General features: G+C 41.3%; 1 protein-coding gene across 1 annotated transcript; it reads left to right on the forward strand.

Moving 5' to 3' along the window:
- Window positions 1–44073: 44073 nt before the first annotated feature.
- LOC311514890 (uncharacterized protein) lies at window positions 44074–117212 on the forward strand. The gene is made up of 5 exons (XM_084617619.1): window positions 44074–44314; window positions 44971–45019; window positions 55069–55251; window positions 93702–93790; window positions 116348–117212. The coding sequence occupies exons 1-5, from the start codon at window positions 44235–44237 to the stop codon at window positions 116367–116369; spliced, it is 423 nt and encodes a 140-aa protein (XP_084473745.1). The 5' UTR covers window positions 44074–44234; the 3' UTR covers window positions 116370–117212.
- Window positions 117213–144179: the final 26967 nt, after the last annotated feature.

A 144179-nucleotide genomic window follows, 5' to 3' on the forward strand; every position in this document is an offset into this window, starting at 1 on the left:
AGTTTTGGGCCCCACACTTCAAGAAGGATGTGGATAAATTGGAGAGAGTCCAGCGAAGGGCAACAAAAATGATTAGGGGACTGGAACACATGAGTTATGAGGAGAGGCTGAGGGAGCTGGGATTGTTTAGCCTGCAGAAGAGAAGAATGAGGGGGGATTTGATAGCTGCTTTCAACTACCTGAAAGGGGGTTCCAAAGAGGATGGCTCTAGACTGTTCTCAATGGTAGCAGATGACAGAACGAGGAGTAATGGTCTCAAGTTGCAGTGGGGGAGGTTTAGATTGGATATTAGGAAAAACTTTTTCACTAAGAGGGTGGTGAAACACTGGAATGCATTACCTAGGGAGGTGGTAGAATCTCCTTCCTTAGAGGTTTTTAAGGTCAGGCTTGACAAAGCCCTGGCTGGGATGATTTAACTGGGAATTGGTCCTGCTTTGAGCAGGGGGTTGGACTAGATGACCTTCTGGGGTCCCTTCCAACCCTGATATTCTATGATTCTATGATTCTATGATCTCATTTGCATAGGCACACCCAGACTGCCTAGATGCTCACTTTGGCTTCTGTAGGAGCCCCAGTTTCTCTGTTATTGGGGCAGGAATAAACAGTTATTATCCTGATTATGTGAATCAAGGACAGTGGAACTGTACTTGGCCTTTTGTTAGGATGGAGGGACTCACCATCAACTAAGCAGCACTCGCTAGGCAAGGGTTGTGGGTTCCAAAACCCAGTGAATGGAGAAAGGCTGGAGATAGGTATTAATACTTGGTGGAATGGGTCCCCTGCTGAGGCTAATTGCACTTCCTCCTCTCTCCACTGTGGAATATCAGAGCTAATTTTGATTCCATTAGGAGTCTAGTTACAGGCTGCTGAGCTAAATTCACTTTGGGCTAATGGTGCACCAACACTGTGGCTCCCCTACTACAAGCTGAAATCACAAAAGAGCTAAACTTACTAAGAGCTGAAATCACTGAGTGTTGTGTTAAGTAGTGGGGGAGCCTGAAGATATATTGCGGAGCAGTTTGCGGGATGGCTGGCAGAGCGGAGCGGCTGGTGGAGCAGAGCAGTTTGTCGGATGCCTGGAGCAGCTCATGGGGGCGGCTGGCAGAGCAGAGCCCCATGGAGAGGTGGGGCAATCAGCTTTGGACCACGTAAGGTGAGCCTTAAACCCTCCCCCCCCCATCTCCACCCAGGTAGGGAGGTAAAACTCTGCAGATAAACTTTCGAACTCTGGGCCTGCCCTGACCAGGGACAGAGACTTTTGCGTCATTGGACTTTTGGGACTGTGGGTGATTTTGGGTTGCTGGACTCAAGAACCAAAGGGAAAGGACACGCCCCAATTTGCTTGGGGTGGGTTATTTCCTCATGGGTTGTGTTATGAATCCTGTTGGTGGTGTTTCCCCAACATAATGCCACATTGTTTCTCTGTTATTAAAAGGCTTTTTGCTACACTCAAACTCTGTGCTTGCGAGAGGGGAAGTATTGCCTCTTGGAGGCGCCCAGCGGGGGTGGTATATATTTGTCCCAGGTCACTGGGTGGGGGCTCGAGCCGGTTTTGCATTGTGTTATTGGAATGGAACCCCTAGATACTGAACCCGGCCCTTGTTGCTGCCAACTCTGATGGGCAGAAGGGTTACACAACACTTAGTTTGGAAAAATCTGAAAATGTAGAACATGTTGTCCAAATCTCTTTTTTCTGCCTTAGAGAACACAGGCTGAGTGAGACAAATTAAGCTGCATTCAGAAGTCCTTGCAGAACTCTCATTGAGTTAAATGACAGTTATGTGCACAAAAGGGCCGCAAGAAGAATGGAGGAAAAAACAATCAAAAGAATCTAAGGAAAACCATTTACTAAGTCGTCCACAGGCAAAAGTATTTTGATTTTGTCTGGCATTAAGATTTCCCATTGTCTGCTTTAGCTGTGATGTATACTCAACTTGCCATCCATAATCATAACAGCATTAAGGATTCAGCAATTTCCTGGTTATTAATAGTAAAATCACCATTAACATCTTACACAGCGAGATAACAGAAGAAAAAACAAATGCACTCTGAAAGGAATTAATTACTTCTGAAGATGATTAAAGGAGTAAATGTGAACCTTTTTATTAAAACCATTGAGAATAAAGGTTCAGTTAATGAACTACAACTCACGGTTATTAGCTTGACTAATAAAGTCTGTAAGTGAACAAAAAACTAGTGATAATGAAGACAAAGTAGCAAAGCTAGAGAACAGGTTGCCATTGGCATAAAAGGAACAAACACAACATAATTGAAATGGGAAATTTTGGGAAACAGAACATCAATGAACTCTGGAAAATAATTAGCATTTTTTTCATCCTTCAGAATGAGAGGTTTTTTGCTGATCAAATCAGAAGAAGACCATGCACATAGCATATAGTACCCAATGAGTGTAGAAAAAATGATAAAGATATAACACCAGTTGTGTTATTGAAATAAGTGGGTGAAATCTGTGTCCCATTGAAGTCAAAGGCTGTCACAAGCCAACCCAGATATGTACTTGAATGGCTAGCCTGTAGTGATGCCCGTGCTAACACAGCTTCACTGCAATTGCTATTTGAGCTAGCTGGCTTGTGTATTTCTGCACATGCTGCAGTCACACTTCTAACAGAAATGTAGACATACCGTCAGATGGGAAGCAGATGACGCCCTGCTGGGAGGGGTTGCAAGCACATTGAAGGACAGGAATAGAGTTCAAAATGACCTTGACAAATTGAAGAATTGGAGAATTCATCAAGATGAAATTCAACAAAGACAAGTGCAAAGTACTTCACCGAAAAGGAAAAATCAAATACATAAATACAAAATGGGGAATGACTGGGTAGGTGGCAGCACTGCTGGAAAGGATCTGGGGTTATAGTGGATCACAAACTGAATATGAATCAACAATATGATGCAGCTGCAAAAAATGCTACTATCATTCTGGGGTGTATTAACAGGAGTGTCAGATGTAAGACATGGGAGGTCATTGTCCTGCTCTATTCTGCACTGATGAGGCCTCAGCTGGAGTATTGTGTCCAGTTTTGGGTGCCACACTTTAGGAAAGATGTGGACAAATTGGAGAGAGTCCAGAGGAGGGTAACAAAAATGATTAAAAGGTTTAGAAAATCTGACCTATGAGGAAAGGTTAAAAAAAAACTTGGCAATGTTTAGTCTTGAGAAAAGAAGACTGAGTGGGAACTTGATAACAGTCTTCAACTATCTTAAGACCTGTTAAAAAGACGATGGTGATCAGTTGTTCTCCATGTCCACTGAAGGTAGGACAAGAAGTAATGGGTGTAATCTACCGCAAGGGAGATTTAGGTGATATATTAGGAAATGATTTCTAGTTCTAAAGATAGCTAATTGTCTTCCAAGGGAGGTTGTGGAATCCCCATCGCTGGAAGTTTTTAAAAACAGATCAGACAAAAACCTGTCCGAGATGGTCTAGGTCAGTGATAGGCAACCTGCACACGGCCTGTCAGGGTAATACTCTGGCAAGCTGCGAGACAGTTTGTTTACTTTGACCATCCGCAGGCACGGCCACCCGCAGCTCCCAGTGGCCGCGGTTTGTCATTCCCGGCCAATGGGAGCTGAAGCCTTCCCATGAAGAGCTGATCTCAGCATCTGTATGTAGCTGCAGCTGGGTGTGTCCCTTCCTGTATGTATGCTGGAGAGCTCTTGAGGGCCTGTCACAGCAGTACAGTGTAAAGGGAGACCAGACTGGTGGGTCAGGCAGACTCAGTGGTACCCCAGTTCCAGGTGGCACCCCGGAGGAAACCTGTCACAAGGACATTATGTGAATTTGATCACTGTATGCCATTTTTAAAAATTTCATATTCACATAAACTGAAATTCATGTCTGTACATAGGATCAGCTCAAGGCCCCTATTTTGAGGGCTAAAGTAGGAGTTAAGTGGTGCCTGGACCTTGCAATGATGCTGGTCCCCCAAACGAGGGGTGGGGGTGGGGATTATCACCCTGGGAGAGTTGTTAACAGGTACAGTGTATATATTATTTGCTTTTATTCTATTAATGCTTGCAGACTAGTCTCAAATCTGGCCCACACTGATTAGCCATGGATCAATTCATTCAATTGCAATGCTGGTTGTTTTAAAACTAGCTGGATATAGCTGGTAGTAGGGATATCTAAATATAATGTGTTTGAATTTATTATTTGTACTGCAATCGTGACTAGAGGTCCCAGCCCCTAGACATTATACATAACTCAAAGAGATGGTCCCCTCCTGAAAGAGCTTACAACTGAAGTATAGAATGAGAGACAAGAGGTGAGTACAACAAACAGGGGATATAACAAGCAGTTCTTCTTGTCTCTGATGATGGGTGTGGTAATAGGTTGTCCTATTTCAAACATCTCAATAGTTTCTGAGTCAGATTTCTGTCCATTGGCTGCACATGTGTATTATGATCATTAGATTGTAACCCTTCTGCCCGTCAGAGTTGGCAGCAACAAGGGCCGGGTTCAGTATCTAAGGGGTTCCATTCCAATAACACAATGCAAAACCGGCTCGAGCCCCCACCCAGCAACCTGGGACAAATATATACCACCCCCGCTGGGTGCCTCCAAGAGGCAATACTTCCCCTCTCGCAAGTACAGAGTCTGAGTGTAGCAAAAAGCCTTTTAATAACAGAGAGAAACAATGTGGCGTTATGTTGGGGAAACACCACCAACAGGATTCATAACATACCCCATGAACAAAAAACCCACCCCAAGCAAATTGGGGCGTGTCCTTTCCCTTTGGTTCTTGAGTCCAGCAACCCAAAATCACCCACAGTCCCAAAAGTGCAACAACTCAAAAGTCTCTGTCCCTGGTCAGGGCAGGCCCAGAGTTCGAAAGCTCATCTGCAGAGTTTTACCTCCCAACCTGGGTGGAGATGGGGGGGAGGGGTTTAAGGCTCACCTTACGTGGTCCAAAGCTGATGGCCCCACCTCTCCATGGGGCTCCGCTGTGCCAGCCGCCCCATGAGCTGCTCCAGGCATCCAACAAACTGCTCTGCTCCACAAGCCGCTCTGCTCACCATCCTGCAAACTGCTCCACCATATATCTTCAGGCTCCCCCACTACTTAACACAACACTCAGTGATTTCAGCTCTTAGTAAGTTTAGCTCTTTTGTGATTTCAGCTTGTAGTAGGGGAGCCTCAGTGCTGGTGCACCATTAGCCCAAAGTGAATTCAGCTCAGCAGCCTGTAACTAGACTCCTAATAGAATCAAAATTAGCTCTGATATTCCACAGAGGAGGAAGTGCAATTAACATGTAAGACCCTCACCAGGGGGCCTATGCCACCAAATATTAATACCTGCCCCCAGCCTCTCTCAAGTCACAGAGTTTTGGAACCCATGTCCCTTGCCTAGCGAGTGCTACTTAGTTGATGGCGAGTCCCTCCATCATAACAAAAGGCCAAGTACAGTTCCACTGTCCTTGATTCCCATAATCAGGGTAATAACAATTTATTCTTCCTGCCCCAATAACAGAGACACTGGGGATCCCACAGCAGCCAAAGTGACCATTTGGGCAGCTATGGCCTCATTCTAGGTAGGGTGGGTGTACCTTTGCAAATGAGATCAGCCCCTGAAGTTCTTTTCCACAACTTGCCACACCTCACCACCAGATATCAGGGTGGAGCTCATCCTGATTCTGCTTACAAGATCATATGAGGAAACAGTGTATAAACAACATAAGCTGAAAAAATAAGTACACAGAAAACAAATGTAAATGTTTTTACTTTTCTTCTGTTACAACTCATGAGCAATCACAAAGATGGCCCCCCACTGATTAAAAATGGACAAAACCATTCAACTATTGATGTGTAGGGTACTTGCAAGCATAAGAGCAGTTATGGGAAGAAACCTGGTTTAGTATAGTTAGAAGACAGAACTCCTGTTAGAGTCTCGCTGCGTGATCTTGGCAATAATTTAATTTTTCTATAATTCACCTTTCTCATTTCTAAAATAGGGAGAATACCTACATTTATAAAGCATTTTGAGATCTGTGGGTATAAGCCACTATTATAAGCACACAGTGCTATTATCCACGTTAAGTAAATACCATCATATATTCCAGATAGTGATCAATGAGGGGAAAAGTCACATGCAACCAAAAACAATGCACTGCACAATGAATGTAGCCAATAAATCTGCTTGTAAAATAAAATATGAGTTCCAACAGACCTAGATAAAGTGTGAGAGAGAAACCAAGCCTACTTTCTGCTGGAAGCATAATATTAGCAGATACGAAATTTGAATATTGATATTCCTGCTATAAAGCCTGTGATCTTTTTAGCTTCATGTACAGTAATTTTCTTCACCATACTGATGTGCTCATCTACACAGTGATTCCAACTGTATCATACAATTAAACATGCAAACAAATAGCCCTGCCCCAAATTCACTTTCCTCAGAGACATTATGAAAACCAGCAGGCCTAGGGAGAGGTTCTACAAATGCATTAGCCTCACTCTTGTTTTGTATGGATTACAAGAATATCCAGTTACAATAGCAACATTTAAAAAAAAACACAAGAAAGTGTTCTGGAATGGATATAAACCCTCATGCTTCAGGACATGAACTAATGGGGATTAGGAAGACACTTTCCCAACCTGTAACAGCCTGCTGCAGGGTTTCTTGGGTCTTCTTCTGAAGCATCTGATATGGATCATTGTTAGTGACAGGCTACTAGACTAAATAACCCACTAGTGTGATCCAGTATCGCCCTTCCTATGTCCCCATATCCTATATTTTAGCTAAGAAGACTTATATTTTTATGGGATAGAGGAGGAAGTAATTGATCAGTTCCCTTTGACATATCAAGAAGCCAAAAAGCACAACAGAAAAGCATCTATTTACCTGAACAGTCAACATTATTCTAAATACAAAAAGCATATATCGTAAGAGTGTTTTCAATACCCAAAAAGTATCCCAAGGCAGTTCTGAGACAGCAGGGTGGAAGGGTCACATCTTTAGAGTAGGTTTCAGAGTAACAGCCGTGTTAGTCTGTATTCGCAAAAAGAAAAGGAGTACTTGTGGCACCTTAGAGACTAACCAATTTAATTGAGCATAAGCTTTCGTGAGTTACAGCTCACTTCATCGGATGCATACTGTGGAAAATACAGAAGATGTTCTTATACATACAAACCATGAAAAAATGGGTGTTTACCACTACAAAAGGTTTTCTCTCCCCCCACCCCACTCTCCTGCTGGTAATAGCTTATCTAAAGTGATCACTCTCCTTACAATGTGTATGATAATCAAGGTGGGCCATTTCCAGCACAAATCCAGGGTTTAACAAGAACGTCTGAGGAACGAGGGGCGGGGGGTGGGGGGACTATAGGTGCTATGTCACTGTTTCTCTTTATCACTGAAATTAACAAAAAACCTAGTGATGTTAACTCAAATTCCTTTATTCTCCATTTATTACTTACATCCTGTATTAGTCAGCTGGCTTACCGAGCTCATAATACCTTCATTTTAGTGACATGCAGTAGTGGGAAAGTGTTTGAGGAGCACACAATTGTCTTCCTACATAATGATCTATGATTAACACTGTAAAAGTAATTGAACTCTTAATTCTAGGGAAACCTTTTCATTTTGTCATGTGTCATCAAGAAGCGAGAGCAAGCAGTAACATTTAACTCAGTTATGCTGTAACTGAGAAACATTCCATTCCTGAAAAATTAATTTCCTAATCATTTTAAGGTTCTCAAAATTAAATAAAAGAATTAATGTAGTGGACCATGTAAACGTGCATTAGAGAAATACAACATTTTTAAAACGGGAAAACGGATTGGGGATTAAATGAAATTAACAATTTCTATCAAATATAATAAGAGACAGGTGTTCAGCTATTAAATGGATGACTGTTGTAACTGAAGCAGCTGAATATGGTAAAAGAACAGCTGTTCCTTAGCATCAGATCTATATTAACAGAAAAAACATGTATTTCTGATTGTTTTCTCTACAATATTATATTACTGCTAACTCGTAAAAGAAATTGGTAGATGGAGATAATACTAGAATTAGCAGCTCTGTAATATAATAAAATTGCACAATAAAAATTCATTTATCAGAACATGTGTGCATTGGTTTGAAGCAGTCTTTTGCTGAATGAGTGGCTATTGTATTGTATTCATTACCCTGAACGAACATTAAACAATGCTTCTCAACTATCACTTTTTAAGAAATAATCATATTGTGTAAAAAAAAAAGCTTTCCTACAATTGTTTTAATGAATGTAACTTCTTTCCTCAATCTTCTTGACTAAAGCAAGCTCTGAAGATGAAACCTCACACTTGAACTTATTCTCTGTTTCCTGCATACAATTTAACAACCCACTGTTATTTCACAGTGTTTGTTTCCCTATAGGTACAATATTTAAGAATACTAACTCTATGGTTCTAATCTTCTATAGCACTGCAATTTGGATGAGGAATAATATCCTATTAGGGTAGGAAGGGAGAGTTTTTCTAATTACCAATTCCACAGTTAGATATTGCCTACAATATAGGCCCAGATTTTCAGTGCTGGCCTCATTGTTTTACACTCACAGTTGATTGAATCAGCCTTTTTGTATCCTTAGTTTTTTGAGGACACAAGTCTTACTACTTACCTACCAAATTCTCAAAGAACTTGACTACATTCATAAAGGGAGCACTTCCAGATGTGTAAATAGTAGGGGTTGCATTTACAGTTGCATTTGGGTGCAAAAGTATGGGCACAATAATTTGCAGGTACAAATTTTCACCTCAAAAACAGAGGCTGTGTCAAGGCCCTTTTTAAAAATCAGGTAGCCCAAAGTGACAGGTGAACTACCAGAAATGTAAATACTTATTCAAAGTTTATCTGCACGTTTTCAGAATTCAGCATTCTTCTTTCTGAGTCACTTTTCTTGCCTTTCATCCTCTTCCCAATGTCATTCTTCTGTCTTGTTGATCTTCCCAATTTCCAGAAGGCTTTGCTGAAATCTCAGAAGTTTTTGAAAGCCTTTGGGAAAAATTGATGTGCTGGAGCAGAGAGCGCAAGGAATCATCCATCCCCCATTGCATAATCTAGCTGCCAACACTCACGGCAGAAGGCAGGCTAAAGCTGTTGACTGCACTAGCAGCCCACAAGAAGTGTTTCTGGATAATGTTAGGATGGGGACTATTACAGAGATAGCAGTTTCACTGCCTACGTCTTTTAGGCAAGTATGACAAAGGACATCACTCCACATGCTCCCCACCAGATTTCAAAAGATAATTTACCTGGGAAAGGTACATCAGATACACCTCTCTAGCTCATCCAGACTATATCTAAACCTATCTTTCTGCATAACATCTCTAAAATATGAGCTTTCCTATCCACCCACACAGCTAAAAATCTTGTCCAAACTCCCATCATCTCATGTCTCAATTTCTACATCATCCTTCTCTCAGGCCTAGACAAATTCTATTCAGAATGCTGCTGCAAAGATCATTTTCTAGCCCATCGCTTTGACCATGTCACCCCACTTCATGATTCCCTCCACTGGCTCCCCTTTCTTTATTGCATCAAACATAAGTATTTACTTTCAAAGCCCTTCACACTCAATACCCACCCTACCTGTCATCTCTCCTTCAATACTGATGCTTGCCTCCGATTGACTCATCATGCCATGCCAGCCTCCACTGCCCACTCATTAAATTTTCAAACAAACACCTCTGTGCCTTCTCTCATGCTGCCCTGCACACTTGGGAGAAGCTCCCTATAAACATCTGCAAAGCTACCTTATTATTCACTTTCAAATTCCTTCTCCAAACTCTCCTTTGCTGTGATGCTAACAGAAAACTTGACAAAAATTAGACCACTGCCTATCAGGCTGCTCAATATTGTCTCATTGTTTCTTTGTACTCCCTCATCTATCTGTTGTCTCTTGTCTTATACTTGGATTGCAAATGGCACAAGGCAGGATCATCTTTTTGTTCTATGTTTGTACAGCACCTAGCACACTGGGGTCCTGCTCCGTGACTAGGACTCCTCAGCGCTATGGTAAATACAAATAATAAATAACAACAACAATAATATCCAGGAGCTGAATCTCTTCCCCATCCCCAGCATGGCTAATCATAACACTCTGCCCTTCATGTATAGGTTGCATCACTAATCTTCCCTTTTATTGAGCTGGAGATGGAGCAGAGTCTTAATGAGAATGCTTGTCATGTCTACTTGCCTGTTATAACATATGGATCAGAATTATAGTGGATTCCTGAGTCTTGACCCAAGGTGCAGTTCTTAATTATCAGTTTTATTCCTTTAACAGATGATCACACCGAAAATGTTCACTGTCCAGAAAATTATTCTCTGAAAAGTTTGATTATTTTACCACGATTGATCACATGGCAGGTGTTACTTTGAGAAAACTAATGCTGCCCCCATTGAAAGGTAAAGCAAACAACAGAATGTTCAAACTGAGTGCTCATGAAAGGGCCAAGATTTTCAAAAACAGAAGCCTAAAGTTAGGCTCCCAAACCATACAGACCTGCCTAATTTTCACACATGTTGAGAACCCAACTTCACCCATTGAAGCAAAAGTTACAACTAGTGACTCTGTCAACGAGCCTTGGTTGCAATTGAAATTTGTGAAGAAATCTGAAATTAGGTACCATGTGTATGTGTGGCTTTAGGTTTCAGAATGTAAGTCTGGAGTAGCTCTACCATACTTTCATTTCCCCCATCATACCAAACAGTCAAATGTACTGGTAACATGACTTTCAGTCACTGATGACATGGGCTTAATTTGTCCAGTGACAGAGGAGAAAGGGATCGGAGAAATGCTAAAGATAAAGGTAAAGATAAAGATAAAGAGAGTGTAACAGAATTTTAGAAAGATAAATCTGGAGACAAGTTGTAACAGGGTCGTCTGCCCCCAGAGTCTATTTCTTTTAATCCCTCTTGGGCTGATGAAACAGGGTCAGCAGTTTACACAGCATTTTCTAGGGAAAAGAAGTACATACTAAAAGACAAGCTTGGAATTCCAGTAGGAATCAATGATCTGGAGCAGACACATCTAACAACTGAAATGAAACTGCACTGCCCTACCTAGATAAGCTGTACTCAGTATCCTAACAAAATGCATAATATAATTTAGAATTCTCTTTGCTATCAGTGGGTGATTTAGCTAATACTGCATTATTTCAAACTGGCTAATTAAAGGGAAGGAACAGTAAATTGCTCACATGATTAACAATATGAGAGTCAGAAAATGCTTCAAACATTTGAATGGACATAACTTGTTCCAATTGATTCAAGAATTATTTTAGTACAAAGGTAATTTGGCATTGAGATTAAGTAATTTTTTATGTAAGCCTTCCATTTTGATAGTGTAATATAAATAGAGAGAGTGGAATACATGTCCGTTATTCTAAACAATATGTTAGTGGCACAGCAATCCCATTTCTATGGCATGATGTTTGTATCCTATTCACATAATTAACAATAATACTTTGGACCCTAGAGTTCTTTATGGTACTTTGTGGTTATTAATAAAATAAGCCAGATAACACCTTGTGAAACAAGAAGTACCTGGGGTGAAATCCTGGCTTCACTGCAGTCAATAGGATTTTCACCATTGATTTCAGTGGAGCCAGGATTTCACCGCTGTTTAAAACAGGATTACATTAATGCCAATTATTTACTTGTTAGAGTGTGCCAGCAGGGTCTACATGGGGAAGTTAGATTGCAACACATTGGAGTGCTCTACATATCACAGCCCTCTAGAGCACTTTGCTGAACCATGTAGACAAGCCCTAATAATCAATCACTTAACAGCATGAGATATTTGGGACAAAATTTACCTCTAGGTTGCAACTCGTGTTGGGGAGAACCTTAATGAAGTTCCATTGTGATATTGAAACTTAACAATGAGGTCAGTCAGCTGTAGCATTGAATCATTTAATTGGCACATTTCTGTTTCTACTATATAATCAAAGAAAGTTTATTTGAGTACAGTGGAGCCCCATGTGTTCAAAGTGTTTTTTATTTGTTTGTTTTTGTTCTTTACACTGTGGCTTAGCTTCAGGTAGTTATTTAGTAGTTCATTCAAGTCAATTAAAATCTTCAGTTGTGGTTGTGTGGGGCTGCATGTGCTCAACCTGGTTGGATAACTGGACCCAAATAAATAACTAGTATTGCCAGTCTGAGGTTGAATTGTGTGCATGTGTGTAGATAGAATAGCATTTTCTTGGTTTGGGCTTTATTTTTACAAACACACAAAGAACAGAAACATACAGTGGGTACAATGTGTGTTTAAAGCTGCAGTACTGGCTGAGCTCTGAAAGGTGGCATTTTCATAGAGTTTAAGACCAGCAGGGATCACCAAATCATCTATTCTGACCTCCTGTATATCACAGGCCACTAAACACCATGCAGCTATCCCCACACCAAGCCAACAACCAGAATTAGACCAAAGTATTAGCCCTCAGGAGACTAAACCATTTTGTGACACAGGCAGAGAACAGGAGGGAGGGACTAAAGAACACCAGTGTCCAAGACCCCTGCAATGGCAAGGAATTCATTAAGGCTATGTTCACACTGCAGAGTTTTTTCACCAAAGTTATGCCACTTTAATTAAAGCTCTTTAATTAAACTGCCGTTGCATGTCCACACTATCCTTCTTGTGTTGGCAGAGTGCATCTATACTAGCAGCTCTTTCATTGACACAGAGAGAAGTGCACTGTGGGTAACTATGCCACCGTGCAACTGGTCGCAGGGTGCTTTAGGAAGGGTTTGCAATGCCTCAAGGGCAGGTACAGCGTCACATGATGCATGTTTCTCAATCCCATCGTTCCGTGGGCATCCTACTAGATTGCGAGCTGCTTTTCAACTGAAGTGGGGAAGCAGGGGGAGAGCGTGTGACAGGGAGTGTGTGTGGTGCGGGCGGGGGAGAGACACAGTGTGTGTTGGAAGAATGTACAAGAGAGTATGGGAGGGATGTATGTGAGAGAGACAGAGTGTATTGGGGGAGAGTAAGTGTGTTGGCATGCAGTCTCTAAGTTCAGACAGCTGTTGAAAGCAACCAGTCCTGAGGAAGACGGAAGGGAACACCCCTGACATCAGCCCCCACCTCCCTCCCTGGCTCTGCACAGCAAATCAGTGTCTCTCTCACACACACACATACACACGCCCCTGCATGCTTGCCTGCCTCTGTGTTTGTAGTGCAGGAGCAGGAGCATTCCACATTAATAATTTGCTCTTTGTTCTGGAGCAAGCTGAGCTGTCAGAACTTCACAGAGCTTTGAAAGGGGAGGGGCACATCCCTGCAGGACAGCCGAATTCAAAACAGTGAGCAGAGCGGTCACGACAGGCATTGTGGGATACTGGGGGAGGCCAGTTCAGGCGATATAACAAACGGCAGTGTCTACACTGACACTTTGTCACTTTAACTTTGCCGCAAAAAGCCCTATGTCTCCCAACGAGGTGGTTTTATTTTGTTGCCAAAACTGCAGAGTTTTGTCGCAAAAAGTGGCATTGCAGTGTGTACACCTCCACTGTTTTGCTGCCAACAGCTGCTTTTTACTGTCAAAACTCTGCAGTGTAGACAAGGCCTAAGTGAGATATACCCAGATGATCCTAGCAAATGACCAGTGCCCCATGCTGCAGACAAAGGCAACCCCAACCCCAAGGTCCCTGTCAATCTGACTGGGGAAAATTCCTTACTGATCCCACTGTTGTGGGGTAGATACACCCTACCAATGGGTGTTTGTATAGTCAGCAGGGAGCTTACCAGAGCCGGCCCCAGCATTCCAAGCAGGTGCTTGGGGCGTCACTGTGAAAGGGGCGGCAATCCGTGTGCTGTCAGGGAGATGTCTCGTCTTTCCGCAGCGGTGGCAATTCAGCGGCAGCCTCTTTCCTTTGTCTGCCGGGGCAGCAATTCGGCGGCAGCCCTCCTCTGCAGGCTGCACCGCGGCAGCAATTCAGCAGCAGCTTCTGTCTTCAGACGACCTGCTTGGGGCTGCAAAAATGGTAGAGCCGGCCCTGGAGCTTACACCCCGATTGCTAGAGTCTCTCTGATGGCCTAAGCCAGAAAACGGGAGAGGGTGACTTGGTGGTCAGAGTCTTTGGGCTAACTTTGTTCTCAGGACAGTCTGGGGTGCTCAGGCCCTCAGGTAGGGCAGAGCAGCAAACAGTCTCAATAGTCTCTGGTGAACGGTGGACAACCGCAAGCTTCTAGGCCTAAGGTGGGGGGAAGCTGCCACTCTGATGTGGGGTGGCGGCAGTGGGTAGAAGGACCTGGGCCTACCTGTTCCACCCAGTCCCAGCCCAGAACCTTAACAGTGGCTGCGGGGGTCCCATCACTGGGTCAACAGGGCTTCCACCGAAACATGCTGATGAGTCTCCTGGTCCTACAACCGGACTAGTGTCTATTTCCCCTGGACCACTTCCTACCCAGTCTCCCAGTACAGAGGTCCATGGATCCTCTGTGTCTCTGGGGTCATCTGCTGGCAAGGTCTGCACTGACCACCTGGTGTCCACCTGGGTTTCGGTGAGCCAGGCCTTTGTGAAGTGGGGCTCCCAGAGCTCTGTGGAGGGAGCTTGCAATAACTGTCCATTCTCCTCAGTGGTCCAGCCAAACTGAGCTGGGCTGCTTCCCCCTTTATACTCTGTCTCCAGGCTGAGCATGCCCAGCAGGAACGGAGGGGCATGGCTTCCTCAGGCTGCAATGCACAGTTAACCCCTACAGGGCCAGTTCGGCGTAGATATACCCCATCACACCCACATATGCCAATCAGTGAGACCTTGAGCATGTGAGTTAGACCCACCAACCAGCCTAGTACCTGAGAAACAGTATTCTTGGCATCATCTCTGAGCACATTAAAAGCACTTAATCAGGTGATGTGCCTACATCCCTCTGATTTCAATAGGAGGTAGGCACCTAACCTGCTTAAATGCCTTTGAAAATCACACTAAGCACCTATCTGCATCTTAAGTGCCTAAATACCTTTGAAAATCTGGACCTAAATGATTGACATGCCTAAATGCCTCTTTAGGCACCTAAGTCCAACATGTAAGTGCCACTGACATTTTTAAGACTAAAAGAAAAGGAGTACTTGTGGCACCTGAGAGACTAACCGATTTATTTGCACATAAGCTTTTGTGAGCTACAGCTCACTTCATCGGATGCATTCTGTGGAAAGTGTAGAAGATCTTTTTATACACACACAAAGCATGAAAAAATACCCCCTCCCACCCCACTCTCCTGCTGGTAATAGCTTATCTAAAGTGATCACTCTCCTTACAATGTGTATGATAATTGAGTTGGGCCATTTCCAGCAGAAATCCAGGTTCCCCCTCCCCTTCCCCCCGCACACAAACCCACTCTCCTGTTGGTAATAGCTTATCTAAAGTGGTAAAGCTATTACCAGCAGGAGAGTGGGGTGGGGGGAGATATCTTTTCATGCTTTGTGTGTATAAAAAGATCTTCTACACTTTCCACAGTATTCATCCGATGAAGTGAGCTGTAGCTCACGAAAGCTCATGCTCAAATAAATTGGTTAGTCTCTACGGTGCCACAAGTACTCCTTTTCTTTTTGCGAATATAGACTAACACGGCTGTTACTCTGAAACCTGTCATTTTTAAGACTACCTATCAGCTGCTACATAACCCAAGTCTGCATGGCGTCTAAATTTCCCTTGAAGGTGTGTATAAAAATGCCTAAGTTCTGACACCACCCCACAAATAAGAAGCTGCTAGAAGCCCTAATGCAAACCCCAGTGGCCCTGAAGAGGGATTCTCAAAAATAGATATTTACACACCTATACCCCTGATGGCAAACTGTGAGCTCACCTACAGGCTTTCGGTCTACACAAAAGACAAGTGGGGCGGGAGTTAGCAATAGCCATCCATGTATCCAGAAAACCAAACAGCTCAGTGGGTTTAGGCACTCAACTAGGATGTGGGATACCCACATTTGAATCCCCCAAATCTACCTGATTTGGAGCAGGAACTTGAGCCTGCATCTTCCACATTCCAAGTGAGTACACTAACCTGCAGAGCCTCTCTCTCTCTCTGGCCACTGAATAATTACAGGTAGTTATTTTTATACAATGGAACAGCTCCAAATTGGCAAGAATGAATACCTAAGTCTCCTTTGAAAATGGAATTTATGAGCCTAAATCCTTAAGGCGCTATTGAAATTTTTTTCCTGTCGATACAATTACGGTGAATTTAGACTGAGTTATAGGATGATGCAGAAATGGTATTTTACTCTACAAATAGTTCCATTTAATGAATGGGAGTACTTGTCAAGTAATATGCTGTTAAACAGATTAAGGATATCACAGTCTTAGTTAGCAAGTTTGGGGGATTTGTCTCGTCCTCTAGTAGTATCCATTCCCAAAGTCCTGGCACAGAGCTGCCAGCAATGGTGGTGTGCTGATTTAAAATTAAATGTGCCAAAGAGGAAGAATCTATGACACATGAATAATTTATTTTATTTATTTATTTTAATTTGTATTGCTATCATACCCAGATGTCCCACTCAGAATTTGAGGCACATTGTTCTAGATGGTGCACAAACATATAAGACAACATTGCCTACCCCGCGGAGTTTACAATTTATGGAAGACAATCAACATATGGAGGGTGGAGCAGAAAGATGCAGGCAAATAGATTAAAGCATTATCTATTCTTTTCAAATAATGGATATGTTACACTTCAGCTGCACCCACTTGGCCTCTCAAAGTATCCTGAAGACATCATAGAGGCTGTGTGTTTTGAGGAGAAGATGGTAGCCTAAAGGATCAGCTGGCTAGGTCATTCCATATGAAGGGGGGTAGCATGGAAGAAGACATGAAGACAGTTGTGTGAAAGAAGAACAAACAAGCAGTTAAGGATGGAACAATTGCCCAAATGGCGGAGGCTGTGGTGACACTAAAAGAACTGAAAGAAAATGAGCACAGAGGGAGGAGCTGTGAAGGGCTGTCACCATGAGAAGAAACTGGAACTTGGAGTAGGTGAAAAGGGGAGCCAGAGAGTGCGGGAGTAATATGGTGACAGCAACTGGAAAGAAAGATGATAGCAGCTTGCATTTTGATTGGCCTGGAGGGGAAAAATTGGTTGAAGGGGAGGCCACGGCAGGGGCAAAAATTGCAGTAGTTAAGATGGAAGATGAGGACCTAGACTCAGGAAAGAGGAGAGGAGGAAGGGGAAAGATTCTTAGTACTATGAATCCTAAATTTCCATAAAATATTTTTGTAAGAACTATAGGTATAACTGGTAAGCAACAGAGGTGCTGATTACTAAAGTTCTCCTGGTTTAGCAGTTATTTAATAAGATGCTGAAGCTTTCTGCTCCATTTGATTTGAGATCTCAAAGAACTCTAATAGAATACCCATATTATGTAAGATTATAGCCTACTAATGTATGATCTCAGGAAAAGATACTGTTCTTACATTAAGAATGTGCAAAGAATTGAAAAACTACATTTTGAAGATCTTTTCTGTGATCTTGAAGAGAGGATAAAGGGCCTTTCTTCAGAAGCACAGACTTGTACAGAATTACTCCAGATTTATACAGATGTAATGGAGAGCATAATTTTGCACACACTTTCTGGATGATACTTTTATTCTCCTTGGGATGGAGTTTCTTTTTTAAATCAGTTGTAAGCAGTCCCTCTGGACTTTCTACATTAGGATGATGCTCTGTGTATACCTTTTGTATTTATGTTAATATGTTAAAATTAATTAAATTCTGTAGGTGTACTCAAAAGGATGACAATGCTTACACACAGCTTGGCAACAAAATGAACAGAAAATAGTATTCTGCCTCTACTACATCAGGACAGAGAATGCTTCAATAAAACCCAGACAACTGCAAATCCTATCCAAGCTAGTTTCAGCAGCAAACATAATTCTTGGCATATCGCCTATTGTGGAGAGGCCTCATTAGATGCCACGCAAGTAACACAGCTTCATTATTAATTTCACACTTGAGTAGCATCAGATGTTTAAGTATTCACTGTAAACAATTGTGGGAGCACAACTCGAGGCATGCACAACTTCTTGGTTTCAGAGATAACCAAATGGAAAGACAGTGGGAAATAGAAAACAAAGGATCTCAGTAGAAATGGAATAGAAATTTTCACCATAAAAAGCATGACCTCTAACAGTAGATTTGTCATTCAGTAGTGCAGCAGAATAAAATACAGTTTTAATAACCTGTCCAATTTCCTAAAATTATGTTGACTGGGAGAGTAGAAATCAAGATAATCAAGTTTATCATGCAGGCCAATAGCTGATAAGTGACCTGCACTATTAGTACAGAAACAAAGGATTAAAATCTTAATTAAGCAGACACGATTAAAAGGCAGCTCGTGTATGTCCCAATGTTCCACCACTTTAAAAGGGTTTATCAAATGTGTGCAGTGAAGGAGGGATTTGTTTTGAGAAGAAATTATTAGTTCTCAGCTTGAGTGATACTGTCTGCAATTGAGTGAGTTTCAAATGTGTAAGGTAAAACCAACTTTAGTAGATTAAGGATTTAGTGAATGTCTGTCTAACCAGCAATTGGCTGTCTATTTTCATTTACATTTTCCCCACACGATTTAACAGTTTGGCTTAATCTTTTCTTGCACAATTTAGGGCCTTATAGTGAAATGACTCATAGCCTAAATAACCTTGACTTTTCATATTTTTTAGGCACTACACTTGTTCCAGCTCTTACACTGTAGCAAAGTCATCAACACATGTTACTGCACAAGAGGACAATTGCACTGGCACATACTGTGAGGCTGAGTATATACCAGGGATTGGCAACCTTTGACACATGGCCCATCAGGGAAATCCACTGGCAGTCCCCAGTTTGTTTACCTGAAGCATCCACAGGTTCGGCTGATCGCAGCTCCCACTGGCCGCAGTTCGCCATTCCCAGCCATTGGGGGCTGCGGGAAGTGGCAGCCAGCACATCCCTCGGCCCACACCACTTCCCGCAGCCCCCATTGGCCAGGAACAGTGAACCATGGCCAGTGGGAGCTGCAATCGGTCGAACCTGTGGACGCTGCAGGTAAACAAACCATTCCGGCCCACCAGCAGATTTCCCTGATGGGCTGCATGCCAAAGGTTGCCGATCCCTGGTATATACTATCCAAAGGGGGAGGACTAGAAGAGCAATTTGTACTGATTTATGAAGTCAGAGTCAAGAAAATATTTGAGAATGCCAGTTCACGTCTATGTGGCTGGCATTTTCATGGCAACAAGAATGTGAGTTTAATATGATTCGTTTTGTGCCAAAATGTACCTAAATCCCTCTCCATTGGTTTGTGAGTTCCCCTTTTTACTTCCATTCCTGCCATTAGTTTAAGGTGCTAACTACAGGATGAAAATACAAAAGAGTCACAAGTACTTCAGAAGATGTAATCTCTCACACAGGAGTTCACCACTAAGATCTTTTATGGGCTCAGTGAAGGAATCACTGGGTGAAATTTTATGTCCTTGTGTTATGCAGGAGGTCAGATTGGATTACCTTAAAATCTGTCTTAGACTCTGGCTTTAAAATCTGTTATTAAGATTAATCTTCAGATCAGGATAGAACCTGGACTTCATTCACAGTGCTGGAGTTGGAATTTTTTTTTTATCAAAGCTACTCTTCCTGGAGTAAGACCTCAATTGTCATGACATGGAATCCGAGATGAGTCAGGTACTGCCTGAGAACAATAGAGGTTTGGACTCATTCACCACAAGGCCAAGATGGTAAAATATTCTAGCATCTATTGAACTAGAGCAGTGGTGGGCAAAGAGAGCAGAGAGTGATAGAACAATAGCATCACAATATCATAAAGTCGTAATGTGCAATGTGATTGGTTATTGATGCATTCTCTACTTCATACCATTTCCGCTGGCTTCTGGGGAGTGCTCTTGTGATTAACAGTTGGTAAGTGAAATACCAGTCAGATGTCTGGAAACCACCAATACCACATAAAGAATACTAAAGATGCAGCCCAAGAGCTACATCCACAGCTACAGCTAGGATTGGAGGCTCACGGAATTAGACCAGAACCAATAAGAGGTAAGAATGGTTTAAGGGATTAAAGGGGGTATAGCTAAGAATAATGGGATTAAATTAAGCAAGGAAACATTTAGGATGGTGTGATGGGGTGTTTACTCCACACAGGCAGTGAAAAGAGAAGGAGTACTTCTGGCACCTTAGAGACTAACCAATTTATTTGAGCATAAGCTTTCGTGAGCTACAGCTCACTTCATCGGATGCATACTGCGGAAAGTGTAGAAGATCTTTTTATACACACAAAGCATGAAAAAATACCTCCCCCCACCTCACTCTCCTGCTGGTAATAGCTTATCTAAAGTGATCACTTTCCTTACAGTGTGTATGATAATCAAGATGGGCCATTTCCAGCACAAATCCAGGTTTTCACCCCCCCCCCCCACACACACACACAAACCCACTTTTCTGTTGGTAATAAGCTATTATTACCAACAGAAGAGTGGGTTTGTGTGTGGGGGGGTGAAAACCTGGATTTGTGCTGGAAATGGCCCATCTTGATTATCATACACACTGTAAGGAAAGTGATCACTTTAGATAAGCTATTACCAGCAGGAGAGTGAGGTGGGGGGAGGTATTTTTTCATGCTTTGTGTGTATAAAAAGATCTTCTACACTTTCCGCAGTATGCATCCGATGAAGTGAGCTGTAGCTCATGAAAGCTTATGCTCAAATAAATTGGTTAGTCTCTAAGGTGCCACAAGTACTCCTTTTCTTTTTGCGAATACAGACTAACACGGCTGTTACTCTGAAACAGGCAGTGAAAGGGTTAATGTGGGTCTCAAAGGCCAGTTAACATATCTGGTTGTGCTTGGAGGATGATCCAGGCCCAGTTAAAGATGAGTTGTAGTTTGGGGGAGGAGCTGCATGGGTTCTATAAAGAGAGGAAGCCCAGAGTAAAAGAGGGCTAGTTGGCTGGAGTAGCTGTTGGGGCTGGATAAGAAAAGTCTATTAGAGAAGGAAATGGATACAAAGTAGTGGGGAAAAGAAAAGAGTAGAAGCAGAAGCAGATGATGATGATACCATCAAAAAAGCATCACTGGGGAAGGAAATAAACCAAAATGTTATAACCGTAAGATCCCAAGCCAAAGAAGTAGGATTAGGTGACATTAACCCAATGAAAGGAGCTGACTGGATTAAAAATGCATAGGGCACATACTGAAACCTAGGAGGTTGTGAGATGGGGAGCTTTTAGTTAAATGTAAAAACAAAGAACAAGCTGATAAACTGCTAAAAACTAAAACACTAGGACAAGTTAAAAATCATCTACCATCTTCCAAAGTATTTGACTAACAAAGGGGGCAATATATGGAATGTCATTAGAACTGACCAATAACTAGATAATCAAAAGTCTAGGAGACAACAAAGCATTAGTAAGTAAGCAGCTAATTAGCAAATGAGGAGGAGAAAGCAAGCCATCAGTAGCAGTGCTGATTACATTTAAAGGAGGGACTCTACCTGAGAAAGCAACACTAGGTTTCAGATATTCAGAAAGAAGCCACCTATCTCTCCTCCCCTAAAGTGTTGAGTGCCAACAGAAAGGGGATGTAGTATCTATTTGTAAAGGGAAAATGAGATGCAGTAAATGTTGGGGAGACCATTCCTATGAAAATTGTATAGATGGGACAGGGTGGTGGCAATCACAGTCCAGCACATGGAGGGTGCATAGCGGGAAGACAAGCTAAGGAGAAACAAAAGACAAAAACTGTTAAGAACATATCTTATGCAGAAGCTGTAGATGGAGCATCAGGTGGACAATCAGCACAGGAAAAGGGGAACTGCAGACAGAGCCTCATTCTATAAAGAATGTGATAACACTGTGGAAGGAATAGGCAATGATATACTAATTGAAAAAAAAGGGTTATTTATAATAGAAGTGATAAATTGTACATCACAAATTGGGAAAAATCAGGAAAAAATGAAAATTATAGCAAGAGCAACAGAAAAATTCTTGTAGGTTAGCAATTTGTCAATGGGCCATATTCATGTAATTTTTAATGAGGTTAGTGGTGAAATAAGACTCGTATGGGCAGAGCCATCTCTTGGGTATGGCAAATCGGGGCAATCACTCCGGGCCCCAAGCTTTTGGGGGCCCCGAGGGCCGCCATTGCGATTGGCCGGCGCCGGGCACAGTCGGTCCTGGAAGTGACACATTCGTCACTTCCACCCTGGGCCCCGCACCGCTATAGGAACGGCCCTGAGTATGGGGATAACAATCTTTTGCTTGAACGCATAGAGCTTGATAGCACATGGTCAAGAATTAAAATAAAATATCCTGGAAATGAAAACTAAACCAGACATTGTCAGTATCCAAGAAACATGACTGGTTTCAAAAGCTTGCTTTTAAAATTCCAGGGTATATTGCCTTTAGGCAAGACTAAAAGCTAGAAAGAGGAGTAGGCATTTGTAATTTCATACAGGAAAGATTAAATTACATAGCAGTAAAGAATGAAGAAGTAAGCACAGAATATAATGCTGTTGAGATCCCAATGCGGAAGAGAAATATTTCTTTAAGGACTTATAATATCTATAACCTGTTTGGGAAATTAGAAAGCTCAGAGCTATAAGAAATAGTGAAGAATGCTAAAAAACCATAGATTACATGTGGTGACCTAGTCATAATAAATGTGGGGAAGTAAGACAACTAATAAATATGGTGCAGCTTAGGAAAGTTCATTGATGAAAACAATCAATGGGTTTTAAATAACGGCACACCAACTAGATTTAATGCAGCAGATGGTAGTTTTTCCTGCTTGAACCTGGAAATTATAACAGCAGATATTGCAAGTAAGTGCAACTGGGAAATATTTAAGGAAGAAAGAATGATGAGTGATCATTTCCCTATATTTATTACTTTTCAAGGGCAATATAAGGTTGAAGGTAATATAAAATTAATTCCGTGCAATTTTAAGAAAGCTAACTGGGAGCTATTTACACATAAATGTACTGAATTTGTGAATTTGTAATCATTGTAAGAGTGTTAACACAGAGAATTTCAATGACACTGAAATAAAGGGGTTAATAGAAACAGCTACTGTAGCCAGACCTAGGATATTGAAGTACCCCAAAACTAAAAACTCCATTCCATGGTGGAAAGGGGAGTGCCAAATGGCAGTTAAAGAAAGGAATAAAGCCTATTAAAAAGCAAAAAATACAGTGAATAGTGAAGATGTAATGAAGTATAAAAGAAATAAGACAATAGCATAAGGATTATACAAAAATCAAAGAAAGAGAATTGGAGAAAATACTGCAAGTGGATAAATAAAGATACCAAGAGTATCAAGAAATATAAAGGCCAATAAGAAGAATGAATGGAAGTCAGATAAGGAGTCACCTCCCAGGTCTTATTGGGATTGACAACACAGCTGGAAGTTCTGATAATGAGAAAGCAGAAGTTATAGCAGAATCAAAGTGTGGATGTAGGAGCTGAAAGACAAGGAAAAGCTGCATGAAGTCAAAACTTTTACTCATGGGAAAATTTGTTATGGATGGAAAGTCTCATATGAAATTGGCTATTTTTAAATGCTTATGAATGTGAAATTGACCAAAATGGGCCATGAATTTGGTAGGGCCCTTGACATTAGAAAAGAGACCACAACAGGCAAAGCAGTAGTTCGAGATGAATGAGCTGCTATGCCACACGCAGCCATAAGGGGGCATTTCTACAGTGAGTAGACTTTTGACAGATGACTATAAAAAGTATTCCTAACAGTGAAAACTAGTTGACTATAGTTGTACAAAGGAAATGGTGAAGTAGCATCACTTGAGTTATTTAAAACTGAACTGGACAAAGCACTCAAGTGCACTGAAGGGAACATGGTTAGAGAGAGAGAGAAAATATAACCTACCAGAAGTAGGTCTGTTCCAGCTCTAGTTTCTATGTTTCTGCAAGTGGAAAAATAAGTGAGAAGAAAGCCCAAACATATCAGTGAAATGGAGAAAACAGAAACAAAACTCATAAGGCTATGAAACCTACTGAAAAGGAGTCACTTTGACATTCAAAAGAGATTTAGTTCAACAGGAAGTTGATACTCAACATGCTGTAACTAAGAGTTGTGCATACAGGGGAGAATCTATTGAGTGTGCAGTTTTTGCAATGTATAGGTATGCCATTTTGCACTACATTAAATGTCACTAATTATGGCAATAAGTTCTGCCAAATGCTCTTTTACAATAATACTGATTACCAAGAAGCCTCAAGAATTATAAATTATGTAAAAGTTTGTTTTACAACTGGTGATGATTAGCAGGCCTAGCCAGAAAAAGACCAACCTTTTTCAAGCACAGCAAAATACAGGGCTTACCGTGTTTTCTCATGGTGAATAATCTTCAACATTTGAATTCTATAACTGCACAAATGTATCTATGGATTAATCTGTTAAATGATTGGAAAAGACTAGCGAATGCAGTAAGGGTGACAATATTCCATGCTGTCAGCAAGGCAGAGGAAAGGACCAGACAGTGGCCAACAGCTTCCAATTGCAAGTAAAAAGATGAAAGAAGGCTTGGATCTAGTCTAGAAAAGGTTTGTATAAGAGGATTAAGGTGATGTCTAGGTAGGTCAAGAAGCTTGTTGCTTTCTCCTAACATTTCCCAGACTCTGCCCCTTTTCTACTTCCTCAGCACAGCTCTCTAATTTATCTGACAAAGGAAGTGGTGAAGTAGCATCACTATGATTTGTTCACTTTTCTTTTAATGAAATTTGAGAACTGGTAATTCTGCTGTAACATTTCAAGGACCAAATTGGTACACTCTGGCTGCTTCATTCTGCTCTAGCAATGCTTAGCAGCTGGAACTTCCCAGTGAATCTGGCCTTCAAAATGTCAAATTCTTAGTTTTTAAGTGATTCACTATTCAAATAACAAACTATTTCCATGGTCATGTTACTCAGGGTTTTCAGAATCCAAAGCAGTAATAAGTTAACTGTTTCACTCCAGGTGGTGTCAGAAATAAATCAAAAGGAACACAGCAATTCCATCTGATGAAAGATTAATACAAGTAAAGTATTTATTAAATGTAAGCACACAGAGACATAAGCAATAGATTTAGATCATCCCAAATAATAACCCAGAATCTGAGATGGTATTGAGTAATTTGCAGCAAGTCAGCAATGTACGGTTGCTTCCCCGCTGGGGAGTATGATGTCAGGAAAAAATCTTTCAGGATAGCTTCAGAGATCTGCTCCAAAGTACATGCTATTATCTAGTCTTTTTATTACTAACTTCTACAAAACATACAGCTCATAGTGACCCCTACTGGGTCATCACCTCTCCTAACTTCAACAAATTTATCAACAAACCTTAATAACAATATTAGTCATAATAAGCTTCTATATCAAAGGCACCCAAATTCAAGGTTTTCATCTATCTATTTTCTTTCAGTCTTAGTTGGTTGATTGTTTTCTCCCCTCCACTTGTGCTGATTAGCAGAAACTGCAAGTGTGCAGCCAACATTTGACCTTCCTTCCAGAAGTCAGGCTTGTTCCAATTAACCCTTAACTATATGGTGTTCTATTTCATGAATTCATGGTGGCTGAATATACACCATATGGTTGCAATTAGCTTGATCAAATTCTGGGGTACCCCCTCACCACCACAAATCTGGGGCAACAATCCTTCCAATCCTAGTCTGCCAGACTCCCATCCTTGTTCAAATTCCTTCTAATAATTCACTTTTGCAATGCTAGCAACCACTCACCTAAGTCAATTACTTTCCCTACCCAAACATTACATTAAGGAGTAAGACAGTGAGTTGGGCTGGGAGCAGGACAGCTAAGGGTAGATTGTGCAACACTCATTCATACAGTGTAGTAACTTTATTACACAAGTTTCTTCTGAACCCTTTACTCACTTTCAGTAGTTCCACTGATTTGAACAGGACTTACTGCATATTAGGGTACTACTCAGGATGAGTAAAATGTTCACAATCTTTTCCAGAGGGGCTTTGCCTAGCAAGGCACGACTCAAAATGAATAAGAATAGCACAGTCTAGCCCTACATTAAGATGATCCTTTGGCTCTTCCAGTGTATCTTGTCTTCTCCGTGTGTGTATTTCCTGTTGTATGCTTCTCAACAGAGGGACCATGCAATACTAAGCATATTGATGGAGTTTATCAAACAATAAACCAGACGATGGCCCAAGATTTGTAACAAAACTCAGAACCAGCTTCATATAGTTTTGAGTTTTATTGCAAAAGTCTCCTACAACTCTACTAATATCCTCATGTTTTAAATTGAAGTCAAATATATATATATATATATATATATATATATATATATGAGAGCTCCAAAAAAATCTCAATTTAAAAATATTTTTATAATATATAAAATCTTTAATTGGCACTGATTCCTCTGCTAGATCTTGTGACTAGTTTCTTAAACCAGGCCGCAGCTCAGGGATAATCCCACCAGAAAACACAGGTATTAAAGTCAGCTTCCAAATTGTTCCAATAAGACTAAAATAAATTTTGCTTGAAAAGCACTACTCTGAAATGGCTGGATTTTCTAAGCTGTGGACATAGAAATGAGACAAGACAGGCAAGTAAGGACAATAAAAGTATTTTATAAAAGGAGCAGAAAACAATCTTGAAAATGTTTGGCTTGGAATTTTCACGCCCTCTGAGTGTATTTCTCCATAGAAATTTCTTGTGGTTACCATTTGAGTTCAGAGTAGCAGCCATGTTAGTCTGTATCCGCAAAAAGAAAAGGAGTATTTGTGCCACCTTAGAGACAAACAAATTTATTTGAGCATAAGCTTTCGTGAGCTATAGCTCACTTCATCAGATGCATGCAGTGGAAATAGAGTGGGGAGATTTTATATACACAGAGAACATGAAACAATCGGTGTTACCATACACAATGTAACAAGAGTGATCAGGTAAGGTGAGCTATTAGCAGCAGGATAGAAAAAAAATATTTTGTGGTGATTATCAAGGTGGGCCATTTCCAGCAGTTGACAAGAACGTGTGAGAAACAGTAGGTGGGGAGGGGAAATAAACATGGGGAAATAGTTTTACTTTGTGTAATGACACATCCACTCCCAGTCTTTATTCAAGCCTAATGTAATGGTGTCCAGTTTGCAAATTAACTCCAATTCAGCAGGCTCTCGTCAGAGTCTGTTTTTGAAGTTTTTTTGTTGAAGAATTGCAACTTTTAGGTCTGTGATCGAGTGACCAGAGAGATTGAAGTGTTCTCCGACTGGTTTTTGAATGTTATAATTCTTGATGTCTGATTTGTGTCCATTTATTCTTTTACGTAGAAACTGTCCGGTTTGTCCAATGTACATGGCAGAGGGGCATTGCTGGCATATGATGGCATATATCACATTGGTAGATGTGCAGGAGAATAAGCCTCTGATAGTGTGGCTGATGTGATTAGGCCCTATGATGTCCCCTGAATAGATATGTGGACACAGTTGGCAACGGGCTTTGTTGCAAGGATAGGTTCCTGGGTTAGTGGTTCTGTTGTGTGGTGTGTGGTTGCTGGTGAGTATTTGCTTCAGGTTGGGGGGCTGTCTGTAGGCAAGGACTGGCCTGTCTCCTAAGATTTGTGAGAGTGATGGGTCGTCCTTCAGGATAGGTTATAGATACTTGATGATGCATTGGAGAGGTTTTAGTTGGGGGCTGAAGGTGATGGCTAGTGGCGTTCTGTTATTATCTTTGTTGGGCCTGTCCTGTAGTAGGTGACTTCTGGGTACTCTTCTGGCTCTGTCAATCTGTTTCTTCACTTCAGCAGGTGGGTATTGTAGTTGTAAGAATGTTTGATAGAGATCTTGTAGGTGTTTGTCTCTGTCTGAGGGGTTGGAGCAAATGCGGTTGTATCATAGAGCTTGGCTGTAGACGATGGATCGTGTGGTGTGGTCTGGATGAAAGCTGGAGGCATGTAGGTAAGTATAGTGGTCAGTAGGTTTCCGGTATAGGGTGGTGTTTATGTGACAATTGCTTATTCGCACTGTAGTGTCCAGAAAGTGGATCTTTTGTGTGGACTGGTCCAGGCTGAGGTTGATGGTGGCTGAGATTTCTTTCTGGAGCTCTAGGAGAAAACAGAGTTAATAAGACACATGCATCTCTAAATATACTACTAACTGACTAACAATAGTTTCCACATCTTGAGGACGATTTGGACCAGTTGATTCTGGGAAACTTTCATGGGAGAGTGCATCAGCCACTTTGTTAGAAGCTCCTGAAATGTGTTGTATTTCAAAATCAAAATCTTGCAGAGCTAAACTCCACCAAATAAGTTTTTTTGTTATTTCCCATGGCAGTATGAAGCCACTGTAGCGCAGCATGGTCAGTTTGCAGGTGGAAACGCCATCCTCAAACGTATGGGCGTAGCTTTTCCAGAGCATAGACAATGGCGTAACATTCCTTTTCACTGATTGACCAGTGGCTTTCCCTCTCAGACGACTTCTTGCTGAGAAACACGACAGGATGGAACTTTTGATTCGGTCCTTCCTGCATTAAAACTGCTCCCACACCACGCTCGGATGCACCTGTGGTTACTAGGAACGGTTTGTCAAAGTCTGGGGCCCTTAGCACAGGGTCAGATATGAGTGTCGCTTTAAGATGGCTAAAGGCCTTCTGACAGTCTTCGGTCCACTGAACGGCATTTGGCTGTTTCTGTTTGGTTAGGTCTGTCAGTGGGCTGGCAATTTGGCTGTATTGCGGTTCAAATTGCCTGTAATACCCAGCCAAGCCTAAGAAGGATTGGACCTGTTTCTTTGACTTTGGGACAGGACACTTTTGGATAGAATCCGCTTTGGCCTGTAGAGGGTTGATAGTTCCTTGACCCACTTAGTGTCCAAGGTAAGTCACTCTGTTTAGGCCTATTTGACACTTCTTAGCCTTAACAGTTAGCCCTGCCTCCCTTATACACTCAAAGACTTTTTGTAGATGTTCCAGGTGTTCTGCCCAGGAATCCGAAAATATGGCCACATCGTCAAGGTAGGCGACTGCATATCTCCCAATCCCACTAGGAGACCATCTACAAGTTTTTGGAAGGTGGCGGGTGCATTCCGCAGCCTGAAAGGGAGTACATTAAATTCATACAGCCCGACACGTGTGGCGAAGGCTGACGTTTCCTTGGCGGATTTATCTAGCGGTACCCACCAGTACCCCTTGGTTAAGTCCAAGGTAGAGATGAACTGGGCCCGCCCCAGTTTCTCCAATAGTTCATTTGTGCATGGGCATTAGATAGTTGTCTGGGCAAGTTATAGCATTTAGCTTATGGTAGTCCATGCAAAAACATATCTCCCCATCTGGTTTGGGAACTAGAACCACTGGAGATGCCCTTGCATTGCGGGAGGGGCTGATTACCCCCATCTGTAGCATATCCTGGATCTCCCATTCTATAGCAGTTTTAGCTTGAGGAGACACCCGGTAAGGTTGGGCTCTAATTGGGTGAGCATTACCTGTGTCAATGGAGTGATATGCTCGTTCAGTCAGTCCTGGGGTGGCTGAGAACTTCGGCACATAGCTAGTGCACAGATCCTTGATCTGCTGTCGCTGCATACGCCCAAGGGTCATGGAAAGTTTCACCGCTTCCATGCCACAATCACTTTCCCCTTTGTAGTAGACATCTTCAGGCCACTCAGCATCATCTCCTCCCTGGGCTGTAAACTGACAAACCTTTAATTCTCTGGAATAAAAGGGCTTTAGAGAATTAATATGGTACACCTTAGGCCTTCAGTTTGAGGTGGGGAATGCCATGAGATAATTAACAGCTCCCAGGTGTTCTTGGACCGTGAATGGCCCTTCCTATGATGTTTCCATCTTATGGGCCTGGAGCACCTTCAAGACCATGACCTGGTCCCCTACTTTGAAGGAATGCTGTCTGGCATGTTTATCATACCAGGCTTTATGCTCTTCCTGAGCCTACATAAGTTCAAATGGTGAAAACCCTAAACTGGGATATGGTACAGCTCTGTAGGCAAAGAGCAACTACTGCAACACTAGGTCCCAATCATTGGAGTGCTCATTCACGAATTTACGTATCATGGCCCTCAAAGTTCCGTTAAATTTCTCCACCAGGCCATTTGTTTGATGGTGGTAAGAGGTGGCAACCAAGTGACTTACCCCATGAGCTTCCCAAAGGCTTTTCATAGTTCCTGCCAGGAAATTAGTTCCTGCATCTGTAAGGATGTCGGAGGGCCAACCTACCCTGGCAAAAATGTCTGTTGGTACCTGGCACACACTTTTAGCCCTGGTGTATGTACTGCTTTCCTCTGGGTGTCTTTTTCGGAAAAGGACCCAGAATATCCACAGCTACTCGCTGAAATGGAACCTCCATGATGGGGAGTGGCTGGAGAGGGGCTTTGACCTGGTCTTGGGGTTTTCCCACTCTTTAGCATACCTCACAAGATCAGACATAGGCAGAAACATCCTTGACCATTCCCTCCCAGTGGAATGACCTCCTCAAATGGTCTTTGGTCCTGTTCACCCCAGCATGGCCACTAGGATGATCGTGGGCTAAGCTCAAGAGCTTGGCCCAGTAGTTAGTTGGAACTACCAACTGTCTCTGAGGATGCCAGTTTTCCTGGTGCCCACCAGAAAGAGTTTCCTTGTATAAAAGTTCTCTTTCTACAACAAACTGGGATCAATTAGAAGAGTTGAGAGGCAGTGGGTTGCTCCGTGCCTCAGTCCAAGCTCTCTGGAGGCTTTCATCTACTTCCTGTTCAGCCTGGAACTGTTCCCTTGATGCTGGAGACATCAGTTCCTCACTGGATTGTGGACCTGGGCTTGGTCCCTCTGGAAGTGATGCAGGTGATGGGCCTGTTTCCGTTGATAGTGAATCTCTCTCCACTGGTGCACTATGGGGTATTACAGGCTCTGGCTGAGTCTCGTGTGTAGGATCATCTGCTGCTGCTGCCAGTGCAGGCTCGGTGGTGCCCTCTGGTGTTGGAGCTGTAGACAGGGTTGCAAGCACTGGACTCAGTGCTGGCAATGGTTCTGGTGCTGGTTGTTTCGCCAGTTTTGGTTCGGGGACTGGCTTTGGCTGGGTCTCTGGGACTGGATCCACTACGGTCATTGCAGTCATTGGCAGGGGATCCAGTTCCACCACCTCCATCTGGGTCTCTGGTAACACAGATGGGGCCCTGATGGAAGGCTCAGGAACAGGGATAGATGTGGAAGCTAGCTTTGTCTGGCTGTCGGTGACCATTCCCATCCTCTTGGAAAGCTTTACCTGGTTGGCCAAGTCTTCCCCCAGCAGCATGGGAATGGGATAATCATCATAGACTGCAAAAGTCCACATTGCTGACCAGCCCTTGTACTGGACAGGCAACTTGACTGTAGGGTAAATAGAAAGAGTTGGACTTGAAGGATTGAATCGTCACTTGGACCTCTGGGTTGATTAAGTTGGGGTCCACTAAGGATTGATGGATAGCTGACACCTGCGCTCCAGTGTCCCTCCACGCTGTAATCTTCTTCCCACCCACATTCACAGTTTCCCTTCACTCTAAGGGTATCTGGGAGAAATCTGGGCCTGAGGACCTTTGGTGTGACCCCAGTGCAATGAAATGTAATCTGTTGGGGTTCTTGGGGCAGCTGGCCTTCACATGCCCCAGCTCATTACATTTAAAACATTGCTCAGTTGACTGGTTACTGGGGCAAGGTGGGTTGCTGGAGAACGGTGTGGTGGGACGATAAGATGTCTGGGGTTTTCCTTGGGATGTAGGTGGGGACTTGGGTTGCCCCCAGTGATAGGGTTTTGTGTTGGGTTGCCCCTTCTGATATTCGCTCCAACTGCTACTAGTTTTTTTCTTTTCTGCCACCCCCACCCATTTGGCTCCAATCTCCCCTGCCTCGATCACAGTTGTGGGCTTCCCATCTAGGATGTACCTTTCCATTTCCTCAGGAACACCCTCTAAGAACTGCTCCATTTGCATTAGGAAGGGCAGATCTTCTGGAGATTTAACACTTGCTCCTGATATCCAGACATCCCAATTTTTCACAATGTGGTAGGCATGTCAGGTAAATGACACATCTGGTTTCCACCTTCGGGCTCTGAACTGCTGATGGGAATGCTCGGGTGTTAGCCCCATTCTGACTCTCGACGGGGTTTTTAAAAGTTCATAACTGTTCATGTGTTCCTTAGGCATTTCTGCCGCCACCTCTGCTAAGGGTCCACTGAGCTGCGGCCTCAGCTCTACCATGTATTGGTCTGTAGAGATGCTGTACGCAAGGCAGGCCCTTTCGAAGTTTTCTAAGAAGGCCTCGGTATCATCGCCTGCCTTGTAGGTGGGGAACTTTCTGGGATGGGAAGTGGTAGAAGGACAAACCTGGAGAAGGATTGCTAGGGTTGGTTGGTATATTCCACTGAGCCCTTGCCTTCTCCATCTCCAGTGCATGCTTCCTCTCTTTTTCTTTCTCCTCCATAGCTCTCTTGCGGGCAGCTTCCTCTGCCTCTACCCTGGCTTTTTCTGCCTCCATCTCCAAGCGCCTTAAGGCCATCTGTCTGTCATGCTCTTTTTGTTTCTCTTCAGCTTCGAATATGGCCAGCTCCAGTTTATTAGCTAACTGCTTCACTGGTAGTCATTTTCCTGCTTTCTTGTGCTTAACTCTAGCTATACCTGAGAGTTAGGGAAAAAAAAACAAAAAAACTTGCAAATTTCCCTGCAGGAGGTTAACTACCCTGCCTTTAGGTAGAGAAAACTCCAGCTCAAAAAAGCAAAATCCCTTCATAAAAAAAAAGTAACACCTCTGTCTCCAGGCACATAGACAGAAAACCCTCTGGCTGCTCTCAGCTTCAAAAAAAATCCTCTTCAGTTCTGTGCTTCTGGTTGAAAATGACCTCTGGTTCAAAATGATCCCACCACTCTGCCACCATGTCAGGGTTCCTTCTCCACTCTGAACTCTGGGGTATAGATGTGAGGACCCGCATGAAAGACCCCCAAAGCTTATTCTTACCATCTTAGGTTAAAAACTTCCCCAAGGTACAAACTTTGCCTTGTCCTTCAACAGTATGCTGTCACCACCAAGCGTTTTAGGCAAAGAACAGGGAAAGAGACCACTTGGAGGCATCTTCCCCCAAAATATCCCCCCACCAAGCCCTACACACCCCCTTTCCTGGGGAGGCTTGAGAATAATATCCTAACCAATTTGTTACAAAATCATCAAAGACCCAAATCCCTGGATCTTGGAACAATGGAAAAATCAGTCCGGTTCTTAAAAGAAAGATTTTATTAAAAAAAAAAAAAAGAAAGGTAAAAATCATCTCTGTAAAATCAGGATGGAAAATACTTTACAGGGTATTCAGATTCAAAACACAAAGGATCCCTCTCTGGGCAAAACCTTAAAGTTACAGAAAACAGGAATAAACCTCCCTCTTAACACAGGAAAATTCACATAAAACAAAAGATAAACTAATCCGCCTTGCCTGGCTTACCTATACTGGTTGCAATATTGGAGACTTGGATTGGGATGGGTTGGAGAAGATGGATTTCTGTCTGGCCTCTCTCAGTCCCAAGAGAGATCAATCACCTAAACAAAGAGCACAAACAAAACCCTTCCCACCCCCCAAGATTTTCATAGATATTTAGGTCAGAAGGGACCATTATGATCATCTAGTCTGACCTCCTGCACAATGCAGGCCACAGAATTTCACCCACCACTCCTAAAAAAGACCTCACACCTATATCTGTGCTATTGAAGTCCTCAAATTGTAGTTTGAAGACCTCAAGGAGCAGAGAATCCTCCAGCAAGTGACCCGTGCCCCATGCTACAGAGGAAGGCGAAAAACCTCCAGGGCCTTCCAATCTGCCCTGGAGGAAAATTCCTTCCCGACCCCAAATATGGCGATCAGCTAAACCCTGAGCATATGGGCAAGATTCATCAGCCAGATACTACAGAAAATTCTTTCCCGGGTAACTTGGATCTTACCCCCATCTAAAAACCCATCACAGGCCATTGGGCCTATTTACCATGAATATTTAATTACCAAAACCATGTTATCCCATCATACCATCTCCTCCATAAACTTATCGAGTTTAATCTTAAAGCAAGATAGATCTTTTGCCCCCACTACTTCCCTCGGAAGGCTATTCCAAAACTTCACTCCTCTGATGGTTAGAAACCTTCGTCTAATTTCTAATCTAAATTTCCTAGTGGCCAGTTTATATCCATTTGTTCTTGTGTCCACATTGGTATTGAGTTTAAATAATTCCTCTCCCTCTCTGGTATTTATCCCTCTGATATATTTATAGAGAGCAATCATATCTCCCCTCAACCTTCTTTTAGTTAGGCTAAACAAGCCAAGCTCCCTGAGTCTCCTTTCATAAGACAAGTTTTCCATTCCTCGGATCATCCTAGTAGCCCTTCTCTGTACCTGTTCCAGTTTGAATTCATCCTTCTTAAACATGGGAGACCAGAACTGCACACAGTATTCCAGGTGAGGTCTCACCAGTGCCTTATATAACGGTACTAAAACCTCCTTATCCCTACTGGAAATACCTCTCCTGATGCATCCCAAGACGACATTAGCTTTTTTCACAGCCATATCACATTGGCAGCTCATAGTCAACCTATGATCAACCAATACTCCAAGGTCCTTTTCCTCCTCCGTTACTTCTAGTTGATGCGTCCCTAGCTTATAACTAAAATTCTTGTTATTAATCCCTAAATGCATGACCTTACACTTCTCACTATTAAATTTCATCCTATTCCTATTACTCCAGTTTACAAGGTCATCCAGATCCTCCTGTAGGGTATCCCTGTCCTTCTCTAAATTAGCAATACCTCCCAGCTTTGTATCATCTGCAAACTTTATTAGCACACTCCCACTTTTTGTGCCCAGGTCAGTAATAAAAAGATTAAATAAGATTGGTCCCAAAACTGATCCTTGAGGAACTCCACTGGTAACCTCCCTCCAACTTGACAGTTCACCTTTCAGTAGGACCCGTTGTAGTCTCCCCTTTAACCAATTCCCTATCCACCTTTCAATTTTCCTATTGATGCCCATCTTATCCAATTTAACTAATAATTCCCCATGTGGCACAGTATCAAACGCCTTACTAAAATCTAAATAAATTAGATCCACTGCGTTTCCTTTATCTAAAAAATCTGTTACTCTCTCAAAGAAGGAAATCAGGTTGGTTTGGCACGATCTACCTTTTGTAAAACCATGTTGTATTTTGTCCCATTTACCATTGACTTCAATGTCCTTTACTACCTTCTCCTTCAAAATTTTTTCCAAGACCTTGCATACTACAGATGTCAAACTAACAGGCCTATAATTACTTGGATCACTTTTTTTCCCTTTCTTAAAAATAGGAACTATGTTAGCAATTCTCCAATCATATGGTACAACCCCTGAATTTACAGATTCATTAAAAATTCTTGCTAATGGGCTTGCAATTTCTTGTGCCAATTCTTTTAATATTCTTGGATGAAGATTATCTGGGCCCCCCGATTTAGCCCCATTAAGCTGTTTGAGTTTCGCTTCTACCTCAGATATGGTGATGTCTACCTCCATATCCTCATTCCCATTTATCATGCTACCATTATCCCTAAGATCCTCTTTAGTCTTATTAAAGACTGAGGCAAAGTATTTGTTTAGATATTGGGCCATGCCTAGATTATCCTTGACCTCCACTCCATCCTCAGTTTTTAGCGGTCCCACTTCTTCTTTCTTTGTTTTCTTCCTATTTATATGACTATAGAACCTTTTACTATTGGTTTTAATTCCCTTTGCAAGGTCCAACTCTACTTGACTTTTAGCCTGTCTCACTTTATCCCTACATATTCTGACCTCAATAAGGTAGCTTTCCTTACTGATCCCTCCCTTCTTCCACTCCCTATATGCTTTCTGCTTTTTCTTAATTACCTCTCTAAGATGCTTGCTCATCCAGCTTGGTCTACAACTCCTGCCTATGCATTTTTTCCCCTTTCTTGGGATGCAGGCTTCCGATAGCTTCTGCAGCTTTAATTTAAAATAATCCCAGGCCTCCTCTACCTTTAAACCCATAAATTCTTCAGTCCAATCCACTTCCCTAACTAATTTCCTTAATTTTTGAAAGTCAGCCCTTTTGAAATCAAAAACCCTAGTTGCAGATTTATTTTTGTTAATCCTTCCATTCAGTTTGAACTGAATTAGCTCATGATCACTTGAGCCAAGATTATCCCCTACAACCATTTCCTCTATGAGATCCTCATTACTCGCCAAGACCAAATCTAAAATGGCATCCCCTCTAGTCGGTTCAGCAACTACTTGTTGAAGGAATCCATCAGCTATCGCATCTAGGAAAATCTGAGCCCTATTATTATTACTAGCACTCATCCTCCAGTCTATATCTGGGAAGTTAAAGTCTCCCATGATCACACAGTTTCCATTAGTATTTACTTTATTAAAAACATTAAAAAGGGCTCTATCCATATCCAAATTAGATCCCGGCGGTCTATAGCACACCCCAAGCACTATCCCAGGGGAGGCTCTAATAGTTTTCTTCCCCAATTTAATTATTGCCCAGACAGACTCAGTCATATCCATTTCATCGCTTCTTATTTCTTTACATTCTATCTCATCATTGATATACAGTGCTACTCCACCACCTTTACCTTTATTTCGGTCTTTCCTAAACAGCACATACCCTTCAATACCTGTAGCCCAGTCATGACTACTATTCCACCAGGTCTCTGTTATACCTATAATATCTGGTTTCACTTCCTGCACCAGTAACTCTAGTTCCTCCATTTTGTTACCTAGGCTCCTTGCATTAGTGTACAAACATCTTAATTTTTGCTGTTTGGCCTCACTCACATTCTGTACCCTATTAGGCACGGTTATTTTACTACCAGTATAACCTATTAGACTTGTATCTACACTGCCCTTCCTCCTACCTACAGCTGTATCCACTCTTACTTCATTTTCTTTCCACTCTATGCTAAATTCTGGGGTGGAGATTACCTGGACATCTCCCAACCATCTCCCCCAAATTCCTAGTTTAAAAGCTCTCTTAATCAGTTGTGCCAGCCTCCATCCTAGAAGTCTATTTCCTTCCCTACTCAGATGAAGTCCATCCCGAGAGAACTGTCCTCTATCCATGAATGCCTCCCAATGGCCATACATCCCAAAGCCCTCCTTATAGCACCACTGCCTAAGCCATCTATTGATAGTCATAATCTTGTCACACCTTTGTTGCCCTTCTCTAGGAACAGGCAGAATCCCACTAAAGATCACCTGAGCCTCAATTTCCTTAAGCGTCCTCCCCAGCCTAACATAGTCTCCCTTAATACTTTCCAGTGAGAATCTAGCCGTATCATTTGTTCCCACATGAAGGATAATTAGGGGATTCTTTCCCGCTCCCTTTAGAATCCTTTTTAACCTCAGGTCTACATCCCGTATCTTAGCACCTGGAAGACAGCACACCCTCCTATTTTCTGGATCAGCTCTGGTTACAGGCCTATCTATTCTTCTCAATAAAGAGTCCCCAATCACATAGACCTGCCTTTTCCTAGTGACGGTGCTATTCTCCAGTCTATCCCCTGTTCCCTCTGGCTGCAAGTTTTTTCCATTCCCATTCTCCCTTGTAATCCTTTTTAACCCATCCTGTATCCTCCTGGGGCTCATATTTGGTGTAATCTCCATTAACTCTTCCCCTTTTCCTATAGGACTAACCGCTCTTCTCTTCTTCCTTGCCCTGTCACCTTCAGTGACTACCTGCTGAGCCCCTTCTTCATTTTCCAACTCTGCAAACCTATTCTGAAGCTCTATTTCTCCTTCACTAGCCCGTCTTTTCCTCTGCCTAGTTCTTTTAGTCACATGCTTCCACTGACCACTTTCCTCACCCAGTCTCCCCTCAGAATTCCCTAGTCCTGCTTCCATCTGCAAGTCTGAGCTTTTCCCTTCAGATACCTCATGTCTTTGCTCCATAATCTGCTCAAACCCCTTCCTAAACTCTACCAGACTTTCCACCTGCATCTCCAAACCTCTGATCTTTTCCTCCATCAGCTCTATCAGACGGCATTTCATGCAGACAAAACTCTTACCAGGTGCCCCCTCCAGGATCATGTACATACCACAGCTTCCACATCCAGTCATCTTCATTGTGTCATCTGCTACATGGGTCACTCCCACTGCCACCTCTGAATCTGTCATAGCCTTCCCACCTAAATCCTGTTAATCTGGGAAACACAAACCACACCAAAACACCACCACCCACAGCAAAACCAAACCCCACACAAGCACCACAAGACAAACTCCGCTTTCAAACTCCCACTCAAACTCCCCTGTTTACAGCTCTGTTTGCTAGCTCCTGTGCTGCCGCAGCTGAAAGTATTTGTCTCCTTATTGGTCCTTTGGGTCAGGTGCCCGCCAGGTTAGCTGAGCTTCTTAACCCTTTACAGGTAACAGGATGTTGCCTCTGGCCAGGAGGGATTCTATAGCTCTTTATACCGGAAGACGGTTACCCTTCCCTTTATATTTATGACAGGCCTAATCACATCAGCCACACTATCAGAGGCTTGTTCACCTGCACATCTACCAATGTGATATATGCCATCATGTTCCAGCAATGGCCCTCTGCCATGTACATTGGACAAACCAGACAGTCTCTACGTAAAAGAATAAATGGACATAAATCAGACATCAGGAATTATAACATTCAAAAACCAGTCGGAGAACACTTCAATCTCTCTGGTCACTCAATTACAGACCTAAAAGTTGCAATTCTTCAATAAAAAAAACTTCAAAAACAGACTCCAACGAGAGACTGCTAAATTGGAATTAATTTGCAAACTGGACACCATTACATTAGGCTTGAATAAAGACTGGGAGTGGATGTGTCATTACACAAAGTAAAACTATTTCCCCATGTTTATTTCCCCTCCCCACCTACTGTTCCTCAGATGTTCTTGTCAACTGCTGGAAATGGCCCACCTTGATTATCACTACAAATGTTTCCCTCTCTCCCGCCCCAGCTCTCCTGCTGCTAATAGCTCACCTTAAGTGATCACTCTTGTTACAGTGTCTCTGGTAACACCCTTTGTTTCATGTTCTCTGTGTATATAAAATCTCCCCACTGTATTTTCCACAACATGCATCCGATGAAGTGAGCTGTAGCTGACGAAAGCTTATGCTCAAATAAATCTGTTAGTCTCTAATGTGCCAGAAGTACTCCTTTTCCATTTGAGTTCAATAGTTAATACATTTCACTTTCCAATGCAAGTATATTAACTCTGTAGTAATATTGCAGTTGTTTAGCACTTCCTACTTATTATTATGACAGTGTTCAATCCTTTGCACCCAGTCTCCATTTTGCACAGTATTGGTGGGGCAGCTGCAAAGGAACTGACTGCAGTTTCCTCATCCTGGGGAGAGTTAGGTCCCCTTTTATGGTTCAGAGCAGCCTTGGGACTGCTCTATACTATACCCTAGCTGCAACAGCATCCAAGGAGTCATCCATTCGCTGAGAATGGCCAGACTGCAGAGCCCCATACCCCATGAATGGGTCATATCCCTTTCCCATATCCCAGCAGGCCCCATATTTAAGGGCCCAGAAAGGGGCTGAGCTAGAGCTGACTACACTTGATTTATTTCACCCAGAGTTTTCCTTACATGCAGGTAAATCCTCCTTGGCTGTGTGTGATACCTTTACACCATCATCACAGCACAAAGGGACAACAAGGACTCAGGATTGAGCCCACAGTGTATAGTAAACATATTTATCATGCATTTCTATAACTTGAAGGTTACCTGAACTATGACCATATTTATGTCAATGGTATACGTGTGCTCAGAAGAGGCACATAATCCATAGATACAGTTTATTTAGCTTATTTTAAATTTTGTAAATATTCAATGACAAAGTGAAAAATTATGAACTATTTTGCATACTACCATGAAGAGAAAAGTTTTCTCACCCCTTCAAATATGAAAAATGTGCCTAAATACCATGAAAATAATAAAACATAATTGCTTTTATTTAGCTTGTCAATAACCCAGTGCATTAAGTGTCCCCAACAGTATGCTTGCCTGTTATCTCTGCAGTTATTTACAGATTAAGGACTCTCTAAAGTTACTCATTATGATAAAATTGCAATAATTCCTCAAAAATGTATGGTTTGGAGATGTCCCAGTGATCTGTGAATAATGATTTATAATCTTTTGATGCTAGATGCAATTTAATTGGACTTCAGAACATTCTGGAAGTAACAATCAGCACAACATATGGTCATTATAACATGTCAGAATGTCCTAATGATTTCCACAACTGTGTTTCTCAGACTTATGTGACATTTTATGTAAAAGTTGCAGGGATATGGCCAAATTCCAATCTCATTTATTCCTGTGTGGCCTCCTAGAGTTCAACTGAGATACATGGGCATATATGAGGACAGTGTACAATATATGAGGACAATATACAATACCTAGTAGAAGAAAAGGCTGTGTTAAAGTTAAACTGATAATTTTTACTGTGTGGGCTTTATTCTGATTTCTCACTGGTTTCACACCAGTATAACTCCATTGACTTTAGAAGAATTACTCCTGATTTTCACCAGTGTAAATATGATTGGAATCAGGCCCACATTTCTTGACTTTAGTAGAAGTAAGGTTAGGAAAAGTTAAACCAATCTGAACAAAGCAAGAGCTGGTCCAAAACTTTCTTCGTCTGTGATTTCACAATTTAAATTTAGAGATTAACTAAACCTGTTATCCCCTGGCAGGATAACTCGCTCTCTCCCAGTGCCAGGTCTTAGGGCCTCCCTTTCTATTAAGATCTAGTCAGCTGTCTGCTGCTCTTTTTATATGTGGTACTGCCTGGAGATTCTCCCATAAACTGAACCTCCAAATTGCATTCTAATCATCCTTCCCCCCGCCCCAATATTAGCATTTCTCATAGTGAGAACTTGTGTCTGTCTTGGATCACTATCACTGTGGTATTCAAGCTCTAGAATGTTCTTGGATATCTCAGAGGCATTTAATTCACTTATGTACAATTTAAAGAGAAGCCTCATGGTAACTCTTAATTTGCAATGCAGTAATTGTGAAGCCGCACAAAGATGCTGTTCACGCCAACCCTTTGGTCAAGTGCTTCCAAAAACCTCACTTCTACAACACAGATACATGTTACAGAGGAGGGCCATGTACACTGGACAAACCAGACAGTCTCTATACAAAAGAATAAATGGACACAAATCTGACATCAAGAATTATAATATTCAAAAACCAGTAGGAGAACACTTCAATCTCCCTGGACACTCAATACCAGACTTAAAAGTGGCAATTCTTCAACAAAAAAACTTAAAAAACAGACTCCAATGAGGCACTGCAGAACTGGAATTAATTTGCAAACTGGACACCATCAAATTAGGCCTGAATAAAGACCGGGAGTGGATGAGTCACTACAAAAACTAATTTTCCTCCTGCTCATACCTTCTTGTCAACTGTTTGAAATGGACCACCTTGATTACACTGAACTCATTAGCACTACAGAAGTTATTTTTCCTCCCTTCTTGTCAATTGTTGAGAGTAGCCCACTTCCACCTTAATTGAATTGGCTCGTTAGCACTGACCCCCCACTTGGTAAGGCAACTCCCAACTTTTCATATGCTGGGTACTTATACCTCTCTACTGTATTTCCACTCGTGTGCCTCTGATGAAGTGGGTTTTAGCCCACGAAAGCTTATGCCCAATAAATTTGTTAGTCTCTAAGGTGCCACAAGGACTCCTTGTTTTTGCTGAAAATCTTGGTATCAGAGAAGAAGGGAGTAGTACACAAAGAATATTTGACAGTCATAGAAAAATGCCGCAAAACAAAAGCACTAGGCTTTTAGAGGACTATCCAGACTGAAACTCTAAATCTTGGGCCTGATTCTCGATTGCCTTGTGCATTGTCATGTAATTAAAGCAGTGTAAAGCTGTGCAAAATGCTGTCAAATCAGCCATGGTCACTCTGCACTCACTTTTCCCTGGGATAACTATACTATATAAGAAGCAGTCAAATGGGGATCCTGAATTTAGCACATCACATGTTTATGTAATGAGGGTCGTTATGCTATCTGAACATCAAGAAAAGCATTAGGGGATTGTTTTAGTAAACCCCTATAATTAAATACACACACATCTCCAGCAAATTCCAGAGGCAAATTTAGCATTATTGTACAGGATACAGTTCCAGTTGCCCCATACAGTTCAGCAAACATTTCTCTTCACATGTCTTAGAGAAGGAGTCTAAACAACCAATACACCTACAAAAATATACTTTTCAAAGGATAATTAACATCAAATATTCTGGAGTAATTAGTTAGCAGAAGTTTAGCTATTAATTCAGTGTGAGATTTAGCATAACATGCAAGCCAACCCACATCGCCACAGTTAATTATATCCTTATTAACTTGTATTTTTTTCTCTCCCAAAAAAGCTCCAGTGATTTGAAAATGCTCTTGTTTAATCTATTTTCATAAATCAAAAGGCTTTGGGAAAATCCTATATTGGCCTTCCTTTAGGCATCAGGGAGAATTGCAGTCTAGTCCTTGGCTACTGAATGGCTTATGCTTTGTATCTGCTTATATACAAGGGGAGAGAGTGTGTGTTTTGTCATGAGTTCTCAGCTACTTTTTACATATTGTTTTCTTATTTTTATTACTGATGAACTATCACTACAACCATAAAGGGACACAATTAAAAAATATTTGGTAAAAAACAGGTGCACTGCAAGGGGGGAAAAAGGATATTTCAGACCAAATGGTGCTTTCCTGTAATATTAAGTTATACTATCTATGGCTGTTTTCTTCCTTGTGCTGTTTTTTGATACTTTTTATTGCAAGCCCTAAATTATATTTTCACAGGAAAAGTCTCTCTTTCAACTTTTGAGTCAGAATCATCCAGATCTTTTCACACTGAATTAGTCAGTTCTAAAGCTGGCAAAATCCTTGGCAGGCTTGTAAATCTTTCAAAAAAATGTTATCCAATTACCCTTCATGGTCTACAGGATTCTACAGTGTGACTATTTCCTTCTATGTGAGGAATTAAGAGCTCATGAAAGGTTAGGAACCAATGGAGTTGAGAAGTAAGTTCAGATACTGCGGCTATAACTATAGGTATCTAGATATAGTCTAGTGATGAACCAAACATATTAATTCCCGATCAAGAACACTCATCCTCTTTTGAGATTAGAGGAGTATTAAGCCTCACAGCTTTCTGGTTTATGTCATTATTTAAGACAATCAGTTTTACCAAATTGGTAACTATAGTACATACCCATCCCTGTTTTTGGATCTGGATTAGGATCTCAGAATGAATTTCACTGCCTCTGTACCTATCCTACATCTGTGGCTTTGTTATATATACTTCTTCTGTAAAGGTGACCAGGGTCACAACGGTCCTAGTTTTTTTAATATAAAAAGAAACAGACTGAAGAACAGTCTCTGAAGAGGAATTTACTTTTCTTTTCATTTTCCATTCCCTTTATGTAAGCATTTAACACTGTTATTTACTAACACATTGATATAACAAATCAGCATTTACTAAGATGTTGCTAATGACAGAGAGTATTAAAGAGCCCAGTAATTTTCAAACTACATTCTTTAGCCCGGTGGCATATATACTACAATTATAAGACTACAGCAGCAACAGAATAAAATTACTGAATTAATTTCACATGTAGTATTTATTTCATATCCATCTGTTGGTCAGGAGTACCAGAAAAATGTCAGTTCAAAAGCATTCCACAGGTACTAAAATTGTAGCTTAGGACAAATGAGAAAATGCTTGCTGCTTCTTTTTCAACAAATCCTTTTCATTGTAATGAAAAAAAAGAAGGCTGTAGTTACGGAAATCCACCTGCATCTGTGAGCTGTGGTACTCACCTGTAACTAACGTTGACATATGGCAACCCCTGTTATATAAGTGTTCATTCAATTTCCATTTCATACCCGGAAAGGGTTTTTGTCTCAGTATTGCAAGGGTAAAGAGTTATGCAACTGTCAATCGTTGCAACCAGCACCTTCTGGGGCAGATTCTCCACTGCATGCTGTGTAATCATTTACACTTGTGTAACGTGGTTCTAATATACAACCAAGTCAGAATGGTAGAACACTTTGCACTTCCTCCGCATTGTTGTGAATGAAAATGGAGACAATGAGACTGACCTCCTTTGTACAGCACTTTGAGATCTAAGAATGAAGCGTGCTAGATAAGAGCTAGGCATTTTTTGAACAATGTTCAGGGCAGTGGAAAATCAGGCTTGCACTTGCCTGGTTGGGTTTTTAATAGCCCAATGTATATGGGAAATTTGGCTAACAAAATTGTAATTTCCATACAGAAAATGAAGTTTCTGGAAAGTGGTACATTTCACAGGTTGGTTGTTTCACTGTATACTTTATCTAGACAAAGCATGTAATCATTTAACAGCAATTGAAATAGGATGGATGCAATAAAATACAATTTTAACTATGACACCCCTCCACCCCCAAATCTATGATTACCTGGGTTAACTGTGTATGGAAAAAAATGCTAGAGGCTTTAAAAAGGTGAATGACATGGCAGGTAATGTAGTGTGGGCTTCTGCAGAGCTCAGCTTTTCAGTTACTTTCATATATTTATAATCCTGTTTACTGGAGTTCTGTCCACTGCAAATTCCACAGAGATTGTCAGTTTCATGTCTCTCCCGCTAGGCTGCATTTATAAACTCATCCATCATACAAATAAAAGGTCAGTGCTTAGTTATTAAGCAAGGGATTGCTCATTATTTAAAACATATTTCCAGGTTTGTTGAGACAATAATGCCACATTTGGAGTACAGCCTGCTCTGTTAATATTGTTCTTTTATATTTATTTCACATAATTACAAATTATATCATATAACAACCATAAAGTGTGTGGGTGGGGGGAGGGGGTATTTGTTTACAACCTTTGCAGTTCTTTGCATTTTGACTAGCCGCTGTAAATTGCTGACATGTGCGGCTCTGTGCTTACTCCAAGTAATCATTAACCTCTGTACTTTTCATCTCCAGACCAATGCCGCTAAACAAGAGCAAAATCACAAATGGGGAATTCTGCATGGTAAGATAAAGCATATACTGCAATTTTGAGGTCTGATTCTCAATAGATAAGTGCCCGAAACTCTCAGAGTAATATCCTTGCTTTATTGAAGTTAGTGGGGGCCAGATTTCATCTTCATTTTCTTCAATGAGAGTTGCAAGTGTGCAGCATTCTTCAGATACTTTGGATTTATCAATGTGCATAGCAGCAGTAATTTTAGAAGGAATTTCAAAAAATTTTACATAGCTTTCATTCCATGGGTTTCAAAAGGGAATGAATTTTACAGTTTACTGACTTAGTTTTACTGTTACTCCACCTTCTCCCCATCCCCTGGCACAAATTAGATTAGCTGCTCTAAATTATGCTGGGAACTGACCCTGAGGTCATGAGGGGAGGGTGAAATGAAGAGACCTTTGTCCATGCTCTTTCCCTGAGTTGTTCAGACTGCTCCTTCGACACAGCCCAGAAGCAGGGGCCTCTGTCAGCTCTTATCTGGTGGGGAGAATAGTTCTATGTCGTTATGATACATTAAAAAGAAACAAATATTTCAAAAGTAAAACTAATAAATGTAAAAGTCAAAAGAAAGCTGAATAGTATGTTAAGTTAACATTTTGGGGTCCTCATGCTTCTCATTACAATGTTGTAAATGTCAGTAATGCTTTTGAAAGCATATTTATTGCTTTCCACACAAACTGCTTGACGCACCTGGAGACTGAAGTTCTCTCTTTGGGCCCCATCCTGAGCACCCACAATTCCTGTTAACTTCAGTGGGAGTTGAGAATACGAAGTACATAGCAGGAAATGCTTAGTTTCTTGCTGGATTAGGATTCATCCAAAAAAACGTGCACAGATGAAGCAATGGCAATGCAATCACCCTCACAGTCTCACCTGACCTGAAGAAACCAGTACATAATTTGTCCTGTTTGATTTTGTGGTGGGGACATGGACCCTAAAACTGAACGGAGACAATCAGATCAGTTCCTATAGGCTACTGTGCAGAAGCCATAGTACAACAGCTTTTGGTCATACCCTGCTATTTCCATCATTTACTCTTTTTGAATGCTGACTCTGAATTTATCTATGTGTAAAAACAAAATAAGTACTATTTCTTGATTTTTCTAGTTTATCTCAAAAAGGTGAAATTATGCTTGATTACAGTCATGCTCTTTTGGAATCTATTGTTTAATTTCATTTGTTTGTTTTTTGTTTAAACTGTGACTAGTAAGAAATGAACTTTAGAGAATGTCAAACTTTTTTTAAGTAAAATCATTTAGTTGAAGTTCAAACTCACTAATCTGTTTAGATCTCAATACTTCAGATAACTTTGGCTAATTTATTTTTAACTGAGTATTGGATTATTCTTATTTCATATTCATCAAGAAGCATTAAGAATGAATCTCAGGATTTCACCATAAACCATCACATATAAGGCACAGGGATTTGGTGTGTGTTTCTGAGTTATGGAGCCTGATCTTAAATTTAGTTTCAATGTAACCTTTCAAGTAGATGCAGCATTGAAACAAACGGAGAAGGGAGAGATTCTATTTTCAACGAGAAGGGCCTGAATCCAGACTATTGATTTAATGGAACTTCTCCATTATATCAGAATTCGGCCCATGAACTGTTTCAGGAAACAAATTGAATGTTTTCTTTAATCCTGTGCTCTCAATTCCTTTTAGTGTTTGTTTTCTTAGGCAGCACATTCCATGGGAATTCACTACCATGAGGTTTTATTCATGTTAATTCACTGGACGAGATTAAAGTTAAACTGGTCTCTCCTAAAGATTTTTTCTTTTTTAAATACAAAAAAATTCATGGGAATGAGAAAAATGGCAACATTCATTCTCCATCAGTATTGGATGAATTCCCCTTTAGTTTGGAGGTGGTCATCATAGAATTTGTCAGAACATATCAAGAATTAAGAGGCAGCAAATGCCATATGGGGTGAACTCAAGAATCTCAGTCATAAACACACACAAATTGAAGGAACTGAAAATGCAATAGTTAAAGAAAGTGAAGAGCTATTACAATATGAAAAGACAGAAAATGAACAAGTATTCTGAATTTATGTATTGTTGGTGCCCCAACACCATTACAATCTGGAGATTTATTGACCTATTTCTTTCCCCAAATAAGTATGCAGATCTTCATTTAATAAGATCTGCCCCGTTCATACCCCCACAAGGTAAAATCCATGGGGAAGGGGCTAGAAATCTCCTCTGAAGTCTCCTCCTGGGGATCCTCCCAGACCATCTGGTGGAACCAGATTTTGCACCACTCCTTGCAGAAAAGACACATGGGCCACCCCAAAGCTAGATAAATGCCCAGAAATCCACAAGGCTCTCAGGGCCTTTTACCTCTACACCAGCTCTAGCTAGTCCCCAATGGCCTTATCTCACCCCAACTCCTGAGCATTATGGTTTCTTTGGAGCTGCACTTACATGGACTTCCCCGGCATGCAGCTGTCTCTGGGACACCCAAGAGGGGCTCCGTGGAAAAGATAATATACTTGTCTGACTTGTTCTTAAAAAAACCCAGTGATGGGGATTCCACAGCCTCCCTTGGAAGCCTATTCCAGAACTGAACTATCCTTATTGTTAAAAAGTTTTTCTAATATATCACTTGCTGAAGATTAATCCCATTACTTCTTATCCTACCTTCAGTGGACATGGAAAATAATTGATCACTATCCTCTTTATAACAGCCCTTAAGATATTTGTAGAGTGTTATCAGGTCCCCCTCAGTCTTCTTTTCTCAAGAATAAAAATACCCAGTGTCTTTCTGGGTATTACTGTTAGGCTGACTGGCCTGTAACTCTCTGGGTCCTCTTTATTCCCTTTTTTAACAATAGATACCATTTGCCGTTCTGTAGTCCTGTGGGACTCACCCATCCTCCATGAATTCTCAAAGTTAATCACTAGCTGTTCCAAGGTTGCTTCAGATAGTTTCTTAAGTACCCTAAGATGAATTTCATCAGGCCCTGCCAAGCTAAATACATCTCACTTATCTAAAAATTCTTTAACCTGATATTTTCCTACTCTGGGTTGTGTTCCTTCCCCCTTCTTTTAATATTAATTGGGTTAAGTACCTGGTTACCATTTTGGTGAAGACTGAAGCAAAGTAAGCATTAAATACCTCAGCCTTTTGTTGTTAACTGTTATTGGCTCTCCTTCCCTGCTAAGTAATGGGTCTATACTTCCTTTCATCTTTATTTTGCTCCTTATATATTTATAAAACCTCTTCTTATTGTCCTTTATGTCCCTTACTAGGTGTAACCATTTTTGTACCTTTGCCTTTCTGATGTTATCCCTGCATGCTTGTGCTATTGTTTTGTACTCCTCCTTAGCAATTTGTCCATGTTTCCACTTTTTGTAGGATTCCATTCCGATTTTCAGGTCATTTAAGACCTCCTAAGGCCTCTTACTATTCACTCTATCATTCCGTCACACTGGGATAGTTTGCTGTTGTGTCTTTAACATTCTCTCTTTGAGAATCTGCCAGCTCTCCTGAACTCCTTTATCCCTTAGATTTTTTCCCCATAGAACCTTACCTCCAGTTCTCTGCATTTGTTAGTCTGCTTTTTCTAAGCCCAATGTCCTTATTCTGCTGCTCTCCTTCCTTTCTTTAGAATCCCAAAATCTATCATTTCATTACCACTTTAACCTAAATTGCCTAATATATCTGTTTGGAAGGAACTGTTCTCCATCACCTTTAATCAGTCGCTGTCACAGGCATCTGCTTATGAGTGTCCTGTAGGGACCAGTTGCAATTGGGCCTGTCATGTTAACACAGTTGGAAAAAGGGGAGTACCCGTTCCCTTAGGACTCTAAGAGTGGTAGAAACACAGGGTTCCACCCAGAGAGGAATGAAGATAAGGAAACCTATCACCTGAAGGATGAACAAGTGAGGGACTGTGTCACGGGGTCACCCACCACACTTGCACCTCCTGCTGGGTGTTTTGGAAATTAGCTCAGTCCTAGTGGATGCACCTTTGGGTGGTGCTGGCTCTCCCATCCTCACCACCATTTGCAGACCCATTACAGCTCCTTTCTCTCAGCGTCTGCTTTGTGGCACAGCCCTCCAGCTGTGTCACCATCTGGTTGCCCCCTCCCCCCTTCTGGGGGGCTCCTCCAATAAGAGTCCAGCCACTACTCACAGTGCGTTGGCAGTCCACAGCCGGGCCGCTCCTTCAGCAGCTAGTCGGGGGAGGCCATGCCCGCCCACTATTCTGGGCCCGGCCCAGGGACCCTGCAAACTGCAGCTTCCTGCTGCCTCTTCCTTCCTGCTCACTGTCTCTATTCCCTGGGCCACTTTCCTCACAGCCTCAGTTCTTTCTGCTCCTGCCTCTGCATCTGTTTTCCAGCCTACTTAGATGGCCCAACCAGCGCAGTCATCTTTACTTGAGCAGGGCTGTCACACTTGGTAAATTTGCCTTTTGAAGAAACTCTGCATTGGTGACTTTATCTTCCCATTTGGTGTTGAGTATGTGGCATTTGTCACAAATGCACAAACTTCTTATTTGTCTGTAAATCTAAATAGGGACTAGCATTTTAAAAAGCAGTATTTCGATCTGCTGGTAAAATGTTTGCCTTGGTGTTGTATTTCTAGATACATCCTCCTGCTCAGTTTTTTTTTTTTTTTTTTTTTTTTTTTTAAGATTCACGAAGGCCTTGATCATGCAGCAAACTCCATGTAGGCAGACTCTGTACGCTTTGACCACAAGGGAAATTTCAGGACTGAGACTGAATTATTTTTGTAACTGTTCTCCTAGATTCCTGAATACACCTTTATCTACAGATGCTATTTGATTAAAATTAATATGCAAAGAAATATTTTTCTTTTATTTCCAGGATTTGGAGGGACACAAGCTCACAACTTCATTGTTAGTTTTTCAATTACACTTGAAATGCTACATGGATTGTTTATTTTGAGACACTTCCTTGTACCTTTCTTTCCTGTCAGACTTTATGGCTGATAGAAAGGGAGGTTGGACTTGGTATGCATGGTATTTGTCTAACCAGATACAGAGTACATATATTCACTGAACAACAAAAGATTTTAATCTTTTAAGAATGTATTTAGGTTTTTTATGTACTCACTTTTATTCCTTTGCATACCACCATTGAAAACAACAAGCAGTGGTGCAGTATTAAAAAAATGTAAACCTATTACACTAAAAAATTCAATTAAATAAGTTACATCTTGCTGGAGAGGAACCTCCATATAGTGGGGTTAAAAAGCTCTGCAGCACTTAATAGTCGAGTAATAAATGGGATAAAGGACAGGTGCTTGGGTAATTGTTACTACACTGCCTCACTAAACACGGGGCTCATAGAACCTATTACTTCAAAGGCAAAATGGCAGGAGTTTGTTAGGATCCTTTCCAGCTGGTCAATGGTTTCTTTATGTCTAACAGGTACATCTGAGAGAAATGCAAAAAAATTGACCACACTGCTTCAGAGTTGGCCTCAAGTGACACAGGAGTGACTCCAAAAGACAGCACAGGCATACGTTCATAACACGAATGACTTAGAGCCTGGTTTTAAGGCATATTGAGCACCAAAAACTCCAGATGCACATGCTCAACACCTCTGAAAATCAGACACCTATTTTGCTTGGATGGAGCAAACACTGGGGTATATTCTGCTTTCTGTTACTCTTCTGCAGCCCTGTTGATGTCAAGGGACTGCATAGATGTAAATGAGGATTTGACCTGGAGTGTTTTGAAGCAATTCAGCATTAAGGAATTGGCAGGTAACTGGATCAAAGAAGATTTGATATAGTCCTGTGAATTGTGTGTTAGAAGTATATCTGACTATATTATTATTAATTTTTTGTATTACCATGGTGCCTAGTCATGGTAAGGATCCCATTGTGCTAGGGTCTGTACAAACACAGAACAAAAAGATGGTCCCTTCCTCCAAAGAGTTTATAATCTAAATAGGTTAGTCATAACTTTGATTTGCTTCTGTTATCTAATAACTCGATTCAAAACATATGAACAGGAACTGTGTATGTACAGTACTGGAACTAAATAGGCTAAGCTAAAGTATTCTGTAATATGTCAATCATGTTTGTCTTAACAAAGAAACAACCACAGCTGGAGTGTCACCTCCAACTCATGAAACTACTGTAAAAAGTTGCAGCACTGAACATAATACATCGCAAAGGGTAGAAGAAGTCATCCACAAAGGGTAACTGAGATAATGCAGGTGAACATCACCAAAGATCATCACCTTCACCTGTTCTGATGCATTTTTCTCTTCTATCCTTTTTTAACATTGGATAACGTGTTTTATTCCCTACTGGAGTTAAGACTACAAACTGGAGTTAAAAGAGAGATTTAGATTGTTCAGCCACTTGAAAATTCAGAAGCAACAATAGTTTCATTGGGTGACAAGGAGACTGAAGACTTCTTTCACTGAATATTGCACCAGTACAACATTTTCCCTTAAGACTTTTAAAATTCATCAGATATCAAAAAGAGATTTGTTACTTGAAAGTCATCTTTGTACATTATCTTTTCCAAACCATATAAGAGCTTCTTCTTATCAAATGGACTTGACTAACATAGGAAAATGAGAACTAACATACTGGCTCAGACCAGGGCAGTGTCCTGTCTCCAGCAATGGTGAGCACCAGCTGCTTTAGAGGAAGGTTTGAGAAACCCTGCAATCAGCAGTTATATAGTCCAAAAAAGTTATTTGGTCCAGAAGCCAAATCACAATTAGACCTCAGATTACTTGGCAATAATTATTTCTATTAGTGACTTGTCTGTACTGAAGATAATGGCATGGCATGGTACCTTGCTCACTTATTCTGATTTTTCATTTAGCTGTTTGTAAGAGAGTGGTAGTCTGTGGAACTCTGTTTAGGGAGGCAAGGTTCCTCTGAGTTGTCATGTTACTAGTTGTTTGAACCCTGTATGAAAATTAAGAGGGATTACAACTGACTCATACCAACAGGTAGATTCAATCAGATTCAACTAGGCTATAAGGGTCTGATCCAACTCTCACTGAAGTTGATGGGGGAGTCTTTCCAGTGACTTTAATGAAAGCAGGGTCACTCTCAAAGATAATGGTGACATTGGGGATATGTGAATTCCATGTCCTTGTGCAACCTAATTTAGGAGCTTTCATCCTGCCAAAGGCCTAGTTCAGGAAGTCTTCCAATCAAGAATTTGCTAGAGAGGTTAACGACTTTGTTCCAAGTGTCAAACTTTGAAATGGAAATTGTTGGAGAATCTGCAGGAAGTTGAGTTTTTCTGTGGCGATGGAGATCAGATGGCATTTACTCTTCATCATTTGATTCCTGTTTCTTTAGTTCCTGTGTTATTAGGCCTGGTTCTGAACATCTTAATTAGTCAAAACTCATATTGAATCAACAGACGTTTGACCTGAGTAAAGCCCACAGGTTTGGGCCTGGAATTTGTCAATGGTGTGAATAAATTGATCTTGCTTTGTTACCCAGATGAATGTTGTTTGTATATAAAGGGTATAGCAAGAAGGGGTCGCAGCTTGATTTGATTTATCTCTATGGAATACTAGAAGACGGACAATGAAGGGATTAAAATGCGTAAATAAATCCTCCAAAATTTGTATCGGGGCGGCAAATTCAGTACTTTCAGAAGGTATTTATAATATGCTTAAAATAAAATAGATCTAAAAATAACAAGTATATGTTAAATGAAGCACTGGCTTAACTTAATGACACAAAAAGCATCTATATGGTTTATAGTTCTTGAACATATTCTCCTCCATTATTTACTTGAGTTTAGATTTCAGTTACCATACAACAACTGACATCAAATACTCATGAGGTGACAATCTATTATACCAGCTCTAACCCACCATCTTTAAGGTAGGTCACATCCCAGAGTGAACTAGCGTGAAGCAGTCACTTAAAAATGGGTGATAATTAGATCTGGGTGAAAACTACCAATTGTTTTGCTGGAAATATTTAACGGTTTGTTTGTTTGTTTTAAATCTAAAATTTCCCATAAATGTGCATTTTTATGGAGAAACTGGAAAATTTTCCATTTTTGAAAAGTATTTTTGGTAAAATAATTGTATTTTGAAAATCAGAACCTGAACATTCTCACAAAAAATCAAAGATTTTACAGAAAATATTTCCATTTGTTTTTTTTTCATTGAAAAACTACAATACTTTGACCAAAATGAAAATTTTCTGCAAAAATTTCATTTAGTTGAAAAGACACTTTTCTGTACTTTTGAAAAAAAAAAATTAGCAGCTCTAGTGGTAAAACTTTCCTAACTCACTAGAGTGATGCTAGACTTAACATTTGTAAAATACCTGCAGAGCCTCAGACAAAAGGTGCCATAGCAATCCAAAGCAACAATAACAACTAGCTTTGTCAATTTCAGCTTACTCCTCCTTGACCCTATGCTCTTGATATTTCTGCCTCTTTCCACTGTTCCAAACACAAGGATCTTGAAATTGTTTCCCCATGATGTCCAATTGTTTCCAAACTTCAAGCATCACTACAGGTAGCAATGAAGCAGGAAGTCTGCAACAATACAACATAGGATAAACTATCTTAAGAGGGAAGAAGTGTTGAATATAAGTAAAGAGGGTGCTTCAGTAATGTGTCTGCTCAACCCATATAAGGCTACTAAAACTCTAGGAACCATTCAAAATTGGTATTCTGTGGTATAATATTCCTGGCTTGTCTTTGAAAGACCAGTGGTTTCACTTTACACCAGGGTCTATATTTCAAGCTGTTCTCTCCTGTCTGCCTCACAAGTGGAGACAGACAGAGCCATCTGTAATACACAGATTCTCTTTAGAGTATCATGTCCCCTAGAATCACTTCTAGAGAGGATAAGCTCTGTATCAATTCAGGAAAAATACTTGGGCATCATTGTTTACAGCTCAATAAAGATTGCTGTTCAATATGCAGCAGTGGTCAAAAAATTAAACAAGAAATTAGACGTATAAGGAATGGGATAGAGAATAATATGTAAAATATTTGTCATTACATAAATCAATTGTTTGCTCTCACCTGTAATACTGTTTTCAGTTCTAGTCATCTCATCTCAAAAATAAAATAACAGAAACAGAGGTGTTTGAAAAAGGGTAACAAGATTGATTGTGGAAATAGAAAGACTCATAAGAAGATAGATTTAATAAATTGGGACTGGTTACCTTACAGAGAAAATGGACAAGATAAAAGTATGCAAAACAATGAAAGGTATAGAGAAGGTAGATCAGGAACTTCTAGTCAGTTTCCTAATACAAGAATGGGGCATCCAATGAAACTGAAAGGTTGCATACTCAGTATTTACTTATAAATACCTTTTCCAAATAAGAAGTGTTAGCCTGTGGAACTCATTGCCACAAGATAGTTAAGGTGCAAGAGTTTAACGGTGTTTTTAAAAGGATCAGACCTTTACATGGATAACAAGAATATCCAATTACAATAGCAAACATTAAAAATAAGAGTTTTAAGAATGGATAGAAATGTTCATTCTTCAGGGCATAAGCAACCTCTAACTGTCTGGAGTTAGGAAGAAACTTCCCTGTGGGCAGATTACCTCAGAACTGCCTACTGCCATTTTTCTTACACCTTTCTTTGATGTATCTGATACTGGCTGTGGTCTGGGACAAGTTACTGGATCCAGTAGGGCAGTTCTTATGTTGCTAAATATAATTAAATGAAACAGCATTATTACTGTTATATAGATCAGGAAACATGAACTAAAATGGGAATATACAGCAAACACTTTACTAAAACTGTCTAATATCTTCTTGCTTTTGAAAGTCTGTTTTAGAAAACATAAAGAATACAATTAATCTTATATGTGAGCTGAGCTCAATGCAGGGATCAAATGGTGGCAGAAATTTGGCTTTATGCCTCCCATATTTGAGGGCTGCCACAGACTGAAGATAAGGCAGACCTCTGGACTGGTCTATCGTGCACTCCAGATGCACAACCACTAGGAGCTGTCCCAGCTGTTGGAAATAGATGGAGCAAGCCAGCATCTGTCTAATCTGTTTGGGTGTGGGATACTGTAAGGACAAATGTCTTATGTGTACCTCTTTCCCAACAGGGACAAAAAAGCAGAGGGACTCCTGTCTTAAAGGTAATGTGTCCCTCTTCAGCGCCTGACCCTGACCATAAAAGGATGGAGAGTTCTTTGACAAGGAGTACACCTCCAGCTGCTCCAGCTCAAAATCAAAGCCAGGAGAAAAGATATGCTCCTCTTCTTTTCTTGCAGCCTCCTCAAAGCAGGGTAAGATATCTTCATCTCTGAGACTAGCAAACTATTTAGTTCTCATACTTCATCCCAAAAAAGGGACAAATCATCTAAAAAGTCCTCTGGTACCTTGTTGAAGTCTGGTTATAGACACCGACATATACTAGTAGTGTACATGTTGGCACCATCAACTCCAGCTCCAGAGGGGCTGTGAAGACCAGTGCCTTCATCTTCTCTAGCAAATGCTACCCCGGCACTGCTAAGCCCTGTACCACTTGCACTATCTGAGAAGCACTTACCTCCCATACTGGTATAGTTCATGCCACAGACATTCTTTGCAGCAAAAGACCTATTATGCTTGATTCTCAATTACCGCACCATCCAGTACCAAGAGAAACAGCTACATCTGCAACAGCACCATTGAGACTGACTACCTCCCTCTGTTCTGTTGCCTCCACCTATTTTATTGGCATGCCCTGTAATATCTGTACCATCAGCACAAGCTGGACACCAGTCAGCTTTTTGCCCTCCACAGCTGCCTCCTTCAGGGCCAATAGAGCCAGATTTGACATTGGTACTACCAATGCAACAGCATGCATCATCAGTGTTGAGGTCTTCACTGACACCCATTGAAGCAGCTCCTCCATTCCTGAAGAGAGCTCCATCTCCTCCTCTTCAGATTCAGAGCATGACAGACCTATTTCTCCTGTGAGAGCTTTCAGGTCTCCTATAGGTCACACTTTAGGGACAAACTCACACTTGTGGTACAGAGCAAGAACACTACTCCTATAAGGATGTTCGTTTGGTGTGTACCACCACAGGCAGTACAGAGAATGTAATGTCCACCCTGGCCATACTGGGCGCCCTGGGCTGCTCCCAGATTCCAGATTCCAATCTGCAATGCTGTCTAGAGAACATCAACATCTCTAGCCTCTGTTCCTGTCAGGAAAGAACCCCTTCCAGTTCAATGACCTTCCCCAACTTTGGAACCAACTGAAAAAGAGGAATTCAGGGAGGAACCAACATATCTCCCCCCACTACCTATCTTCATCATTCCCTAATGATGCCCTTACACCACACTCTTCTTTATCTCCTCATTAAGACTTTCAGGTCTTTCAAGATCTTATGATGAAAGTGGGTATGCAGGCAGAGGCTGTGAAGCCCAATCTGCACAAACTTTTAGACATTCTGTTGGCTCCAACCTCTAGAAGGGTTTCCCTTCCCATTAATGAGGTGCCTTTAGATCCAAGTAAAATCCTTTCACAGATCCTAGTTTCTATACTACCCACTGCCAAATCTGTGCACAGGAGATAGTCAAATTCCTGCTGGAGAACTTGATTTTTTTCACCCACTCCGATGGTAGTTATGGCAGCTAACAAATGCCGAAGGCAGTCTGATCCTAAGGCTACCCCGAAAAGATTAAAAAAACACAAGAGACTGAACCTACACGGAAGGAAGGGCTATACCATAGTGATCAAATGATGATATCAAATTATGAGGTATTGCTTTCCAAATGTGTTAATTAATTGGTCAGCAATTGCAAAATTTGTGGACAAATTGCCTGAAGAATACAAAGACCAGTTTATGGCAATAGTCTCCAAAGGACACCTCATAGCCCACATATCTCTTTAAGTGGCCATTGATGTGTAAGACATTGCTTCACATTCCATTACTATGGCCATTTCAATTAGATAACTTTTCTTGGATGCAGGCCTGAAACATACCTGAAGAGCTTCAAAATACAACCAAAGACCTTCCATTTGAACTGTTTTTACTGTTTTCACACACAAAAAATGATTAGGCCATGTGCACATTGAAGGACTCTTGTGTGACTCTCTGCTGTCTGGGAATTTACACCCCTATGACAAAAAGGAAACAGTTTAAAACCTCCAACTCACTACAGGACTTCCTTTTACCAAAGATCCCAGGATGTCTCTAAAAAATAGGTCTAAGAGTCCTAGACATCAGCTGTCAGATTTGTCTACTGCAGGCGCATCTCACCAAACTTCTACTACATCAAAACAATCATGTACTGTTTTCATAGAGGACAGCACACCAACCAGAACACATCTCCTATCTGAAACCCTCTTTTGAAAATGCCTCTCTCTCTCTTTTACGGTGCATGAATGGAGATTACATCATATAAGTGTGTGCTCAGAACTGTCAAGGAGGGATACATCATCCAGTTCACTTCCTTCCCTTTCCCCCACCCACCTACCCCATCTCTTGAGGCTGTTTTACGTCAGAAAGTGCAGTCTTTTTTAAACTGGGCACAACAAAGGAAGTTCCCTACCAACACAAGGCTTTTATTCCCATTAACTGATTCTTCCCCCCAAAAATGGTATACGGCCCATTTTGGATTTGAGAAAACAGGAAAGTTTCCTCAAGAAAATCAAATTCAAGATGATTACCCTTGCACCTATTATCATTTCCCTGGAGAATGGAGGTTGGTATGCGTCCCTCAATTTGGAAGACACTTACTTTCACATGACAATGCATCCTGGCCACAGAAAGTATCTCTGACTCATAGTGGGGAACATTCACTACCAGCATACAGTGATCCCCTTTGGTCTTTTTTCAGCCTGCAGGTGTTCACTAAGTGTATGATAGTAATAGCGGCCATTTGTCATTCCAGCTTTCAAATATTTTCTTATCTGGACATTTGGCTAGTCTGAGGAACATCAAAGGATCACATCTCAAAGAGCATCTTCATCATCGGAGATCTGCTCTCTCCTCTGGGGTTAAAGTTAAATGCAGATAAATCAATATTACTACCAACACAACAAATAAAATTCATACGGGCAGATCTCCAGGCCATGTCAGCAATGGCTTATCTCCCAACAGATAGGTTTCAGTCCATACCCATCCTTTTCAAAAACCTCAGGTCTGATCTACGACAACTGTGTGTTCTTGCCTCCAGCTCTTGGGGCATATGGCCTTATGCATGTATGTGACTCAGCATTCCAGACTTTACTTGAGGTGTCTGAAGACCTGGCTTCTCTCAATGTACCATCCAAGCAGACACTCTCTGGACTCGTTTGTGTACCTGCATAAGTGCTTCAGTCCATGAATTGTGGATGGATCCCCAGAATGTCTTCAGAATGGCACCTTTCTTGCCACCAGAACCAACCTTGACTCTTGTAAGAGATTCTTCCACCAAGGGCTAGGGTGCTCATCTGGAATGTATTCAAGCTCAGGTGTTACCAACAGAGCAGGAGGCAATCCTGCATATACATTGGGGCTTCAAGCCTGCAAGACATTTACCACCATCAGAAACCAGGGTTTCAAGTTCTTACCAACAACACCATTGCTACGTTTCATCAGAAAAAAAGCAGAGAAGTATGAAGTTCAGCTTTGCCAAGAAGCAATTCCCTTGTGGAACTTCTGCAGAAGGAACAATATTTTGCTAAAGGCTTTTCATCTGCTGGGGTGAAAAATATTTATTGCAGAGTCTCTCAGCAGACACTTTGTATACCATCATGAAGGAGATTCTACAAGGGATTTTCCAGCAGTAGGAATAACTAATAATAGAACTCTTGTGACAAACCTGAACAGCAAATGCAGGAAATTCTTCTCCATGGCAGGTCGCAGCCTGGGCTCCATATTGGATGTTTTTCTTCTTTCTTTGTCAAGACATGTACTGCATACACTCCCTCCAATTCCTCTAATTCTCAGGGTAATCAGGAATCTGAAAAAAGACAACCATGAACCTCGTAGCATATGCCGCCCAAGGCAGAACTGGCATTCAAACCTGCATCAATTCTCAATTTGGCCAAGCTCTACCTCTGGTCAAGGATCTCTTGTCTTAGAACCAGGGCAAAGCAATGCATCCCAACCTGCAATCTCTATTCCTCAGGTCCTGGATGATCTCTGACAGAATAATACAGAAAAATCTGTTCTCAGGATGTCCAAGCCATTTTGATCAACAGCTGAAAGGACTCCACCAGAGCCAGTTATGTGGTGAAATGGGGAAAAAAAATTGGTCTGGGCTGAACTGCACAGAGCGCAGATGGATATTGGACTACCTATTACATTTGAAATCATCTGATCTTTCAATTAGTTCAGTGAAAGTCTAGTTAGCAGCCATTTCTGCACTATACCTGCCTGTGGATGGATTTGCAATCTTTTCACATCCCTTAGTAAATAGATTTCTAACAGGACTTAAACGTGCTTACCCTCCTATTTCTGATCCAATACCTCCATGGATCAGAATTTAGTATTGTCACAGTTAATGGGCCCCCCGCTTTGTACCTTTCACAACAGCATCCTTATCACTGCTATCAATTAAAACAGCATTTCAGTAGTGCAGGATACAGGTCCCTCTGTGGATAGCCCTAGCCTTCTGGAAATCCACTTTGGGTAAGCTCCACAGCTTTGTCTGTGAGAGGGCAAACCCTGCCTCATTGGGTGGTGTAGGAGAATCTCCACCAGGGGATCCTCACATAGGTTGTCTTCTCCTGAGCCACCAGTTTTTGCCTCAGGAGGGGATGATCTGGCCCTTTCTTTGAAACTCACTGTCTGAGCCAAAGACAAAACCCAAATGAGTAGAATGTAAAATATAGTCTTCCCTAGTTGCATTTAACTTCTAACTCTCCTTTCAGTTTATCCTACCATCTGACCACTTCCCCATTATACAAATCCCCTATTTACATAGAAAGTAAGCGGAGAGTCACATGAACTCCTGAAGCCACCTCTAAAACATCTTTGGATTTTATAGACAAGCTAACATTGAACCAAAGGCATACATTATCCAGCAACCCAGTATAGAACCTTGTATTTTTAATATGACATAAAAACAATTAATTGACAATATTAATGAGCTAGAAGAAAATAGAATCAAAGAACCCCAGAGAAGGAGGGAAATTAGGTTGTTTAATATTTCAAATTAAATGTTTAAAATTGTAAAATAATTAATTTACAAATCATTCCTAAGGAATTTTTCTGTGTTACATCAAATGTTATATTTAATCAATAAAATACCACATTTTTATTTTTTGAAATGCATATTTTATTTTCACTAAGACAATTCAGATGGTGTGGTAATGTGCCTTTGCCCATTACACAGTTGCGGTGTGCATTAATCAACACTATTTCATGGTCTACCTGGCCTTGGCCTTATTGCTTAAATGCAGGTTTACTAGAGGATCTATAACAATAAGGAATCAAGCTGTGTCTCTGAAGCTGCCCTGCAATGGATAACATTATAGGCAGGGGACATCTTTGTGTGTGTGCAGTTGCTTTTAGTGTTGTAAAAAAAAATCAAAAAATCAGTAGTGTATAAAATCTAAAATAAATGAATGTATAGAATTATGCAATGCCATAAAGCTTCCTGCAGTGAATATAATGCAAAAGTCATGTAAACAGTGCCATCTAATGCTTTGTTTGAAATTAGCATGCACAAGTTTTCATGAAGCTGATGTGTGGAACATGAGTTGTTCATGTCATTGTAGAGTACATATCTGATAATTATTAAAGACATCTATATTATATTACATTTATTGATGGAATCCTGCACTGTCACAATTAAAGGCAGAGATGCTTCCGTTTTAAACATATTTTTCAAAAGTATATAGCACCAGAAAATGTTTTTGTTAAGGCTTGAACTTGGCTTACACGTGGCATACAATTTTCTAAAAAAAAACTACTGCAGAATTTGAGCTATAGAAATAAAAATTGGAAAATGACAGGTAAATATGTGGATAGAATGGAAGAAAGGAGGAGGTAGGACCAAAGCAGGAAAGCAGGGAACACTGAAGCAGTTAAGAGTCCTGTATCACACCATTAGTTAATTATGAAAACTAAAACACAAACATGTAATAATATAGAAAAGCTATTTACAGATCCCCTGCCTCCCTCACTTTCTTCATTTCTTTCTCCACCCCCACCATACAAACAATTTTTTCTCCATTCTTCCTATTTGAATTATTTTCCACTATTGGATCAATATGTTCAGGAAAATAACCCTCATGAAATTTGATACAGAATGATAACCTTCAAGTAATTTGAAACCACCTTATTGCATTTAATAGGGAAATATCCTTCCTATAGAATTCTATAGAATGAAAAAAATAGTTAAATGTTATAGGACTTTTTCAATAAGGAGAAAAAAACTCTAGTGACAATGAAAACTAAAGATGGTCATTGCAATAAAATTCTAGGTTATGTTGTATGCTGCTGTAAATAAAAGCCTCAGCCACAGGCTCATGGTCTTTAACCTAAGTGTGGTATATGCAGCATTAATGAACCCCATAAAATAGTCCTGAGTGTCTAATTGCTAAAACTCCATATTTTAACCTGTGCTATTCAAGTAATTCAGAGAGTCTCCAAACAATGATCTCTGTTCCATGTTACTAGTATCTATGTTGCAATACTTAAAGGAAATGAGACAACATTTAATCAACTGTAATTCTGGATCACCTTGCTTTTGTGGGTTTAAGTTGTACGTGTATTGTAAGACAAAATTCTGTCCTTAGATCTGCATTACAGATCTCTATTCCAGTATTCTGCTCTCTTTACACCTGCAAAACTCCCACTGCTGTCAATTGAAGAGCCACGCTTATATAGAAAGCAAAATGTCAGATTTGGCTCAAGATCCACCATGTGGATCTGACAGTAAAATTTTGCTCTTGCTGCTACATTTGTAAAGAATTGTGGGTAATTTAACTGCGCAAGTCCCATTATCATCAATTTCAGCCAAACAAATTAATCAATTTGCTCCAATTTAAAAAGGTAGGCATTCAGCTATTACTAACTGTAGCTGGCATGTGACTTGATTATTGACAGTTATAGATCGAGATACATGCTCAGAAGCAAAAAAAATCAAAGAGTAAAGCTTCACAATGTTGCTTAAACAAACAACACATAATTTAAAGTGAATCAGTCAACTAATTAATAGATCAATAAATAATTTTAATAGCTCATAAAACTAAAGTCACACACTTTGCTTCTATAGGCTGAGTTCATTGCACACACTAGCTCCTTGTGTCCCCCTATTGCCTGGCAAAGGGTGCACATAGGGTTGCCAGGTGTCTGGTTTTTGACCGGAAAGTCCAGTCGAAAAGGGGACCTGGCAGTGTCCAGTCCAATTTACCAAAAGTCCAGTTACCTAGTTGTGGGTAGTGGTGTTCCTCAGCTTTTCATACCTGGCTGCAGCATCTGGAATCTTAGCTCCGAGTCCCTGCTCCTCGGTGGGCCCCCACATGCAGGGACATCTTGGGAAGGGTTGGGGAGGCTCAGAACTAAGATTCCAAGCACTCTGGCCAGATGTCAGAGAGGGGTCCTACAATTAAAACCTGCACTGGGGCCAATCTTTCTCTCCCTCTGTTACTGCCTCCATTCTCCTCCATAAGCTCTCCCATCCTCCACCCCGTTCTACAGGGCAGGGACTCTTGCCTTCCCCCACATCACAGAGACTCTGTGTGCCCGCAACACCCTCTTCCTCCCTTGCCTGACATGAAGAGACACCAGTTTATGAAATCATACAGACTGGCATTCCCATACTTTTGCAACAAATATTAAATATACATTCTCCTTTAGAAATAGAAAATGCAGCAGATAAATGTTTCACCCTGTATGCTTGAGTTATGTTTTCCTTTACAAAATAGCCATAAGCTAATACAGTCCTGAATGTCTTAATTAATACTGCCATCTAATGCCCAGTGGAGAAACTCAAAATTTTATTAGGAATATATTCACAGTCTCCCAAACTCTCTTGACAGAGAAGGGACCATTTAGTCTTTTATCAGACTCAGTCACTTCCGTGCAGATCTTCAGTGAAGTGTTCAAGGAGTTAGCTACAAACTATCTATTAGCATTAAAATCTAGTTTCATGGAATGTACTTAGATTTTATGGAGAGTGGCAGAGTTACTTCAAATGTTGATTTACATTCTGTCCATAACAGTCTATAGAAACAAGCTGAACATAATCTGAATGGAAATAAAACCTCTGTAACTGTGAGAGAGATGCAATTGTGTATACCCTAATGTCTCTTATCAGGTTGGATTTCCCTGTAGATCCATCTCTCCCAACTGCTTCCACTTGGATAATTGTGAAGGTTTTGTTTTACAAAACATCAAAAACAAAAAAAATAAAGATTATGGACATATGGAGTTGAATCTCCCCCTATTTCCGTAGATTTCAAGGGGGTTACACCAGGAATGTCTCAATCTACTAAATTATTGAAACCACATTTATTTATTTTAGAAGAGTTCTTAATGTGCTAGGTTAAGGGTTTTCAAAGTTTTTCATACTGTGGACCATATCTTAACACTTCCTCTCCTATCCATGATGACTTCATTCATGGCCACTGTTAGCATACTGGACTAGAAGGACCACTGGTCTAATACCGTATCACAGTTCCTATGTTTCTGTCATATAGCATCCCTGTGGTAACTACAGCAATTATTTATATGCAAAAGTAATATTCTAAAAGTATTTACATTTTTTTATAAAATCTATCTTTAATTACAAAGGTTTTGTCTTTTTTATAAAGAATATCACATTTCCTACTTTTGTTCTTTATCTCACTTTTCCCCGCCCATTTAGTCTTGGCCTTCTCTTATTCTTTCACCTTTCTCTTACCTTCATTTCTAGCTCAGCATGTCCAAAACTGAATTCATTATCTTTCCTCCAAAGCCATCCCCCTCTAAGATGGGTTCTTTGTTAGAGTTGACACCACCTCGGTCTTTCTGTCACTCTATTCCATAACTTGGTGGCCATCTTCAACTCATTACTCTCTGAAACAAGAGCTTGAATATCTTTAAGTGGGGCTCATTGAAAAACTAGAAGGACTCATGCCATGGGGTTCTCAAACAGTATCAATTGCCAAACTCAAGATCCCAGAGAAAGTCAGAATTTACATAGACATGTGTCTCCCAAGCACCTCAGTCCTCTAAGAGTGATATATCTCACCCACAGATGCTGACAGTGACCACAGTGCAACCACAGCCTCCTCTAAGCTTGACCTCAGTGTTATCATTTACTAGCTGAGCTTGCACCAGAATCAATATTTCAGAAGGTTCTCCGCATTCATTGATCTTCAGTGACCCACAAATCTCAGTTTCAGCGTCTGTTCTGCAGCTGAGATATTCCACAATGCAATCCAATCATTTCCACAAGGCAACCATAACGTCAAAGACTTCCATATGTCAGAATGGCATCATTGGACATAACATGAGCCCCACAACAAAGCATTTAAAGCAGTTTTTGATAGACACTAGGAGATGAATCTCACTCAGAACCAAATTTAATGTGAGTTACATAAATCTCCATTAGCGTTTCTGGCTGTGTCTTTTCTGCAGCTGGAATAGCACAAGTTCCTAACAAGATAGCAACCATTAAAAGCTTGTCAGTGCCACAGCATGCCAGTAAAATTCAGTCTCCTGGGAATGCTCAATTGTTCACACTCCATTCCTGATTACAGAATTCTGCCTCAGTCAGTGCATGAACTCCCTCAGAGTTCTGTCCCACAGACATGGGAAGATAAATATGAAAATACTTTCAACTAGCATCATGATCAGTTGACAAGTGACATTCTATAGTCCTATTCTTACCCAACTAAACAGTCAAAAGTGACTGTTGCGTCAAGCCCTGTTAGTCTTTGTACATTCCTCACACCGAAAGTTTCAGTGTCAGGCACTATCACATAGTTTCTACACCAGTTGAGCACCAATATCCACAGAACAGATATTTCCACTTAAAGAAAGAAAGAAGCTCTTTCATTGTCTGGAGCTGTCCCTACAATGAGCACTATTCACCATCAACACAGATCACAAACCTGTTGAACATACATTTAACACAATACCTAAGCTACCTGCATGCCTCAAATGGGGACATAATCCACTATAAGGGTAAAACCAGCCTGACAGACTACACGTCTCTCTACTGTCTGCTATAGGTACCAACCTTGGAATTACCACGCTGATAACACAGGGATATAAGCCATACATACAGCAATTAGCATAATTCTCCTGCCCAATCTTCAACTTTCACCCAAGCAAGATCAACCTCACCTCTCATACCAGATGCTAGAATGAACTCTATGAAACTATCCAGATACTTCAAAATAGATAGACAAACGCTAGAATCATCCTATAATATTTACGTAAGAACAGTCACCTACTACAAGGCACCAGATTGGTGATTCCAACATCACTACAACCAAGATCACAAGATTCCTTTCTCACAAAGAAAATCAAGGTCTTATTAAGACTAAAGAACTTCTTCACAAACAGTCTGATCTCCAGGCTTTGACGAGCAGGCTTAAGTCATGATTTCAACATGCATACTACATCAATCAGCAGTTCCTGCTAACAAAAATGTCTGACATGCCTAGTGGCCATGGCAGAAAGTCATTGATACCTGTAGACTGTTTCCCTCTAGGGATAATCCTGCCTGGGTAAAGTTTGCTTCACCATCATCAGCCTACAAGATTATCCCCTGCTTGACAACAAATGCCTCTTACCTTTTGAAATAGCATTGGAAATCACATCCAACAATAAAACCATTTTCTATCTACAAGTTTTCAAAATGTACATGTATCTGGGTTTCCACAGGAAACAGAAAGGAAATAGATCACATCATTCAGCCTGTTCTGATACAGCCACCTATGTCAAAAGCATTTTAATCACTAGACAGAGAAATGGGCATTTCATTATAAAACCCATTTCTGCAGCTATACCTACAAAAATGAATACAACACTTAAAAAAAAGTTAGTAGACTCTAGTAATGTCTAGCCTGAGGGTCAATTAGGAATTGTTAATATATAATACAAAACAAACCTCTCCTCCCAATCAAATTAACATGAGGGGTACCTCTCTTCACCCTGGTCATTTAGTGGATATGCTGTCTTTTAAGGCTGTAAGCATTTGGGGTACTGTTTTTTCGTCTGTGGCTATAGAACACAAAGCACATTTTGGATGCTATTGTGCTCCAAATAATATTAATATTCAAAACACAGTACGTAGCCATTTGTGGCCGAGCTCACCACAGAAGACCGTGTATAAGAAGCATCTTCTTTTAATAAAGAAGATTATTAATTTATTTTAGGAGAAACACCACAGAGACAAGTCAATTCAAAAGACTCTCAGATCTTGGGGCTGCTCAGTGAAAACAAAAATTCACAACAAAATTAAAAAGTCCAAAAGCGTACATACAGTTTTGACTATTCTTCAGGGCTTGTAGAGCTGTTTTCTCCAGAAACATCACCCACCTCCACTTTCTGATGACTGGGTATAATTACCTAGCTTTCTTCTCCTTGAGCTCTTGGAGGAAACTTGCTTCCCACTTTCAAGACAGCCAATGCCTTCTTTTGATATGGAAACACTTGTTATGTTACACTCTATTCTGGCCTCACTTTTGTGTATTAAGGCCCAGATGAAGTGAGTCTACTTATGTAGGATGAAACCTTGGCACTATTGAAGTCAGCAGGAGTTTTGCCATTAACTTCAATGGAACCTAGGTTTCACCCTGAGATTCTGAACTCATGTGATGCTTAACTGTGGAAAATTCTCTGTAACTCAAAGGCCCTGATTCTCCTCTCATTCATGTTTGTGTAAATCAAGAATAAATCCTATGCAGTCAATGGAGTTATACTGGAGTGGACAGTCAGACTTGGAGCCTGTTGGAGTAGAGTGCAACAGAAGTGCAGACTCTGTCCCTGCGCATATGCTGGCTGAGGGAATAGTAAAAGACTTACACCAAGAAATGTTTGCAGCAGTTATGTGAGTCAGCAAGCCCACACTGTTATTTTGCCATTTAATATCCGCCTCTCTTCATACTTTAGGACAGTGTGTATTATAACTAAATATCGCAAAAGCTCATTTATTAAACCTATATCAGCATCCACTCATTACTCTTATAAGCTGAAAATAACTAATTCTTTGTTTCCAAAGCTTCCTGACTGTTCATGATAAGATAGGGCTTCTTTCTTTGTAATACTGACAATTTCCTTAGAAATTCAGTCCTTATGCCCATCACTGGATTTGTAAGCTACATATTTGCTGCCAGTACAGCTGCATGTTATGAGAAAGTTATCTTCCCTAATTCATGGAGCTATGGAATGGAAAGGAGATGTGTTTTCCAAACAGTCCTGCCTCTGTGTACTGGGCCAAAATAATTCCTGGTGTAACTCCTATAATTTTTAATGAATTACACCAGGGATTAATTTAGTTCATTAGCTGTAAACCATCCCCCTCCTTGGGCATATTTATACCAGCTCACAATACCATGGACCATTACCGCTGCATTAAACAGTGCCCAGAAACTAATGAGGATATGGAAATCAGTGAATCTCTTCACTTAGTGAGGAAGCTTCCACTCAAATGTGTTGTTACATTCTTTCTTCCCTCTCAACTAGCAAATTAAAGTTGCAAGAGAGAGTTTTTATGGAGGGGATGGTATGATGAGACTACCTACAAAAGCATGTAGCCAATCTGCGACTGCTAGCAGCAAATATCTCCAATGGCCAGTAATAGGACACTGGATGTGGAGGACTCCGATTTACTACAGAGAATTCTTTCCCAGGTGTCTGGCTAGAGAGGCTTGCCCAAACTGATCACCCTATTTGTGATCAGGAAGGAATTTTCCCACAGTCAGATTGGCAGAGACCCTGGGGTTTTTTGCCATCTTCTGCTGCATGGGGCATGGGTCACTAGCAGGTTTAAAGTAATGTAAATGGTGGATTCTCTTTAACTGCGTCAATGTGGAAACTGGCCATCAACAAATTTAGGCTTGAAATTAGATGAAGGTTTCTAACCATCAGAGGAGTGAAGTTCTAGAATAGCCTTCCAAGGGGAACCGTGGGGGCAAAAAACCTCACTGATTTCAAGACTATGGCCTGCAATGTGCAGGAGGTCAGATAAGATGATCATATTTAAGGCCTTAAAGTATATGAGTTAACAGAAAAGGTTTGCTGGGAAACTCCATTCTTCCACTTTCTTCACAGTTATGGGTATTGGCTGCCAAATGACTTTATGGGAGGATCATTATAGTTCCGTTACCATTCCCATTGAAGTCAGTGGAACTTTGGCTATAATAGCGGCAGGATCAGGCCTTATTGGATTACAAAATAAGGCTGCTAGGGTCAGTGCTTTGGCCCAAACTAAGTCTCCTTTGCACTTCTGGAACATCACAAATGAAGCTTAAAGCTGCACTAAAGGGGCAGGTGGGTATTTCCATGGTAGTTCTAGGGGTAATACCTGTCAATTTAAAGCTAACATAACTGGATTTATACCACCCACTCTCCTCACCCCTCTGGTTCACCCTGTAGAGAGAGTGTTCCATGGCAAGCTAGCAATTTTGGGCTGGCAGAATGGTCCCTGGCTGACCATTCCACCTAGTATAATTTAAAATAGACCTGTCGCTCCTGTAGCAGGCTAATTTGGCACCTGCACAGGTACCCCAGAATAGGCAGAAGCCTTGGCCTCTCACCCTTCCGCTGCACCTAACATGAAATGAAATACCATGGAAACACCTTTTTTCTAATGGATGAGCAGGGAAGGAGGAGAGTGGCCTGGAAGAAGAGCTTGTGAAGGGTTTTACATGCCCCCAAGTAATGCCCTTTGTAACCATAGCCTCTGGAATCAGCAGATCCTGACCCCTCCTATGTGACAGGTTAGCTCTGCATTGCTGTGGATTGAGCCCTTTATTTAATATATATTACAGTAAGTATTGTACCTGCTGTTTGTGATACACATAGGATAAAAAATGGTTCCAGAATGAGTACAAGGATGGAAATTACTCAAGGAGATGTCCTATCATCGTAAGCCTTGAGAGTGCAACTGAAAGTGTAGTTAATATGCGTCAGCAAGGCCTAACTAGAGAATTTTTCTGTGTATGCACTTTGGTACCATGCTATGCCTTTTATACATTTTTGTTTGCAGCTCAGCATCTGGGAGCATCATGTAAAACCATTGGCCTTCACCATTCTCTGTGCCGGGCTCCGAAATGTCATGTTCAGTTGTGATGAATAAGAATGAATACTGCAAGATTAACTCCAGGGTACATTTCTCACACATATACTGAGGTGTTCTTCTCTATATAGCTTGGGTCACTTTCTGTCCTCAATTACAACCATGCATTCCCATTAATTTTGCTTTATTACATAGAAAGTGTATAATTGATCTTTAATATATTTAAAAACAAAGGGTGCATAAGAGTGATCATTATGTTATATTTCTTTAAAAAATTCCTTTGGGATAGTTGTATGGAAGTACAGTGCAAAGGTGAAACCATATAAATATGTATGAGTTGATAGACAAGCACATACCAACCCAAATAACTCTCTGGCCACTGGTTGTTGTGGTTTGAATAACTGTCCCCGACAGAAATTTTTTAAAAACTGTAAAACAAAATCAGTTGATCTTTTATAATCTTTTTGGGGGCAGACATCATTTTGTTCCATGTTTGTACACCACCTAGTACACTGGTCCATAGGTGCTGGAACTACGGGGTGCTGCTTCCCCCCCTGGCTTGAAGGTCTTTCCATTATATACACCGTTTACAGTTTGGTTTAATGGCTCTTGGCACCACCACTATAAAAACTGTTCCAGCACTTCTGCACTGATCCTTGATTCTTATTGTAGACTTAGGGAATTAATGCAATTCAAATAATTGTCATCAAATAGGTTTCAAAAGTAAGACTGCCAACTAAATGCACCTGATGGATGAAACTGATTAAGTGATTTAATCACTTAAGCAAACCTGAAGTCTGATTCTCTCAGAAGACTGAGAGTCACTGACAGAGAGGAAGAAGATGTTTATACTGTCTCCTCTAAGAGGGAAGAACACATTTTGTTGGATCAATTTACAGGTATGCCCATCCAACAATAACTGAGATTTTGAATGGCAGTAGTCATTGCTCTGTGAACATTGTAAATACCAAAGTCTTCTGCAACAAAATATTTAATCTAATAATACACCCTATTCTCTAGATACTGGTTATCTGATCTGAAAATAGGATGTTCTCACAGTTACCAACTTTCACGCAGTAAATAAGCACCCCAACTTTCACAATAAGCCAAAAATCAAGCTAATCCCATTTCAAAATAAGGCCAAAACAAGCCAATCCTTAAGAACCGCAACACTCTAGGTGACTAGATCCCCCTGGTGTGCAGTCTGGGACTCCGGTGGGCCTGCTGTACACCCCTGAATCTCTCCCATCCTTGCCCCTGCATGCTCCTTGCCCCTGCTTGCTCGCACCCCCTTGCCTTTGCTTGCTGGGAGCCTATTAAAAAAAAAGAAGCAACAAGCTACAAAAAGCAACAAGCTACAAGCCAAAAACTAGTCAACAAGCAACCCTGAACTTCTCCATCAGGATTCACAGAGCAAATATGGCATCAATGGCATCAATTGTATTCCTTCTGAGCATAAATCCATACCGACCTTTCCAAATATCAACTGTTCCACACAGTGCTTTTCAATAATCTTCTCCCATACTTTCATATTATGTGACTTCAACTTACTTAGGCGATGTTTACCACACGGTGTAATATCTCCTTTATGTTTAAAACTGGGCATCACAAAGCGTTAATGCCATTCTTTTGGCATTTTCTCTTCTTAAGAATATCATTGAACAGACCTGTAAAATACTTAATGCCTTCCTTTCCCAATGACTTCAGTGCATACACTGGTACTTCATCTGGTTTAGGTGCTTTCTCTTTTTTCATTTACCTAACTGCCTGTACAACCTCTTCCTCCTGTATGCAATCTATCACACCCCAGTTTGGCTTCATATGTTTTTAGTTCCTCCGAGTCGATTATATGGCTTTCCGAAAGCCAAATTTTTAGTTGCTACAACATTTCTTTTGGCTTTCTTTTTTGTCTCTATATATACCATGTTGTCAAGCCACTGGCCTGCCATTTTTTAAAAGTTACCTGATTCTTTAACTTGAGGGTTCCACCATCAAGTCTCCCTTCTTATCCTTTTTGGCACTGGTTTCATCACTCCTAGGATTTCATGCATCCAGAAGTCCATAAGAGTCTGTGCTGGTTCACAATGCACTCACCAGGTATTACCTTACAATTGATTATTCATGATCTATTGCTGTTTCTTCTTAAAAAGAAATCAATTTGGGACTTGTATCCTCCACTGGCATAAGTTACGAGGTGACTTTCCTTCTTCTGGTATCAACCTTCTAATTACCTTTGAAAGAAATATCCTTTGGAGCATTGTTACCAGTTTGTTTCTTATCTGGAAGGTATTCAGTGATCATTAGGAGGTGATTTAGGAATTGTAATGGGGCAATGCCCTTGAGCATGCCCCCTTTTTCCCCTGCAGGTACACAGCCCTCAGCTCCCTCAGGGTTGAGAAATAAACTAGTTGCATCCAGTCTTTAAATAATATTCCCCTTTTCCTGTGGTCTGATTTGTTTAGTTCAATCAGCTAAGAGCTCCCCCTTTAGGCTCAGGGGTCTTCCCAATTCCCAGCACTTCTTCTTGGTGTTTCAGTCCTGGTCTCCCTGGACCACAGATTCTTTCTTAGGACCATTGGGCTGAGAGGATTTCTTGTCAGGATTTTCTTAAATCAGGAGTCCCCAGCCCTCCTTCCAGAGCTGGGTTATAGTCCAGTCTCCCACTTCTTGATCCAGGAGTCCCCAGCCCTTCTCCTGAAGTAGGGTTACCTTACTCCTCAGATAAGGAATCCACAGCTCTCTTTCTGGAGATGGATTATGCTTAGGGCTCTACCAAATTCACGGCTATGAAAAATGTGTCACAAACTAGTAAATCTGGCCTCCCCCCAGGAAGTCTGGTCTTTTGTATGCTTTTACCCTGCCCTATACATATTTCATAGGGTGAGACCAATGTTTCTCAAATTGGGAGTCTTGATCCAAAAGGGATTTTCAGGGGGGTCGCAAGGTTATTTTGAGGGGGTTGCAGTATTGCCACCCTTACTTCCGCACTGCCTTCAGAGTTGGGAGGCCAGAGAGCGGCGGTTGCTGGCCAGGTGCCCAGCTCTGAAGGCAGAGCCCCATCAGCAGCAGCACAGCAGTCAGGGTGGCCATACCACACCGTGCCACCCTGACTTCTCCGCTGCTGCTGGCGGCCGCTCCGCCCTCGGAGCTGGGCTCCGAGCCTTTGGCTGCTCAGCTCTGAAGGCAACGACACTGCCACCAGCAGACAGAAATAAGGGTGGCAACTGCTCCTGCAATAACCTTGCACCCCCCAGCCCCCCCCCCCAGCTCCTTTTTGGGTCAGGATCCCTACAATTACAGCACCGTGACATTTCAGATTTAAATATCTGAGATCATGAAATGTATGATTTTTAAAATCCTGTGACCATGAAATTGACCAAACTGTACTGTGAATTTGGTAGGGCCCTACTTATGTTTCAGGTCAACTGTAGCTCTCAGTCAGCTTCTCCCCCAGCTGGCTCCTTTCTGCTCAGGGCTTTTACCTGTCACCTTAGAGAGGTTAACAAGCAGTAGCATTCTCTGAGAGCTCCTGTCCCTTACAGGAGCTTCTCTCTCTCTGTGATCACCTCCCTGCAAGGGAGCCCTGATGGCTCATTATCAGATCCAGCTGCTCATTATTCAAATCATTGCCTAGATCATTAGTTCTCAAACTGTGGCACATGGGCTGCCTGCGGCCCAATTAGCACACAGCTGCAGCCCAGCTGTGTGCTAAAAAAAAATTCACAATTTGCCTCTCTGGTCTTGCAGGGGCAGGGGGGGAGACAGCATCTTGTAGCCTGCATGAGCACTCCTGCCAGCAGGGGGCTGGTGAGTGCCTCAGGGGTGGGAGAATGGGTCTTTGGGTAGGTTTGGGGGGGGATTCTAGGCAGTGAATGGGTGGGGGTACTGGGAACTAGAGTTTTGAGGGGATGCTGCATCGCCACCAGGTTTTAGGTGGGGCTCCTAAACTATCCTGGGGTCGTGTCCAGCTGTTGGCTGCCCAGCCTCACGCAGCGGGGTCCTGAGTCTGGTTACTAGCTGCCCAGTCCCATGCAGTGCGGTCCTGGGGTTCTGCTTCTGGCTGCCTGGCCCCATGAGGCAGGGTCCTGGGGTCCAGCATCTGGCCCTGTGCTGCAGGGTCTGGGTCTGGCCACAGGCCGCCAAGCCCTACACACAGAAGGATCCAAGGGTCCAGCCACCAGCTGCCTGGCCCACATGGCAGGATCCCAGAGTTCTGCTGCCCAGCCCTGCTGCGTGGTCCTGGGTCCAGCTGCCCAGTCCAATGTCGGGGGTCTGTGTGCCAGCTGCCCAGCCCAGCACCCAGGACTCTGCTCCTGGCCCCACTCTGGGTAGGGACGCTGGACATAGGGAGGGTTTTGGGGAGGTTTGGGGGAGGCCCTGTGGTTCTCAACCTGCAGCCCACATAACACATTGTGGGTTGCATAACCACTGATCTAAGGAGAAGTCAGAGGCTTGAGATCCAAGGGAGGTTGTTTTAAGCACAAGCTGTGGGGAAGCAGCGCAAAGGGTCTTAGAGATAGGAAGTAGCATAGGGAAATAGCAGCACATCTGAAGAAGCAGACCTACTGGCTTCATACAGGATCCCCGGACTAGAACTAGAGTAGAGTAGAGTAGAGTAGAGGGTGAGCATTTGTTCACCTACCAGCCCCAAGCAGGGATTTCCCTACACCGCCCCTGCATTTCCCCAACACCCCCCTCCCCAGTTTTGTAAACTAGTTACATGCAGTGTTGCCAATTTAGTGATTGTCTGGAAATTGAAATTGAAACATTAATACACACTTTAAAAGCATATACAGCATATGATAAAATATGTGTATCTGAAAAAGTATAATAGATTTGAAAAGTATGAACACAGACTAGCTTCCTTATGCAGCTGTTGTTTTTTATGACAATGTCAGTGCATTCAGTTCGGTGATGTTGGCCAACCTAATAATTTCAAATTATGATCTGTAAGCAAAGTCTAAATGAGCTCTCCCTGATAGCTAGTGATGAGCTGGGGCGAAAGGTGTCAGGATCAGATTGTATTTACATTCACACCTAATCTACCTAGGTATCCAGCAAACAGAGCTGTGTTGCCCAAGTGATAGATAAGATTTTGGCTTGGGTTGGGTTACAAATCACTTGAATGCGGGGGTGGGGGTAATGAAATGTTGTTACTCTTATTGTATGAGTAAAGGGCAGTAAATTGTACTTACTCTGTGCTGATTGAGGGCATCAAGAGAGAGGGTGGGGACAGGTGTTTTGCTTGATGGTCTGCCTGAGTCACAATACTAGTTGACCTGTCCCTCTCCACTGTTTAAAGACAGAGCTGATTAGGCTCCACTTTTGTTAAGTGACCACTGCAGCTGAAATCACTTAGATCTGCTGTGGGACAGTGTTTCTGTGGAAGAGATGGCCCAGCCTGCACTAGCAGCAAGATTCCCCCACTGAGAGCTGAAATCCTTGAGATCTGGGTGGAACCTCGAGAGACTGACTCACAGAGGTCACAGTGGCAGGTGGCAGCAGGTGTCAGTGCAGGGCCATTTGGGCCGAGCAATAGAGGGAACGGTGGCATGACAAACAACAGCGGCCAGAGCATTGGACTATGTTTCAGTGACTTCACTCCAGAATGCTAGATTTGTGACTGGGAAACTTATATAAATATACATTTCCTAGTAGTCCAAGATTTTTAAAATGCATTGTTTGCCAAGGTCATTATCTCACATCATTGCTATCTCCAGAGGCCATTATCTTGCGGAGTTTCTGTACTAAACTTTTGGATTATTATAATTTTTTTATGTAAGAACGGACATATTGGGTCAGACCAATGGTCCATCTGTCCCAGTAACCGGTCTTCCAACAGTGACTATTCCAGGTGCTTCAGAGGGAAAGAACAGAACAGGGAATCATCGGGTGACCCATCCCCTGTCGTCCACTTCCAGCTTCTGGCAAACAGAGGCTAGGAACACTCAGAGCATGGTGTTGCATCCTTGCCCATCCTGGCTAATAGTCCTTGATGGACCTAACCTCCATGAACTTATCTAGTTCTTTTTTGAACCCTATTATAATTTTGGCCTTCACAACATGCCTGGCAAAAAGTTCCACAGGTGACTGTGCATTGTGTGAAGGAATACTTCCTTTTGTTTGTTTTAACTTTGCTGCCTATTAATTTCATTGGGTGACCCCTGGTTCTTGTGTTAAGTGAAGGGGTAAATAACTTCCTTATTCATTTTCTTCACACCAGTCAAGATTTTATAAGCCTCTATCATATCCCCTCTTAGTCGTCTCTTTTCCAAGATGAAAAGTCCCAATCTTTTTAATCTCTCCTCACATGTAATCCATTTCATACCCCTAATCATTTTTGTTGTCCTTCTCTGTCCCTTGTCCAATTCCAATATATATATATATATATTTTGAGATGGGGTGACCAGAATTGCATGCAGTATTCAAGATGTGGGCATATCATGGATTTATATAGTAAAAGTGGAGGAGCTTGGTTTGCCAGACTGATCAGCTAAGCCAATACTGACAACCTACATAAAAAGGCTGCAAAACACCATGCCTCTAGACTGCATCAACATGTAGAAAGCCTTATAAGACAGTCACTGTCAAAGCCAATTTTAGAAGAACTTAATGAGGCTGTTAAGAATGCTGGAGACACAACTCAGTTTATGTGAACCAGCATGGTTGTTGCATCATACTTTCTATTTAAGCAAGAGGTACTACAAACTGGAGGCCAATGTTAAGTGCATTGTCACTTGTTAATCCTGAAGTTGGACACTGGTTTAGAACAAGACTGACAAATGCTCGCTATCTTTCTGAAAAAAACTCAGCTGACTCTCTAGAAGCATGCGGTGCAACGGTGAAAGACTCAGCAGTTGAAAAAGTGAAGAACTCTCTCACCATATTCACAATATGTGCATACATGGCTGATGAATTCACCAATGCAAATAGGCATCAAGTATTAAGTCATTGAATGTGTTATCTTTATGCCCATGGTAAGCCAGTAGATGCATGCTAGATGTTCAGGTTATAGAAGACACATCAGCTGCATCTGTGACATTTTAGAAGAGTTAAATGCTTGTAAATTGACCCCCAAACAGATGGCAGCTTGTGCATTTGATGGAGCTACAAACTTCTCTGGAAGACATAGTGGAGTACAAGCTTTGCTCAGAGAAAAGTGTAACCCTAATCTCTCCTATCCATACTGCAGAAGCCATCTACTCCAGCTAGCGCTAGTACAAACTGTAGAATCTTCAAAAGACATTAAAAAGCCATAAATTTAATGGCTTTTTTTTTTTTGCTTTTTTATACTCTTTTTTTCAGCAAGAGTCCAAAAGGACTGAACGTCTTGGAAACACATAGAAGATACACTGGGATTGAAGTTCAGCTTAGTCCAGCCTGGGAAAACCCGCTGACTTTCTCATGAGCAATTCTTGGCTGTTGTCTTAAAATTACTGCTGCCGTTATTACGGGCTTTGGAAAGCAAGGCTTTGGAGTGGGGCCCGGAGCTGGAGTGTGGAGCAGCTCCTGAGCAGTGGAGCTGCAGGTTTTTGCCTGGAGCTGGAGCGGAGCCGGAGCACAGCTCCAAAGCCCTGTTGGAAAGTACCCACCAAGATAGGACAGATCTAAGTAGTGAGGCTGGTGGACTACTTTTGTTACTAAGTTCCGAGAAGACTATCACCATTCTCTCTCTTGTGAATCTACTGTTGAAACCACTTGGGTTGTTAAACAATGTTGTCATAAATATAAAGGGAAGGGTAAACCCCTTTAAAATCCCTCCTGGCCAGAGGAAAAATCCTCTCACCTGTAAAGGGTTAAGAAGCTAAAGGTAACCTCACTGGCACCAAAATGACCAATGAAGAGACAAGATACTTTCAAAAGCTGGGAGGAGGGAGAGAAACAAAGGGTCTGTGTCTGTCGGTATGCTGCTTTGCCGGGGACAGAACAGAAATGGAGTCTTAGAACTTTTAGTAAGTAAGCTAGCTAGGTATGCGTTAGATTATGATTTCTTTACATGGCTGAGAAAAGAATTGTGCTGAATAGAATGACTATTTCTGTCTGTGTGTCTTTTTTGAAACTTAAGGTTTTGCCTAGAGGGATTCTCTATGTTTTGAATTTAATTACCCTGTAAGGTACCTACCATCCTGATTTTACAGGGGTGATTCCTTTACTCCTATTTACTTCTATTTCTATTAAAAGTCTTCTTGTAAGAAAACTGAATGCTTTTTCATTGTTCTCAGATCCAAGGGTTTGGGTCTGTGGTCACCTATGCAAATTGGTGAGGATTTTTACCAAACCTTTCCCAGGAAGTGGGATGCAAGGGTTGGGAGGATTTTGGGGGGAAAGACATGTCCAAACTACGTTTCCCAGTAAACCCAGTTAGAGTTTGGTGGTGGCAGTGGTTATTCCAAGGAAAAAGGATAAAATTAATTTGTACCTTGGGGAAGTTTTAACCTAAGCTGGTAAAAGTAAGCTTAGGAGGTTTTCATGCAGGTCCCCACATCTGTACCCTAGAGTTCAGAGTGGGGGAGGAACCTTGACAAATGTCATCCAGGCATCGGCTACAAAAGTAGTTGATCTTTGTCCACCAATAGAAGCTACCCTTGGATCTATCAGAGATATCCATTGAAAATGTACTGGAAGAAGCAAAGACTTCAGTCCAGAATTTGACTAATGAGGATACTTATATTGACTCCTTAAGTGAAGAGGAGAAGAAGTGTTTGTTAAGCCATTTGAAAAAGTACACAGACTTGATTCTTACAAATCTACAATAGCAATTTCTGGATTCTACTCAAACTCCATGTAGCTTTTATAAGATAAGCATCTGTAAAACACCTATAGTTGACTGGAGTGAGGCACTACCAGCAATAGAGCTGCTATGTGATTAGGACAGAACAGAGAATTTTGAACACAGCTATAGTTGAGCATTCTTTTTCCTCATTGAATAGAATTTTGTGTTCTGAAAGAAGTCTGCCTGATCATGAACATATCATGAAGGACTGGAAGTACTGGACATACAAGAAGACACTAAAGAGTGCAAAATTACAACAAGAAACCAAGAAGTCTGTAGATATAGGGCTTCATAGTAGGCTTGAGTAGCCAACTTTAATTTTTGTGATGATTTTAAAACATGAATTAAATCTAATAAAATGGTTGTGAAATATTTTTTTAGTTTTTACTCTGGTGCCGTACAGCCCACCTTCACCCTCACGGTCTCAACCCTCATCAGCCCTCACCCCCCGCCTCGAATATTCCAATACCCCCACTAATTTCAATTCCTGGGGAAAACACTGGCCCTAAGGAAGGGGCTTGCAAGCACAATGCAAGGAATATTGAGCCCAGGGTGGGGCTGAAGACTCACCTCAAAGGATAGGCCAAGGACTAGCCCACGATGGGGGTTGAAAGTTCTTTTGTACTGGGACTTTTATGAACTTTCCAGCTGGATCTTTTTGTTACCTCAAAAGGAGCCTGAACTTTATGTGGTTTGCCAGAGAAGACTGCTGAGAGGCAAACAGCAAGAGGTGCTGGACACAAGGGCCCCTTGCAGTATTGCACCCTGATACGAGGAGATACAACAGGTGGTGAGTACACCATGTCACAGGGAGAGAGAATTTGAAGAGGGATCACCCACATCTCAGGAGAGAGTGCTACCTCCTGAGTTATGGGATATTCTGATAGGATGGGATGGGGGCTTCCCTCAGTCTCTCTGTTGAAGCTGTCCCACTGTGGCTAAACAATGAAAAAGTGACTGAAGCAGAGGGACTGGGCCTTGGGTCTCCTACATCCCAGGTGGATGTCCTAACCACTGAGCTAGAGAGTTATTCTCTCTCTCTCTCTCATCCAATGACTATTTAAGTATTTATCCACAGTGGAACTGTCATTGGGCTAGAGAGAAAGAGAAAGCACTTAAATGACTTTGGGCCAGATTTTTAAAGGTATTTAGGCACCTAACTCATATTGATTTAAAAATCTGGCTTTTAGATACGTAAGTCACTTATCTGCTTTTGACAATTTTACCCTCAAATAACAGTGACCTGATTTTCAGAGGTGCTGCACACATACAGCTCTTATTGAAGTCAAGCACAGCTCAGCACCTCTGAAAATCAGGTCACTTTTTGAGATTTGTAGATATGGCTTTAAGAATCTAAGGCCCCCAAGCCTGCAGAGACACCCATGTGAGATTGGAGGTCTGCTGCATGGTTCTCTTGACCGGATCAGAGATTCACCTTCAAGGCTTGAAAATGTTGGCCAATATCTCTGTTTACACTATTGATATTAAAATGTATAAACCTATAACTGTCCTTTTCTTTATATTTGATCTAATAAAATGTATTATATCAGTTCTTCTATCTGTAGCAGTGATACTGTATCTTCTCTTTATATACAGAGTCCTGATATGTTAATCTCATGTTGCTATGGATACCTAGGTGACCTCTCTGTTAGTGAATGATCATTTCCAGAGTCAAGAAGGATGTTTTCCAGCATTGTACAAATGTTCAGGTAGAAATGGAATTTTCACCTTTCTCTGATTCCTTTCACAGGTAACTTCATGAAGCAGAGCATTATATTTAGTGGATTATTGGTCTGACCTCATATGGCAAATCATATTTAATAAATGTAAATGCAGTTATAGCTACTTTTCACTATCTTTAATTAGAAAAAAAAAAGAAAAAGACAGTGCTTTATCCTAACACTGCATCCATTTCTAAAATATTGTGAGGTTTAAAAACCTTGAAAGGAAAACAAATTCTGGAGTCAAAACAAAAAAGCTCTCATAAAGCATTTCCCGGCAAGAGGCTGTGGGCGTGAAAAGATGTTATGTTAATTTAGTGCTCCCATGCTCCCGCTCTGGGCCAATAACCATTATCTGATAAAAAGGTTTTAAACAGAGTACTTTGTAAATTGTGAGTGTGCCTGAACTCCCATTATTGCTAATGGGAGCTACCTACACACTCACCAGCTTTTTTTAGTTTCAGTGAAAAGTACATTATCTAATGTACTTATCACTGTGGTAGCGAATAGCAAACACAACATTTTAAACAGAGTAGCACTAACAATGTCTAAAAGGGATCTCAGCTTTTCACCTCTCCATGATTGCTGGTTTTCCTCTCTTATCTTCTTCTCATTATGTGAAACATTTTAATTTACACAGAATATACCAATGAATAAAATCATGAACCACATCTTATTACTCAGTTGAGGAAAAGTAATGAAATGTATGGGCCTGATTGTGATTTTTTTTTTCATGTACACGATTTTTACAATTGTGGAGTTCCACTGATTGCAGAAATTACTCCTGATTTATACCAGTATCAATGAGATCTAAATCAGGACCTGTGTGTTTAGTCTTAAGCAGAGAAGGAACAGTTCCAGAAGTCTAGCTGTGGGAAGATGAGTGCATAAACTCTCATCAGTGTTAATGGGAGTTACCTGATAACAATGATAGGCTATGTTCAATACTACTTTCAGTGGAGTTGTGTGGGTGTGACTGAATGCCGAATTTGTCCCACTTGTACAATAACATACCAGAGCTGTACTAGATCTGCTCATTTATATCTAATTAAAGGCTAGCTTGTGTGATATGTACGTAGTCCCAACTAGGTAACAGTGCTGAGCTGCACCACCACAGGCGTACTAGCTCAGTGCTTCCGTGAGCAATTTCTCTCCTACAGCTTCTTGGTGCACAGAGGCAGATTGCTCCTCTTTATGTGCAGGCCCCTTTTCATGGATGGTGTGAAATGGAAGCAGTTGTCATGGACCTACCTGCTTCCTTACCTTGCCCTGTTCCCCTTGAGGAAGAGAAATGGAGCAAGCAATTCTTGCCCACAGCGACAGTCACTATAAATGACCCTTGCATTGGCTCCAGTTGGGATCCTTTTTGTACGGCACCTTGGCCATATGTGCAACTCTATAAGGGCTGTCACACATTGGCCCTAAGAGTTTTACTTTTGAAAAAGACCTAAATACAGCCCCTTAAAATAAGTTTGCTAGTAGCGGTTAGGAGAGGTTTGAGCATTTTTTATAGGATATTGGGGCAGTGGGGTTTTTGTTGAATGCAACTGCAGAGACTTTCCAAAATATGCACAAGTTGTTTTGCATAAATCAAGTTTCATTTTTAATCCTGAAATATGCTCCTTTTTAAAATCTTTACCAAAATGTGTACAGCTTCAGCATCTTCGAATCCTACATCCAAGGATGAAGTCACAATTGAGCTGTTGCCCCTTTTGGCCTGAGTGATTAGCCAATATTCAGGGCCTTCCCAGGTCCTTTCCATTAAGAGGAGACTTCAGTGGTGAAGCTCTTAGGAGTTCATTTGTTCCTATTGTTTAGTCCTCACTTGCAAAGTTAATCCTTGTACATGGTATCAAAGTTATTTGCTGTGGCTATGTATATGATGTCAAATGTGGATTCATGCCTTCAAAGGAAGAAAATGTATCTGCACCAGATCATCATAAAAATGTAGAGTGGGATGGATTAAGTGATTAATCCTCCAAGGAAGAACAATACCTTAATGGATGTAGGAAGGGGATGTTAAAAAAATGCACAATTTAATCAGAGTCAGAGAGCAATTACCTGCATAGTCTCCCTATATATAGGCTCATTAACTTTTTAGTTTTTTTTCAACTTCTCACTTTTCTAACCCTTTCTTCAGACAGAATTTTTTAAAAAACAGTTTAGTCTTATTAGCAAAAGTAAATTATTATAATTATCAGTGCTCCAGCCCTGAACCATTACCTGCTATGAAAAAATACCCTATAAAAATACAGATACAATCTGATGGCAAATTAGTGGTTGAGATTATCAGAGAACCTTAAAAATCCCCTAGAGCAATGGCTCTCAACCTGGCCAAAAAATCATTCGGTGCCTATATCCCACAATTCTTTGACTCCAAAGGAGTGTGGGATTCATGTCATGGCAAAAAAAAAATGGGCAGGTTTTGGTGTTGGCATATACATATGGGAGTAGGGGGAGGTGCTGTAGCTGTATTGAGGATTAGGGGGCCGGGAACAGTTGCTGGGTAGGAATGATTCCCAGTGGAAGCACTTTCAGTTCCACTAGATTCACCTCCAAACCCCCAGCAGTCAGCTCTAGGGCTATGCCTCTTTAGAGGCCATGTTTCGCTTGCATTTTTCTTAATCTTCCACTGCTGCAATACCACCTATTCAACTTCCTTGCTAGTAACATTAGACCAGATAGAACTAAGCTTGCTCAAAGGAGTTCTACAAGACACAGTGGTAGAAACACTGGTGACTGCCTGTGCTGCATCTACACTAGGGCTTCCACTGTTGCCACTAGAGGAGTAGTTGGACCAGTTGTAGTATAACGGTGAGCATTTTAAAGGAAAATTCCCAGTGTAGTCAAAGCCCAAGAGGCTGTGATACTGGTTACATAGCCTCTGAATTGCTACTTCTGCCATAAAGCTGACAGCTGTGAAGCCTGGGTGAGAGAAAGGGGAGAGCTATTCTGGGTTTGAATGGGAATGGAGGCCATTTCAGGTGTGGAGGAGAGGAGCAGGAGCAGCAGCAGCAGCAAGAAATTGCTGCTTCTCTTCCCTGGCTCCAGCCAAGTGCTAGCAGCTGTATCATTTTGTGTTATTTTCCTCCCTGTCAACCAGATCTAGTGGACACCCCTTCACAGGCCATCTGCAGGTCAGACCCAACTGATGGAGAAATCTGTGCTAGAATACCCGCTCATTCAGTGCTAGGAAGGTTCTGACTGATGGTACCAGGCAAAAGCTCTTGTACCATTTCAAGTAACCACTGTATTTCCCTGTTGGACAAACAGTTCATATCAATTGTTCCTTACCACTAGTTGCCTGTTAGGGGCTAAACTAAATATCCTTATCTTCTCCAGTTGTCTTTTAAGAGGTTGTAGCATTATCTATAATTGTACAGGCCTACTGTGCTGAGAAAATGCAGCGGATGGCACACACAACTAGTATCACTCAACACCTCTTGTCACTTAACTTTTCACTCTTAAAATAACTAGTTCTCTTGCAGCTCTTCTGAAACTCCCACTACTTGACTTCAATTAATTTCCTCTTCAGAGTAACTGTTTTGCTTAATTTAACTTTAATGTAAGTCTCACATCCTTAGACTATCATATCCCTTCTCAAAGAACATTAGAACAGCTTTACCGGGTCAGACCAAAGGTCCACCAAGCCCAGTATCCTGTCCTCTGATAGTAGCCAATGGCGGGTGCCCCAAAGGGAATGAACAGACTGGTTATCATCAAGTGATCCATTCCCTGTCACCCAATCCCGGCTTCTGGCAAACAGAGGCTAGGGACACCATCCTGGCTAATTGATGGACCTATCTTCCATGAATCTATCTAGCTCCCTTTTGAATCCCATTATAGTATTGGCCTTCACAACACCATCTGGCAAGGAGTTTCAGAGGTTGACAATGCGTTGTGTGAAAAAATACTTTCTTGTGTTTGTTTTAAACCAGCTACTTATTAATTTCATTTTGTGGCCCCTTGTTCTTGTATTATGAGAAGGAGTAAATAGCACTTCCTTATTTACTTTCTCTATACCACTCATGATTTTATAGACCTCAATCATATCCCCCCTCTGTCACCTCTTTTCCAAGCTGAAAAGTCCCAGTCTTATTAATCTCTCCTCATACGGAAGCTGTTCTGTACCCCTAATCATTTTTGTTGCTCTTTTCTGAACGTTTTCCAATTCCAATATATCTTTTTTGAGATGGGGCAACCACATCTGCACACAGTATTCAAGGTGTGGGCATACCGTGGATTTATATAGAGGAAATGTGATATTTTCTGTCTTATTATCTATCTTGATGATTCCCAACATTCTGTTTGCTTTTTTGACTGCCGCTGCGCATTGAGTGGATGATTTCAGAGAACTATTCACAATGACTCCAAGATCTCTTTCTTGAGTGGTAACAGCTAATTTAGACCCCATCATTGTATATGTATAGTTAGGATTATGTTTTCCAATGTGCATTACTTTACATTTATCAACATTAAAATTCATCTGCAATTTGGTTGCCCAGTTACCCAGTTTTGTGAGATCCTTTTGTAGCTCTTCGCAGTCTGTCTGGGACTTAACTATCTTGAGTAGTTTTGTATCATCTGCAAATTTTGCCACCTCACTGTTTCCCCCTTTTTCCAGATCATTTATGAATATGTTAAATAGGACAGGGCCCAGTGCAGATCCCTCAGGGACACCACTATTTACCTCTCTCCATTCTGAAAACTGACCATTTATTCCTACCCTTTGTTTCCTATCTTTTAACCAGTTAGCAATCCATGATAGGACCTTCCCTCTTATCCCATGACTGCTTATTTTGCTTAAGAGCCTTTGGTGAGGGACCTTGTCAAAGGCTTTCTGAAAATCTAAATACACTATATCCACTGAATCTCCTTTGTCCGTATGCTTGTTGACCCCCCTCAAGAATTCTAGTAGATTGGTGAGGCATGATTTCCCATAGTCAACAAAAACCATGTTGACTATTTCCCAACAAATTATGTTCATTGCATGTTTTCTCATCAAATTATGCTGACAATTTTGTTCCTTACAATAGTTTCAACCAATTTGCCTGGTACTGAAGTGAGGCTTACTGGCCTGTAGTTGGCAGGGTCACAACAACTTACATTATTTTCTAATGCATTTGTGAAAATTAATCACAAAATTAGTTTCTCCATATAATTCTTGGACTATAGATGATTCAGTTGCCAATCTCTGAGAGTACTCAATAGCCAACATTCAAGCTGTGTTGGTTAATTGTGAATAGGTACAAAGGCATATGGCATTGTTTCCCTTCCTTAACTGGATAAATAAATGGGATGTATGAGATACTTATTATTACATTAAAGGGGTGAGTAGTGCTGGCCAAGCTACTAATGGTTTTCAGGGTGTCCTGCCTATGTTTTGCACAGATGACAAGATACACATATTTTTAAGAAGCGAAGTTAGCCATGTAAGCATATGCAACCTACCTTCACTCTGAATAGTGGTAAAAAGTCATAGCAAATTAAGTGTTCAATCCCAGATTAGAATCCAGGTCTGTGACCTGCTAGGCCACAGTTCCTCCCAGCTAAATTGCTGAATGGCCATAATCTAGTTATCTCTTCTAAAAGTGTGGCTAATAGTAGTTGGTACTTGCTAAGCGCTTTTTTATTAAATTGAGTTTGGAAGTTTTCCTAACCTCTATGCTCTATTTGAAACAGCAATTAATGTAGGTAAATTCTGTGGCCTGTGTTACAGCAGGTGGTCAGATCAAAGTGGTCTATTCTAGCTTTATGATCAAAGGATCTAGATCTCAAAGCACTTTGTGAAAGTGGACAACCGTAATTTTCCTCACTTTACAGATGGCCTAAGTGCAGAAATTTGAATGTGTGTGTGAGAGACGGTGTTGTCTAGTAGATAAGATATGGGTCTGCCATCCCAGAGGTCATATTTCTGATCCCTGGTTTGTCACAGACTTCTTATGAAATGTTTGAGTAGTCACTTAACAATCTGCTCCTCACTTAACCCATGTGTGAAAATGACCTATGCACATACTCCTTATACCAAGGATGGAATGAAGGAGGAGGAGTCATTTATCAGTTCCTTTGGTTTCCCTTCTCTGTGGAAGAGTAGCCTTGGGTCAATTTGGAATTCACAATGAAAAGACACTTTATCACTACGTTCAGACACTGGCCTGGCTACAGGGCACTTCCTTTGGGACCCTGCTGGTACAGTACTCCCCCTTACAGGGAGTTTTGCCTGTATGTCTATCATGTTTCATACTGTCTAATCCAACATGTTGCTAGTGCAGAACAATCCACTATGGCATATTTCAATATTGTATGATATTATATTTGGGGGAAGAGGGATGATCTATATCCAGATCAGTTTCACAAGTAGAACAACAAAGTATCCAAATACATATTGTATGTTATTATTTGTATTGCAGTAAGCCCTAGAGGAAAAAGTCCCCAATGTGCTAGATACCAGATAAACATAAACAGATGGTCCCTGCCCAAAAGAGCTTACAATCTAAGTTTAAAAGAGGAGGCAACATGTGGCTATGACACAGAAAGGGGAAGCACAAGGTAACAAGGATCAAGCTTAAAACAATCATTATGTGAATTGGGAGTGCTTTGTTCCAGGTTGGCCTTGAGTGGGCCTGACTGTTATAAAAAGCCAGTCAGCTGCGAACCAGCTGAGCGGCAAACAGCAGAGCGGCGAACAGAGGGAGTTTGCCTGGGGAGTGCCCACTGAGTCGTTTATCTTGCAGGCTTCACTGAGCAGCAGCTGAGGAAGCTCATAGTAGGAAGGTAATATGGATGGTGAGCGATCAGCTGTTATTACCTGCATAGGATGTGCCATGTTTGTCTTTCTTCCACAGGACAGAAGCGACTTTGTCTGCACAAAGTGCAAGCTTGTCTCCATATTGGAAGAGAAGGTTCAAGGTCTGGAAAAATAAGTATCAACCCTGCGTTGAATCAGAGAAACTGAAGATTTCCTGGACAGACATCAGGATATGCTTCTATGGGCACAACATTCTGCAGATTCAGAGCAGGTTGCGCAACAGGGACAGAGGGACGGTGAAGAAATTTGGCAGCATGTGAACTCCAGAAGAAGAAAGAGGAGCGTCCATGTACGAGCAAGGCAGATACAGGTGAGCAACCGTTTTCATGTTCTCTCCACAGGTACTAATGCGGAGAGTGGACTAGACGATACATCTGAGGGAAGGGAGCAGAAGGAGACTCCACCGATAGGAAGGCATGAGATGCACTGTCCTAGGGATGGGGGTTCCACGACCACCACTCCCAAAAGAAGGAGGTGGGTGGTGGTGGTTGGGGACTCCCTCCTCAGGGGGACTGAGTCATCTATCTGCTGCCCCGACCAGGAGAAACGAGACGTCTGCTGCTTGCCAGGAGGTAGGATTCACGATGTGACAGAGAGACTGCCAAGACTCATCAAGCCCTCGGATCGCTACCCCTTCCTGCTTCTCCACGTGGGCACCAATGATACTGCCAAGAATGACCTTGAGTGGATCACTGTTGACTATGTGGCTCTGGGAAGAAGGATAAAGGAGTTTGGGGCACAAGTGGTGTTCTCATCCATCCTCCCTGTGGAAGGAAAAGGTCCGGGTAGAGACTGTCAAATCGTGGAAGTCAACAAATGGCTACGCAGGTGATGTTGGAGAGAAGGCTTTGGATTCTTTGACCATGGGATGGTGTTCCAAGAAGGAGGAGTGCTAGGCAGAGATGGGCTCCACCTAACAAAGAGAGGGAAGAGCATTTTCGCAAGCAGACTGGTTAACCTAGTGAGGAGGGCTTTAAACTAGGTTCAACGGGGGAAGAAGACCAAAACCCTGAGGTAAGTGGGGAAGTGGGATACCGGGAGGAAGCATGAGCAGGAGAGCGCAAGAGGGGAGGACTCCTGCCTTATACTGAGAAAGCAGGATGATCAGCAAGTTATCTTAAGTGCCTATACACAAATACAAGAAGCCTGGGAAACAAGCAGGGAGAACTGGAAGTCCTGGCACAGTCAAGGAATTATGATGTGATTGGAATAACAGAGACTTGGTGGGATTACTCACATAACTGGAGTATTGTCATGGATGGATACAAACTGTTCAGGAAGGACAAGCAGGGCAGAAAAGTTGGGGGAGTTGTGTTGTTTGTAAGAGAGCAGTATGACTGCTCAGAGCTCTGTTATGAAAGTGCAGAAAAACCTGAGTGTCTCTGGATTAAGTTTAGAAGTGTGAGTAACAAGGGTGATGTCATGGTGGGAGTCTGCTATAGACCACTGGACCAGGGGGATGAGGTGGACAAGACTTTCTTCTGGCAACTAACGGGCGTTACCAGATCACAGGCCCTGGTTCTCATCCTGATATCTGCTGGGAGAGCAATACAGCAGTGCACAGACAATCCAGGAAGTTTTTGGAAAGTGTAGGGGACAGTTTCCTGGTGCAAGTGCTGGAGGAACCAACTAGGGGCAGAGCTCTTCTTGACCTGCTGCTCACAAACCGGGAAGAATTAGTAGGGGAAGCAAAAGTGGATGAGAACCTGGGAGGCAGTGACCATGAGATGATCGAGTTCAGGATCCTGACACAAGGAAGAAAGGAGAGCAGCAGAATATGGACCTTGGACTTCAGAAAAGCAGACTTTGACTCCCTCAGGGAACTGATGGGCAAGATCCCCTGGGAGAATAACATGAGGGGGAAAGGAGTCCAGGAGAGCTGGCTGTATTTTAAAGAATCCTTATTGAAGTTGCAGGAACAATCCAGCCCAATATGTAGAAAGAATAGTAAATATGGCAGGCGACCGGCTTGGCTTAATAGTGAAATCCTTGCTGATCTTAAACACAAAAAAGAAGCTTACAAGAAGTGAAAGATTGGACAAATGACCACGGAGGAGTATAAAAATATTGCTCAGGCTTGCAGGAGTAAAATCAGGAAGGCCAAATCACACTTGGAGTTGCAGCTAGCAGGAGATGTTAAGAATAACAAGAAGGGTTTCTTCAGGTATGTTGACAACAAGAAGAAAGCCAAGGAAATTGTGGGCCCCTTACTGAATGAGGGAAGCAACCTAGTGACAGAGGATGTGGAAAAAAGGCTTTTTTTGCCTTTGTCTTCACGAACAAGGTCAGCTCCCAGACTGCTGCATTGGGCAGCACAGCATGGGAAGGAGGTGTCCAGCCCTCTGTGGAGAAAGAAGTGGTTCAGGACTATTCAGAAAAGCTGGATGAGCACAAGTCCATTGGTCCGGATGCAATGCATCCAAGGGTGCTAAAGGAGTTGGCGGATGTGATTGCAGAACCATTGGCCATTAACTTTGAAAACTCATGGTGACTGGGGGGAGGTCCCGGAAGACTGGAAAAAGGCTAATGTAGTGCCCATCTTTAAAAAAGGGAAGGAGAAGGATCCAGGGAACCAGGCCAGTCAGCCTCACCTCAGTCCCTGGAAAAATCATGGAGCAGGGAATTGCTCAAGGAATCAATTCTGAAGCACTTAGAGGAGAGGAAGGTGATCAGGAACAGTCAGCATGGATTCACCAAGAGCAAGTCATGCCTGACTAACCTAATTGCCTTCTATGATGAGATTACTGTCACTGTGGATGAGGGGAAACCCTGGAGGTTTTTCAACTTCCTCTGTAGCATGGGGCACGGGTCACTTGCTGGAGGATTCTGTGCTCCTTGAAGTCTTTAAACCACGATTTGAGGACTTCAATAGCACAGACATAGGTGAGAGGTTTTTTGCAGGAGTGGTGGGTGAAATTCTATGGCCTGCGTTGTGCAGGAGATCAGACTAGATGATCATAATGGTCCCTTCTGACCTAAATATCTATGAATCTATGAAAGCAGTGGTAGTGTTATTCCTTGACTTTAACAAAGCTTTTGATACAGTCTCCCATAGTATTCTTGCCAGCAAGTTAAAGAAGTATGGGCTGGATGAATGGACTATAAGGGGGATAGAAAGTTGGCTAGATTGTTGGGATCAATGGGTAGTGATCAATGGCTCCATGTCTAGCTGGCAGCTGGTATCTAGCAGAGTGCCCCAAGGGTTGGTCCTGGTGCCGGTTTTGTTCAATATCTTCATTAATAATCTGGAGGATTGTGTGGATTGCACCCTCAGCAAGTTTGCAGATGACACTAAACTGGGAGGAGTGCTAGATACACTGGAGGGTCGGGATAGGATACAAAGGGCCCTAGACAAATTAGAGGATTGGGCCAAAAGAAATCGGATGAGGTTCAACAAGGACAAGTGCAGAGTCCTGCACTTAGGATGGAAAAATCCCATGCACTGCTACAGACTAGAGACCGAATGGCTAGGCAGCAGTTCCGCAGAAAAGGACCTAGGGGTTACAATGGACAAGAATCATAGAATACCAGGGTTGGAAGGGACCTCAGGAGGTCATCTAGTCCAAGACCCTGCTCAAAGCAGGTTCAATCCCCAATTTTTGCCCCAGATACCTAACACCACACTCAAGGATTGAACTCACAACCCTGGATTTAGCATGCCAATGCTCAAACCACTGAGCTATGCCTGACTAGATATGAGTCAACAGTGTGCCCTTGTTGCCAAGAAGGCCAATGGCATTTTGGGATGTATAAGTAGGGGCATTGCCAGCAGATTGGTTCTATTTGACATTCGTGAGGCCTCATCTGGAGTACTGTGTCCAGTTTTGGGCCCCACACTACAAGAAGGATGTGGAAAAATTGGAAAGAGTCCAGTGCAGGGCAACAAAAATGATTAGGGGGCTGGAGCACATGACTTATGAGGAGAGACGGAGGGAACTGGGATTGTTTAGTCTGCGGAAGAGGAGAATGAGGCAGGATTTGATAGCTGCTTTCAACTACCTGAAGGGGGGTTCCAAAGAGGATGGATCTAGTCTGTTCTCGGTGGTAGCAGATAACAGAACAAGGAGTAATTGTCTCAAGTTGTAGTGGGGGAGGTTTAGGTTGAATGTTAGGAAAAACTTTTTCACTAGGAGGGTGGTGAAGCACTGGAATGCGTTACCTAGGGAGGTGGTGGCATCTCCTTTCTTAGAGGTTTTCAAAGTCAGGCTTGAGAAAGCCCTGGCTGGGATGATTATTTGGGGATTGGTCCTGCTTTGAGCAAGGGGTTGGACTACATGGCCTCCTGAGGTCCCTTCCAACCCTAATATGCTATGATTCTATGATCATCTAAACAGGAGTCACAGCAGAGAATTTAGGTTGTTAGGATTTAATTACTTAGAACTGTATTTTGGTCAGGAGGACCCTGAAGGTAACATTCCTGTTCTTGTCAAAAGTGCCATTGAATCCCTAATGACCACAGCTGTAGACCCTTGGTTTTACATCTCACCCACAAGAAAACACTATGCAGCACAGTGTCTCCTAGCACCATGCTGGGGCATTAGTTGTGTTGACTCAGAAGGAAAAATGCTATCTAGAGAATCACTAGCACTACTTCTGAAAGCACATTGGTGTTTGATGGAAAGTAGGCTTGATGCTGCTTGTGATAGGTCTAACAAAATCACAGCCTAAGTGGCACTTAACAGAGGTCCTGGGAAAATGTTGGGAAGCACTATTTTGTCCAGTTAATTTAATAACATTTTTCTTCATTACTGCATAAGTATAGTGCCTGGAAAGTAGACATGAGAATAATTTTAAAGATGATAGACAAGATCCTCAGCTGGTATAAATGGGCATGGATTCATTGATTTACACTACCTGAGATTCTGGCCAGACAGAGCTCAACTATGTCCCTTGCGGTTCATCTCAGACATTTTTGTGATAGTTAATACGCGGACCTCATTAAAGTGTTGTGTTGTAGCAGTAATCATAACTTACTGTACCAATTTGTTCCAAAGTACTTTTAGTGGCATTGAACCAATCTAATGTACAAATCATTTTGGATTTTGTCCATTCCATAAGGATTTTTCACTCAGACTCTTTGGTGCAAGTATTTAAATAGCTCATGACTGACAACTTTTTATACTTTAGAAATGCAGTGTTAATGAAATGAAATATTGCTGTAAATGTTTCTAGTACTACTGGATTTCAGAAGCCCAAATATGCCCTCAGATGCATAAGCAATACTGAGATGCTATGATGGTGCATGCATTTTCCTCAGAGTTACACTGTTGTAAATTTGAATAGACTCAATTGAAGTAAATGGATTTACAGCAATGTAACTGAGAGCAGAATTTGACACAAATAATGCAGAGCTCCCACTGACTTTGGTAGAAGCCCGTGAGCACCTGTGAGGGTTGAATGTGGCCCATGGATAAGGATAGTTTATTTAAACTAAAATCCCTACCTATAGGAATAACAATACTTCCCTACCTTGCAGGTGAATTAGTTAATGGTTGTAAAGTACTTTGAAATTAAAACTACTAGTATTATTGTTTTGTTGCTAAATATGTTTGTATAGTTTTCTATTTTGCAGTTAATATACTATCCATTATAGACAATTAGATCTCTTTTTGCTACCGTTAAAACTTTGTCAAGTGGATATTGTGTTAATTTTATTTGCTTGCTTCTTTACAACACTGTTCATAAAAAAGGTAGTAAGAATAAAGTATTCAAAGTAAACAGAGCCATGATGGGCATTAGCATTCAGGGGAAATATATTTTGTGTCCAGAACTATAGAAAGAGCAGAAAACAGCCAAAAGTAACTGATCTTCACAAGAGTTTTCAGGATACATGAGGATTGGAAATGGCAGAATATTAATTTGACTTTGTGACAAATATTGTAATAAGAATCTGAACTTTGGACTTGACACTGTTAAGAATGTCATCTCAGGCTCCTCCACACACATTCAATTAATTTTATGTCAGTATGAGAGGGAGGGTAGTTGTGAAGGAAATTCACAAAGGCAAACATATTCTTAGTAAAAGACACATCATTTGGCTAAACTGGATCTATATATTAGATTCTTTTACTTGTTCTAGCTGCACCCAATCCTGTAGTTATTCCAATTACCACACAACATCAATCATATTCAAATCAGTGGAAGTTCCTCAGGCTGAGCAGCTGCATGACCAGGTACGTTGTAAGTTCATCATGACCTCTTTAGAGTATTGCAGTGATAAGTTAAAGGAAGACTTAAACAACTAGGAAGTCAGAAGTATGGTTCCTCAGAGCTTCTGATTGGACTTCTTTTGACAAATTCCTGCTGTGTTTTCAGGTAGTTTTTCACTGACTATGCCCCAGTATTTAAGAATAAACAGAATGCCTGTAGCTGTACAAGGTATGATAAAACATTCTAATACATTTGTACAACTACTATTATATCCAAGTTCTAATTTCATTAAATGAGTGAAAAGTCTAGCTGTAGGTTTATAAAAGTTCCTTGATTATTTTCCCTTTACTGGAGGAGACATTACCACGATATCTGACTAAACTGGAACCATCTGTCCCTTTAGTGGTAACGGCTGATAGGAGTCGGATGTGGTGGTCAGAAAGCTCCTCTGGTTATGGCTGTGATTGACATGCATCCTACCACATCCTCTTAATGTTCTCACGTTATAAAATTGCTTCATTTATAGGGTTCCTCCCTGAATTTGCTTCCTACTGGACATTATTTCATATAACTTTCCCCCCGATTATGAAACTAAAGCAACAGCCCTCTGAGATGTTGTATAAAAAAGACCACAATATTTCCAGTTGTGGTAAGTTTAAGGTCTAAAGTTTATAGATCAACCTTACTAACTGGTGTCCTTGCATAATTGTTATAGTTTAGAGGAGGCAGTCTTGAATATGTAGTAGCTCCAAGGTTTCTTTATCGACAACATTTAAGAGAAGGGCAATTTAAGAAACAGAATTACATTCCCCATTTGAAAAACTGCTTCTTTTAAAAGCTATACCTAGATACTGTTTAATTTCAAAAGGTATTCTTATTATTTAGTATCTTTGAGGAATAATCTTTATGACTAGGATAAATAGGATAGAGTTGCTGTTGATATGATCTAAATTATTACAGCCTAGTCAGCTCTATGTCTAAAGACAAGAAATTTTAAGCACAGTTGTCTGTGTGGCAGCAACAGGGAGCTGCCTGGCAGGATCAGTTAAGTGTGTGAGTTTAAAGCCACTAAGGAGAATGGAAAACAGACAATTATTATTACAACATTATCCTTTCCACCAGCTCCAGATATATCTGTGGTGGGACAAAACAAGGGGACTATGTCTACAAAGACTTTCAGAGAGATGTGAGGTGATAGGAGAGCTACAATGGTAAGTAAACATGACAGAAGGTAACAAAAATAAAACATTCCCAGGCAGTAAGAAACTGTGAGCCTGATTTCCCACTGCCCTTCAACTTGTAGTCATTTACACCTGTGGGCGTAAATGACTATCAGACCAAAATGCAATTTTTAAAATAAAAAAATCAGTGAAAGCAAGAGTTTAGGTTCCCATAGCACTGTTAACACATCACTATGTACATACTGTTTACTGAAGTTAACCTAACCAGCAACTGAAAATACTACATATGTACAATATAAATAAGCTAATGTCACTACACAAACTTTAATTGCATTCACTGGCTATTTTTATTATAGATTTACAACCTAAATATCCCATGAAAGATGTTAAATAGTTTTGTTTCCATTTAACTTCCCTTTGTTTTGTCTTAAAAAAAACTGAAAAAATAAATAGAAAAATTGCTAGCTGTAGAAATATGGAGTTTCCTATGGTCAAACACAGCTTTTAAAGTGCACTATTCTATTGATAACATAAAAGCGTAGATGATAAAGCTCTGTGGGATCATTATGGGTGGGAACTTGGCAGCTGGGTACAGCAAGGTGGGGGTTTATTCATAGATTTAGAGATTGTAAATAATCTACTCTGACCTCTTGTATTGCATTCTCATGGCTCTTCTCTGCACCGTCTCTAATTTATCAACATCATTCTTGAATTTTGAGTACCAGAACTAGGCAAAATATTCCAGCAGTGATTGCACCAGTGCCAAATACAGATGTAAAATAACCTCTCCACTCCAAGATTTCCTTGTTTATGCATCCCAGGATCACATTAGCAATTTTGACCATCAGACCGGGAGCTCATGTTCACCGGATTATCCATCATGACTACCAATTTATTTTTCAAAGTCACTTCTTCCCAGTTTAGTCCCCCATTCTGTAAGTATGGCCTACATTCTTTGTTCCCAGATGTATATATTTATATTTAGTCACATTAAAATGCATATTGTTTGCTTGCGCCAGTTTACCAAGTGACCTAGATCGCTCTGAATCAATCACCTGTCCTCTACATTATGTGTCACCTCCCCGCCACAGTTGTTGTGCCATCTATAACCTTTATCAGTGATTAGTTTATGTTTTCTTCCAGATCATTGATAACAAATGTTAAATAGCATAGGTCCAAGTACTGACCCTGTGGGACTCCACTGGAAACAGACCCATTTGATGATGATTCCCCATTTAAAATATTTTGAGACTTATCAGTTAGCCAGTTCTTAATCCATTTAATGTGTGCCACATTCATATTATATCTTTCAAGTTTTTAATCAAAATGTCCTGTAGTACCAAGTCTAATGCCTTACAGAAATCACTATTAACTTTAGCAACCAAACTTGTAATCTTATCGAAAAAGGATATCAAGTTAGTTTGACAGGATCTATTTTCTATAAACCCATGTTGATTTGCATTAATTACATTACCCTCCTTTAGTTCTCTGTTAATCGAGTCAGGATGAAAAGCCTATAATTACCCAGGTCCTCCGGTTTATCTTTTTTAAAAAATTGGCACAAAATCAACTTTCTTCCAGGGTTCTGGAATTTAGACTTACTGAAAATCAACATTAACAGTCCCCTGAGCTCCTCAGCAAGCTCTTTATAATATCTTGGATGCAAGTTACCTGGACATGTTGATTTAAAAATGGGGGAGGGGTCAACAAGCATGTTGAGTCGATAAGTATGAGGGGATCAACAAGCATGTGGACACGGGGGATCCAGTGGATATAATGTACTTAGATTTTCAGAAAGCCTTTAACAAGGTCCCTCATGAAAGGCTCTTAAACAAAGTAGGCTGTCATGGGATAAGAGGGAAGGTCCTATCATGGATTGCTAACTGGTTAAAAGATAGGAAACAAAATGTAAGAATAAATTGTCAGTTTTCAAAATGGAGAGAGGTAAATTGTGATGCCCCCCAAGGGTCTGTACTGGGACCAGTCCTATTCAACATATTCATAAATGATCTGGAAAAAGGGGTAAACACTGAGGTGGCAAAATTTGCAGACGATACAAAACTACTCAAGATAGTTAAGTCCAAAGCAGACTGCAATGAGCTACAAAGGGATCTCACAAAACTGGGTGACTGGGCAACAAAATGACAGATGAAATTCAGTGTTGATAAATGTAAAGTAATGCACATTGGAAAACATAATCCCAACTACACATATAAAATGATGAGGTCTAAATTAGTTGTTACCCCTCAAGAAAGACATCTTGGAGTTTTTTAGGTAATTCTCTGAAAACATCCACTCGCTGTGCAGTGGCAGTCAAAAAAACTAAAAGAATGTTGGGAATCATTAAGGAAGGGATGGATAATAAGAAAAAAAAATACCATAAATCCTGGCCCACAACTTGAATACTTCGTGCAAATATGGTTGCCCCATCTCAGAAAAGATCTATTGGAATTGGAAAAGGTTCAGAAAAGGGCAACAAAATGATTAGGAGTGTGGAACAGCTTCCGTATAAGGAGAGATTAAAAAGACTGGGACATTTTAGCTTGGAAAAAAGACAAATAAGAGGGATATGACAGAGGTCTATAAAATCATGACTGGTGTGGAGAAAGTAAATAAGGAAGTGTTATTTACTCCTTCTCATAACACAAGAACTATGGGGTCACCAAATTAAATTAATAGGTAGTAGGTTTAAAACAAACAAAAGGAAGTATTTCTTCATACAACGTGCAGGCAATCTGTGGAACTCCTTGACAGAGGATGTTGTGAAGGCCAAGACTATAACAGGGTTCAAAAAAGAACTAGATAAATTCATGGAAGATAGATCCATGAATGGCTATTAGCCAGGATGGGCAGGGATGGAGTCCCTAGGCTCTGTTTGCCAGAAGCTGGGAATGGGCAACAGGGGTTGGATCACTTGAGCATTACCTGTTCTGTTCATTCCCTCTGGGACACCTGGCATTGGCCACTGTCAGAAGACAGGATACTGGGCTAGATGGGTCTTTGGTCTGACCCAGTATGGCCATTCTTATGTTCTTATTTAGTGTCTTCTGTTCAATATTCTCCAGAGCTATTAGTGAAATGGAAAGTGTTTATATCATATTATATGACTGTAATCTATTTTTCCCCAAAATCTGGAACAGAAACATTTATTGAATACTTCTGCCTTTTCTGCATTGTTATTGAGAATTCCACAGCTTCCATGTAGTAATGGACCAATACCACTGCCAGGGTTCTTTTTGTTCTTAATATATTTAAATTAAATCCTCTTTCTTATTGTTCTTAACTCTGCCAGTCATAGAGTTCTCTTGTGTCCCTTGGCTTCCCTTATCAATTTTCTACAGTTCCTAACTTCTGATTTATTTTTATTTATCTGTTTTTACAGCTGTCTTCACTTTTCCTCTAAATCAGGTTGTTGTTTTTTTTAATCTGCATGGCCTTCTTTCACAATTATGAAATTGTGATTTTGGGGTATGGTTTAGCAAGATGTTCTTAAACAATTCCCAATTATAATTCACATTTTGGGGCTGTACTACTTTTCCCACAGTACCTCCCGAGTGGTGGTGACCAAGGCAAGCCCATGGTATTACATCTCCTTTAAAGCTACCTTGCCTGAGAAGAGGGATGTTGAGAAGGGAATGCTGGGGCTCTAGCACCAATATAGAAGTATAAGCTATGTGTTATTAGCTGTAGCCTCCATGTGAATTTCCAGGCTCTACTGAAGTCTGGAAATTCTCGTGATTCATTCCACAGGGGGGAAAACCCGGTCTCCCTCATCCCCCATGATGTGAAAGATCAGGTAACAACTCTGTGAAGGGAGTTTTCCTCCCATTGGTCTACTCTCTGATGTTATGTTGTAGGAGAGGGAATACTGCCCCTTTTTTTCTATCATTCATTTTCTGACTTGCAAAATATATTTGTCCCCAAGTATCCATTAATGCTAAAAATAAGACCAAGTTATTTTGTTAATATGTAGATTCACAGTTATTCAATGCATAGAAATCAAATGTTTTAGAATGTTATATATTAATTGTTTACAGTGTAAGTAGTAACCTATTTTTTTAACCTCCTGGAAGCCAATATTTAATCATTTCAATATCTTGTCAGTTAAATCTATAGATTGTGTTGATTTCATTATAAGTAGTGATGGAGAAGGCTCCAAATGTTCTTACCTTTGGTTTAGGTAAGTGTATAAGATGATTAACTAAAATTTTAGAAATCACACAAGATGTTCAGCGTTAACAGGCTCTTTTGAGATTTCCAGTATTTCCTGGTTTCAGTTAAGCCAGAAATACCACAAGAACGAGACTTTTACTTTATTAGGGCATTTGTTTTCCCAGCCAAAACCAAGAGGCTTGGAGGTGTGTGAAAATGAGATTAAAATTCTACTGAATTTTTTTAGTCTCACAAGGGTTCAACTCAAGTTCGAAGCAAAAATTCAGTTCTATTCTTATTTTGTCCAAATATGTTTGCCTGTGATGCTTACTACAGATTTAAGAATATATCCCTAACCTGGAATAACATGAACAGAAAATGCCTTGCCACTTCCAACTAGATGTGTTGTTATATTTTGATGCAGTGATGTTAGCAGATAATACATCATAGCAGATGGCAGTTGGTGTTCTATGAAAACCTCAGGTTAATGTGGTATACTGTTACTAGTTGCAATAAATATATTAAGAGGAACTACATGTGACACTTCAGGGATGTGGGTTTGCCTTATATGGAAATTTTTGTACCAAGATCCCTAAATATCTTCTTAATTGCATGTAAAACAAAGGTTATAAAATCTGATGCATCAATCTATATTTGTTTTGTTTTAAGAAATACAGATTATTGGGAGGGGAGAAACCTGGGTTTTGTTTGGTATTTTAAAGTTTCATGCTGACACTCTGTGTTTAAGTGATTGATATTGGTATTTAAATAAAAATTAGACCTTTTAGCTTACAGTTGTGACTGCCTCCTTTGAAGACAATTGAGTATCATTTTTCTTAAAATTTTACCTTATAACCAAACACTGAGGGTATGTCTTCACTACCCGCCAGATGGGTGGGGAGCAATCAATCCAACGGGGATCGATTTATCGCGTATAGTCTAGATGTGATAAATCGACCCCCGAGCACTCTCCCGTCGACTCCTATACTCCAGCGCCAGAAGAGGCGCAGGCAGAGTTGACAGGAGAGTGGCAGCAGTCGACTCACCATGGTGAAGACACCATGGTAAGTCAATCTAAGTACGTCGACTTCAGCTACGCTATTCACGTAGCTGAAGTTGCATAACTTAGATCGATTCCTCCCCCCACCCCCGCCCGCCCAGCGTAGACCAGGGCTGAGTAACTATCATGGTTCCTGTGTGCGTCTGTTTAGATAAGTATCCAGATATATAGATGCTGCTCCAAATTAGCCACGTTTTGGAAGTCTCCATGTCAAACCAGTTTTTAGTAATAGAAAGACAAGACAGGTGAGGTAGTACCTTTTATTAGACCAACTTCTGTTGGTGAGAGAGCATGGGTGAAAGTAGGCCGTATGCAGCCGACGTTAAAGCACTGCCATGGCAGTGCTTTAACGTTGCTGCCCCTTCCCCCCCACCCTTGTCGGTGGCCCTGCCAACATGGGGGGGGGGGGCAAAAGGGACAGCTGATCCAGGGCCAGCGATTTAAAAAGGCCCTTTTAAATCACCACCCGAGCCACTGGCAGTAGAGGCCAGGCAGTGGGGATGGGCTGGCTGGGGGAGGCTGACCCCCAGCCCCGCCCCTTCTGCCCGAGGCCCCACCCCTTCCAGGGGCCCATACCAGTAACTGTTTAATATTACTTTCTCCCCTGTGAGAGAAACGGGCTTTCCAGCTGACACAGAGCTCTTCTTCAGGCCTAGTAATAGAGGACTCTTTAATGAAGCCAAAGTTAAACAAATTTACTGTGAGGGTAATTAACCACTGGGACAAGTTACAAAGGGAGTGTCTGAACTGAAGTATTGAGTCAAGATTAGATGCTGGACTAAAAGATGTGCTCTATCTTTAGCAGAAATTATGGGTTTGATGCAGGAACCACTGGGTGACATTATATTGCCTGTATTAATGCAGAAGGAGCTCCATGATGCGATATATGGAATAGCCACTGCAAAAATGTACAGATTGCTTGCACACCCAAAGTGGTGTTTAAGTGAAATTCCTATTAATAACCTTGTGCAGGATTAGACTTTTACAAGGTCCCCAAACTCTTAAGTATTGCAAACTCTGTGAAGCAGTAAAATACAGAGTTATCAGGATCTAGCATGCCAAAATATTGGAAAGGTCTCACTAAATTCCAGGCACTGAAAGCTGGATGAACTACACTCAGTACAGCTTAGAGATACGGACATACACAGGTGGTGTAAAGTTCACCTTTGCACTCTCCCAATCCTGGCACAGCTGTGTGCAGGGCAAGTTCCTCAGTGTAAATTACAGCAGGCTAAGAGCTGCTGTAACCTAAACTGGCTAATGGTTCCAGAGTGCTGAAACCGCAATTGGGGATGGACACAATATAGTGATGTCTCAGCAGCCTCTACACTACCAGAATCTCATCGTGGTACTGAGATGACCTTTATGGAGTCAGATACAGCAGCTCAACACCAAATCCTACTGCTAGTGAAGCACAAAGCAGCCACTCTGCACCTAAGAATCAGGCTCCATACTTTAAAGATTTAATTTAAATTTTGGAGCAAGCTAAATATTGATTATAAACATGTTGATGGTTAACTATTGTGTATCAGAGATTTTTCTGTAGAAATTATGCACTACATAATTGTTAATCTCATTAAATATTTTTTTAATCCTTTTTTTAATGAACAATGGGAGATACACCACTTCAGATTTAGTCATACATTTATGGCATGATAGTAAAATACCAGTTGATTATTGTAGGTATTTATGCATCTATATAATAGATCCACCAAAAGAAGTCTTATTTACTAAACAAATGGTTTCAGTGTAATACAATAACTGCCCTTTAACATTAACACTATATTCGACATAAACTATTGTATACACATCCCAAATCCTGTTATAAATATTAGCAACAATTTTCCTTAGTTTGACTGTTAAAACATATGGACAAGAATGTATGTCAAATATATTTGTCATAAACATCCATGTTTGCACAGGGAAAATGCATTAAAATGGTGAAAAGAGATGTAGGAAAATGTTGAGCATGCAATTTTCTACAGCAAACAGAAGATTTCAGACACAAAGTGGGAGTTATATGCCCAAATCCCATTGATTTACAAGGGGATGTGGGGGCCTTCGAGCTCCCTTGATTATCCCCAGCCATCCTTTTAGAATTTATGAGTGGAATTTTTAAAAGCACTTAGCATTGTCCTAACTCTGCCGCTTTTTTGAAGTCAGTTGTGGAACTCACTTTGACGTCAAGGAAAACAGAGGGGCTTCAATGCGTGAGAGCACTTTGAAAATCACACCTCTATGTGCGAACTCACTCTACTTTTGCCATTATTTTATGGGTGTTCTACTTCAACCCTGTGAGAAAAAAAAAGTTACCATCATTGTTAGAATAGCTATAGAACTATTACAATTTTAGCTGGGAAATGTTAACTAATTCCTCCTTTTAAATTTTCATTGTATAGAATTTAATAATGTCATTTCCCTGCTGTTTGCCTACTCCTGTGTAATGTGACTAACTGATGGGTCTCACTGTGTTCCATTTTCACTTCATTTTGAGTCCATAATGATTAGCTGTTTAGGCGTCTCTCCTAGCTTTCACTTTTATAGCAAAAAAAACTGTCAGACTCATAACTTCTATGCTCCACAAATTTGTACTTTGTTCTTTATAACTGATGCCGAAAGGCTTGACTCTAATGATCTGTGTAATCTGCTTGAGTTCTCTTTTAGCCAGCACAGTACTGAGTCAAATCCTGCTCACTTTATTTGCACATGTAGTCCCATTAATGTCAGGAAGTCTACCCATATTAGTAAAGGACCTGATCCAAAGCCCATAGAAATGAATGGAAAGATTCCCGTTGACTTCATAGTGATCAGTCCTGGGCTCAAAGTGAGCAGAATTTGACCACATATGTTTGCACAGTAAGACAGAGAATAATAGAATGTCTGATAATAACTGGAATGTATTGTTTACTCAGCAATTTTTTGAAGTGCACATAGTTTGATGCTTTTTGCTTTTTAAAGGAACAATCTCAGATACGCTTCTGCGCAGATATACAGTTTCTTCTCAAGTTAAAAATCCAGGCCATGATTTTAAACATATCTCGCCTTTCTTTTAACAAATGAAAGTTTGCTTCTGCAATTCAATATGTGTAAGAACAAGCCTTGTGCTAAACCCCCTTTAAAGATTTAGGAGTACATTTTATTTAGATTGAAAGTTCTTTAGAGCAGGGCCTTTCTTTTGCTGTGCATGCACAGTGCCACAATGGGATCTCTGATAACTAATGTAATACAAATAAAAGGTTGTTGTTTTTTTCAGTCTACACACAACTCCCACTTGCAGGTCAATGGCAGGATATATATTTTATTTTTTATTGATACATCACATCAAGGGCATAAAAATACATTGTCAAGGTTCCTTCCCCACTCTGAACTCTCAGGTACAGATGTGGGGTCCTGCATGAAAGACCCCCTAAGCTTATTCTTACCAGCTTAGGTTAAAAACTTCCCCAAGGTACAAACTTTGCCTTGTCCTTGAACAGTATGCTGCCACCACCAAGCATGTTAGACAAAGAACAGGGAAAGAGCCCACTTGGGGATATCTTCCCCCAAAATATCCCCCCAAGCCCTCCACCCTCTTTCCTGGGGAAGGCTTGATGATAATAATCCTCACCAATTGGTACAGGTGAACACAGACCCAAACCCTTGGATCTTAAGAACAATGAAAAATCAATCAGGTTCTTAAAAGAAGAATTTTAATTAAAGAAAAGGTAAAAGAATCAACTCTGTACAATCAGGATGGTAAATACCTTACAGGGTAATCAGATTCAAAACACAGAGAATCCCTCTAGGCAAAACCTTAAGTTACAAAAAGACACAAAAACAGGAATACTCTCAAAAACATTCTCTCCAGCACAGCTTATTTTACAAGCCATTAAACAAAAGAAAATCTAACGCATTTTCTAGCTAGATTACTTACTAACTGTACAGGAGTTGTAAGGCTTGCATTCCTGATCTGTTCCTGGCAAAAGCTTCACACAGACAGACAAAACCCTTTGTCCCCCCACTCCAGATTTGAAAGTCTCTTGTCCCCTCATTGGTCATTTTGGGTCAGGTGCCAGCGAGGTTACCTTAGCTTCTTAACCCTCTATAGGTGAAAGGGTTTTGCCTCTGGCCAGGAGGGATTTTATAGCACTGTATACAGAAAGGTGGTTACCCTTCGCTTTATATTTATGACATACATATATTGCTAATTCAATAGTAGAAGCGATGAGATAGTTCCTAAGAGAACCACTTTACTTGGCTCTAAAAGAAAGCAGTGACACTAGAAATTAAAATAAATGCAATGTTTCCAACTCTTGCTATTTCTTTGCAAGTCACAAGATTTCCACTAGGGCTGGAGCCAGTCTAGCAATGATGCAAGAGCCTTCAGGACCCTTGTGATTTTCAGCTCTGCTTAGGAGGCAGAAACCCCTTTGATTAGCTGCCTTCCCTCCCTGCCCTGGCTCCATGTGAAGAGCAGCCAATCTGAGTTGCTGCAGGAAGCAGGTGGAGTTCTCTTCCCCCATGCTAAATCAAAAAGTAATAGAACATTTTTTAAGTATATCCGAAGCAGGAAGCCTGCTAAACAACTGGTGGGGCCACTGGACGATTGAGATAACAAAGGAGCACTCAAGGATGATAAGGCCATTGCAGAGAAACTAAATTAATTCTTTGCATCAGTCTTCACGGCTGAGGATATGAGGGAGATTCACAAACCTGAGCCATTCTCTTAGGTGACAAATCTGAGGAACTGTCCCAGACTGACATGTCATTAGAGGAGGTTTTGGAACAAACTGATAAACTAAGCAGTAAGAAGTCATCAAGACCAGGTGGTATTCACTCAAGAGTTCTGAAGGAACTCAAATGTAAAATTGCAGAACTATTAACTATGGTTTGTAACCTATCATTTAAATCAGCTTCTATACCAAATGAGTGGAGGATAGCTAATGTGATGCCAACTTTTAAAAAGGGCTCCACAGGAGACCCTGGCAATTACTGGCTGGTAAGCCTGACTTCAGTACCGGCCAAACTGTTTGAAACTATAGTAAAGAACAAAATTGTCAGACACACAGATGAACGTAATTTCTTGGGAAATAGTCAACATGGTTTTGTAAAGGGAAATCATGCCTCACCAATCTCCTAGAATTCCTTAAGGGGGTCAACAAACATGCAGAGAAGGGGGATCCAGTGGATATAGTGTATTTAGATTTTCGGAAAGCCTTTAACAAGGTTCCTCACCAAAGGCTTTTAAGCAAAGTAAGCAGTCATGGGATAAGAGGGAAGGTTCTCTCATGGATTGGTAACTGGTTAAAAGATAGGAAACAAAGGGTAGGAATAAATGGTCAGTTTTCAGAATGGAGAGGGGTAAATAGTGGTGTCCCCCAGGGGTCTGTACTGGGCCCAGTCCTATTTAACATATTCCTAAATGATCTGGAAAAAGGTAAACAGTGAGGTGGCAAAATTTGCAGATGATAAAATACTACTCAAGATAGTTATGTCTCAGGCACACTGAAGAGCTACAAAAGGATCTCTCAAAACAGGGTGACTGAGCAACAAAATGGCAGATGGAATTCAATGTAGATAAATGTAAAGTAAAGCACACTGGAAAATATAATCCCAACTATATATATAAAATGATGGGGTCTAAATTAGCTGTTACCACTCAAGAAAGAGACCTTGGAATCATTGTGGATAGTTCTCTGGAAATATCCACTCAATGTGCAGTGGCAGTCAAAAAAGCGAACAGAATGTTAGGAATCGTTAAGAAAGGGATAGATAGTAAGACAGAAAATATCATATTGCCTCTTATACATCCATGGTACACCCACATCTTGAATACTGCGTGCAGATGTGGTCGCCCCATCTCAAAAATGATATATTGGAATTGGAAAAGGTTCAGAAAAGGGCAACAAAAATTATTAGAAGTATGGAACAGCTTCCATATGAGGAGAAATTAATAAGACTGGGACTTTTCAGCTTGGAAAAGAGACAGCTAAGGTGGGATATGATAGAGGTCTATAAAATCATGACAGGTAGAGAAAGTAAATAAGGAAGTGTTATTTACTCCTTCTCATTACAAGAACTAGGGGCCACCAAATGAAATGAATAGGCATCTGGTTTAAAACAAACAAAAGGAAGTATTTTTTCACACAACACACAGTCAACCTGTGGAACTCCTTGCCAAAGGATGTTGTGAAGGCCAAGACTATAACAGGGTTCAAAAAAGAACTAGATAAATTCATGGAGGATCGGTCCATGAATGGCTATTAGCCAGGATGGGCAGCAATAGTGTCCCTAGCTTCTATTTGCCAGAAGCTGGGAATGGGCAACAGGGGATGGATCACTTGAGGATTACCTGTTCTGTTCATTCTCTCTGGTGTACCTGGCATTGGCCACTGTCAGAAGACAGGATACGGGCTAGATGGACCTTTGGTCTGACCCCGTACGGCCGTTCTTATGTTCTTATGTTCACCCCTCAGGACCTAACACCATTCTCACAGGAGGGGAGGATGAAGAAAGGAGCAGAAAGAGCCCAGCAACTCCAGGTGGCTCTGGTGCCTCCTCCCCCAACCTCTTTAAGAGCAATAGAATGGCTCCTCTGCTCCATCCCCCTCCCCACTACATCCCTGTAACAATCAGTCTGGCAGGGGGAGACCCTGGAGTTTCCTTCTCCCATTGTGTGGAAGGGGAGAATGGGACCCCGCTGTAGGTCCCCTCAGGCCTGGGAGACAGAGGTGCAGAGCCCAAGAGTAGCAGAAGGTGGGACTGGGGAGGAAAAATTAATTGTTGGACAGGGGAATGGGCAGATATGGGGATGAGTGCTCCTGCAATGGTGGCCTAAATTGCCTTAATAAATTTTGGAGCACAATCTCTCTCACACACACATACACACTCCACAGCAAGTCAAAAATCAAAACAAACCAAAAATTCACAGTATAGTCTTTTTTTTAAAACATGGGTTGACTCTTGATTTTTTTGAACCATTAGGGTTGGCACTACTGTACGTGTCATGAACAATATAATTGCAAGGCAACAAAGAAAAACATAACATAAGCTATAGCCAGATGCAATAATCAGAAAAATTCCATCTACGTCAGCGGTTCTCAAATACCAAAGTGGTTTGCGACCGTATTTTAATGGGGTCGCCAGGGCACACGTTAGACTTGCTGGGGCCTGGGGCTGAAGCCAAAGACCGAGTCCCACTGCCCAGGGCTAAGCTGAAGCCCTCTGGCTTCAGCCCTCAGCAGCAGGGCTCAGGTTACAGGCCCGCTGCCCAGGGCTTCAGCTTTGGTCCCACCAGGGGCAGCGGGGTTGGGGCACCCTCAGGCTTGGGTCCCCCCTCTTGGGGTTGGGTAGTAATTTTTGTTGTCGGAAGGGGGTTGCGGTGCAGTGAAGTTTGAGAACCCCTGATTTAGGTGATTATGGATGGCTGGTACATCTTCCCCACCCAGGAAGGATTAAACACTGTGCCCGAGGCCACATTCATAAGGGCATTTAAGCACTGAAACACCTAACTTCTAAGTGCCCTGCCACCTAGTGAAACTCACAGTCCTGAGTTAGGCACCCTGACTCCCTATACCAGGGATCGGCAACCTTTGGCACACGGTGTGGGCTGAGGGATATGCTGGCCTGTGGGAGCCGCAATAGGCCAAACCTGCAGACATGGCAGGTAAACAAACTGGCCCAACCTGCCAGGGGCTTACCCTGGCTGGCCACGTGCCAAAGGTTCCTTGTCCCTGCCCTATACAATGCATGGGGAGAGGTAGGCACCTAAAAAAGGGATTCATAGAAGCCAGCATGTGGAGACCCCTAAACTAGCCAATAGGATATGTCAAGGAGAGGGATGTGGCCTAAGCCCTGCGCTTCAAAGGGATTTAGGTGCCTAACCCTGAGCCAGAGTGATGTGCCTACCTCCACTCAGGGTTCACAGCTGTGAACCCTTCTCCTCAGCCAGCTGTGTTTTGTGTCAAGCCCCACCTGGTAGGTGTGCTCTAATGCAGCCTCTAAGCATGCCTACTGGATCAGGCCCCGCAGGCAGAATAGGTGAGGGAATGCCTAGTTTCTGGTTCCCACTAGGGCTCAGGCATGAATTAGGTGCAAAGGAGCCTAGTGCTGTCAGGTGTTAGTCAGCTGTGCGCATGCCCACCAGCAGCAATGTAGGTGCTTTGGGAACTTTAATGACAAAAACTTACGTGCCTAGAGATTTAAGGCCGACAGAGTAAGGAAGCAACTGAAGGGTGGTTTTGTGAATACCAGTGGTGCCTCAATTTTGGATTTAAGGATATAAGTGCCCACTGAGATTCTAGCCCCCAGAGTCTGTTCAGGCCATTTCTTCAGGGCACTATTTATTAGCTGACCAACAATCTTTAGCAAACCCCAAATAAAAAAATAAAATACAAGTTCAACATAAACCCAACAGCTAATTGTACCTGACCCAGGGGCTTCCTTGCCAGAGTTTCCCTAGAACTTGAGAATGGCCATACTGGATCAGATCAATAGTCGATCTAACCCAATAGCCTGTCTTCCAACAGTGGCCAGTGCCAGATGCTTCAGAGAGAATGAACAGAACAGGCCAATTTATCTAGTGATCCATCTGTTATCCAGTCCCAGATTCTGGCAGTCAGAAAAATCCCAGCTTCTGACATCTCTACCCCATCCACATATAGACTATCTGCCTGGAAGTGCACACACAAACACCTCTGCTCTAGGAGCCAAATACTTCCTGTAACTCAAACTGAGCTCTTTCAACCTTTAGAGGAATCAGGTGCTCATTAGGCAGTCACCTGACCCCTTCCCAGTGGGGTCTGTTAATCCTGTCTAGCAAGGCAAACACTCGTTCTAAAGGGGCACTAGTACAGAAGGGAGCTGGGCGGCCCCAGGCCTTTTGACCTGTAAAGGGGCAATGTTACATAACAAAAAAAGTAAACAGATTAAAGAGCACACTGAGAAAATTACAGTAGTTACAGTTTACTTACAGCTTTCACCTTTTCAAAATAAAAGAACAATATATCATGTTGAAATCCTTTTAATAACTCAAAATATGGTGAATTAAACATTCCTTATCAAGAATATCACCATTAACCCTAGCTATGCGTCTTTCAAGGATGGTTCTGTTTTCTAGTGTCATCTATAATATAAATACAGCTGACAGTATAAGTTCTAAAGCAGTTTTTTATTTTGTTTACATATGTTTTTTATTTAACTCTAGATCTCCAGTTTGAAAATACTAGTTCTGGGATAGTCGCCATCATTGCAGAAATCAGTTTCTGACTGATCACAGATAGAGAGTTCCAAAAGGAAAATACCTATTATGTCAAACATTACCTATGGTGTCACATATGTTCTATTAAGGAATTCATAACTGGTCAGGTGAATTTCTCTGATTGTGAAAGCTTTTGAAATTTGAATCCCATAAACAATTTTAATTCATTACTGTGAACATTAATACTAAATCAGTTACATATATTCCCACCAGTTCATCCAGACATTGTCTGTTAGTCCAAATTAACCACTTGCAAGAATTCAGTAGGCATAACTAATCACTTTTACATCCAGGATAGAAAACCCCACAATCCATTTTGGAAAGTCTTTTTCACACTTATGCAGCTGACTGTGTTATAATCGTGGTCCCATATATTTGGCTAGTATTAGTAAATAGCTAGGAAATAAGAAAATTACTTGTAAATAAATTCTGAATTAGTTTGCTTTTAATTTCTCTATCCAACTTGTAGATCTTAAATATTTCTCTGATTTGTAAATGATAATTCATTCTACACAACAGAGAATCTTACATAGGTTGTAAGAGATACATTAAAACTCGATCAACCAAAACATTGCCCAGTTTACATGACACAAAGAGTTCCAGCTCAGTCCCTGGTTTTCCCACTTGCTCCCTGTGGGGAAGTAATCTGCATCAGACATCCCTATACTCAGCTCAACTGTACTTGCTGGTGAATTGGGAGGGGTGGGGGGGAGGAAACAGAGAGCCAAACCTCACATCTTTGCGGGGGGTGGGGGAGAAGGAGTGTAACATGAAAAACTTTTAAAAACCTGAGTAAGCAACCACAGAGGCTGCTCTTCCCCCTTTGCTGTGACTAGTAACGCACCTTACCTTTGCACATGCATGTGAGGTGAGCCACAGTCTTGCCCTAAATGGTTTTACTCAAGGACAAAGCTCTTTTATGACTCATTGGGACAATAAGACTCATACAGTGACTATAGCCATTGACTGATAGAGGTCCCAGTTCTGCAAACACTTATGCAGGTGCTATGGGTTCAGTCCCAGTGAGGACAATAAAGACAATGGGACTACTAACATGTTAAATTAAGCATATGTAAGAAGCGTTTTTAGCATTGGCCCCAATAGTGAATTTCTTTAATACTCTGTGGTGATTTTAACCCCAGAAGTGTATTCATTTATTTTATTTGTATGCCTTTGATGCTCATCACAATAGTATGTAAATTAGGAGTCTGGAGTCTTTATATAGATAGCTTGTAGGGCCTGATGCAGAATCCAATAGAAGGGCTCTCCCTGACTTCAGTGGGTTTTGGATCAGACCCTATGTTAACAATCCCTGCCAAGTTCGCTATCCCACATGAAAAATTATTTCCCTAAAAAGGATTCAGAACAACAAAACCCAGATGCAATTTTAAACAAAAATATTTCAAAAACACTAAAGGGTTTTTGTTTGTTTTTCCATAAGATCAGATTTTTAAAAACTTAAAAGAACTTGTGTTGAAGAGCCCTTTCAGTTTTCCTCAGTTTAGCTAAAGCAGCAGATGGCAGCTATCTCTGTTCTTCTCCCAGGCCTGCTCTCTGTTTAGCTTCTCTCTGCTGTTCAAAGGAGCTCCACACTCTATACAAATTATTTCAGAAAAAAAAAGAATATTAAGGTGCTAGTTGAAAGAACTGCTTTCATGAAAAGCAGGAAGCTGCTCTGAGTTGTAAAAACAAGCTCTTTGTTGATTGAACAGGATAGGGGAGGGGGAAGAGCAGTGCTAGTTTTAGTGGCAACAGAATGTACCAGAATTTTAATAATATCACTATAGGCACTTACCAGTATTTCACAGTAAGCTTATACTGCAGTGTTATTGAAACACCAGAATCATCAAACACTATCAGAATTCTTTACTACATTCAGAACAGTAGGATCCCCTCACTTGTTTGAGGTATAAGAAAATTCAGCTTGTTCATTTCTTATGCATAAATGGATATAAATTTTACCCTGGACATTTGTTTGATAAGAAAAAGAAATTCACTTCTCTCCTTTAGTATAAAGCTAATAAAGCTACTTATTTTTGAACATCCCATCAGAACTCAGCAAATAATATCATCTGCCCAAATTTGTGGCATTTCTTTTACAGAGAGTTTAAACTTTGGATAGAGAGGTTTACTTGGTGAATTGAAATATTACCTCCTCAGGATCTCTTTCGTCAACTGGAATCAAAAGACATTTCTATGACTAGCTAACATTCATCTCACAGGCGTTATTTAACTTAGAGTTTCCTTTCTTTTGTATTCATAAAAGTTCAACCATGAAGTTGTTTTTTATGTATATCTTTATTTCACTTTCTTTTGTTGATGTACTTATACACTAGAGAAATTACTAAAGACAATGGGCCTGATTGTCCCTTACTTATTATTAATGTTTTTATTACTGCAGTGTCTAAAAGCCCCAACCAAGATCAGAGCTTTGTTATGCTAGGCACTGTACATATCCATAATGAGAGGCAGTGCCTGCATCAAAGACCTTATGATCTAAATGGACAACCTATGAGAAGGCAATGGAAGGGGAAACATTTTTTCCTTTGAAAAATTGAGTTTGATCAAAAATTATTTTTTTTCAAGGAAAAAAACTTTTTTGTAAAAATTTCAAAATGAAAAAATGTTGAAAAAAGTGATTTCTTTTAAAAAATGTTGTTGTTTGTTTTGTTACAAAATAGTGTGGAGATTCCCATTTTCTTTCAAGGTTGTTTGTTTACTTTTTTTGAATGGGTAAAGTAGAGGAGAGGTTTAAAAAAAATAAAGTTAAAGAAAGTGAGAAAATGAAAAATTCTCTCACTTATTTACTTTTTCCTGCTGAAAAAAGAGATTTAGTGCATGGAAAACCAGGATATGACTCTGTAACACATTAGATTGCTGCTCACTAACTGGCTTTGTGGACCCTGCTACCATACACTATTTTTAATGGCTTACATTTTAAAACTTTTTTCCACAAGAAAATTCTGGGGGGCAAGGTGGGAGGGATAGGGGAAGGAATTTCTTTCTCATTATTTTTACTTTTTCCCCTTTTTATCCACTGGAAAGGTATTTTAAAATGTGTCAGACAAGCAAGTGTGTTTTTCTCCAGTTTCTCTATTTTTTTTTAACTTTACCCCCCTTTCTTCACTGGAAAAAAATGGAAGGAAATAAAGAAAGAATGAGAGAGGGAAGAAAAATCCTTAAAATCCTAAATAGAATATTTTGAAACCAAACAAAATCACATTGTTGCAAATTGTCAGAATTTTAATTTTGTTAATTTTTTCATCAAAATCCTCCAAAAAAAAAAAAGTAAAAGAGATAGGGATGCAGTACGTTCATCTGACTCACCATTCTGATTAAACTGGTCTTGTGTATTTGGTAACATTAATCACGGGATACTTCTGATCAGACTGTATGAGCCAGAAGGAATCTAAGCAATTGCTTTACCATTCAATCACAGAAGTCAAAGATAGAAAATAACTTAATTATCACTCTCTCTGTATTTTTTCCATAAAAAAATTGTTTAAAAGTGTTGAAACTTACAGGAAGGCTAAGACATGTCTGATAAGACATGTCTGAGCACCTGTGCACGGAGGTGTGATTCCCAGTGTGGGCTGACATCCACACGCTACCTTTGCGTGAGCCAGAGCCTGAAAACAGCAGTGTGATCTCTGTAGCACAGTGGGGCAGGCTAGCTGCCTGAGTTCCATCCAAGCTGGCCCCCTGAGTATGTACCTGGGCAGTTAGCCTGAGCCAGGACCTGTGTTGACATGACCACACTTCTATTTTTAGGCACTAGCTCAAGCTAAGCCAGTGCATGTATGTCTACCCAAGCTGAGAATCACCTGTCCCCGCTGCTGTGGAGACATACCATTGGAAATAGTATACTTGGATGCCAGCACAGGTGTAGGACCTGTAGAATGAGCAAAGGGCTGAGCTTCACAATACAAGGCCTCATCTTGACTAGAAAAGGAGGTTGTAACTGATATTGTGTTAGTTATATATATATATATATATATATATATATATATATATATATATATATATATAAACTATGTTACCACAGCTTCAATCCTAATTTTCCCCTAGTTTTAACATACATTAGCTGATCATGGTCAACCTTAGTGGGGAGCCTTGGGATGACAAAGACCCTGCTAACATATTCAGAGCAGGTCAAAAGTATTAACCTCTTTCTACTTTAAGGTCAAAGTTCTGGTTAAAGTCATGGTAGCTAACCTGTGTTGGCTAACATACTGGCAACCATGATCTCTTTCCCAGTCAAGACCAGGCCTAAGAGATAGCCCATTCCTGGAATGGGACATGGACTTGGCAGAGCAAAAAAACCCATCCATTTTCCATGACCTGAGTGAGAGAGAGTGAAAGGAAAAAAACAAAAGTTGCTGACAAGGAATCTGACTGTAAGAATAATATTACAAAATTTTGATCTTTGTAACTAAGAGCACTGCTCCATTCCAAAGGACTTTATTAGTATTTTGCCTGGATGAGAATCAGTAAATGCTTTATTTTATATTATGTGCTCTTGTTTCTCCTCTCCCATTCTGTTTGAATACAACTGTAATTTGGATTTGTTTAGTAATCATGAAGAACAAAGACTGCCCCAGAAAATGGCCATGCTCAGGGGAGGAAGGGAAAATAGATAGAATCCACCAATGGTTTTACACAAGCGATGTTAAACTCATGACCAGGGTCTCTGGAGGAGTTGCAGTATCTCCTCTTAGTTGGGCAACAGACAGCAGATGGAGTGGGGAGATGTGATGACATAAATTGAGTCCTCCAACCTTACTGGAGTTGGGTTATGGTGATCCACTGTTACAGACATGCAGTCTATGCCTGAGAAAGCAGTATTGTTTCCTATTGTACATCTACTAATCTTTTGCCCAGCCTAGTTTTAAATGTCCCAACATTTGAGTTTCCAATGCTTCCTTTGGGAGACTATTCCACGGTCTAATAAATTTCACTGTCAGGAATTTAAAGATTAATTTTGAGTATTTTCAGTTTAGAGTTTAATCTTTTGTACAGCTGTGCCTAAATTTGTATTCAACCTGCTACTTGTTATCTAATGAGTGTGTTTCAGGGGTTTACTATGTTAGTATTTAAATCTTAAATAATAAATTACTATTCCATATAAAGGACCAACTGGGATTAGCAAGGCTGGAACTGCCGACTGTCTCTAAATATGGTATAATCTTGAACAAATGAAAGGAAACACATTTTCTCTCAAAGGCCTGTGTGACTCTCCCTCTCAATATATGTCAGATTATATCTCTGATGTCCCTCTGGGTGAGTCTCAGTACTGTTTGCCTTCCTTTTGAGTTTTATGTGGTTTGGTGCAGGAGATGTTTTACTTGTTTTATCAAAGGATTGTGCATTTACACTACAGCTGGAATCTATTGTACTCTGCTGCCTTTCTTTTTTGTGGTTTATGTTTCATAATCCTATACCTGTTCAGAGTCCTTTAGGGATGAATGTCACACGCCTACAAATTTGTCATTATTATTAAATTTACCATTTCTGCCCTTTCAATACCTTGATGACCAAAACTTTAAAATATACATAGTCTAAATGTGGCTTTCCTATTCCTTTAAATACATGGCTACAATAACTTCCTTCTTTTTATATTAGACACCTTTGTTCATCCACTCCAGGACTGAATGGTATTGCCCACTTTTTACTAACTGGCACCACCAGTACTGCCCACTTCCAGCCCCAATATTATATCAGGAAATTTCATCCCTATAGTGCATGATTATTTTCCAACACGTTGATACAAAGAGTAAACAAAATTTATTGTGTTATATGATTTTCCTGACAAATCAGAAAAGGAAGAGAAAGGAAAGTGAATGCCTTATGCCATTTGTTTTCTGCCCTGGCTTTGGACCCACTAGCCATTATAATCTGTAATGATAATAAAATTGGGGACTACAGAATTCAGGTAACTGATACAGAATCCATCATCACTTGTAGATCACTAGTTTAATTCTGATCCAAAGTCAATGAACAGATTCAAAACTGAGATGCACCCAAGCCATAAAACTAACATCTAGTTTGCCAGGGCTCAGAGCAAGACTTTCCATTCACCTTGTTTTAGAGATAAAGGCCAGCCACAAAGGCCAAATACAGATCCAAACTTCACTAAATTTAGGGGGAGTGGGTGAATCAGGGATTTGGTTCAGATCCATTTCTAGTCCAAATTTGGGGAATACAGGCTTATTAGGTGCCCTTGTTAAATATGTAACATCTGAGTGTTGTTCGTTAACAGTTTGATAGCCTGAGTAAAATGAATTTCTTAGTGTTAATCTACGTGTAGTTTAAACCGGCCTAAGAATGTCTTTTACCACGGTACCCTTGCTTAATTATTGTATCTGTTTTGTGCATAATTAGAAGTTTAAATTTTCAGTGCTGCCAATCCAACTAAATTCATTCTAAAATACTAAACAGTCATAAAATTAGGAAAAAAATCCTTAGAATCCATAACTCACATGATTTTAAATGCAGCAATTATTCTCTCATTACTGTCGTTTGCAACTAAATTGATTTTTTATCTTCTCCAAACGCTGCATTTTGACTTTTTACTCACTATTACATCTAAATGGAGTAAATCCAAAAATAGACTTTTGATAGGAAAATATCTCCCAGAATCCTTTGAGCTGTGAGAATTTAAATTGCTACCAAGAGTTGCTAATAAGTTTAACCACCTCAGGAATTACATTAAAAGATATAACCAAAGACAATTTGGGTAAAGTAATTTAACAGGCAGCAGATGATATGCACAGATGGAATCTTCTGATTGTATCGCATTGGGGACAGGTTAGATTTACCAAAAATAATTCAGACAGTTTTATATATCAGATGCTTCCATTAGCATTTCCCCTAAATGATACAAAGTCTGACAAGGTGTTTGTTTTGACATTTTTGATCAACATTTGTCCATCCAAGAAAAAAAAAACTTTCCAATCAACTAAACATTTAATCTACCTTAATTAACACCTTCACTTTTGGACACTAATGTGTCACAGATAACTGGAGCAAACATATTGATTTAACTGTCCTCTCCCATTATTTTGTCAAGCAGCTTCTCACCCCCACACCACATGCAAATAAACAGTGATTCTACCTTCCGTCAGTCTCAAATAAAATTAGCATTGGGAATTATGTAGCTTGAATATAACAGCAAAATAACTTTATTCGAAGTATAAGCTGCTACCCTTACAGCATCTTAACACGAACGGGCAAGGGGCTCCCTGGTATCTAGCAGTGATTCTCAGCTGGCCTGACCAGCTCAGTGAACCCAGCTCACTGTTGTCATAATCTGTATCAAAAGGGTGTCATGTAAGGGTTCAGACGCAAACTGGTATCATGCGGGTCATTAATATCACTGTGTGGGCTATGTGCACGTGATACATGAAAAATTGTAAATATGTGCTGGAAATATGTTCTTAAAAGGTGTTTGCCAGATAGGGGTTACGGCAGCCCATCCTAGACAAAGGAGTGTGGATCCACCTGCTTAAATGTGTCTCCAGTGTGGGCTGAGCAAGGAGAGGCAATGGAAACACAGTAAAAGCTCTTTTATCCGGCACTTCACGCACCAGCAAGCTCTATAAACCAGCATTTCTGATCTGCACTGAAACCCCGGTGTATAGTACAGTGGGTGCGGGGTCAGCAGGGGGCTGGGGCACGGAAGGGGCTGTGGGGCATGAGTTCTGGGAAGGAGTTTGGGTCTGGGTGGGGGCTTGGGGCAGGAGGCTGGGCCGCAGAAGGGTCTCGGAGTGCCCGATGGGGGGGGGGGGGCGCTCACCTCAGGCAGCTCCCCACAAGCAGCTCCCTGTTCCTGCTGTTGCTGGTGGAGGCGTGGCCTGGTGGCTCTTCAGGCACGCTGCCTCCATCCTCCCTCCCCGAGCGCTGACTCTGCGGCTCCTAGCCCATTGGCCAGGAACTGTGGCCAATGGGAGCTGCAGAGAGTGGCACCTGCAGATGGAGTCAGCGTGCCCGGATGTTGCTCACCAGTATTAACAGGCACAGGTTTAGTCTGACCTTAATGATTGAGGAACTGAAACTGTATGTCATCATCTGAACTCGAATGGTCTCTTGCAACGTCTTAACTCGTAATGCTCAACAATCTGTTCCACCTTTCTTTTAGCTGTGACAGTCTGAGTAGCTGAAGAAGACCTGAAGAAGAGCTCTGTATAAGCTTGAAAGCTTGTCTCTTTCACCAACAGAAGTTGGTCCAATAAAATATATCACCTCACCCACCTTGTCTCTCTAATATCCTGGGACCAATATGGCTACAACAACACTGCAAACATTGTCTGAACTGTCAGAGGAGTCCTGTTCCTGGAAAACTGGGGAATGCATCAATATTCATGCTTTTCTTGGTTTCTTCTTGTTGTTGGACTACCAATAAGCAAGTAATCGCAGGACATTAAGAGACTGTGATGTAATACCCTTGCTCTTCCCTGCTGATCCTCTGGAACTACTTTGCACACTGTATGATTCCCCATCTTCTTGGTAACAATGTGGATGTGCCTGTCCCAGTAGACTTTTAATTTTGCAGCTCCTGCACAAACTGACAAACTCCAGACAGATACCCCATCTCCTGGGGACAGAGTGGCACTGTGAGCTGTGTGATCATAGTAATCCTTGTTTCTGACAGCTTGACTAAATCAAAAGCTTCTCTCATCTGTGCTTTCCACTTTTGCACATAATCACCATAGTTCTCCACTAATTCCTGATTTCCCATTAAATCCAATACGTCAATGGGCAAGGAAAGGGCTCTTCCACACAAAAATGGAGAAAATCCTCATTTCATTATGTATACAGTTATAAGCATATGTGAGCTTGTTTAAAGACTCTTTCCAATGAGGTTTCTGGTCTTCAGGGAGAGTTCTCAGTGTTTCTAGTAGAGTTCTACTAAATCATTCAACTTGCCCATTTTCCTGGGGATGATATGGGGTCGTTCTCAGCCCTGCAATCGGGCAGTACTACTGCAGCCTGTGGAACAGCTGGTTCTCAAATTTCTCATCTTGGTCATGATGAATTCATTTAGGGGATCCAAATTAAAAAAAAATATTACAAATTTTGTCAGCTGCTGTTTTCTGAGATTTGGTTCTTGTGAAAGAAGCCTGTGCTTCTATAACAACCAGGTAAAGTGATCTATAACAACCAGGATATACTCATATTCCCGCTGCTTTTCTCAAGATGAAGAAAATCAACTGACACTCGTTCAAACAGTTCTGTGGTACTGATAGCCTGTAACCAGGCTTTGGTATGTTGGTTTGGTCTCCTTTGTTTCAGGCATTGACAGACCTGAGTTACATAGTGCTCAATATTCTCCTTCATATGGGGCCAATAGAAATGGACTCTAGCAAGGTGAATAATTCAGTCAGCACCTAAGAGGCCCACATTTTCATGGAATTCTGCATAGATTAGTCTGCAGTACTTTTCAGGTACTACCAACTGATTGTGAGTAGTGATTTTGCAATGAAGGACACCAACCTTATCAAAGTACCATTTTTTCCCTCTCACACCACAAAGCAAACACCGGGTATAGACTCTGGCTTTTTCTTACTGGTGTCCTGGATCCTTTGTCTTTTCCTTCAAGAATTGCTTTTATTATCAGGTTATTTTACATAATTCTACCCAAGAGAGGGATCTAGGGGTTGAAGATGCACTTATTAGCTCATCTTCTTCCAACATGGCAGCATTCACAGTGATAGTTATCCAGAACACAAACCCTTCTTCAGGGGCCTGTGATGATTTTATTACAGCATTTACAACATCCGTAGATGTTTCCTCAGTACACCCTTTCATAAATTTACCCATATAGAGAGAGGTATACCGGACAAAATATCAGCATCAACATTACATTTTCTAGGCCAGTATCTGACATTGAAATTAAAACTGGTCAACTCAGCTACACAGTGGTGTCGAGTGGCATTCAGTCTGGCTGATGTAAGTACATATGTCAGTGGGTTATTATCTGCATAAACAATGAAGTATCACATGTAATATAAATAATCAACAAAATCGCTCTGTCATTTCCCATTTCAAAGCCAGAAACTCCAGTTTCCAAGGAAGGATAATTTATATCTTTTTTCTACATGAGAAAGGGTCGTAGCGTCAGAGCGTACCACTCGTAACTTGCCCTCCTGCCAACACAGCTCCCAATCCATCAGAAGATGCATCTTTATGTAAAATGGATGGCAGGGAAGAATCCAGATAGGCTATCATGGGGGGGGGGTCCCAAGTGACTCTTTTCATACTTTCTGATGGTCCTCAGGCCACATGACTGGCTGGCTAGCAGGCACTTGCCCTGCCCCATTCTTTTTCTGCTTTCTGCAAGACCCCTTTTCCCCCACTGTCAAGGTTCCTTCCCCACTCTGAACTCTAGGGTACAGATGTGGGGACCTGCATGAAAACCTCCTAAGCTTACTTTTACCAGCTTAGGTTAAAACTTCCCCAAGGTACAAATTAATTTTACCCTTTGCCCTTGGATTTCCACTGCCACCACCAAACTTTATCTGGGTTTACTGGGAAACGTAGTTTGGACACATCTTTCCGCCCAAAATCCTCCCAAACCTTGCACCCCACTTCCTGGGAAAGGTTTGGTAAAAATCCTCACCAATTTGCATAGGTGACCACAGACCCAAACCCTTGGATCTGAGAACAATGAAAAAGCATTCAGTTTTCTTACAAGAAGACTTTTAATAGAAATAGAAGTAAATAGGAGTAAAGGAATCACCTCTGTAAAATCAGGATGATAGATACCTTACAGGGTAATTAGATTCAAAACATAGAGAATCCCTCTAGGCAAAACCTTAAGTCACAAAAAAGACACACAGACAGGAATAGTCATTCTATTCAGCACAGTTCTTTTCTCAGCCATTTAAAGAAATCATAATCTAACACATACCTAGCTAGATTACTTACTAAAAGTTCTAAGACTCCATTCCTGTTCTGTCCCCGGCAAAAGCCGTATACAGACAGACACAGACCCTTTGTTTTTCTCCCTCCTCCCAGCTTTTGAAAGTATCTTGTCTCCTCATTGGTCATTTTGGTCAGGTGCCAGCGAGGTTACCTTTAGCTTCTTAACCCTTTACAGGTGAGAGGATTTTTCCTCTGGCCAGAAGGGATTTTAAAGGGGTTTCTCTTCCCTTTATATTTATGACACCCACACATGGCTTTACTAATGGCCTTATTGTTATGAGGTCGAAAAGATACCAGAAGTGGGCTTTGGATGCCCTGTTATGTCCTTAATGTACTCACAATAATAATTTAGCAATCCTAATACCTTCCGCAGTTCACCCACATTGCAAGACTTTTTCTCTTTCAATGCCTGTAGCAAAGATGTCAGCTGGGTCTATTTTATATACCCAGATATCACACATCCTCTTTCTAAGTCGCCCTTTTTAGCTTTTAGTTTGAAACCATATTTTTTTTGAATTGCTGGAGGACTTCCTGACATGCTTGACATGTTCCAAGAAAGTTCTGCTACAGGCCAGGGTATCATCCAGACATGCGATACAATTCTTATCTCTCAGATCCTCAAGGCAGGAAGGTGGAAGGAGCATTCATAAGCCCAAAAAGATTATGAATCCATTCATACCAGGTTGTAATAAAGGTGATGAGAGGTCAACTCTCAGTGCCCATGAACCCTTGATGGTAGGCCTTGCCCTGACCTAGAACTGAGAATCATGATGTCTCATCCAAGCCATCTAACACATCCTGTAGGCGAGGAAGAAGTTGATGATCTGGCATCCTCTTTTGATTCAGTCTCAGTAGTCAATTCAGTTGCATCCTTCTCTCAATAATAGGATCTCAAAATTCTCCTCAGCTTTGGTAATGTCATAGTACTGTTTCCTTCCACATAGCTCTGAAGACTTGTTCCCAGACAAATTGCTTTAAAGCAATGGTGGGCAACTTGCAGCCTATTAGGGTAATCTGTCCACAGCTCCTAGTGGCCACGGTTCACCGTTTCCAGCCAATGGGAGATGCGGGAAGTGGTGTCCAGCACGTCCCTGCAGCTTGTGCCACTTCCTGCAGCTCCCAATGGCCAGGAATGGCAAACCGCGGCCACTGGGAGCTGTGGGCGACCGTGCAAAGGTAAACAAACTGTCTGGTGGCCCGCCAGCAGATTACCCTGATGGACCACATATGGCCCGCAGACCACAGGTTGCCCACCACTGATATAGAGGACATGCAAAGAGCAGACCAGGATAGACAGGGATGGCAAAGAATTGCTCATGCCCTAAGCATTGTCTAACAGCACGGGAAGGGTTCAGAATCAGTGCCAAAGAGCCCAATTGTGGTAGATACCATGTAAAACACACAAGAAGACACAAGACCTACCCCCAAAGAGTTTACAATTTAGGGTATGTCTACACTTCAAGCTGGAGGTGTAAATTCCAGCTTGAGGAGGCATACCTACTCTAGCTTGCTAAAAATAGAGTGTAATCACACTCTAGCAGCCCAAGTACATACCTATGGTCTTGGACAGGATCATATTCAGGGTGGCTAACCCCTCTCGCTGCTTGTTTCACCATGGCTTCACTCTATTTTTAGTGCACTACTTCAATTAGAGCTAGTACAGGTGTATCTCCTCGAACTGGAATTTACACCTCCAACTTGAAGTGTAGACATACCTTCAGGGTTTGTCTAGTCTACAAAAATTACCTGTGCCTGACAAAGGGTGTCAACTGCAAATGTAGACAGGGATAAAATAGTTCAATACCACTTCAGAAACCTGGTTAGAACATGTTTCAAGCAATTTTTCTTCAACTACACTCCAGTGCAACACTCCTTTTGTGAGCAACAGGTCTCTTTTTATATAGTCAAACTCCAAATTTAAGATAAGACATGCCAAGATAAGGTGAGAAATAATGGGAAGGAATGACAAATATAGCAGAAAAAGTGTGCAGAACTTGATGATTCCAAATAATGTTAAAGTACTGAGGTTTTATTCTTTTTTTGTATTTCAGATTTAGTCAAATTATTTTTTACCTATGATTTAGCCACAGGATTATATTATGTGAATGTGTGTGAACGTACAAAGTAAACTCGTAAGAATTAAAACTGCTTTATTACAATGTTGTATATTTCAATTAATAAAATCATTAGTTGACCTAAAAGTATTGTTGTTATATATTAGACATGCAATTCTACAACATGAATTCATGTTCATTTTCACTCATTTTCTCACTTTTCCCATTGTACAGTATAATGGAAAAATATTCAGGCCCTGATTTACCATTGGATTTCTCCAGTTTTATGCCAATGTAACTTAATTCAAATAAATGAGCATCAACTGTAACTTAAAACTGCCCTCCCTTGGTAGAATCCCTTTTGTAAGTAACTACCCTACCTCAGAACGGAGTGAGGGCAAATTGAGTGCCATAAGTTTACATTTTTTCTGAATATTGAACTTTTTGCTATTTTTTGTTAGATATATTCATGCCTCTGTTCTTCTTTTCAGTCAGTAACACAACACTATAGATACTTCAGAACTCTCAAGAATTTACATTACATTCCTTGCATTCTCATTTCACTTGCTTTGAGCCAGAGGCTTCCTTTTTAAAAGCCATAATATGCAGATTAGCATTCAGTTTAATGACTAAAACAGAAATCAGTCACATTAAATGTTGGTGTGTGAAGAGTGTAATTGAAAGGTAATTTCTGTATACATGTCTTTTTATCACACTGAACAGTCTTCTGATTTCCTCTTTGCTTTATACCTAAAGCATAGTAAGAGTTAAGTATGGGAAAAGAAAGGCTTGAGAATGATCATTAAACACAATGGAAAGACAATAAATTAGCAAATGCTCTCACTGTCTTTACCACACACAGAGAAAACATGTTTATTTGACTCAGGGCCTCATTCTATAGACCAAACGACTCTAGGAATATTCAGTAATCTTTTTGCTCAGTGTCACATAAACTATCATGAGTAATAGACAGTGCTGCACTGTGTCATTGCAGCTGGGTATGTGCTGGCTTTTTTAACCAAGTTTTTCTAACCAAGTTTCTTTGGGGATCTTTACATTTCAACTTAACTAAACTGAAGTACTGACATATTCCCGTTTATTCCATATTCCTTTCTGCTAATACAGTAGTTTTTACAATATCATTATTATACTTTCCCTGGATAGCCACTAGTTTTCTTCACATTTAACTAATTGTTGTAACAATCAAATATGTTATGATCAAGTATTGTATTGGAAGACAGTGAAAATAGTATTATATTATTACATACTAGATTTCAAAAGAAGAGATGATGTTAGACATTTTCATTTAACATTTTCCCCCTCAGGTACTTCATAAAAATTTAACACACAGGCAAGTAAAAATAAAAAGTTGTTCCACACTTCAGTTTTCCCAGGAGACCTACAGGAAAGCAACCTGATCTCAAATGAATGGTAAGGACATCCACTGGGGACAAGACTGTGCTACTCTTACTCAAACTGAATAGTAGTTTACGCTATAAGTGGCTCCACTGTAGTGAGTGAAATTATTTGTGGAATAAAACACTATTCAATGTTAGTAAGAGTATCTCAGTCTGGCCCTTATAAAGTTGTCAGATTATATAAGTGTCACACAGAAACAGTAGTGCACACAATGAAATATCAGAGTGGATGTGTGATAAACTCATTTTGTAGCATCAGAAAGGATAATCTACAGAATTCCCTACATGGCTGCCTTTAAGGCACATTGTAACTGCCATTTACTTCAGTTGGGTCATATTTTATCATTGACCATATTTTGCATTCTTTATTTTTGGAACTGCCTCTTCCTCTGCCTCCTCTGTTTCTCCTCATCTTTTTGACCAGTTGACCCCCTTTTTTGGTGGAGGTGCTTTGTTTTGAGTGCTGTTGGGTTTCTTCATGTACCAGATTTATAGATTCTGTCTGCTTTTGTATTTTCGTTGCTTGTTTTTTTATTATGGATTTAGGGTCAAAGTTCAGAGTCAGGCCAAGCTGGCTTGGTGCAAGGCTTGGAGTGTGGGGGGTAAAGTTGTTTTGAGCCACTTTTTCACTGTATAGGGGCTCATTTATGCATATGCTTTAAAATTGAGGTCTCTTTGTATCATTGTATTTAAAATAATACACACTGGAAGTTTGTATACTATATTCAATAAAGCAGATGTACCAGGCTGGATTTCACTCCAGGGTCTGCATGGATTTCCACTTTCATATGCAGGAATAACTCATGTAGAGGAATGTGGGAGGGGGCCTATTTATGCAGTTAAAGTGAAGTCTCAGTGATAGAAAAGCCAACAGCAGTCTTGTCTTCTCTCAGACTTTGTCTACATGGGGATGTTACATCACAGAAACTGTAGTTAGTTCACCTTAAATTACCTTATGTCCAGAGCTGGTCTTACCATGAGGCGAATTGAGGCGGCTGCCTCAGGTCCAAGACTGTGGGGGGGGGCACCAGAGTGTAGAAAATTGTGTCTGCTGCTGGTGCATATGTATTCTCTCTGCTCTAGATGCACAGAGATGGTGGAGTGCTGTGCTGGAGGAAGGAGGGCACAAGAGACATAACAAGCAGGCAGGAGAAAAGGTGAGAAGGAATAACAGAAAGCAGCAGGAGATGCAGGGAGAGAGAGGAGGAGGAGCCTCTTATGTACCTCTCTAGCACCCCAAGGAGCCTGGACTGATTAACACCAGCCTCTCAGGGAGCTTCCTGTTTTCTGCTGCTTCCCTGAACCCACTTGAGGAGAACAGGCAGTCAACTGAAGTAGTAGGAGCCAGTTAGGCCCTTAAGACGCTGATATCTTCCCTCACTCAGGCCCTGATACCAGCCTGCTTATTTGTCCCCTTCAATTGAGTGTTGAAAGCCACAGAACAACAGTCATGAGTGAAAGAAGAAAACACCCTTCTGGGGCAGCATTCAGAAAAGGAAAGAAAGCAAAGGAAACTTCTCTATTTAAGCAGGAAGGAGCTCTCCTGAGATACATAGACACAAATGTTCACGGTGAGCCTTCTGGCCTCAGTGAGGATGTGAGTGGTGAGGAGATGCCTGATCTTCCAGTTAGTCAGAGTGCAGGTGATCTAGCAGCTACTGCAGCATCCATATCTCCATCTCAAATGGATGTAACCATGCACATTCCTGAAGAAAAGTGTAGATCAGAGAAGAGTGTGGTAGAGGCGCAAGAAAGAGCTGCTGCTGAGTTTAGTTCCTAAAGTCTAGATGATCCAGGACTGTGGACCCACTTGAGCAGTAGCCTGAGGGACTTCCTTCTACTGCATGGGCCACAGCAAGTGAAAAACTTCATGTTCCCCAAAGACAATGAAAATAGAAGTTTCCATCCAACACATTACTGGCATGAAATCCCCAATGGTGACAAAGTGGAGAGGCCATGGCTTATGTACTCAAAACCCCAGAATGCTGCATACTGTTTTTGTTGCAAACTCTTCCAGTCTAATGTTGCAGCCACATTGGGTTCTACAGGAACAAAGGACTGGAAAAATCTGGCTAGAAATCTGGCATGACATGAGAAATCACCAGAGAGCATTCCATATGTGGAAAAAGTTTGAGATGAGACTAAGGTTAAAGGCCACCACAGATGATCAGCTGATGAGAGGATCAGCCTGAAGAGAAGATTGCATCAGTCTCTCCTTACTGGCAAAATGTTCTGAAAAGGCTCGTTGCCATTGTGAGAATGCTTGCTACCCATAACCTACCACTGTGTGGCACTTCAGATCAGCTGTATGTGCCAAACAATGGAAACTTCCTTAAAATTAGGGAGCTGATGACTGAGTTTGATGCTGTAGTCCAGGAGCATCTAAGAAGAGACACCACCCAAGAAATGTACACACACTATTACCGTGGAAAAACAATTCAAAATGAGATCATACAGTTACTGGCAACAAAAGTCAAACAGAAGATTGTGGCAGATCTGAAGTCAGCAAGATTACTCTGTTATTTTGGACTGCACACCTGACATCAGCCATATGGAACAAATGACTTTAATGGTGCGTTTTGTAAAAACCACAGAACCTAGTGAAAATGTCCCTGCAATGGTGACTGTCAGAGAGCATTTTCTAGAATTTATTGACATTGATGATACTACAGGAGCTGGTATGGCAAATGTGCTTCTTAAAAAGCTGGAAGATATGGGAATTGCAATCGCTGACACGAGAGGTCAGGGCTACGATAATGGTGCCAATATGAGAGGAAAGAACAGAGGAATGCATATACGGATCCAAGAGTTAAACCCCAAGCTTTTTTTGTCCCGAGCAGTTCTCATTCATTGAACTTGGTGGTCAGTGATGCAGCATCAGCTTCTATTGAGGCGTCTGAATTTCTGAATGTAATTCAAAGCATCTATGTATTTTTCTCTGCATCAACTCATCGATGGCAAATTTAGAAGCAGCATCTGGGAACATCCTCTCTGACACTGAAACCACTGAGTACCACACAATGGGAAAGTCGAGTGGAGGCGATAAAGTTTATCAAACACCTAATTGGGAAGATAGATGATGCCATAGTTGACATTATGGAAGATAATGCTATGACAGGAACTGTTCGTGGGAGAACAGTGGAGAGGGAAATGGAATCACTAGAAACATACATAGCTTCAAATTTCTGTGTGGGTTAGTGTTGTGGCATGACATACTGTTTGAAATAAATATTGTAAGCAAGAGACTCCAAGGTGTTGACCTTGATATATCTGAAGTAAGGGAACAACTGGACAAAGCAAAGTCATACCTTCAATCTTACCGGTCAGATGAGAGATTTCAAAACGTTCCGAAGAGTGCACAGAAGTTGGCAGAGGAACTTCACACTGAAGCTATTCCCCCCCCCCCCCATTCAAGAATACAAGAGTCACTGAAGAAGACGACATTTTGATTATGAGGCACGGGATAATCCCATAAGAGACCCGAAACAACAATTCAAAGTTGAATTCTTTAACCAGGTGCGAGATTGTGCAATACGGGTCAGTTGAAGAACGTTTCATGCAGCTCAAGGAACACAGCAGTACATTTGGGATGTTGTACAATATTCCAAAACTCCTCACTATACCTGAAGAAGACCTACACCAGCAATGCAGGGCACTAGAGACAGCATTGACACATGATGACATGTGCGATATTGATGCGAGTGATTTAGGTGATGAACTGAAAGCCCTTTCAAGATACATTTCAGCAGGATCAACTCCAAAGGCTGTTCTGGAATATATGTGCACAAATAAGATGACCACCCTCTTTCCAAATGCTTTTGTTGCTCTGCTCATACTTCTAACACTTCCTGTAACAGTTGCCAGTGGAAAATGCAGCTTCTCCAAACTGAAGTTAATAAAAACACATCTACACTCCACAGTGACACAGGAGAGGCTGACCGGCCTTGCAACCATCTCTACAGAGCATGAGCTGGCCCAGACAGTGGACCTTCAGGAAGCAGTTCAAATCTTTGCAGCCAAGAAGGCACGGAAAGCACCACTTTGATTATTCAAACAGATGAAAATGCCAGTGTTTACTATGCAGACAAGAAAAGTTACATTTGCTGTTGAGGCATTTGAAAGTTAAGTGTTACTTAACATTTTTGTACAAGGCATTTTAAATTATTAATTCTCCTTTATTGGGGTAGGCAGCAGAACAGTACCATGAGAGAAGTAGAACAGGCAGAATGGAGACCTTTCAAGTTTTGGCCCAAGTGAGGGGGCATGGGAATTTGAGTTCCCCGCTTCAGATGCCAAAATGTTGTGGGCCGGCCCTGCTTATGTCTGCACAAAACCTCTTCACAACACATCTTGACATCTTAGGAGTAAGTAAAAGATGTATACTTTTAGTGTTTGCTCTTTTAGAGGTAGCACCTGTAAATAGCAACTCCTTTACTGTGCTCTAAAAAATCCATTCACATCACAGACGAGGAGATGATTTTTCCCTTACAATAGTCATTGATAAAATGAATACTCTTGTATGGAAAAGACATTTTGATTGTTTTAATTAATTCCCATAACATAAAATATGCAGTTTGGGCAATTATGAGTTCTCCTAGTAGGCTCTTTCATATGTGACAGAAGTCTAAGTTTTGCTTGCTGCTTTGAAACATTATAAATATAGATTCATAGATTCCAAGGCCAGAAGGGACTACTGTGATCGTCTAGTCTGAGCGCCTGTATAACACAAGCCATACAACTTCCCCAGAATAATTCCTTTTGAACTAGTGCATATGTTTAAAAAATATATTTTAAATAATATTTTGCATTACAATAGCACCTTCCATCTGTGGATTTTAAAGTTCTTTGCAAATACTAATTAATTGAGCCTTGCAACACCTGTGTGAAGAATTACTATCCCATTTCACAGTTGAGGAAACAGAGTTTGCCCATGGTCATACAAAATTTGTGGCAAAGCTTGGAAGAGAAACAGGGTATTCTCATTCCCATATACGTGTTCTAACAAAAAGACCACTCTTCTTTTGTCCCAGTATGAAAGAAAGCACCATTTTCAAAGTATATTGGGGAAAATACATCAAGACACTCAGATATGTTTAAGTTACTTCCAAGTACCTTCCTCCCTCTGGTGCTGGGATGATTTGTAGATTATTAGACAGCTGGTTTTTGCTACTGTGAACAGAATGGAAGTATTTTATGATGTATAGCTTCATCCATAGCTTTGGGCAAACACCTTGTAAACAAAGTAGCAGAGGGTTACTTCCCTTTAGCTCTTTCTCAACATTCCTAATGCTATGTCCTATATAATCACACAAGTAAAGCACCAGTGAAATACTAGTCATATCAACAGATAGACACTAGCACAGGGGGGAAAGTGCTGAGGAAAATGACTCTAGCTTACCCATTGTGTTTTGGTTTTCTTTATATTAAAGGAACGTTGTCAGAGTGCTGGATTAACTGAATTATTCCCCTTTCCAAATTGCAAAAGGAAGCTGTCCTAAAAGCTTTAGTTCTTTTCCTTCACTGGGCATTTCAACCACATTTCAGGGAAGAGAGGCTCTCCAGCCAGGTGAAACTTTAAACTATGCTGTGTTAGTCACCAGTTAATACTTTTTAACATTATTACTATTAGTCATATTCCCCTTTCACAGAAAATCCCTAAAAGTATCTCACGAAAGCTCATGCTCAAATAAATTGGTTAGTCTCTAAGGTGCCACTAGTACTCCTTTTCTTTTTGCGAATACAGACTAACACAGCTGCTACTCTGAAAATTCAACCTAGTGTCAGCACAGAACAGATTTAATATGAGAAAGTACTAATAATCCATATGCATTTATCAATGTGTTAGGCCTTATTTTACTTTCAGTCATATTCTCCTCTTCTGTGGATGAAGAGAGCTGTTATCCTGTGGGTCTCACTGTGATGGGCAAAATGGGCTGGAAATACTGCCTCTGTTGCATCTTTCCCTACTCTCAGAAGAGTCTATATGAGTGCTGTGCAGCTTGGAAACTACAGATAAAGAAAGACAGGGGGCGGGCCCAGCATGGCAGCCAACTTCAACGGTATCTTCCCCCGCAAAATCCCACGGGACTTGTTAATTACTATTAGTTCATTCCAATGACATTATTACAAAAAACTTGGGTATCCATCCTGCAAAGTGCTGTGCACCCACATCTTTCCACTTACTTCAAGAGGAATCGAGGAGGCTCTGCACTTTCCAAAAGGTGGATCAGCCCCCTGAACATGTACTGTAAAATTCCATGCCATTGTACAAAGACAGATAAAGAGGGTACAGTCCATATTAGATAAGATAAATAAAACTGAGACAAGGCACAAAACAGCAGTTTTGGAGGAGGCTATGGGGAATAATAATGATGAGAAGGGAGGCGGGATTGCTTCAAGAGGTGGGTTTTTAAGCAGGAGACAGGTAGGACAACTCTTCTAGGAAAGGAGGCACGAGGATATCTTCAAAAGGACTGCTTGCATGAGTAATATCTACTCACCTGAGTATGGATTACAGGATCAGGACCCGAATGAGTTAATTATTTTATCAGCATTTTGCAGATGTCGAGTGCTAGGTGAAAGTAAAGTACCATCATCATCATCTTTCAACTGAAAAAAAAATACACCTTACCTTTGTTTCATTATTTACACCTGTGCAAAGCAAGTAACATGCTACTGTTCTGATCTAACACTATTTTACATTCTCTTTGCACAGATAGAAATGACTGGGCAAGCTGCAAAGCAGTAGAGTATCAGTCTCAATGTAACTAAGGGCCTACCTTCATTAGGGAAATTTGCACTTGAATATAACTACTGGAGTAAGTCACACCAGCGCAAGCCCCATTTTACACCAGTGCGACAAGTCAACACTAGGGATGTGCACTGGCACAGCTACACCAGTGGGAATTTCCCTCATGGGGGCACACCTTAAAGCAAACTCCATGGGCCAAATTTTCCCCTCTGTTGCACTCATGAAACCTCAGTGACTGGCCTTGTGTATTTTGGATCAGAAAGATATAGCACCTGGTTAGGGCAGCATTTAACTACGTGTTTTACCATAAGTGTGTGCTTAAATCCCATTGAAATCAATGAAGTCCTGGCCTGAATTGGGGATCCTATTTTGTTACAAATTGCTTGACTGGATATCATAAAGTTTGTTGTTTTTTTCTTTTCAATTTAAGGGTTTTTTTAAGAATAGTGAAGAAAGTATCTAATAGAACAAGGCAAATTACTTCCAGTGAACAACTTACCTGACAAATATAGTCCTTTTTTGTTCATAATTATTTGTGAACCTACTTTGATTTTTATGAATGTATTCATTATTTGTAATTATTGATTAACACTTTAAGTGGATCCTCTGGTTTGGCCAAATGAAGCAATCTTAAGGATAAGAGCAGAGATTATTGGGATAAATGTGGCTTTGAGCTAACCCTTATGCTGCCCCTTCACCCACCTGACTCTGAGGCCAGAGGAGGAAGTTCTGTTCTCAGTGCAACTTACAACACCCTGACATCTGCTCTATATTGCGTCCACCTTTTGTCCCAAATGGTTGATACAACGGCCAGGGATCACCACAACAAAGTGGCACACCAATCACTCTTCATTTTCTTTAATCAGTCCTTCTTATGCTAGAGGTTGAGAAAGTTGGTTACCTTAAGAGTTGCTTCACCAGCAATTTAGGCATATATTTCAGCATATAGGTTGTTCATAAACCATTTGGTCCAACTGTGTCTTCCATTGTTTGCTGTTCATTATTTGTGCTATGTAATTAATCACCTAACTTACACTATGACAGGTTTCAGAGTAGCAACCGTGTTAGCCTGTATCAACAAAAAGAAAAGGAGTACTTTTGGCACCTGAGAGACTAACAAATTTATTTGAGCATGAGCTTTCGTGAGCTACAGCATGAAGTGAGCTGTAGCTCACGAAAACTTATACTCAAATAAATTTGTTAGTCTCTAAGGTGCCACAAGTACGCCTTTTCTTCTAACTTACACTGTATCTTTTCTGCTACCTGACAAAAAGATTGACACTTTGTAAGTGTGGGGGGAACATTTCTCGAATGAATACTGAACCCCTATATTCTTGTTTGTCGACATGCCCAACTACCCTCCTCCCCATTTGTGAGAACTAGACCTGCCTTCATTAATGTTTGTGGGAAAGTTAACAAAATGGGGAAGGGCAAAAGGCCAAATTCAAATGCAGTTCAGAATTTGTGAAAACATTTGCTTATCATTTTTCTCATTATATCCAGTTCTAGTATCTACACAGCTAAGAGTTTTAAAAACCTATTGCTTTGAACATTTATAAATCTGGTATTTTAGGAAGCTAAAAGCACCTTTTTTGATAACAGGGTTAATTGATAGCAGAATTTGGATTGTGGCTCCTCATTACCTCTTCCTGTTTGAATTATACTACATATTAAATTAAGTTGAAAGTAATGAAGTTAATAGCTTTCCCCTTAGGCATGTCTTTGTTAGCCTTTAAATCCTGTATCACCTTTTATGGAATTCTTGTCCATCAAACAAAATTAAACACATGGGAATATATATTCTCCACACAAGACAAGGGAAAAAAATTAGAGGTTTGCAACTATGTTGTTTGCCTGTCATGATGTTTTCCTTCTTTGGGACAGAGTTTCAAAATACAGGCCAAGAGTAAATAAAGAAAATTTGTGAAGCGTTTCCTTGTTCTCGAATCATGTCTTTATTCCACTGAAAATTGTACAGTTAGCCAATAACTGCAACAAAGTTGATATCTTCCCCAGTACTTTCCATTTTTAGGAGGTCGACTTTTCTGCATGGGACTAATGCCTGGGGTGGTTCTAGGGTTCTTGTCATTTTTCCATAGGGGACCCGAAGAAATCAGATGTGGTTTCTTGCTGTGACCCACCAAATCCCACAATCCTTCACAGACACAAAACTTTATGGGACCTCAACAAGAAAATGCTGGTTCTATGGTTTGTTAGGACTTGTGGGGCTGCTCATGGGTGTTGGGTCAGTGCAGTGATGTTGAGTGGTGAATGATTGTGCTGAGACTGAGTGTAGGGAGAAGTTCTAGTTGAAGGGGTTTCTGCTGTGGGGGCTTCTTTCTTCTGCTTTCCTTCCCAGCACTGCACTTGGCTCCAATTAAATGTTTCAAGAGGAAGCTGACTGCACAGCCTCTTGAAACACAGAGAAAAAAGAAAAGGAGTACTAGTGGCACCTTAGAGACTAACCAATTTATTTGAGCATAAGCTTTCATGAGCTATAGCTCACTTCATCGGATGTATTCAGTGGAAAATACAGTGAGGAGATTTATATACACACAGAACATGAAAAAATGGGTGTTATCATACACACTGTAATCCGCACAGACACACTCCTGGAACCCCGACCTGGGGCATTCTATCTGCTACCCAAGATCCATAAACCTGGAAATCCTGGACGCCCCATCATCTCAGGCATTGGCACCCTGACAGCAGGTTGTCTGGCTATGTAGACTCCCTCCTCAGGCCCTACGCTATCAGCACTTCCAGCTATCTTCAAGACACTACTGACTTCCTGAGGAAACTACAATTCATCGGTGATCTTCCTGAAAACACCATCCTGGCCACTATGGATGTAGAAGCCCTCTCCACCAACATTCCACACAAAGATGGACTACAAGCCGTCAGGAACAGTATCCCCGATAATGTCACGGCAAACCTGGTGGCTGAAGTTTGTGACTTTGTCCTCACCCATAACTATTTCACATTTGGGGACAATGTATACCTTCAAATCAGCGGCACTGCTATGGGTACCCGCATGGCCCCACAGTATGCCAATATTTTTATGGCTGACTTAGAACAACGCTTCCTCAGCTCTCGTCCCCTAATGCCCCTACTCTACTTGCGCTACATTGATGACATCTTCATCATCTGGACCCATGGAAAAGAAGCCCTTGAGGAATTCCACCATGATTTCAACAATTTCCATCCCACCATCAACCTCAGCCTGGACCAGTCCACACAAGAGATCCACTTCCTGGACACTACGGTGCTAATAAGCGATGGTCACATAAACACCATCCTATCCCGGAAACCTACTGACCGCTATTCCTACCTACATGCCTCCAGCTTTCACCCAGACCACACCACACGATTCATCTTCTACAGCCAAGCTCTACGATACAACCGCATTTGCTCCAACACCTCTATCTCTATCATGCATCTCTATCAATATCAAGATCTCTATCAAGCATTCTTACAACTACAATACTCACCTGCTGAAGTGACGTAACAAACTGACAGAGCCAGAAGAGTACCCAGAAGTCACCTACTACAGGACAGGCCCAACAAAGATAATAACAGAATGCCACTAGCCATCACCTTCAGCCCCCAACTAAAACCTCTCCAACGCATCATCAAGGATCTACAACCTATCCTGAAGGATGACCCAACACTCTCACAGATCTTGGGAGACAGGCCAGTCCTTGCCTACAGACAGCCCCCCAACCTGAAGCAAATACTCACCAGCAACCACACAAAAGAACCACTAACCCAGGAACCTATCCTTGCAACAAAGCCCGTTGCCAACTGTGCCCACATATCTATTCAGGGGACACCATCATAGGGCCTAATCACATCAGCCACACTATCAGAGGCTTGTTCACCTGCACAACTACCAATGTGATATATGCCATCGTGTGCCAGTAATGCCCCTCTGCCATGTACATTGGTCAAACTGGACAGTCTCTACGTAAAAGAATAAATGGACACAAATTAGACGTCAAGAATTATAACATTCAAAAACCAGTTGGAGAACACTTCAACCTCTCAGGTCACTCAATTACAGACCTAAAAGTGGCAATACTTCAACAAAAAAACTTCAAAAACAGACTCCAAAGAGAGACTGCTGAATTGGAATTAATTTGCAAACTGGATACAATTAACTTAGGCTTGAATAGAGACTGGGAATGGAGACTGGGAGACTGGGAATTTACTTTACACAAAGTAAAACTATTTCCCCATGTTTATTCTCCCCCCCCCCGGCTCCTCGGATGTTCCTGTTAACTGCTGGAAATGGCCCACCTTGATTATCACTACTAAAGGTTTTCTCCCTGCCCCCCGCTCCCCTGCTGGTAATAGCTCATCTTAAGTGATCACTCTCCTTACAGTGTGTATGATAACACCCATTTTTTCATGTTCTATGTGTATATAAATCTCCTCACTGTATTTTCCACTGAATGCATCCGATGAAGTGAGCTGTAGCTCACGAAAGCTTATGCTCAAATAAATTGGTTAATCTCTAAAGTGCCACTAGTACTCCTTTTCTTTTTGCGAATACAGACTAACACGGCTGCTATTCTGAAACCAGAGAAAAAAGAGGGTAAGACTGCTGAGCTTGCTCTGGGATTGTGTTGGGGGTGGGGCAGAGACAGATGCTGCAAGAACAGAGGAAGAGGGAGGGAACTGCTCCCTCTCCATCTGCCTTGGCTCCTACTTGGTCCTAGTAATTGCAGGATTTTGCTCGGCTTTTTACCCTCAGTCCATGGGACCCAGTGCAGTGTTGCCAAGTGGCTGCCGTCCTGCATGACACACATGCATTTGGCAACCCTATCATGCATTCCCTCAGCTGGGATGCTTTTGCTTCAGGCAGCTTTGCTGACTCCCCATTCTGTATTCCCCTTCCTGGAGCCAGTCCAGCATGCAGAAGGTACTGGCACAGGAGCTAGTGACCAGGGGACTGGAACGTGAGGATCTGAAAAGGAACAGAATGGGGAATGGAGTGAAAAGGTAAAGTAGCAAAATGGGGGACGCTGATGAGGGAAAGGAAAGAATGGGGCAGGTTGCCTTAGCCCCTCTCACCCTCAATAACCCCCAGGCTTCCTGTATTCCTAGAGGAAGTCTATTCTGACCCCAAATGAGCGCAGAGGCATGTGTAAGGGAACTGTTGGCCCTTACTGAAAATTGGGGGAGAGGGTTTGTTGGTTCTCTCCCAATACTGGGAGAAAGGAGAAGGGCTGAAGAGGAATCAGGATCCTGGGACTGACAGTCCCCAGAGCCAAGGGGAGAGGCCAGTACTCCAAGTCAGCTGCATGGACAGTGGAGGCAGGCCAGTGAGAGAGTCAAGAACCCAGGGACTGTCCTAGGCGAGAGCTTGGGCTGCCCAGGCTGAGTAAGGCAGAGCCATGGAGAGTGCAACAGACCAGAGCTCAGCTGTGGAGAGAGCAGCAGGCCAGAGCCAAAGGGGCCAGAGAAGCAGTCCATAGGCAGAGCTGAGCTGGAGGCAGAGAAGCAGCCCAGAGATGAGGAGCTGGAGCAGTGCAGACCAGCCACACCGACAGTGAGCCAGGATTGAGCTACAGCGGGGAACTACAGGGCCAGAGCTGGGATAGTGGATGCCTGGTGTGCCACAAGTAACACTGAAGCTGAAAGCAGTTAACAGCTCGGGAGAGCAAAGTAGGACCCTGGGCAGAGAGGGCCCAGGAAAGGGAGATGTCACTAGACAAGGCCAGACTTGGTGAAGATGAGCGCATGAACCCAATGGGAGGCCTGATGCTGGGGAGAAGGGTCCCGCTACCTAGAGTCTGAGGGTATTTAGCCACCAGCAGAGCAGGTGTCTTACCTGTAGTATCATCACAGCACATCCAGGTCCCGGGAAGGAGACCTGGGATGTGTAAGGAATAGGCTAGATTTTCTTGAATCCTGGATCCTTTAACTTTTTCCCTTATTGATCACTGGGTCAGGGAAGTGGCCTGAGCGGAGAGAGTACCCTAGAGTGGAAACACCCTAGTCCCTGTGTTGAGTGTGACCCACAAGGAGACTGGGGGTTAAGTCCTCCAGGGATCCTGGGCCAAGCCTTATCAGAGTTATACGGACTCTTCTGGGGAGGAGAGTGGAAGAGAAGTCCTCAAGGTTAGGCAGACATCTGGGTTAAGGAAGTTGGGATGAGGACTTAGATCCTTTCACCATCTGATTCCACTGGTGTAGTATAGAAGCCAGGAAAATTCCCCACAATAGTGGGGCCATTCTCCTGCTTACACATGCTGGCAGGACAGTGTCTGTGGAAAGCCTGCCTTGCTGCTGCCCTTCTTGATAAATAAAGGACTTCATTTACCAGGCCTGGAAACTGACATCTTTCACCAGCACTAAAGCCATGCAACTGTCTTAAGGCAGAGACAGTTATATCCTAATTATTTAGTTAGCAAATTAGATAAATAATTTGTATAAACATCACCCATGTTGTTCCACAACACTTGGCATCTATGGGCCCATTTCTTTGTCATGCCCCACTGGTTGAGAAATCTTGTTCTAGACTGATCATAGAATCATAGCATATCAGGGTTGGAAGGGACCTCAGGAGGTCATCTAGTCCAACCCCCTGCTCAAAGCAGGACCAATCCCCAGCTAAATCGTCCCAGACAGGGCTTTATCAAGCCTGACTTTAAAAACTTCTAAGGAAGGAGATTCCACCACCTCCCTAGGTAACGCATTCCAGTGTTTCACCACCCTCCTAGTGAAAAAGTTTTTCCTAATATCCAACCTAAACCTCCCCCACTGCAACTTGAGATCATTACCCCTCATTCTGTCATCTGCTACCACTGAGAACAGTCTAGATCCATCCTCTTTGGAACCCCCTTTCAAGTAGTTGAAAGCAGCTGTCAAATCCCCCCCATTCTTCTCTTCTGCAGACTAAACAATCCCAGTTCCCTCACCCTCTCCTCATAAGTCATGTATTCAAGTCCCCTAATAGTTTTTATATTATAGTTTTTGTTGCCCTCCGCTGGACGTTTTCCAATTTTTCCACATTCTTCTTGTGGTGTGGGACCCAAAACTGGACACAGTACTCCAGATGAGGCCTCACAAATGTCGAATAGAGGGGAACGATCACGTCCCTCGATCTGCTGGCAATGCCCCTACTTATACATCCCAAAATGTCATTGGCCTTCTTGGCAACAAGGGCACGCTGTTGACTCATAGACGAAGTACCTAGCCCTAAAGGGCTCTGCTCTGATGACCTTTGGGGCTCATTCTTCTTGTCACCTGCCCAAACTCTGATCACAAAGCACTTTCAGTAGACTGCCAGATCAATAACCCTATTAACAGAAGTAAAAAGAGTCAGCATCCATAGTCCAGAGCTGCAGAAAAGATTTCTTTGAAATAATTGGTTTCTTCCAGGAGATACTGTAGGTTCTTCAGGCCAGAATTTTTATGGAAATGAGGCAAGGGGCATAACTTCCAGATGAAGCAGCAAAAGTTATTCTGTTTCAACATAGACAAGACAGACTCTTATATAACAGGAGAGAATTCTGCACTCATCTTTGTTTACCTTAGTCCAAACTCCAACTGCTGAATCTCAATTCATTGTCCCTTAGTATGCACACGCTTGCTTCCAAAACCATGTTTCCATATCTTCATATACTGATGTATTCCCACCACTAAAACCCTGATTTTTGCCTCTAGCGCTTCCTGGAATATGCAGTCAAGTCCTTCAATAGAATACTCGAAAAGGAGACAAACTAAAGAATGTATCAGGCTTAAAAATGCAAGGACAAGGAGGAAATACCAAGTTCTGAGCTTTCTTTTTTTCATTAGCACATTCCCCATAGCTCAGTTTCTAGATCAAGCTACTGTCCATGGGCAGAATATTATGAAAAATGTAACTTCATGTGTGCAAGATGGGATAGTTCTTTTCCTGGAAATATTTAATAAGAAATTCAGAGATACCACTCTCATGGTTCAGACTACAGACTAAAAGGAAAAAATTAGCACCCAAACTGAAAGTGAAACAAAGCTTCAAGAGAAGTCCCACCAGCACAGACTAATCAGAAAGGTATTTTGATAGAAATGGACTGAGTTACAAGGTAAAAAGTCAGTGGGAAGTAAACAAGCAATCACAAACGCCTTGAACCAGCAGTGAGTCTATATGGGTGAACCCTTCACCTGCATGGAGCCCTGTTGATTATAATGGGGTTCAACATGGATACTGGGCTTATTGGCTTGTTGCCTTGTGTTCCCCCGTCTATCCATCTGTCTGTCCACCTGTTGTCTCTTGTCTTGTACTTAGATTGTAAGTTCTTTAGGGCAGCCACCATCTTTTTGTTCTGTGTTTGTACAGAACTTTGCAAAATAGAGTCTTAATCTATGACAGAGGTGGGCAAACTACGGCCCGCAGACCATCCTGCCCGGCCTTGGAGCTCCCGGCCGGGGAGGTTAGCCCCCGGCCCCTCCCTTGCTGTTTCCCCTCCCCCGCAGCGACGCCGCTGCACTGTGACGCGACGCCAGCGCTCTGGCCCACCACTCCTGCTGGCCAGCGTGGGCGGTGTGGCTGGCTCTGACAGGGCTGCGAGCTCCTGCTGCTCTGAGCAGCATGGTAAGGGGGCGGGTAGCAGGGGGGTTGGATAAGGGGCAGAGGGTCTCGGGGGGCAGTCAGGGGACAGGGAGCAGGGGGCAGTTGGATGGAGCGGAGGTTCAGGGATGGGGAATGGGAGGGTTGGATAGGCATGGGAGTCCCAGGGGGCTTTCAGGGGGTGGGGGTGTGGATAGGGGTCAGGGCAGTCAGAGAGCAGGGGGGGTTGGATAGGGCATGGGGTCCCAGGAGGTGGTTAGGGGTGGGGGGTCCCAGGAGGGGGCAGTCAGAGGGCAGGAAGTGGGAGGGGGCAGATAGAAAGTGGGGGCCAGGCTGTTTGGGGGGCACAGCCTCCCCTACCCGGTCCTCCATACAGTTTCGCAACCCCGATGTGGCCCTCAGGCCAAAAAGTTTGCCCACCCCTGGTCTATGACTTCAACTGCTAGGATTACCGCAAGACAAATAAATCATAATGATTAATCATAATGTGCTGTACAGATAGGGTGACCACTTGTCCCTTATTTCCTTGATTTATCCCTTAAGGGGACCACCCATCTCTTAAGATGTATTGAAATGTATTTAAAATTGTACTTATTGTCAGTTTTAACATTAAATTGATGCTTATGATATTGCATTGTATACCTGAGGGCAGTAGCAATGTATGCTTGAGAGAAAAATATGAAATGATGATATGATAAGAGAAATGGTATTTCCCTAAAATGTCCCTTAAAATAAAACATTGTCCCTTATTTTTCCATGTGGGTTTCCCTTAATTTCCATCCAACAAAGGCGGTCACCGTACATACAGGCTCATTGCAGGAGCAGGGCCATAGAAAATGAACTATCTGAAATAAGACATTGTTAAATATTATGTATCATCTTCTGTAGAAGTATTAAACTGGTTGTTGGATTTTAACTGTTACTGTATTTTTATATTATATTATATTTATTATGTACAGATTAGATTTAATGTTTCTACCTGATTAATTGTTATTATTCTTTACTTTGTGGTAGTTACATCTACCAACCCAAAGAACATTTTAAGAAAAAAACAAAAAAGGGTACACTTAAATACTTTCTGGAGACTGTCAAAAAATTGGTTGTTTGAAGGTTATTACAAAAAGACTCACAATATTTCTTGCAATATCATGCCATCTAGAGGAGAAAATGTGTGTTGCTTCAAAACAGAGAGCAAATATCTTACACTTTTTAGTCATTATTTACAGTTACTGTTGGTTAAACTCTCAGAAAGATGCACCTGTGTTGCATACCTATCTGGGCATACAAACTCATAATGAACACAAACACAACACTAAAATGTGAAAGCGTACATGCGCACATCCATGTATGTCTTAAGTAGTGCATGTAGCCCTTCTGCCGAGGGCAGCAGGAAAAAGGATTGGATTGAAATATCTAGAGGTCCCTTTTGAAATTAACAACTACCACCAGCTCCAGCCTCTATCCAGAAACCTGAGTAAAACTACAAATCTTCCCTGGATGCCTTTCACAGACAGTACTTCCCCTCTCACAAGCAGTGAGGATGTATATGAAACAAAGAAAACTTTATTAAGGGGAAAGGGAACACAGAATTATTTTGGGAAAATGCTACAATTAACAATATATTTATTCCAAAAATAAGTAAAATACTGGCCCCCCAGGAATTTTGAACAGAACTCCTTTGCCACAATTTCCCCACCTGCCAGTGGGCACGTCCAATGAACAAATGTCTTTCCTCCCCTTTCCTTCCTGTACACCCAACTCACAGTTCTCAGTGGTTAGTACCAGCCCACACTATGGAATATACTCAGCCAGGTCCATTTCCAGCACATAGGTAGAAGTCTTGCCATATTTCCATGAAGAGATACCTTGCTGTAATCTCTGCACCACCTTTCCCCATGCCTCTGCCTCTCACTGCGATGCTCACTGTGTGCTGTTGCCTTTGTGTCATCTCTCACCATAATGCTGTCTCTCAGCGTGCTGATGCCTGTAACCACAATGCCAAGTCTGGGTCCTCAAGTTCCTCACCTAGCTATTGTGATTACAACTCTAGCATGTGATCCAGGGTCAGCCATATGCATGTGCTATCAGGACTTTCCGATAATTGTATATGATATAGTGATATGTTTTCAAAAGGAAGAATCTTTTGCACACCCAAACATTGCAGTTGAATACCTAATTGAGTACATATAGTAATATTTTCAGAGGGTGGCACAAAGTAGTACTCAAATGACTGAATGTCTGAACAGACGCACAGAAATAAATGGGCAGTACCAGAGGCATGGCTATCTAGTTCTGTATACAATTAAATAAGGCAATAAACTGCATACATACATATAATCCAGGTACCTAAATGTGTGAATTATGAATTATTTACTCTGGCTGTGATCCAGAAAAGTATTTAAGCATGTGCTTCACTTTAAGCACTTTAGTAGTCCTGCTGAGTTCAATGGGGCTACTTAGGAGTTTAAAGTTAAACATGTGCTTAAATGGTTTGCTGGATCAAAGCCTCTATTTGCAACCATTTTTTTCTGACTCCTAGATAGAGTTACCTACAAGATATTTAGTTCTGAAATAATTTTGAAAGCATTTTCCTTTACTTGATTTACATTTCCCCTTTGTATTAAAGGTTTATAAGATTTTTAAAACAACCGCAAAAAGATACAACCAACTGCAACAGAATACTCCAGAAAACAGCAAATTACATGTAAAAGAAAAACAGTATGAGATCACTTTGAGCAACCTAACTCATTTCTAGCAAACCTAATTATAATAAGTATTCTTTCCCTCAAATTATATCTTGCAGTCCAAGTAAATATAGGCTGACAAATCTGCGTATATAAGTCCTAGTTATCTCATGATCTTTTGTCACATATTGAAAAATGAGAAAAGTGCTTTTACTAACTATACCAAAATACAAAGAAAGGGTTCGAGTTGAGGTTAGGGTTGGGTTTTCAGGGAAACAAATATCTGAGTTATTGGTGTGGAAAAACAAACAACAAAGGAACTATCATGCTGAATAGAGTGATTGAGCATCCTGTTGCCTACAAAACATGCTTCAGAGGAAGGCACAAACACATATAGACTGAAACCACTGTGGGAAAATGAGGGCATCATGTACCTCCACAGCTTTTATTATCCTCACTGCCTCTCCCTCACTGAGGATACAGGACTCATTAATTTTCACTCCTGGTCCTTCTACCCAAAGTGCCTCACAAATTGTGCAGTTCTGTATCAGTGTGGCAGAGCGATACTACTATATAATTTTACTATTACTTAGAAAAGAGAGAAAAAACCTACATTCACAGATGGGTAAGTAGTGGGTCTGTATGGAGACCCAGCTGCTTCAAATGAACAAAAGCAGCAGTAGCCAAAACTCCTTCTGTGGAGCATTTCCTTGAAGTCTAGGTTATTGGACTTAAAAACCAGGACAACACAGGAGTGTGGGTATGGGTAATTGGGCAAGACATTCAGAAAAAAACTGAATTCGGTAGCAGAAATACAGCCATGATTACAAACAAGGAAAACTCATTTTATTGTAAACATGACTGTGAGGTTCGGATGGTATCTAGAAACCTTGGCATTTCTAGTTTTCCAGGGCATCTGCTCACCTTAGGTACAGCAATTAATCTGTAAATAAGATAATACCACACCAATTAAATATCCTTAGGGAGACCTAGTCATATTTGTCATGAGCCGTTTGTACTTCAGGAAACAAACCAGAGAGTTATAACTCAGAGCTCAATCTATTTAACTTAACAAAGAGAAGGTTAAGGAATGACTTGATTACTGTCTATAGGTAGCTACACGAGGAATAAATATTTAATAATGGGCTCTTCAGTCTAGCAGAGAAAGATATAACACAATGCAATGGCTGAAGTTGAAGCTTGACAAGTTCAGACTAGGAATACAGTGTGAATTTTTAATGGTCAGAGTAGTTAACCGTTGGAACAATTTACCAAGGGTTGTGATGGATTCTCTATGACTGAGAATTTTTAAATCAAAATTTGATGTTTTCCTAAAAGATATGCTTTAGGAATTATTTTGGGGAAGTTCTATAGCCTGTGTTATACAAGAGTTCAGACTGGATGATCACAATGGTCCTTTCTGGCCTTGGCAGCTATGTATCTCTGGATAAACAGTAAGATATTTAATTCTAAAGATCTATTTGTGTTCCAATTATATTTTTAATAAGAACTGGTCAAAAAACAGAAAAACGGTTCTTGAGGGGAAAAATTGAAATTCTTTACTTCTTTTTTTTTTTTCAAAAATTGTCAATGTTTTGATGAGATATTTCAATGGGTAACTTTTACAACCAGCCCCATAGTTCAGGAAAATCTAGGAAAATTTCAACAAATAATTTATCAAAATCTCTAAATTTGTATAATTTCAAGCAGCTTTATTATTAATATTAGAGAAGGCAACAGAAGAAGGTAGGGGATCGATCTGCCCCCAGAAGGCATAGTAAGGGGTAGAAGATCAGAGCATGACATAAGGTACTGAAAGGTTGTTTTGGAGGCACAGTTTCTTGTGGGGTCTTACTGGGACTTTGTGATGTTGTGTATGAATGGAGAGCCTCCGGGATTGATGGAGGGCTCCATTCTTTCAAATAGTCATGGAAGTTACAGAACCTTTTGAGGTTCCCCCAATTGTTAAAATTGGTATGTATTTTTGCTCAGTTGGGGATAGCTTCCTACTTACTTTCATGTGCACTTATGTACTCAGATACTAGGCTAATGACAGTCATCTAAATACCCAGATGGATACACAAACAGAAACAGGCATTTTTGTTAATTACTGGGGCCAATTTATTATATGGTATACATATGTATGGGCAATATTAAGAACTGGTTTTTAACATGCTTCAACATCGGTTTTGGAAATGCTGGAGTTCCCTAACTGCACAATTTTATGTATAATTTGGCAATCCAGTGGCCTGGTTTATTAAATACTCTTAGGCAGTGTATAGACATGCTAAGTTGAGGACTTTTTGTTTTGTTTTTTATTCCCCTCATAGTCTTAGTAACAGGGAAGGAAGAATTATTTAAAGGGGGAAAGGACATAGTGGATCAGATCTTCAGCTGGTGTAGGTCAGTTAACAGCAGCTGAAGATCTACTCTTATTATTTTAACTTGATCATATCACTGGTAAGGAGGGGAAACATGGAAAAATGAATATTTATGTTGCTATAAGCTGTGAATTCAAGAGCAAAGATAGGGCTAGTTTAGGTTTTGAACTTCAGCATAACACAACTGATATTTTGCCACAACCAAATCACACTCATCTGAGCCTATCTGTAGTTAGTGTTTATAATCACTACTTACAAAACATATATTGAGACAAGGTCTCGGCCTCAAAGAGCTTAGACCAAGATTTTAAAAAGTGCTTGTCAATTTTTAGGTATGTGATGGGGTGTACAAATGACACTTGTGGCCAGAAGGGGTTAAAGGACAGTGCTGGATCCTAGGATCCTGCCCCCTTCAGCCCTGCAGAGCATGCTTCAACTGGAGAAAAGATTGAAAAATAACCCATCTCAGAAGGGGAGCGGGCAGGGAGAAGGACAGATGAAGGGTCCTGACAAGGGTGCTGGAGAAGCTTCCCTGAGGGAAAAAGACCATACGCTGAGCCTGGTTGGGGCTAACGGTTTGGTTGGTTTTTCTTTTTCTTTTCATCTTATATTGGATGAGAGGCTGGGGGGAAAAAACAGATGGTAGGAAGTGATCTAGGGTGGGTAACTCGGAGGGCATCTTAGGTTGGAGCCTGGTGGAGTAGGCAGGCCTAGATTCTCCTATTAATGCCCCTACTACAAGAGAGACTCAAGCTGCCCACCCACCTCACTGTGCCTCTGATTAAAAGAGGGCCTGGAGTACAAGACCTACTCACTGGGACCTGGAACTCAGTAAGCTAACTAGTAGGCAAGCCTGGGTGAAGATCTTTCTTTGTCTTTTCTGTTGAATTTTTGGTAAATAAATCAGACCCTTTGAGAGAGATGGTTCTGTTAGACATATAGATATATACAGAAGTCTTGGTGCACTTGCTGTGTCTGAAGTAGGAGAAAGTGAGGCAGAGCTGCTGCATGGTCATCCCGGATCACAAGAAGGTGCTCTGGAGTCAGTGACCCTTTAATACTCTCCAACAGTGACTCCTACTTCCACACCAATTTTCTAAATTAGTTATTTTAAACAACAACAACAGAATTAGCATGATGCATGTTGTGTAAAGTGAGCAAGCCCACAACTCCATCATCAAGGTTTTGGGCATCTTGG

The sequence above is a fragment of the Lepidochelys olivacea genome (assembly GCF_965140295.1).
Source record: "Lepidochelys olivacea isolate rLepOli2 genome assembly, chromosome: 1".
Classification (NCBI taxonomy): Eukaryota; Metazoa; Chordata; order Testudines; family Cheloniidae; genus Lepidochelys; species Lepidochelys olivacea.

Coding starts and splice junctions, on each gene's coding strand:
- LOC311514890 (XM_084617619.1), top strand. CDS start 44,235: ATGTATATGGGAAATTTGGCTAACAAAATTGTAATTTCCATACAGAAA. Junction 45,020..55,068: donor CAAATGGGGAATTCTGCATG/GTAAGATAAAGC, acceptor CTTTCCCAACAG/GGACAAAAAAGCAGAGGGAC. Junction 93,791..116,347: donor GTGATAGGAGAGCTACAATG/GTAAGTAAACAT, acceptor CCTTTCTTTTAG/CTGTGACAGTCTGAGTAGCT.